The sequence below is a fragment of the Eptatretus burgeri genome, chromosome 4 (genome assembly GCF_056783735.1).
Source record: "Eptatretus burgeri isolate ZD-2024b chromosome 4, Ebu_testis_v1, whole genome shotgun sequence".
NCBI classification, from domain to species: domain Eukaryota; kingdom Metazoa; phylum Chordata; class Myxini; order Myxiniformes; family Myxinidae; genus Eptatretus; species Eptatretus burgeri.
The window spans coordinates 23,862,231-23,997,230 of NC_140964.1; the positions used below are offsets into that span (position 1 = coordinate 23,862,231).

A 135,000-nucleotide genomic window follows, 5' to 3' on the forward strand; every position below is an offset into this window, starting at 1 on the left:
GAGTCGGTTAGAGTGTAGAGTCGGCCTTGGAGGAGCAGGGAGTGAGTCAGGAGGCGAGGGCGTACAGGTGGTTTGCTGCAGTCGGCTGAGGAGAATGGAGGAAGAGACCGAGTAGCTCGGGTCCGAGGCAAGGAAGACGGCGGTCGGCGACGAGCTCACGGTGGAATCACTCGTCGCGGGACCCAAGCGAGCCTCTTTCCCCAGGGCATCAACAATTCCCCCCCCCTTTTCCCCCCCGCGCTGAGATAGTGCGAAAAGGGGGCCCCGTTCCTACCCCACTCCAAGCAGTGCCAACGAAACCCGCGAAGGAGCACGAAGTCGGGGCACCGCCGCGCTGCCACATTTGCGGCTCATCACAAAGACACGGGTAGGATCCACCCAGTCTCGCGGACCTGACCGCTCTTTCAGGTCCCGCGCAAATATTGGCCCACAGGCCCCGTCTGCCCCCTTGTCTTTGAGGGTGGCCCTTTTCTTTTGCTTTTGAGTAAATGTGTTGTTGGCGCCGTCTGTAAAGTAAAACTGTTTAAGTGTTGCCGTGTGTTCGCGTAGTCGGTAGTATATCTGCATTGTTGTGTTTCTTTTGTTGCAATTGCTTTAGGTGCATTCTGTTTAATTGTATATGTGTGCTCTCCGCGTGCCACGGAATAAATGTGCTTTATGTTGAACTGTTTTCCCGTTTCCCTTCGTCTTTTCTTTAATTGAATCTCCATCTTGCTTCACGTAAAGGGTTCGTAGTGGGCTTAATACGCCCGATAATTAATCGGAACCGTCGAGGCCGACGATAACACCGCTCGGTAATCCCGATAGTACGGAACGGGTCGCTTAAGTGGCGCGTGTCCGGAGTCGACCTGCGGCGAGGTGCGATCGCCCGGTCTACCCTCCGCGTGGGTACTTAGGTAGGTCGAGTTTGGCGAACAACCCTATCCCACGCGGGGGGGCCGATTGGCACGATCGTGGTGAGGCCGAAAGGCCCACCCGTGACTAGCTCCCGGCGTTAGTCCGAGAGGGTCACGACAGAATTGTCCGTCCGGTGGGCGACGTGCCGCGATTCGAGTTACGTGGCCGTTCGCACGCCGGTGGGCGCGAATTCGCAATACACCACAGCGGATCATCCGTTATGATCCGCATACGGATTTGGCACAGGTTTTACGCCGCATGCCCTTCCTGACGCAACCCTGGTCGCCTCTTACGACACAGGGATAAGGATTGGGTTTCGCCATGATTCCGGGCTGCAAGCCCAGCGCAGAGCTCCCGTCCTCAAGCGATCCTCCAAACCCAAGCCTCCGAGTCGCCGGATTACAGGCGCACGCCACTACGCCCGGTATGTATATATATATATATATATATATATATATATATATATATATATATATATATATATATATATATATATATATATATATATATATATACACATACATATATTGGGTCGCCGAAATAGGTGACCCTTATTGTCAGTAATTCTGTCTGTTTGTTTGGATGTTTGTTCCTTTGTCATCAGCATAATTGGTAGTAAACGTGGGCCGATTTTGACCAACCTCGGGTGGTAGGTACATCTGATGACCTCGTGCTTTGGAAATTGTGATGGTTGCTCGGGACGCTTTGGTTCCCTAGCAACAGCCGAAAAACCTTCAAAATCCGAACCGTTCACGTGAAATCAATTCCGAAAGCCATTATCCCACGTAGGCTTATGAAATTTGGCATGCATCATCTTCAGGTGATGCTCTACCAAATATATTCCGTTTTTTGTGATATATGGAATGGTTTACCCGCAGCGCCCCCTACAAATGGGGTATGCCCGAAAATTGGCGAAAATTGAAGGTCCCCGAGCGACCAGGTGAGTGCATCGATCCGAATGAAACTTTGCAGGTTCATTGCACGCAATGAGTGCTACAACTTTATCTCAGGACAAATTGACCGATATTGCTTAGGTCAGCGGTCAAAGGTAAATTAGTGCAAAAATCGATAATATGCGAGAGCTGGAGGTGCCTTCACGCAAATGCTACTCCTCCTAGGCTTCTGGTGAGATAGTCATGAAAATTCACACTAATCATCTGGAATAAATTGTGCACAAACGATCGAGCCGGATTTTCGATTTATAACTTTGTTCACCCACAGCAGCCCCTCGAACTTTGGGGATTTCCGATATCAAACCGCATTTTCGGTACTTTTCATTCAAATTGATACCGAGTAGTTATCAGTGGATGGAACTCGATGAGATTTGGTATGAATAATGTTAAGGTGATTCTCGATCCGGTATTTGACATCCATTTTGTTCTCTATCTTATAGTTTCCAAATGGCAACCCTCTCAACTTGGGTGTCCGAGGGCCTTTGAGCATTCCTGCTGAAAATTCAAAGTACACTAGCTCCAAGACTGTTGAACCGAATCGAATTAATCTTTACATGCTTATAGACCGTAATGAGTGCTACAACTTTGCTCATTTGCATAATGACCTATCTCGAGTAGGTCAGGGGTCAAAGGTCAATAAGTGCATTTTTCGGGTGAAATTACCATTCAAGGCACTCTTGCTCCTACGTGGATTAACCGATACGAATGAAAGTTCATAGGAACATAGGACTCAATGAGTACTACAACCTTGCTTCAGGACATATTGACCTATCTCGGGTAGGTCAGGGGTCAAAGGTCAATGAGTGCATTTTTCAGGCAAAATGACCAAAGCCCCTTTGCTCCTACACGGGTTAACCGATACGAATGAAAGTTCATAGGTACATAGTACACAATGAGTAGTACAACTATGCTTCAGAACATATTGACTTATCTCGGCTATGTCAGGGGTCAAAGGTCAATGAGTGCATTTTTGGGCAAAATGACCATTCAAAGCCCCCTTGCTCCTATAGTACAGTCAAAATGTCGTATAACCTCCCACAAATTGCAACAAAAGTAAACTCAACAGATTTTGATTCCTGAATATGTCCTCAGTGACAGAAAAAAAGTCCTAAGGGATCCTCCAGGGGAAAGTCCTGAAATCATGGAAATCCAATATGGCCACCACCCAGCTTCGGGGAAAATGAGAAAATTGTAAAGATTGATATTTTAAAATGTAAATATATGTTTTACTGCATTTGAATTGTTTCTAGTTATGGTCAGTGTACCGATATACAAGAATAATTATAAAAAGTGAAATGTATCGAGGGTAAAATAAAAAAATTATAGCTTTTATGTCCAAAAATGTCAATTTTTTGTCCCGAAAAAAAAAATTTACCTGATACTGATTTTGGCTACTGGACCAAAAAAAAAAGAAATGTTGAAGACACAAGATGAAATCAAGTCTATGGCAATACAATATAATTATGTAAATCATTGAAACATGACAAAATTCACAATTCCACTCGGGGCAATCACATCTGCCTGAGGAAGGTTTCGAAATGAAAATGAAAATTCACATTAAACTCAGAAACTACATCCATTATAAACTTACTATACATGTTGAGAAAAATCAAGCGTATTAAAGTTAGAACTCGACAATGTCATCATCATCCTCATCATTGTCACATAGAGTGTTTGTGCAACCAGAGCCCCTGCAGTTTCCACAAGCTGGAGTGCACTCAATGTTGTGCTTCTTGCATGTGCATCTCATGGTGCTTCATTCAGCCTGGCAGTTGCACCTAATGGCACGTAACATCTTTTCAGGAGCTGGAGCTATTGATGTCAGAAGTGGCACAAAACCCTCGTCACACTTCTGCCAACCCGAGTCTGTCGGAAGAAGTTCATCTGCACATCCCTTCCATTCTTGGACTTGCAGATACACGCGCAGGCTGTGATGCTTTGCTGCTTCTGATGTTGGTGGTAACATCTGTGGTTGCACGTGAGGGAGCTCCAAGCCACCTTGTCCCAGTACCGCTGATACCGGAGGGTGTCCAGGGTGTCAGTTGACTTTCCGTTGTAGATTATCACCAATGTTTTTTCTCCTGCATCTGCCACATCACATACGGAAGCTGGATATGTATCAAAAACCTTGGCCTGCTCACAGAATGTGTTGTTTGCTTTGAACTTTTTGAGGGAAGCTCCCTTTCCAATCCCATGAAGATGAGATGTCGTGTCACACCCAAGAACTGCATGTAGAAACAGTATGTGCTTGCATATGCCTGTACCAATCATTTTCTTTGTAGCCTTGATGTTCCAGATGCGAGGCTTCTTCGTGTTCTTCTTTGGCTCGGGACAAAAGAAGAGGTCATGGGATTCTAAGCTTGCATGGTAGCATAGGAAGACGAGGAGGTCTGTGTCATCACCAACTAACACAGTGTTGGTGACAGTAGCAGACTGCACAGCCTTCAGTACAATCAGGAGATCAGCATCCCCTGAGGCATGGTGTGTCTCACAGTTTTTCTCCTGAAGCTCTTCACTCAACATAAAAATGAATCGCTGTTTATTCTGCCTATTGGCAAGAAACTGTCCCTTCTTCATTGTGAGATGCATGTCAGCTGTAACTGTCACAGTAGTGCCAGCATTCCCTTTAGACCGTCTCTGGTGTGTCATGTCCTTCGTGTTGGTACTCTCATAACCATCAAACACGACTATGGCATCTCCGTACTTCTTCGTTACATAATCAGTGTACTGGTGGCATATGTCTCTGTATGTAGATCCACGAGACCGTGGAATTCGTTGAACAAGTGCCCCGCCATCCAAAACAAACTGTTGCCCATCATTGAGGATATCGGCTGGGACATCGGATCCAAGAAGATCCCAGATGGCATCAGCAAAGACTGGCTTGTGAGCTTCTCGGAGCTGAAGAGAGGAATCAAAGAGAGCTGGTGGGTAGCTGCACAGTTTATATTTGAAGGCCGACTCCAGTTCTTCTGCTGTCTGTGCAACAGAGATCAGTCTCTGGAAGAGGAGTTGTGGGTCAACCTGGACTTGCTCTCCATCAATCTTGACAGATGACTTCATGCCGAGGGTGACAACTTGGTCTTTCCCCTTAAATGTGTACTCGGCAGGTGTTTCCCCATCCATAGATTTCAATATTTTGGCTCCTACAGCATGTGCTGTATCGACGTTGACAGTGGGGGACGTTGACAACTCCAGTGGAAATGTTCCTCAGACGTGGATCACCACTGAACGGATTCCAGTCCTGTAAATACTGAAAAGCTGATAGCGTGTCATTCCAGTCACGAGATTGTCTTGCCTTGGTCATCTCCTTCTTCTGCTCTCCAGTGTTGTAGTTCACACCTGTGAGCTCCTGCATTGCCTGGTTTATTTCTGCACAGGCAGGCATTGATAGTAGCCATACCAGCCGTTGTTGCTCTGTCATTCCTCGCCCTCATGTGAGCCCCCGCTGGTCTTCAAACTTCTCATCAGAACTTGTTCGATGATCAGGGCGGATGAAAGACCTGCCCACAGGCGATCACTTCGTCGAACCCCATGGAACCCCACATCAAAACGTTGTTGGACATTGGGATGTTGAGTTTTGAGGTTGGACATCAGCCGCAGATACACCCTTGCAGATTTGGCATACAGGTTGTGGCCCTAGGCTGCCAGGTAATGCAGCATTTCCCGGATGGCCTGTAGATGTAGTGCCTAGTTCCCAGTGCGTTCTGCCCAGATGTATTTGCGTAGAATGTCTAGCATATCCATATACTGAAGCCAGAGCGCTGAAGTTCGAGAAGATATCTTTACAGACTCGGCATGCTTCTCAAGGTGGTCTTTGATTCGTTTCAAGACGTCAGACTTGCATACTTCTTCCACAGACTGGGGTTGGCAGAAGTGTCACGAGGGTTTTGTGTCACTTCAGACATCAATAGCTCCAGCTCCTGAAAAGATGTTACGTGTCATTAGGCGCAACTGCCAGGCTGAATGTAGCACCATGAGATGCACATGCAAGAAGCACAACATTGAGTGCACTCCAGCTTGTGGAAACTGAAGGGGCTCTGGCTGCACAAACACTCCATGTGACAATGACGAGGATGATGACGACATTGTCGAGTTCTAACTTTAATACGCTTGATTTTTCTCAACATGTGGAGTAAGTTTATAATGGATGTAGTTTCTGAGTTTAATGCGAATTTTCATTTTCATTTTGAAACCTTCGTCAGGCAGATGTGATTGCCCCAAGTGGAATTGTGAATTTTGTCACGTTTCAATGATTGACATAATTATATTGTATTGCCACAGACTTGATTTCATCTTGCGTCTTGAACATTTCTTTTTTTTTTTGGTCCAGGAGCCAAAATCAGTATCAGGTAAATATATTTTCTTCAGGACAAAAAATTGACATTTTTGGACCAAAAAGCTATAATTTTTTTATTTTACCCCCAATATATTTCACTTTTTTATAATTATTCTTGTATATCAATATACTGACCATAACTGGAAACAATTAGAATGTAGAAAAACATATATTTACACATTAAAATATCAATCTTTACAATTTTCTCATTTTCCCCGATGCCGGGTGGCGGCCATATTGGATTTCCATGATTTCAGTGCTTCCCCCCCCGCCCCCGAGGATCCCTTAGGACTTTTTTCTGTCACTGAGGACATATCCAGGAATCAAAATCTGTTGAGTTTGCTTTTGTTGCAATTTTTGGGAGGTTGACCAAATATTTCTGCTAAAATGCCTGTACTACTACAGGGTTTAACCGATACGAATGAAAGTTTATAGGTACAGAATACTCAATGGGTACTACAACTTTACTCAGGACATATTGACCTATCTCGGCTAAGTCAGGGGTCAAAGGTCAATGAGTGCATTGTTCGGGCAAAATGACCATTCAAAGCCCCCTTGTTCATACACGGGTTAACCGATACGAAGGAAAGTTCATAGGTACATAGTACCCGATGGGTACTCCAACTTTACTCAGGACATATTGACCTATCTCAGCTAAGTCAGGGGTCAAAGGTCAATGAATGCATTGTTTGGGCAAAATGACCATTCAAAGCCCCCTTGCTCGCATACGGGTTAACCGTTTCGATTGCAATTTCGTAAGTACTTGGTACGAGATTAACTCAGATCAGGGGTCAAAGGTCATCGGATGCTCGGCGACACATGGCCGCCTACCGGCTTGTGTGTGTATATATATATATATATATATATATATATATATATATATATATATATATATATATATATATATATATATATATATACATTGTTACGAATTTTGCCCGCCCGGCCACGTAACTCAAATTGCGACGCGTCGCCCAACGGAACGGACAATTCAGTCGTGACCCTCTTGGAACTACCGCCAAGGAGCTAGCCACGGGTGGGGGTTTAACCTCACCACAACCCAGTCCGCATTCTACCCGCGCGAAAGAGGTCGAATCGCCGAATATCGATATAGCTAAGTACCCGCGCGGGTAGCGTACCGAGGAGTTGTACCACGCCGCAGGCCGACTACGGACACGAACCTCTTAAGCGGCTCGTTCCGTGCTGCAGGGATAACCGAGTGGAGTTATCGCCGACCTTGATGGTTCAGATTATTTACTGGGTGTCTAAACCCACTACCGATCCCTTACGTGATGCAAGATGGCACTTTCAATGGGGAAAGAGACGACGGACGGGATACATTTCACACAAGCACATTTATTACAAAGCACATATTGCACACACAATACAAGCAAGGAATCATGCAATATACAAGCAACAAATAGAATGCAAAAGCAATACGACCGACTATAATTATTATTTACAAGCACTTACACAGTTTCTACTTGGCAGGACACGGCGCCACAGCATGCATACAAAAACAAAGAAAGACCTCTCTCACAGGCAAGGGGGTAGACGGGGTCCATAGACCTTTATGGTCGTGGGCCGTGGATGACCGAAAAGGCCCACGAGACAGAAGGGTCTTACCCGCACCCTCGTGATGCGACGGTGGGCAGGTCGCGAAGTCTCGTCCCCACGGCAACTAGCGTAGCCACGCCTGATCTCGGGCCTTGCAACGGTGGGCAGATCGTGACGCCTTCTCCCCACGGCCACTAGGACAGCCGCGCCTGATCTCGGGCCTTGCAACGGTGGGCAGATCGTGACGCCTTCTCCCCACGGCCACGAGGACAAGACTTCCACCCAACTGCCCCAAGTCTGTCTACGACGAAGACTTGGACCACGATAGACTTGGACCAAGACCACGACAGACTTGGACCAAGACCACGACGACCAAGACTTCCACACAACTGCCCCAAGTCTCTGCTATCCGCACCCGCTTTTTCAGGTGCTCCTCTTTCCCTTTTATTTCTCCTGCGCCCGCCACGCCCTTGCCGCGCGTGGGTGGGGTGAGGAACATTCCAGAGAAATTGGGGCGGGAGTTGGTTTCCAACCGTCAAACTTGTTTACCGGAGGAGAAATTGGGGTGGGGCTGGTTTCGTTGCTCCTTTTGTGGCGTTTTGGTGTGGATGGCATGGTTGTTGAGATGGCGTGGTTGTTGAGATTGCGTGGTTGTTCCAAAATAACAACAGGTAAAGAAAAATGGCTTACTCAAAGCGTCGCAGCCCGAATGAATCACACATATTCCCTCCAAACAACAGGTGTGGACTAACTACACATAAACTTATCGATATATCTAACCTGAGGACCTTTCTGGTGTTATGCAAATTTCCACAGCTGTAACAATATATATATATATATATATATATATATATATATATATATATATATATATATATATATATATATATATATACACAGATGTTTGGTACTCCAGAACTTTAATATGGATACAAACAAACACGACATAATAGTGACCGAGCTGCACCGAGCTTTTCGTGCTGCACTCCTCAGGGTAAAAAAAAAATCGCAGCAAGTGAAGAAGGAAGTGAAGGCGTGTGCTTTATTCGCAGGTCTCAATAAGTTGGACGCTGATTGGTTCAGCCGTAATGATGTCACGGTTAATCCGCACGCACGCACGCATGCACGCACACTTGGAATGGGCTCTGTTTTACCTTGTGAAACCCGCATATGAACATAAGAACCAACAACACACAAACAAGCAGTCATAGACTGGTACTTACAAAATCGTCAACTTGACCTCTGACCTTGTCTAATAAAAGCTGTCTCTAGAGAAGGTAGCGACGCAAACCAGAAGTTTCTACGATGATTCTGCACCAAACTATCAAAAATCGAATGTTTGACCTCACTCTGACCTTGACCTTTGACCGATTTTGAACAAAATCTAATCAGCGCTAGCCATCACACTCCTGAATCACGTGGTGTAATTTGACATTGGTAGCTTCTTCCCTTCTCGAGTTATCGTGCCGACAAACAAACACACAAACACACAAACAGAGGATGGAAGTCATCAATATACTTACGAAATCTTTAGATTTCGTAAGTAACAAACACACAAACAGAGTACGGAAGTCATCAATATACTTACGAAATCTTTAGATTTCGTAAGTAAAAAAAACACTTCCAGAGTAGAGGCAGATCTCGGATTTCTTTTTAAATTTTGGATAAGAATCGATTCAAATGACCCAAACAAAACTGTTGAATTAAGGCTCAAAAGTGTATTTTCTGCAAAAAGGGTAGAGACAATAGTGGGTACCAACCGACCCCTTGAACTTTCACCCTCCCACCAAACTTTTCATCTTTCGATCCGCCTATGCAAAGAGCAGAATGTGCGGCTCATCCATTTCGATAATTTGGTTGGGAGCGCCCTCCAGTGTCAAACTCAACAGGCAAACACAGAGGTATTTGAGTAAGTGAGATGGCTGCACACCATTTCTGCATTCCCTAAAATCCCGAATACAACCTTTGAAATCAGAATGTTGAATGACGATCATAGTGAACACACCACACTGCTTCTTCGACCGACCGTGGTTCTCGTAATTTTGGAAGTGCTTGTCCAGACGGATAAAAATATGTCCAAATGTGCAACAATGGATTAATATAAATGATATATCCCTTATTCAGCAAGAAATGTCGCACCACATAAAAGTGGAGCCGTTGCTCTGTGAAAGTCTTTCTGGCATTGTCCATTGACCGTGCTTATAAAATGGGCATTATCATTCAAGCCTTCCCATTGTTTCACCTTACATGCATTTTGTGTGTTTATTGCTTTCAGAAAACCCATGAAGAAGCGAAATGACAGAGAGTAAATATCCAAAAAGCCAGCGAATGAAGGAATAGGAAAATAGGAGATGGATGAGTGAAGGAAACACATTTAAGTGCAAGTAAGCAGATTGGGTAAAGTTGGGTTAATCCTAAGTATAGTAAATTTGTAGTAACATTAAACAGTAAATCACACTATATTTAGACAATAAACTTTCAACACTTTCATGTTTGTGATAACTTTCGAATTATTTAGTGGTATAATGGTGAGAGTGTCTGCCTTGCGTCTCAGAGGTTGATGGTTCAAACCCTGGCTGAGTCACACCAAAAACTTTTTAAATGGCATATGCTGCTTCCTTGCTTGACGATCAGCATAAGGATAAGAGTATGGACATGATAGGTTGGCTTCCACGAGGAGGAGAAATTCCCCTTTATGAAATGCATCACTCAATGTAGTGAGAAAGTTAATGCAATTATTGTGATGTTTCTGTTACCCACAGTGCCCCCAGGAAGTGATGGCACTTCCCTTAAAATCAGTGGCTGTTTGTCTTGTCGAACAGTCTTGTCTTGTGTCTCGTATATTCGTCTGTATGGCCAGGTGTGATACGTGTGTGTGTGTGTGTGTGTGTGTGTGTGTGTGTGTGTGTCTATATATGTGACAGCTCCATCACACAGATATGTCAACAAGTCACTTGAGCCAAGTCTTAAGTCACCGTCGTGTTACTTCAACTTGTGTCAAGTCACACACTTACTTATAAACCTTAGAGTACATGCTATCAAGGAATTAAGACACATGGCTTTATTTATTGTTCCGAAAAGAAGTTTGCCTCAAGTTTTGATTTGTAGACTTCATACAGTGGACATTTTTTGCTTTATTCCCAGCAAAGATAAATTTATATTAAATTTACTTCTTACATCTCATGTACTTGAACATATATATGTACATGAGACTAGTCAGGAACCTCAGCTTATGTTAAAATGGTTTAAACAGAACCAAAGCATTCATTGTGGAATGGGCAAAGAGATTTAAATAATTTACTTATATATTTAATATGTATGTTAAAATGAAATGTAGAACTTATTACCTCTGCCACCGAAGGTGAAGGAGGTTATGTTTTCATCCCTTTCTGTCTGTTTGTCTGTTCATCTGTTTGTTGTTGTTTGTGTACAGGATATCTCAAAAAGTTGTGGACGGATCCGGAAGAAATTTTCCGGACAGGTTCGGTTTGTGACAAGGACGAACTGATTAGATTTTGGTGAAGATCCAGATCCGACAACTATAATTTTTAAGTGATTCTTTAACAATGAGAGATAGGGCCAAAAAGGATATATAGCACGATATTTCCAAAAGTTGTAGACGGATTTGGATGAAACGTGATGGATATGTTGGGTGTGTGACAAGGAAGAAAATATTCAATTTTCGTGAAGATCCGAATCCAGACCTGATAATTTTTTAAGTAATTCTTTACCATTGAGAGATAGGGCTAAACTAATATATATCACGATATCTCAAAAAGTTGGGGACAGATTCGGATGAAACTTGGTGGACAGGTTGGGTCTGTCACTTGACAAATTGATTTGATTTTGGTGAAGATCCGGATCCGCATCCGACTACTACAATTTTTAAGTGATTCTTCACCATTGAGAGATAGGGCTCAAAAAACGATATATAGCATGATATCTCAAAAATGTATTGGGCCAGATATTTTCTCATGGATCAGGCATTACAGGGCGGAGGTACGTGCTCCACCGAGTGTCCTAGTTACCTTCAGTTGCCATCTTTTAAGATACCGTAGTTTTTTATGTATCATTTAAAAAAAAAAGATAAGTTATGATATAATTTACAATTATTGACGAAGTTGAAATAATCCAAGTCAACTGACATATTTCAATTACCCCAAAATCTTTTTATTGGGTCAGGACGTGCACGGGATTACCGATCAGGGACCGGGAATGATAATGGTTTAAATAAAGTTTTCACATATAGCCACGTTGGTAAGACTAGTGCCTGCCGATTGGACGTGGTGTGGTGTCTGAAGAGTGGACCCTCCCTTTAACCTTGGTGGTGCATGATATGCGACCTGGCAGCAGTGAGCGCTGGCGTAATACACATGTGCACGTACATGGTGTATGTCGTCATTGACCGAACTGCGCACGCTCATGATGGAAAATCGTTAACCATATATTTTAAACTCCGTTTTAATTTGATGTTTCATCGACGATTATTTTCTGAACATTGTCAACAAATCATTGGAAACTCAAGTCGCAAACAAGTCGCAAGTCCCCAGACATCAAGTGCCAAGTCCGAGTCTCAAGTCAATTTTATTGCCGACACCCAAAATAAACTATAAATTACTGTAAATAAAGTCGAACGTCAGGACTGGCCAGTCATTTCGTGAAACACTTAAGCCAATAACAATTAACAAAATTACACATTTATACAAATAAGAGCAAAGTGCCTTGTGGAGAGATACCACAAAGTGCTTCGTTTATGGTCCAAGTTTCCTTTAAATTTTGAACAGTGCTACCATATTCTACCGCCTTATTTTCTGAGACAATGTGTGAATGTATCAAGCTTTTCAGGCTCACAGAACTGTGTTCCACCATATTTCTCTCAATTTTTGCCTTCCGAGTTTTATATATTGCCACGTTGCACAAGTTAAAATAAAGTTGACAAGGAGATCCCGTGACTTGCTCTGCTTCTTAACCGGGTGTCTGATGATGAAGAGTATTGGTGAGAAGTGAAGCCAGAAGCGCAAAAGTAAGTTATTCATCAGCAAGAAAATTGGCTGAAGATGCTGACATTGTAGGTACATGTGAAATACAGTTTCTGTAGTAGTAGTAGTAGTCGTAGTAGTAGTGGTAGAAGTAGTCGTCAGCTTTCATAATCATAGGTATAGTTGGCTGAGATAAAAGGTTATTGACCTCTTATTATCTTCATCATGAGGAAAAAAAAAAACCCATCTCTGTGAAAATGAGTGAGAATTCGCTGAACAGAAAACCAGCAAAGAGGTCAAAACACGCCCCTTGCTTGCATTGATTGATATACCATACCCCCTTAAGTAAATACGGGTGACTACAAAACATGATGAAATAGCATGAATCATAAAGACTGCATGATTCAGCAAGAGTGAAACACTATTTGAAGTACAGCAAGCAGCGTGTCAGTCACTAAACTCTTCACTTAAGGAATCAACGCCAAGTGTCATCACGAACTTAACGGCAAAGGTAGGGTGGATCTCTGTCTTAGTTTATCTGAGTTTTGTTTTTATTTTTATTGTTATTTTTTCCAATGCACATGATAATAATCAAGATTGGCCGCAAGATGAAGAAAAATATATCGTTCGTGTTTCGTTATTATTCGACAATGGATTTTCTCGTGCAAAAAAAACCTCCAATGATTTATCATGAGATGTGATAGAAATATGATGAAAACGTCATCAAGTCTCATAAGAAATGACTGTAATGGATAGTTATAAAATTATGATGAAAAGGTCATCAAGTCTCATAAGAAATGACTGTAAGGGATGGATATGCTCACAAAGTCATCAACAATGACAAGCACTGAAAGACAATGCAAAGGTTATAGGTATGGTTAGAAATAGGATATTTCGTTTTTCGAAATAGTCAGAGCATCTATTGACAAAACTACATGCATCATGCGAAACTATATATATATATATATATATATATATATATATATATATATATATATATATATATATATATATATATATATATATATATGATCAGAGAAGAGCAAAACGTGTATATATATATATATATATATATATATATATATATATATATATATATATATATATGTACTACCCAAACCTGAGCTCTGCGCAAAGTTTCTAAAGTAAAGGTTCGTTAGGACGTCAATATATCCAGTATTCACAATGTGATTTACAGAATTTCTTTATTTTTTATTGCAGAATTTACAGAATTTACAGAATATTCTTTATTTTCTTTATTACAGAATACAATGTTTCTTGTTACATTTTTTTTGTGTCAAATGCACCTTTTGAGGTAGTCATCATGTGCAGAAGAGGGTTTTACGTTACAGACGCTGTTTTCTAGGAGTGGCATTCCACCTCTCAGCGGTGACTTCACACGTCGCCGTGCAAACGAATGGAAAGATTAGAAAATCGCCACAAATTCCCAAACCTGTCTGTGAGGCGCGATCTCACATAACCTATGCTGTACATTAGACCACAGAGCACCCGCATGCCGAAAGTGGCGACAATCCTTCCAGCAGTTTCGGAGGAGAAACGTCGACAATATATGGCTTCGCGTATTAATATATATATATATATATATATATATATATATATATATATATATATATATATATATATATATATATATATATATATATATATATATATATATATATATATATATCTTGTCAAGTTGGTCACTGAAAAACATTGGCAGGGTAATCATGGAAAGGGATTTCTCCAAAATTTGTTCTCAGGGTCCATGTTGGGATGACAGTTGTCCCAAGGTCGCCATAAGAGAAACCCACACTTGATTTGAATTAATTGTGATTCCAGGATCCTATAAATGTACATGATAAATGATCCTATAAATTCCAGGATCCTATAACAGATTCAAATCAAGATTGAATATTCGCGCTTTCATCTGTTGATGTTTCATATAGAAAACAAAAGTGTTGAAGGTAATTTTGCACCAATTGTATTGAATAGATTTGTGTTGATTCACTTCAACAATTGTGCTGAATCACTTCCGGTTCTGGGTTTGGAGCATTGGCAGGTCTCCTTGGGGGCTCCATGCTGACGATCTCAAAGTTAAGTTTCCGGTCGTTATTTGTCCCGTTTTAACTGTTTATTTTCTCACCTACATGTTACTGTGTGTTCCTAGTTCGGTTTTGTTTCAAAAATCGTGCTATTTTGTGAGATTTCATCGAACTTGTCTTACTGGGTTGTTTGAGGCCTATCCTTGAGGCCTACCCTTTGTTCCCCTCGGTGTATGATCATGTTTATTTGTTTTTTCTCCCCATTATCTTCAATTTCTATCTTTCCCACATTCTTAACGTCCCCATCCCAACTAATCACTCTATTTCTTATCTTAAAAAAAAAACACTACCTTTATCCAATTCTTCTTCTTCCACTTCATCTCCTCTTCTTCTTCCTCCTCTTCTTCTTCCTCAATTTTTTTCTACAACACTTCCAAGACCTAATCTGTTGAAAACTCTCAAACATTATAAATAATAACAAAAACGATCTCTTATAATGCTTCATCTTCCTCTTTCACACTTGTGGTACTCTTTACTGCATCAGAATGCACTACTCAACTGCTGTTTAAACAGACTGCTCTCAATTTGACCTTTCCTTCATACCTTGCCTAAAAAAATCCAACTGTTACAGCGTTTCTTCTCTCCATTCTCTGAATTCACCTTTATTGCATCCCTCAAGAAATGTGTTTAATCGCATAACTAACCTAAAACTTTATAAAACCCCAGTTTGCTATGAATGTTCGCTTTCCATCAACCATTCTTTTTTTCCAACTTCAGTGCCAACAAACTCATCTCACCCCTCACTCTCAAAGCAACCATCCCACTCTTCTCCCACCAAGCCTCCCTCTCATCTCTCTCAAAAAATTCCCCCCTCACCTTTCTCCCACCATTCATCCCCATCACTCATCCTTCCAAAAGTTGCCGCCCTCCCATCCACAAAGCTGCCTCCTTCCACTGCCCTCTCACCTCCACCTCTTCACTCCACCTCCTCAAATCCTCAACTGCCTTCTTCCCCCTCTCTTGTCCCCCCTCTCCCCCAGCACCAGAGCCTTTACTCCTCCTCATTCGGCCCCTCCCCGAGCTATTCTGCAATTCCCCACACTCTTTCAACAACCCTCCTTACCTCCCCCCCTCGTCCCTTGTCCTACACTCCCTCTCCCCCCCCCCCCCTGCACCCAAAGCCTCCTCCCCTACCTCCTCATGAAAAGTGTGGACCTCAAATATCTGGGGCCTTCGCTCAAACCTTTCAGATCTTTCCATACTGGTTGCCACGGACAAACCAGAAAAAATCTGCCTAACAGAAGCTTTCCTCTCCCAAGACGTGTCTGACTCCCAAGTATCTCTCCCCGGTTACTCCCTCCTCTGATATGATACACCTGAGCCTCGTCCTGGTGGAGGTGTTGCTCTCTTCATCAAAGACTCCATTCCTCACTCTCCATGCACTGCCCTCACTCCCCCCACACCCCCAGGAATACCTCTGGCTACGGATTCCCTCCACTCCCACCTCATGTTTATATGTGTACTGTACCGTCCACCTAACAGTGATGACTCCATCTACACCTCACTATCTGAAAACATGGACCAACTTCTATCTTCTCATCCAAACTCTCTCTTCCTCATATGTGGCGACTCCAATTGTCATCATGCCAGTTGGCTCAGTGTGGGTACCTCTCTCACCTGTCATGACACCTCAGCAAAAGCTTTCTGCAACTCATTGTGACTGACTCAATCGGTCAACTTCCCCACCCGGATCTCAACCAATGGTACTCAATCGCTTCTGGATCTGATTTTGCAAATTTCCCTGACAATATCTGCTGCTCTTTCTTCGCTCCAATCGGTTCTTCTGACCACGTCCTTGTCAAAGTGGACATCTCTCTGGCTGTTATCAGAGAACCACCTCACCGCCGCAGAGTTGGGCATTTCACTAAAGCCAAATGGCAGGGTCTCCAAGCAGTGCTCAAGCTTATAGACTGGTCTCCTATCTCTACTTTCTCCAACATCAACTCATCCTGGGAATTCTTTCAAAGAAATTTGCTCTCCCTCATGCACAGATTTAGCCCCTCACGTCTTCAGTTGTCCTACCCTTCCTCCCACCCTTGGTTCACAGCCATTTGTCCACAGCCTGATGGAGTACTGCTCTCCCCTCTGGGCTGGTTCTCCTGCCTCCCACCTTTCTCGGCTTCACGCTATAGAAACCAAGGCATTTCGGATCATTGGCATCTCCCGCAATGAGGCTGTCTTTCGGCCTCTCACTCAATCACCGCAGGTTGGTCGGTGGTCTTTCTGTCTTCTACCGTCTCCTCTCCAGCCTCAACCCCTCTGCTCTCTCTGCGATTTGTCCCTACCACATTTCCGCGGGGCGCTCAAGGTCCGCCAACAATCCCCTGTCTGGTAAAACGACCAAAATCACGAATCACTGCTCATCTTCACTCTTTCATTCCTCTTTTTTCCCGCCTTTGGAATAAACTTCCTCACTCTATTCATTCTCATTCTTCCCCCCAGGCCTTCAAAACAGCTGTTCACCACCTCTTGTCATCCCCCATCCAAATCCTCGATCTTTTCTACCCCCGATAATCCACCCAAGCCCACCTCCTTCAAATTCCCTGCTTTCCCGTGAGAGTGTGAGATTTGTCTGGATTAAAAGACATGTTCCACGTGTTGGACCAGTTTGTGATTTTATCCAGATCTGTAGTGAGTGAATAAGCTGCTGCTTGCCGGTCTGAGGGATGACCGATGGTACGGCAGAGGGTGGAGTCATCAGCAAAGAGATATGGAGGATTTTACAGAGAGTCGGAGAGATCATTGATGAAAACCAGAAAAAGAAAAGGGCCCAGAATGCTACCTTGAGGAACTCCAGCCTGGACAGGAAGAGGGGATGAAAGAACTCCATTTAGGGCCACACATTGAGTGCGACAGGAGAGGAAGTCTGCGAGCCATGAGTGGAGATGGCCTTCGATACCATAGGAAGAGAGTTTGGTGAGCAGGGCAGGGTGCCAGACCATGTCAAAAGCAAGTGATATGTCCAGGGATACGGCTCGGATTTCCTGTCTGGCATTGAGGACCTCCATCCATTGTTGGGAGAGCACAAGCTGCATATCCAGGGTAGAGTGACCTGGTCTGAAACCAAATTGATGATCGGAAATCAAGCCATTGGAGAAGAGGAAGGATTTCATGTCTGACGCGATGATGGATTCCATAACCTTGCTGATGATTGGGAGAAGGCTGATTGGTCTGTAGTTGCAGGGATCTGTTTTTGTACCTTTTTTATGCAGGGCAGTGATGTTTGCTGATTTCGATGCAGATGGCAGATGACCTTGAGCAAATGAGAGGGTGAATAGAACAGAGACGGGGTGTGCAAGAGCAGAAGAGCAGGCTTTGAGGACATGTGGGCTGATGCCGTCTGGACCGGATGAAGAATCTGAGTCGAGCTTTGACAGCATGCGCTCCACCTTGTCAGGAGAAAAGGACACAGAGTCCAGGGACAGTTGGGTGCAACTGGGTAAGATGGGTAGAGAAAGTTATGGGTTTTGGACACAAGATTTATCTGCAAACACCGAGTTCAGACATTCAGCTTTTTCACGTGCGTTATCAGCAGTGCGGCCATATGAGGTAAGGGAGGGGATGGAGAGGGAACATACACCAGAAACAGATTTGATTGGATGCCACCAGGATTTTGAGGAGGGAGAGAGGTTTGACAGTTCAGACTTAAGCTTCGAAAGATGTTGTTTTCTGGCTCTCCTGAGGGTAGATACACACTTGCTCCGAGCTTTGTGGAAGGAACTGAGATTGCCCTCAGTTGGGTTTGCTTTTAATGAGGCAAAGGCAAGTTGTTTCAGGACAACTGCCTCACCACAAGCTTCAGTGAACCAAGGGCAGGAGGAAGGGTAGGACAACTGAAGACGAGAGGGGATAAATCTGTGCATGAGGGAGATCAAGTTTCTTTGAAATAATTCCCAGGATGAGTTTATGTTGGAGAAAGTAGTGATAGGAGACCAGTCTATAAGTTTGATGGCTGCTTGGAGACCCTGCCAGTCGGCTTGATTGAAATGCCAGACTCGACGGCAGTGAGGTGGTTCTCTGATAACACCCAGAGAGATGTCCACTTTGACAAGGACGTGGTCAGAAGAACCGATTGGAGCGAAGGAAGAGCAGCAGATATTGTCAGGGAAATTTGTCAAAATCAGATCCAGAAGAGATGGAGTACCATTGGTTGAGATCCGGGTTGGGAAGTTGACCGATTGAGTCAGTCCCAATGAGTCGCAGAAAGCTTTTGCTGAGGTGTCATGACAGGTAAGAGAGGTACCCACACCTAGCCAACTGGCATGATGACAATTGCAGTCGCCACATATGAGGAAGAGAGAGTTTGGATGAGAAGATAGAAGTTGGTCCATGTTTTCAGATAGTGAGGTGTAGATAGAGTCATCACTGTTAGGTGGACGGTACAGTACACATATAAACATGAGGTGGGACTGGAGGGGAAGCCATAGCCAGAGATATTCCTGGGGGTGAAGGGAAGTGATTGCAGTGCATGGAGAGTGAGGAATAGAGTCTTTGATGATGAGAGCAACTCCTCCACCAGGACGAGGCTCAGGTCTGTCAAACCGGAGGAGGCAGTAACCAGGGAGAGATACTTGGGAGTCAGACACGTCTTGGGGGAGGAAAGTTTCTGTTAGGCAGATTATGTCTGGTTTGTCAGTGGCAACCTGGATGGAAAGATCTGAAAGGTTTGAGTGGAGGCTCCGGATATTTAAGGTCCACACTTTTAATGAAGAGGTAGGGGAGGTGTCTTTGGGTGCAGGGGGTGTGGGTGGGGAGGGGGAGGGTAGGACAATGGATGAGGGGGGAGGTGAGGAGGGTTGTTAAAAGAGTGTGGGGGATTGCAGAATAGCTAGGGGAGGGGGCCGAATGAGGAGGAGAAAAGGCTCTGTGGTGCTGGGGGAGAGGGGGACAAGAGACGGGTAAGAAGGGAGTTGAGGATTTGAGGAGGTGGAGTGAAGAGATGGAGGTGAGAGGTCAGTGGAAAAAGGCAGCTTTGTGGATGGGAGGGGGGCAAATTTGAGAAGGATGAGTGAGGGGATGAATTGTGGGAGAAAGGTGAGGGGGGAGTCTTTGAGAGAGGTGAGAGGGAGGCTTGGAGGTAGAAGAGTGGGATGGTTGCTTTGAGAGTCAGGGGTGAGAGGAGTGAGTTGGCACTGAATTTGGAAAAAAAGAATGGTTGATGGAAAGCGAACATTCATGGCAAACTGGGGTTTTTAAAAGTTTTAGGTCAAAGATGCGATTAAACACAAATATTGATGGATGCAATTTAGGCGAAATCAGAGAATGGAGAGAAGAAACGCTGTAACAGTTGGATTTTTTAGTCAAGGTATGAAGGAAAGGTCGAATTGAGAGCAGTCTGTTTAAATAGCAGAAGAGTAGTGCATTATGATACAGTAAAGAGTAGCACACGTGTGAAAGAGGAAGATGAAGCGTTATAAGAGATCGGTTTTGTTATTATTATTAATGTTTCACAGACTTTTTTTAACAGATTAGGTTATGGAAGTGTTGTAGAAAAAAAAAATCGAGGAAGAAGAAGAAAAGGTGATGAGCAAGAAGAGGAGATGAAGAAGACAAAGAAGAAGAAGAAGAATAAAAAGAAGAATCGAGACTCGTGAGTGTGCAAGGAGAAAGGTTGCGTTTTTTTGTTTTCTTTGTTTTTTTGTTAAGAAAAGAAATCGAGTGATTAGTTGGGAGGGATGGGGGATGTTGGGAAAGTGGGGAAGATAGAAATTGAAAGTAATGGGGAGAAAAAACAAATAACATGATCGTACACTGAGGGGAACCGGTCGGCCTCAAGCCTCAAGGGTGGACCTCAAACACCTGGTAAGACAAGGTCGACAAAATCTCACAAAATAGCACGATTTTTGAAACAAAACCAAACGAGGAACACACAGTAACATGCAGGTGAGAAAGTAAATAGTTAAAACGGGACAGATAACGACCGGAAACTTAACTTTGAGATCATCAGCAGAGAGCCCCGAAGGAGACCTGTCGATGCTCCAACCCAGAACCGGAAGTGATATCGCTGGTGATAGTGATATTTTGATCGCTGGTGTCATCAAAATGTGTAAAACGTACATAACTCTGTAAAAAATGGCTGCCATCACTTGAATCCAAAGAAATATTGGCAGGGCTTTTCCAGGAAAGTTTCAGAAATTTAAGCAAAATACGGAAAACTGATCCCACCTGTTCCCAGAGTCCATGTATGGGATCCTTCGGTTGTTTCTTTAAACATCATTTCTTGCCTTCATTATGAACCTGTTTAATTTTGATCTCTGGCCTTCCTCAAAATGTGTCACCTTCATATGTGGACCAATGGAATTCGTTGCTGATCAGAAATGTTCTTTTGTATAAAAAGTCGAGGCTCATGGAGAACTAGAACATCGAGCGGAACAGGATGTAACAAAAAAAAGAACAGTAGAAAGAGAGAGAGAAATGGTGGGTTGGGAAACACACCAATATCAGTGTGGAGGACCAAAATAGGGCTAGATTTGGATGGATAAGGGACATGGGGAAGAAAGAGACAAGAGAAAGGGGAGGACACAGGGGGTGAACAATATGGATACAGCCACAAACTCTCAATCACAAAAGTGGAAGGAAAATCTGGAAACCCAGAAAAAATGTGGATTTGGGGAAAGTTAATAGGAGTAAAAAGATTGTGGTTGTCGCTGGGGATGAGAGATAGTGGTGAACAGTTGACTTGAAGCCGTGGAGGGAAGAATGGCATAATACAGACTAAGGAAGTTGGTTCAATAGGCAGGAAAAAAAAAGATATAGAGAGTTTGAAGATCAAGGTATCATGCCAGACTGTATCAAATACTTGAGATATGTCCAGAGAGATGATCCTGACTTCATTTCTGAGATTGAGGGCCTCCATCCATTGTTGGGAGAGCAGTGGCAGCATGTCCAGGGTCGAGTGACCAAGATTGAATCTGAACTGATGATCTGAGATCAGGTAATTAAAGGAAAGGAAGGACTGCCATGATGGATTCCATGACTTGATGAGGATAAGAATGAAGCTGAGAGGTCTGAAGCTCAGCAAATCTATTCGAGCACCACTTTACTTTACCCCCGCAGAGGATTTGGATTGCATTGATTGCATTTGGATCCGCAGAGGATTGCATTTGGGTCTGCTTGTTACTTACAAAAATCAAAGATTTTTCAAGTACAGTACTGTATTATTGGTCGGTCGCGTGCATTATTGACTGCTCTTAGAGCACCCTTATTCTGGACATTTCCATCTGTCTGTCTGTCCGAGAAACTTTGGTCAATCCTCGGGGCTAAACCACTCAACCGATTCCAATGAAATTTGGTAGGTAGGACCAATATTTCTGGGAATCGTGTGCTTTCGAATATGGGACCCCGGGCCCTAGCAACGGCATAGCAACGGCCCTTTAAAGTGGTCAAAAAATCGAAAAAAAATCAAAAAAAAATCGAAAAATCGAAGCTTAGAGTTCTGTGCGTAATCTATCGAGCTCCCTTCGTGCCAATTTGCAGCCCCAACAAAAAATATTTGAAGGAGGAGATAGCTTTTGGGCGAGTACATGTCGAACATTTCAGAAACGGTTAATTGCTAATATCTCTATGAGAAAGAGTCTGATTTTGATGAAACTTGGGTGAAATGTGTACAATGTGGCTAGTATGTACACAAAAATGAATGGTTGCTATGCAGACCTCCGTTGCTAAGCAACAGCTAAAATACTTTATCGTACATCGTACACTTATTGTGGACTGTACAAAAAAAATCAATACCTCCGAAACTGAACCTCTGAGGGACCTGTTTTTTTGTGCCCAAGGAGAATGTCTTACAGCATCATATAAAAAAATTAAATCTTTAGCAAATAGATAAGTTGAATTACCAGGGCTGTCATTTGTTAGAGTCTCTTTGGAAACATGCCTGAAATTTCACAAGGTGGGTTTCTGGGCGCAAACTAAGAGGGCTGTGATAATCATTTTTATTGTGCTAAACTGATTGAAAGCATGTACATGAATATCGGCTCGTCGCGTCGGCCAGCTTTCCATCCAGAGCGAGCAGCCATGTCGCCTACCGGCTTGTTTTGTTGGATTCGCTAGATATCCCTTATTGTCGGGTTTTCCGCGCGCGCGCGCGCGTGTGTGTGCGTGTGCGTGTGCGTGTGCGTGTGCGTGTGCGTGTGCGTGTGCGTGTGCGTGTGCGTGTGCGTGTGCGTGTGTGTGTCTGTGTGTGTGTCTGTGTGTGTGTCTGTGTGTGTGTCTGTGTGTGTGTGTCTGTGTGTGTGTCTGTGTGTGTGTCTGTGTGTGTGTCTGTGTGTGTGTCTGTGTGTGTCTGTGTGTGTCTGTGTATGTCTGTCTGCAACGCGAGGCTCCACGGCACAAACCAGCAAACAGATTTCGATGAAACTTGGCGAACAGGTGCCGTATGGGCTGGGAGTGTGCGCATTTGAGTTTCTTTGCTAAGCAACCACCCGTTGCTATGTAGCGGCTGAAAAACCGCGTTCACTATTTTCAATACTTGTCCTACAGTTTTGAATGTGGAGAAATGAGACTTCAGAATTAAACACTTCGAGATATTTAGAAAATTTTACTCGAGCCGATTTTTGATTTAGATTTTATTTTTCAAATGGTAGTCCTTCAAAAATAGGGTGTCTATTTACCAGCATTTTCTATGAGGAGTGCCAGTTGGCAAAATACGCAATCGGAAAAATCTTGCCAGGCAGAGGAACAATTGTATGTGAACCAATACGTCTTGGCAATGAATCTTCGTCGGTGGATCGGTCAGAATGAAAAGCATCGTATCCAGCGCTTCGATCCTAGCGAATCCCTCGTCGCTTACCGGCTTGTCTCTTTCTTTGTATGTCAATTGCCTACAGGTCACAATTTTAAACTGATCTTCAGGAAGCTTCAAGAAATGGTAGAGTTGGTCATAAGCAAGAAGCCTATTGATTTTTAGGTCAAAAGGTCAACAGAGGCCAAAGGTCAACAACTTTGTCATATTTCAAAAATGATAAATTTTCGTCCAATTGACTTGAAATTTGAACAGCATTTGCATATCATGTCACTGAATTCAACTCCCAATTATTTTTGAGGTCAACATAGTCCCAAGGTCAACAACTTAGGTGCAATTTCTAAAATCCTCAATTTTCATCTGATTGACAAAATTTGAAGAGGATTTGCATATCATATCACTGAATTCAACCGCCAATTATATTGTTGCGGATTCGCGCCCGCCGGCGTGCGGACGGCCACGTAACTCGAATCGCGGCACGTCGCCCACCGGACGGACAATCCAGTCGTGACCCTCTCGGACTAACGCCGGGAACCAGTCACGGGTGGACCTTTTGGTCTCACCACGATCGTGCCAATCGGCCCCCGCGTGGGATAGGGTTGCTCGCCAAATTCGACCTACCTAAGTACCCACACGGAGGGTAGACCGGGCGATCGCACCTCGCCGCAGGTTGACTTCGGACACGGGCCACTTTAAGCGACCCGTTCCGTACTATCGGGATAACCGAGCGGTGTTATTCGTCGGCCTCGACGGTTTGATTAATTATCGGGCGTTTTAGCCCATGACCAACACTTTACGTGAAGCAAGATGGAGATTCAATGAAAGAAAAGACGAAGCGAAGCGGGAAAACAGTTCAACATAACTCACATTTATTTCGCGATGAACGGGAAGCACACATATACAATTACACCAAAAGCACATGTAAAAGGAGAAGAAACACAATATTACACAAAAAGCAAATATAAAAGAGAAACACAATGCAGAGCTATCCGACTACAAAAACACGGCAACACTTATACAATTTTACTTCACAGACGGCGCCGACAACACATATACCCAAAGCAAAAGAAAAGGACCACCCTCAAGGATGAGGCGGGCCTGGGGCCGAGACCGTGTCGGGCCTACCCGTCTGATGATGAGATGCAAAGCGGCGGTGGCGTCTCAACTCCGCGGGCCTCGCGGACAGTGTCTGGTAGGGGGTGGGAAAGGGGCCCCCTTGTCGCACTATCTCAGCGCGGGGGGGAACAGGAGGGGGTTGTTGATGCTCGGGGGGGGAGGAGGATATCACCCTGTCTCGGGTCCCGCGACGAGCGTCTCCACCTCGACCTCGGTCGCGCCGCCGGCCTCTCCCTCCGCCGCTCCCCGACTCCGACGCGAGCACCCCCTCGATCGCCTTCGCCGCCGCCACCTCTCCACAGCTCCGTCCTCTTCTTCCCAGCTCCACCGACAACTCCCAACCGCGAACTCGAACTGAACTCTTGGCTTCTCCCCTCCGAACTGAACTGTTTGGCGAGCGCGGCCGTTTATATCCCCGTGGCTTCGCTCCCCCACCTTTGACCCTTTACCGCCGACCCTTCACCTCTAACTGGCTCCCCATTGGACCGAGGAAAAGTGGGCGTGAATGCTTTTTGATCCATGAATTTGCATATAGCGACCTCACTCCAACGCCCTGGAGGCGGGGCCAAATCGCCCCACGCTCTCCGATAGGACGGAACAGAAGTGGGCGTGAGTCGTTTTTGATCCGTTTTTCTCGGAAAGTCTGTGATGTTTCTGAACACGCTGCTCGGTGCGCGCCCTGCACGAGTCCAGTATCGGTGCCCACAAGTGGCGCAAGAATGGTGGTGATGCGATGGTGGCGAGTTGTGACGGTAAAGGTCGTGGCTGTTGTTGTGAAGCGGCGTTGTGGTTGGTGGTTGTTGTGAAGCGGCGTTGTGGTTGGTGGTTGTTGTGAAGCGGCGTTGTGGTTGGTGGTTGTTGTGTGATGGCTGTTGAGACATGGTTGGTGGTGGTAGTCATGGCGGCTGGTCCAAAATAAAGATAGTGAAAGAAAAACGGCTATCCTGAAGAGTCGCAGCCCGACTGAATGACATTTATTCCCTCGAAACAACGGGTTTGGGCCTAACTACACATATACTTACAGAGATATCTCACCTAAGGGACCTGAATGGTGGTTTGTGAATTTCGTCAACCACAACAATATTTATGGTCAACTTTGTTTTTTGTGATTTCGCAAGTATCGTGCTCTGCACGACATATTTCTTGTTTGTTAGCTCGTTTGTCTGTTTGTCCACACAGAACGTGAGTATGTGTATGAATTATTACATAATACCCTAAAGAACCCCAAGCCCCTTTAAGACCCCTAAGACCCATGAGACCCTTTACAACTCCAAGACCCTTTACAACCCAAAGACCCATTTAATACCATGAACACCCAAAAGACAACCGATTTGACTGTTCCCTTGCACCCAGGAGTCAATTGACCCAGAGACCCCAAATGACCCAAAACATCCTGAGGACCCATAAGACCCTGAGGACCCAAAAGACCTAGAACACCCCAAAAAATGAGTCCCTGTAAGAAACTTTACACTCCGAAGACCTTTTAAGACCCTTAAGACCATTTAGACTGCTAATGCCCGATAGACCCCATTACACCCATTAGAACCCTTTGACCTCTAAGACTCTTTAGAATCCCAAAGACCTTTATACTCCTTTCTACCCATGAGACCTCCACACCTTTCAGACATATTAATACCCTGCAGACCCCTTTAACCTTTGACCTTTTTTGACATTTTAAGACTCTTTAGACCCCTTCAACCTTTAAAGACCCTTTAGAGTTTAGACCTTTTCAGACCTTTTATCTTTATGACGTTCAGACTATTTGACCTTTCAACTTTTCAGAACTCTGACCTTCACACATTCACAACTAGACCATTTCGAACTTTCATTTGCAATCAATGACTTTTCATTTAGTACATCCTTCCATTTATTTGCGACACAAAATAAGTCCTGGTGAGGGTCTGCAATCTCTGATTGCTCTTTCTTGTTGTGTAATGTCGTGATGTTGACTGATCTTATTGGTCCTGCTGGCCGGTGAAAAAACGAATATAAATTGCATGTGTCCTAAAGAAGCGATGCAGTTTGGCATTTCCTTTGAATGATGCTAAGCCGTGAGAGCTCCCCCTTGTGTCGATTCAGCATCTGCACCACTTAAATTTTTTTTTGACAGACGGACAGAAGGACAAACCAAACATTGAAGCAGCTACATCGCTTAAAAATGTTAAGTTCTATTCTTGTTTAATAACATTTTGCCAACCATAACTTTCATTTTTCAAACACCTTAGGTTCAAAAGAAATAATTCCTGAAGAATATGGAAAACAGGATGAAGCAGGCTGGCATGAGGAAAGCTTCAGGCGTCCCCATGCCTGTGCAACTGACTGCAGATGCTTGGCCCAGAGACTACGAGTGGCGTTCTCAGCAGCGCCAACAGTGGAACGTCCGAGCTTCAATCCAGGCCAAACAAACATTCAACCCCATCCGATCTATTGTGGACGGAATAAAAATATGTCCCAATTCTTCAAAAGAATTTATCTCTTTATCAATTGGTAATTGTGTAATATCTCATCTTCAAGTTTCCCTAACCTCTTATGAAAGTCACTCCAGTTGTGAAATAAATATATTTTTTGGAATATCAAAAAAAATCCCTTTGTTGTTCTTTGTAAATAATGGTACTATAAATGTAAATTTGTCGAACCTTTGTACCTCTATCTGCACACCTTGTGATAAGAATAGACCAACAAAGCTTAGACCTTATGTGATACAGTCTAGCAATCAATAAAACTCAAACAAATCACTAAATTCATAGCTGTTGTTTTTTTGTCTTTTTACACTTCGTCTTTTGTTAGAAATGAGATTATCTCCTGGTCGCCACCACAGGTGATCCCACGGTGTTTGGAAATCTAGTTACAGATGGAACAGTGCGTGCAGCAATCAAGGAGGTCGTGGATTCTGGAAACTTTGATGGATATGCACCTGCTATTGGTATATCTTGAACTATTACTTTCACTGGAATTATGATCCACCTCAACAATGCACAAATCCAATGTCGTTTCTACATTTTTGATGAAAATATGCTTTCATGTCCCTTTGTGTACAGGTTATCAGACCACCAGAGATGCCGTGGCCAAGTACTACAGCTGTCCTGAGGCTCCACTGGAGGCAAAGGTTAGATTTCACAAAACCTGATCCATGTGTGGTGCTGCTTGACTTGCACTTGTGTTACAAACACGGTTACATACGTGAAAATCAATACAGAGAAAAACAGGGAAAACTAGAATGGCCACTCGGTAGAGTGCACAACCCCGCCAGGTTGGTTAGTTTACATTTTGTATCCTGCTGATAGGCCGGATCTGGATTTGGACCTGAACTAAAATTTAATTGGCTTGTTATTTTCATCTAACCAACTTATCGCCCAAGTTTTGTCCCAATCCGTCCATAACTTTTTCAGAAATCCTTCTATACGTCGATTTTATCCTTATCTCTCAATGGTGAAAAATCACTTAAAAAATTCTCAGCGCCAGATCCGGATTCGGATCTTCACCAAAATCGAATCAATTTTTCCTTGTTACATAACTAACCTGCCCACCAAGTTTCGGCTGAATCCGTTCACTTTTCAGAAATCCTTAACCTCCGCCATCGAAGATGGACGGAGGTTACTGTTTTCACCCCTGTCTGTTTGTTTGTGAACAGTATTACAGAAAAACTCCTGGACGGATTTCGACGAAACTTGATGGGGGGATTAGGTATGGTCCAAGGATCATGCCATTAGATTTTGGACTTGGTCCAAAGTCCAATATGGCCGCTATGGCGGCCATTTTGAAAAAAAAATAGAATTTTTGTTTTTGCATTTCTACATGTTTTAAGTGATTTCCAACCAAAAAAAAAATGAATTTGTTAGAGAAAAAAAACAGAAAATTTTGCAACTTTTTTCAAAAAAAATTTCGATTTTATTTGAAAAATATTTGAATTTTTTTTTGCATTTTTACATGTTTTAAGTGATTTCCAACACCCCCCCCCCCAAAAAAAAATTTTTCAGAGAAAAAAAAAATTTGCAACTTTTTTTTCAAAAAAATTTCGATTTTATTTTTTTGCCATTTCTACATGCACGTCGATCTAGTTTAGTTTATTCAATCGTGGTTCAGTAGAGTCTGATCCGTTTTGACCTACAATGAATTGGATGTCAGGTTCACTTAAGTGACCCAGCAGTATTGGCAGCAGAGGTTTTGCACTCTACCGAGTGCTCCCCCTCTAGTTGTATATGTTGTTTTCAGCCATTATCGCCCAATGGTGAAAAATCACTTAAATAATTCTCAGATCCAGATCCGGATTCAGATTTTCACCAAAATCGAATCAATTCTTCCTTGTTACATAACTAACCTGCCCACCAAGTTTCTTCTGAATCCATCTGCAACTTTTTGAGATACCCTGTTCACAAACAGACAGACAAACAAACAGACAGACAGACACACAGGGGTGAAAACAACTATCCATCCACCTTCAGTGGGAGGAGGCAAAAAAAACACGATTTGAAAGTTGGATCTGACATTCAAAAGGTCACGCCAGATATCCTATGATGGTAAGTACACATGATCAACTTTGATATGTACATCATTGATATGAATTTCGGGATAGGGTCAGTGTGAGTTACACACTTGGAGTTACATTCTTATTATCACTGTCTACTCACTTTCTGACTGTGTGTTTTGACCAGGATGTGATTATGACCAATGGTTGCAGTCAAGCTATTGATCTCGCGATCAATGTCCTGGCCAACCCTGGAGATAACATTCTTATTCCGAAGCCTGGGTTTTCTCTTTACAAAACTTTAGCACTCAGTGCGGGAATTCAAATCAGGCACTACAACCTACTGGTAAGCACAATGCAAAGCCAGATCATAACACCCACAGTAAGTCAGCAACAATGGGTTTCATTATATGGTGTTACCCTACAGCCAGAGAGATCCTGGGAGGTTGATTTGAAACACCTCGAGTCATTGGTGGATGGACAGACAGCATGCATTGTTATCAACAACCCTTCAAATCCTTGTGGTTCTGTATTCAACCACCAGCATATCCGTGATATTCTGCAGAGTATGTACCACATCTTCCCTCTAAACACTATCTTTTGAAAAAATTCACAATCGAGTTCTCCAAAACCATCATCCTCACCTCTCACCCAACCAAAAACAATCACATCCTCCTGAACCTCTTTCATTTCTCTTGTAAACATTTTCCCACCTCTATCAACATCTCGTCTCCAACCCACCTTACTTCTCAGGCTCCTCTATTCAGAGGTCTCTTCTTTGATAATAAAAATTCCTGGTGATGTTAAAGGTACCGAAATATAATCAAGAATACACCTTTACAATGGTCCACTCTGCAACGCCAAACTAAACCCCTATCTTGCCATATTAAGGTTGAGAATCATGCTTCGTTAGAACCTCTTCTGAACTATATCTACCTTGAGTTAGCGGGTTGGCGGATTTATTAAAATCCCATCAGTGACCATCTATTTATAATGCACGGAAATGTGATGGAGTTTTCGACACAGTCCGAATAACCTAACTCCACCACTTTCCCCTCCATGCACTCACACCCATCTCTTGAAAATCTCTGTCCCTTTAGTTGCCACACCAAAATTTCCCTACCCTCTTCACCTTTCTCTTTCCAATCACCCCTTCTTCATTTTCTCAACTTAGTGACTGTTGCCCTGCCCCCCACCTCAAGTGCACAGTACACACACACACACACACACACACACACACACACACACACACACACACACACACACACACACACACACACACACACACACACAGTATATCCCCAAGCAAAGCTGAGCCTACAATTAACGGTGGTGGACCGTGGGGTGGACATGAAGTCAAATCTTCTGCCAGGAGATCACCAATTTAGCGACAGATGGTCCTCGGAGAGAATATGTCATCTGTCGGAAAAGCAGAACAGCTCTTTTCTTCAGTTTCCGACATGCAGAAGCTTGAAGGAGATCTGTCACTTACAGCCGGTTCATCCGTTTGAAGGGATCTGTCTTGAACGATATACCCAGGATGAACTACTGAGGTTCTAAAACCTAACGAGGGCTTTGCGCCAAATTTCCAACCACCGCAAGCTTGACTCAAACCGTGGTTATAACAATCCAACTCCATACCATGCTGACACACCAGTGGTGAGAAACAGGTATATCTTCTATATATTACTAAAACTCTCATCTTGCATGAATGTATATATGTATGTTCCCAGAATACAGCCAAAACGGTACACGACAGCACAAAATTTTTAGGGCCACCTTACTCACCATTCTCCTTCGGTGTGCAGTATCAAGTTTCATTCAAATCGGGCAACGAAAAAAATTTTTAAAAATCAATTCCCGATTCAGTCAAGTCCTCTTCGGGAGAATTTGATCAATGCAAACAACCTCAGCGGTATAGTTCCCTGGAGCTATCTTTTTTTTTTCTTGAAATGAATTTTTTCCCCAACCGCTGTCACAATGGGAACCCAACGGGTTCACGGGTCGTCTAGTTACAAATAAACAGAGTGGAGAGAACAAGGAAGCAAATACTCTGATACTGTAGCTTTAGGTACAATGTAATTCCGACTATATATTAATATATTTTCGACTTCTGCGATATTTTAATCCGTCACACCATGAATAGTCGGAGAGGTATAGGTCACGAGACACAGAAAGAAACCTTGTCTCCATACGATTCTTGCGTGGCGATTTGGTGGCTGATGGCGAGAAAGTGGGAGTGCTCTTGGTGAGAGAGATGTGTCTGGCAGTGCCACAACCGAGCTCCATAGCTTCTGGCACGTGTGCACTTGTAAGACCTCTCCAGTGTATGCTGCATCCAATAAGCCGGTCTCCACAGAACTCGACTAGACTGCCAGCTCTGCACAGCTGAACTACTCACCCTGTCCTTAACTTGCCAACTTTCCACGCTGATCTCTGAACGAATTGAGATACTCACCCAAAATTATAGGGTGAGTATCTCAATTCGTTCAGAGATCAGACATTATAGGGCCTATAATGTCCCTACTGAACTGTTTTTGTTCTGGCAGCACCTCTCGGTTTTCATTAACCTGTGGCAGTGCTCTTATTGGCTGCCCGTCTGGATTCTCATAGCTTCTTGCCACGCTTGCGGTTATTAGTTGTTTTCAACGGGTCCCGGTGGTTACCAGCACAGGTGTTACCCTGGAGCATGGTCGGAAGGCTTCACTTCACCATCCTCAAAGGGAATCTGCTGGGGCTTGTGCAGCTGTTGAAATTATTCATTTCAAGCAACACACAGGCAGATGAAATTGAGGAAATGATTTAAAGCCTTAATGAGGGGTGGGGGGGGGTGTGGGGAACTGGGAAGATTTTAGACACATTATGGTGGGGAGGGGTTATAGTAATCAGCTGCTGACCAAATTCTGACACATGCCCTATCATCTTCACACAGAAAGCAAACACTTACGCTAAACTTTTATTAATGGCATAACTAGTCTACCTTACACCTGCTTTCCCTATCACCATTCCCACAAATATATATTTATTCCAATGAAACACTCATTACTCTCATCAGCAACTGTGAATGATAGGTTGTGTTGCCAAAACATAACTTCAGTTTCTGGGAAAGTATTTAAGATCAATTTCAACTCAAACTTACCTTCCCCCATCCTTTTTAACAGTTGCTGAGAAGAAACATGTACCCATTCTTGCTGACGAAATCTACGGTGATTTGGTACGTACCTGCAGACATTTGGTCGATGGGAAAGTGATATTTGGTTTATGGTAAAGTTACAATCCTTCCTCTCCAACTTTACATCATTGGTGATAATGCTGTGCCGCAGCGTGAGGACTTGCTAGATTCAGGGGAGTCCCGCATACGCTGTGGACCTGGGCCTGACTCGAATCAGGGGGTTCGCAACATTTATACACGATTTATAATCTACAAGTCTGAAGACGACGATGGTTCACGAGCGGTATTTGACGATGTAGATTGTTTCAGAAGTCAAGGATGAGACAATGTGATAATGTTTGACCAAGTTATAAAAATGATCAACATGATGTGGTACGACGAACAGGTTATTAGCTGCAAAATGTCGAAAACCCGGTTTCGTTCAACAACTTTAAAAATTTGACCTTTGCAGAACCTTTAAAGGTCACAAAACAATGTTGTGGACATTGAAATAAGGAAACAGGATACGTGCTATAGCTTATTGGAGTTAGTTCGTCGAAGAAGGTCAAAAACCCAGTTCGATTCCCACAACTTTGAAAATTTGACCTTTGTGACCTTTAAAGGTGAAAGGTCAAGGATTATGACCTTTGGTGCAAAACTCCCTCTGGAACAATCCAGGAACAATATAACATCATATCGGCTATATGGCATTTCACACTCCTTGGATTATCCATACTTTGATGAAATCAGCGTAAAAACAAACTTGAAGGGGGCGCCACGGGCAAGGTGTTCGAGATAGAGCAAAATGGTTTCAAGACTTTAGGTGGGGAATGACGTCAAGATTATGCATAAAAAATATTGTCATCCTAGCTCTCAAAGTTTGGGCGGTCGTATGATTTTTATGTCAAAATTCGAAATTTTCTAAGTTCGTGACCTTGACCTTGGGAGGAAAATGAAAAATCGAGCTCTGTGGGACTATGCAGGTACCAATGGGCTAACCAAATACCAAAACCACTGCCAGATTCGACAAACCCCTCAGAGAAGATGGATTTTTATGTCAAAATCGCAATTTTCTAAGTTCGTGATCTTGTGACCTTGACCTTGGGACGAAAATGAAAAAAAAAAAAACATCGAGCTCCGTGGGGCTATGCAGGTGCATTGGGCTAACCAAATACCGAAACCCCTGTCAGATTCGACAAACCCCCTAGGAGAAGATGCAAATTGAAATCGGCTACCCCCTAAAAACATGTTTTTTTTTGGGCGTGGCTCTGCCCATAATGGGCACACCACGCCCATTTTCAGGAAAACACTACTAGATCATGATATAAACCTCCCACCAAAATTGTCAGGATCAGATCAAAATTCACGGAGCTATGCTCAGAACAGACAGACAGACAGACATACAGACAACAATAACGAATATAGTGGTCACTTATTTTTTTCGTGAAAGTATTTTTTCGGGAACCAATAATTACATCACAGTGATGACATACATCAGTATAATATATATATATATATATATATATATATATATATATATATATATATATATATATATACTAATAAAAGGCTGTGTGTGTGTGTGTGTGTGCGTGTGCGTGTGCGTGTGCGTGTGCGTGTGTGTGTGTGTGTGTGTGTGTGTGTGTGTGTGTGTGTGTGTGTGTGTGTGTGTGTGTGTGTGTGTGTGTGTGTGTGTGTGTGTGTGTGTGTCCTCCATAAATCCAAAACTATAAAACCTAGCAGCCTGAAACTTTGCATATATGCTAAGAAAATTCCAAGGAAATGCAAGAGTGAAAATTGTGTGTTTGGGTTCATTAAAACACCTCTTTTAAAGATAATTAACGGCCTTATTTAATTATATCCTTCATCAGGTGATCCTGGGCCACCTTGCTCAATAAGGGGTCTTAAGGCATTTCCTGGGTAACATCACTGGGATCTGAAGCCGCCATGTTTTTTGGCCTGCTCAACCATGCCTTGACTTGGAACAAGCCGCAAAGATTTCTTTACAATAAAGTTTTGTTTTTTTCACTTTCTTCACTCATATTATCGAGTGCCTGTTCATCAGAGCTATGAAGCGCTAGATATATTGCAATGTTTATAAACGCTTGGAGAAGCCAGCATCCGTGGCCTTATTTCATTTGCGCATATGAATAACCAAGAGAAGCTTCAGATTTGAAAGTATCAGCAGTTCTGACTCCCCCCAAAAAGTGTTGATTTGCCCAATGTGGACATTGCACGGGCGTTTCCGGGAGCATCGTTGTATCGGCAGTCATTGGTCATCGCTTGCCAAGCCAGGCGTTCTATTGGAGTGCTTAAGCCACTTAACGAGCTGTAGAGTACAGTTCGTGTCCTGAAAGGGATGTGTCGTCGACAGTTACTTCAAGGTGTGTGTATGTGTGTGTGTGTGTGTGTGTGTGTGTGTGTGTGTGTGTGTGTGTGTGTGTGTGTGTGTGTGTGTGTGTGTGTGTGTGTGTGTGTGTGTGTGTGTGTGTGTGTGTGTGTGTGTGTGTGTGTGTCGTTGATTGGTTTCTACATATGCAGGTTTCAGAATGTGGAATGGAGTCCTCCCAGGGTGGGCTCAAAAGTATCCACCTTCATTTCGTAAGGGATCACGATTTATGGACCAAGCTGTGAAGTTTTCTGTTCTCAAAGTTTTGTGTCGAGGGATCTCTTCGGGATCGTCACTGAGCCCCAGACAGCTTCCAACTGTAGTTCGTTTGTAGTAATATTCCCAGGGATGGTTTTTATCTCACCTGTAAAGTAGTTTCGGGGGGCTTATGGGATGGCGCGTTGTCCGTCAACAAATACTTGCAAATTCTTCTCAGAAACTACACAAACGATTTCAATGAAATTTGAAAAAACAAAACTTCATCACCCCTGATGGCATTAATAAAATAAGTGTTCTAAACTGGTCTACAGAGAGATTTTAGAGGTGGGAGGGGGGGTTGCCTCCCCAAAGAGGTATTTGCTTCCTTCTCAAACGATACACACAATTTTTTAATTTCTCCTTTGTATACATCGTCAAGGCTCGTATGAGAACAAACATACAATGAAGAGCAAGGGGGGGGGCATGAGACAAGAGGGGTGGGAGAGGGTAAGACAAAACAGTGGGGAACAGAGACATTAGGAGATCTGTGGAAGGGAGAGGGATGGGGCGGGGAACATGGGGAATAGAAGATGGACATTACAGGGACTTTCAGGAAGGAAAGCAGGGAATTTGAAGGAGGTGGGCTTGGGGGATTAACGGGGGTAGAAAAGATCGAGGTTTTGGATGTGTCAAGATAAGAGGTGGTGGTGAACAGCTGTGTTGAAGGCCTGGAGGGAAGAATGGGATTGAATAGAGTGAGGAAGTTTATTCCAAAGGTGGGAAAAAAAAAGAGGAATGAAAGAGTGAAGGTGAGCAGTGATTCGTCATTTTGGTAGTTTTACCAGAAGGGGGTTGCTGGCGGACCTTGAGTGCCCTGCAGAAATATGGGGGGAACATGTTGCAGAAAGAGCAGGGAGCGAGACTGGAGAGCAGACAGTAGAAGACGGAAAGACCACCGACCAGCCTGCAGTGAGAAATGAAAGGCCCAAAGACTCAGCCTCATTGTGGAAGATGCCAATGATCCTAAATGCCTTGGTTTCCACAACGTGAAGCTGAGAAAAGTGAGATGCAGGAGAATCAGCCCAGAGGGGAGAGCAGTATTCCATCAGTCTGTGGATGAAAGCTTTGTATGTGGTCAGGAGCTCAGGTGGGCCGAGGAAGGACATTGCACGACCGAGGATTCCCATGAAATAGGACTGGCTTTGACGGCCAGGTTGGAAATGTGGCTTTCCCAGGAAAGGTCATGGCAGATAGTGAAAGCCAGAAGCTTGAATGAAAGGACTTCTTCCAGAGGATTGCTGAGAAAGAAGATGGGGAAGGGGAGACGGGAGGGGGGGCGGGGGTTATAAACGGTCCTTTCAGAGAGACATAGTGAGAGTGTGAGATTTCTCAGGATTGAAAGACATGTTCCACGTGTTGGACCAGTTTGCGATTTTACCCAGATCTGCAGTGAGTGAAGAAGCTGCTGCTTACCAGTTTGAGGGATGATAGATGGTCCGTCAGAGGGTGGAGTCATCAGCAAAGTGATAAAGAGGATTTTCCAGAGAGTCAGAGAGATCATTGATGAAAACCAGAAAAAGAACAGGGCCCAGAACGCTACCTTGAGGAACTCCAGCCAGGACAGGAAGAGGGGGTGAGAGAACTCCATTTAGGGCCACACGTTGGCTGCAACAGGAGAGGATATCTGCGAGCCATGAGTGGAGATGGCCTTGAATTGGCCTTGTTTAGGTCATAGGAAGAGAGGTTGGTGAGCGTGCCGGACCGTGTCAAAAACACAAGATATGTCTTGGGATATGGCTCCGATTTCATATCTGGCATTGAGTTCCTCCATCCATTGTTGGGAGAGCACAAGTGGCATATCCAGGGTAGAGTGACCTGGTCTGAAGCCTAATTGATCGGAAATCAAGCCATTGGAGAAGAGCAAGGATTTAATGTCTGAAGAGATGATGGATTCCTTAACCTTGCTGATGATTGGGAGAAGGCGGATTGGTTTGTAATTGCAGGGATCTGTTTTTACACCTTTTTATGCAGGGCAGTAATGTTTGCTGATTTCCATGCAGATGTCAGATGACCTTGAGCAAATGATAGGGTGAATAGAACAGAGAGGGTGAACAAGAGCAGAGGAGCAGGCTTTTAGGACAAATGTGTTGATGCCATCTGGACCGGTTGCAGAATCTGAGTTGAGGTTTGACAACAAGATCTCCACTTTGTCAGAAGAAAAGGACACAGAGTCCAGGGACAGTTGGGTGCAACTGGGTAAGGTGGGTACAGAAAGTGATGGGTTGAGGACACAAGATTTAGATGCAAACACCAAGTTTAGGCATTCAGCCTTTTCACGTGTGGTATCAGCAGTGTGGCCATTTGAGGTAAGGGAGGGGATGGATGGGAAACATACACCAGAAACAGATTTTATTCGACGCCACCAATATTTTGAGGAGGGAGAGAGGTTTGAAAGTTCAGACTTGAGCTTCGAAAGATGTTTTTTTCTGGCTCTACTGAGGGTAGATACACACTTGTTCCGAGCTTGATGGAAGGAACTGAGATTACCCTCAGTAGGGTTAGCGCTCCCTGAGGTAAAGGCAAGTTGTTTCAGGACAACTGCGTCACCACAAGCTTCAGTGAACCATGGGCGGGAGGAAGGGTAGGACAACTGGTGATGAGAGGGGATAAATCTGTGCATGAGAGAGAGCAAGTTTCTTTGAAAGTATTCCCAGGATGAGTTGATGTTGGAGAAAGTAGCGATGGGAGACCAGTCTAGAAGTTTGATGGCCACTTGAAGACCCTGTCAGTCAGCCTGAGTCAAATGCCAGACTCGACGGCGCTGAGGTGGTTCCCTAATTACGATGAAACTTCCCGACAACCTTCATCACCCATGACCTACCAAAGTTTGTTCATGACATTATAAAAATCTGTCTCTAAGGGGATTTAAGAGGGGTTTCCACCCAAAATATGTATTTGCTTTCTTCTCCAAAACTACACATACAATTCTGATGAAACTTGACCACCATCTTCACCACCTGTGATGTACCAAAGTTTGTTCACAACAATTATAAAATTGGGGTCTTCGGGTTTCTACGGGGGAGTTGCCCCTCAAGATATGTAGTTGCTTTCTTTTCTAAAATGACACACACAATTTCAATGAAACTTGACCACAACCTTTATCACATGTGATGTATCACCTGTGATGTTTGTACATGGCATAAAAAAAAATCCAGAAGTATTTACTTGGCAGGGTTTGTCTCCAGATGTGTCAGGATGGTATTTATCTGCAGACATGTCCAGATGGGAGTTTGTCTCCGGACGTGTCTGGATGGGAGTTTGTCTCCGGACGTGTCCAGGCGGTGTTTATGTCTGGACAGGAGCCTCTGTCCAGGTGGGGTTTATGTCCAGACGGGAGTTTGTCTCCAGACGTGTCCGGGTAGTGTTTGTCTCCAGACAGCTTGGCTCTGGATGCGTCCAGGCGGTGTTCATCTCCGAATGTATCCGTGTGATGTTTATTTCTGGACGGGAGTTTGTCTTCGGATGCGTATCTCTATATGCGTCTGGACTGTGACTATGTCTGGGTGGTGTTTGTCTCCAGACGTTTTCAGATGAGAGTTTGTCTCTGGACGTGTCCAAGATGTGTTTATGTCCAGATGGGAGTTTGTGTCGGGGCGGTGTTTGTGTCCGGGCAGTGTTTAGGTCTGAACGGGAGTTTGTATCTGGACTTGTCTGAGCGGTGTTTATCTCCAGAGAGCTTGGCTCTGGATGCATCCAAGTGGTGTTTGTCTCTAGATGGTATTTCTAGTATGTCTGGTAGAAAATGGATTTCAGACATTATTTTGTTTCCATCTTCACTGTTATTCTTTGCAGAATCATTTTGATAAGACAGAATGAATCATAATTAATGCTCCAACACATGTCTGTCTTCCCTTACTCTCACTTCTCACTGCCTCTCCCCCCCCCCTCCTCTCTCTTTCCCTTCCCTCCTCTCTCTCTCCCCTCCCTCCTCTCTCTGTCCCCCTCTCTCCTCTCTCTCTCCCCCTCCCTCCTCTCTCTCTTTCCCCCTCCCTCCTCTCTCTTTCCCCCTCCCTCCTCTCTCTTTCCCCCTCCCTCCGCTCTCTTTCCCCCTCCCTCCGCTCTATTCCCCCTCCCTCCTCTCTCTTTCCCCCTCCCTCCGCTCTATTCCCCCCTCCCTCCTCTCTATTCCCTCCTCTATCCCACCACTCTCCCTCCACCCCTCTCTATCACCCCTCTCGTCTCCCCCCCGCCCCCCAATATCAGTGTTCCCATCAGCGAAGTGACGAGTAGTATTTGCTGATATAAAATATATAAAGCTCTTTCTCAACACTGACTGTTATTAAAGATCGGTACCTTCCGGGTGATGTAGAAAGCTGAAATTTTGAGTGCCGATGGACATCGAAGCTGGCACACCAGAAAAATTCACAGAATTGTTGGACAACATCCATAAATTAAAATGGAAATATATGAAAAAAAAATGAGAAAAAATAATGAAAATACATGGAGGTGAGTGAGAGTGGGGAAGCACAGTAATTTTGTGTGCCGATGGATATCATAGCCGATACACCAGGTAAAATCACAGAACCGTCTGAAAGCATCCATAAATGAAAACATAAATAAATGCAAAATCCAATACAGGTGAGCGACTCAAGACAATGGAGAAGCCCGGTTCGTCTGCTTACACAATGTGTAAGCATACCCCTCTAAATATACATATAAAAAAAATATATCGACAAACACACTCATACAGTACTGCTCCATTCACGTTTCACTCAAGGTCATGCTATATTTTTTTCTGACAATACTTTCAAAAGATAGCAACGCTGGGTCAATTTATTCAATGTTTCTTTCCTCCATTTTGTCTGTCCTCCAAATACTCAAATTGGGTCCATTTGAATAATATTGTTTGATGTGTGGTTAATTTATTACAAAACTGTTCACTTTAATCGAAGGTATATTTTATTTGTGAAAAGAAAGACAATTTGTTCTTATTTGGTGATGATTCTCACAGCAGTGCATTTTCTTTTATGTGCAATCGCTCTCGATTTCCTGACACTAATGCTCGAGAAGATTCCACAATAAACCTTTTGAGTTGCAATCACTCATGTTTATAGATCTCCCAGGAACTGTATTGTTTGAAAGATGCAATAATATAGTTTAGAATTTAGGCGAAAGGCAGAAATATAATTTAGTGAAAATAAATTGTTCAAACTTAATCAATATCAGAATCAATACCAGTATTTTGCAATGTCACTGTTTTTGTGATGCCTCTAACTACCTGATATATTTATTTCAAGATCTAAGTACACTTCAACTTCGCTATTTTACGATTTTATTCATGCATATACTCTAAAACTGCCTCATCGAAGCCATATAACAAAATGCTAATCAACCAATTCAAACAATTATTCAGAAATTCTACACTCGATCAAACATTTGGTTTAACCAACCTCCATTTCTGTTCCTCATGGCGTGCAGGTGTTTCCGGGTGAGGAGTTCATTTCTGTGGCACAGCTGTCACGATCTGTGCCAGTGCTGGCTTGTGGAGGCCTTGCCAAGAGATGGCTTGTACCTGGCTGGCGCGTCGGTTGGATTCTCATACATGATCGGGATGGTATTATGGGATCTGAGGCAAGACATCGCAGGAAGCAGTCCGGGTTATTCATAAAAGTTATCAAATTATTCACCGGAACCTCAGAGATTACATCAATTTATATCTGAGTTCCTACCAATGAAAATTTTTTTTTTTATAATCAAGAATGATAAAATTTGGGTGAAACTGCAAACAGTTTGTTGATAGCAGAGCGAAATTTATACAAGAACATCAAGATGCAAGAAAAGGTTGCTACATGCAATAGGCATCATCACTGCACGCACATGAGCATGCACACACAACCATTGCACATCATTTAAGTTGTTTTATTTATTTGTTTTTACATCTCTTTACCTGGAGAGATAAAAATCAAGGAGACTGACAAAAAGTTGCAATAATATGCTGGACAAAGTCAAATAGCTCCTGCATTTCAAAGTTCCATATTGATCCGAGTTGGTGTCGTTTCTGCAGATACGGGATGGGCTGATTCGTCTGAGTCAAAAGATCCTTGGGCCTTCGACGATCATACAGGGTGCCTTAAACCACATCCTCAACAAGCCCCCAGAAAGTTTCTTCATGAACACCATCAATTTTATAAAGGCAAGAGTGGTTTCCCATTCAATGGAACAGCCACTGTTTCATTAGGATGACACAGACAAGGCAAGCCTTGGCCAAACCATGTAGACGACCCAGACCCACCAGGTCGATCAATGGCAGATGTCAAAAGCAAAAATGAAGAGGTTAAATTGATGATGAACTTTAAAACTTTGCCTTTGTTGGAATAACATTTCGCAAAACTGGTGATTACGTTTGGTGAAGGATAACGTTACATTTATCATCTAGTTTGTTTAAATTTATTCCGTATTTTGCCCCTATAGTCAAACGCTGATCTTTGCTTTGATCGACTGAGCTCCGTGCCGGGTTTAACCCCCATCCTGCCTCGTGGAACTATGTACATGATGGTAAGTTGTTTCTTACACCAAGTGTTCTCAGCAGATTAAAAGTACCATCCATACCCTTACATTCAGCCTCAACCCTTGTTACATAATCCATGTGTCAACAAATGAAATGTTAATTATGGTATTTCAGGTCAATATGTGGGAGGTAAAACAAAGGAACTGCACATCGTCATTACATTTCAGGTTGTTATTTTCACTGAATATGAATTAAACAGCCGTTTGCTTTTAGACTTTTCATTACGCGACTTCTATGGAGCGTACACTTGAGAGCAGTTTTAAGGGCAATGAAAGCACAAACAGAACGTCCTGGAAATCATCACAAATAGGATATATTGAGAATCTCAGTGAGTGGCTGTCTTGTTCTCAAATGGGATAATGCATGCGACCAAATAGGGAAATTGTGATTGCTATAAATTTTGTAACAGAATGCAATTGTGCATATTTTTTCATGAAATTGTTGAGTACCAGGAACATTCAAAACGTTCTTGGAACAAGACACACCTATTAATAGCCAACGAAACACTCACTTTAAAAACAAAATTTAACATATCATGAAGAAGAATATTTTTTCCGAATCATGTATACTTTGTTTTAACTTCAATATCTAAGATTTGTCGTGTGGCTGACACACACACACACACACACACACACACACACACACACACACACACACACACACACACACACACACACACACACACACACACACACACACACACACACACACACACACACACACACACACACACACACACACACACACACACACACACACACACACACACACACACACACACACACACACACACACACACACACACACACCCGAATAGACGCGACACAACACAAGACTGTTAAACGAGACAAACAACTTGTGTATAGTTGAGTCTTCTGGCATAACTTTATTTGGGCAGTGTATAGGCAACTGACAGCTCTGGAACCACTGGAAAAGATAAAATCACCTCTATATATTGGATATGGGACATGCGGATCCCATGTAGCAAGTGTGGATGTAATCGGCCCAGAACTGTAAGAGGAATAGCATGACAAACAAACAAACACACAGGCACCGGTGTGTGAATTGTGAGGATAAGGGAAGAAAGGGGGAAGTGATTGTGAATTGAATGTTCCATCTTTATTTACTTTTAACATTATTCTTAAAACAGGGACAGGAACAATGCAGGCATGAGACACCGAATGGCCTTCTCATGCGCCAAAGTTCCCTGTGTAACGTTGTTAAGAACAGGAAGAGATGGGGAGGGGAGGACAGAGAGTTGGGAATGGGGGTGCATGGAGTTGGAAGAGGAAGATGGAAATACTGGGAACCTGAAATCACATTTTACATCACACAGCATTTCCATGGGTCCTAGATAGTCCCGTTGGGTCTTTTGGGTCCGTTGGCTCTTTTGGGTCCATTGGGTCTTTTGGATCCTCACAGTCATTTGGCTCTTCAGGGTTCTCGGGGTCTTTTGTATCTTTCGGGTCCTTGGGGTCTTGTGGGTCCTTTTGGGGGTCTATTGGGTCTTCTCGGTCTTTAAGAGTCTTTGGGGCCTTTTGAGTCCTTCAGGGTCTTTTGGGTCTTTCGAGTCTTCAAGGATTTTGGGGGTCTTCAGTGTCTTTTTGGTGTATGGGGTATTTAAGGGTCTTTGGGGTATTTTGGTTCCTCAGGTTCTTTGGGTCCTCTGGACATTTTTGGTCATCAGGGTCGTTTGGGTCATCGTTGTCATTTGGGTCCCAGAGTCTTTTGGGTCATCCAAATCATTTAGGTCTTTTGGGTTCTCCCGGAGTGCAGGGGGGGGTCTTTTGGGTCCTCTGGGTACTTCATGTGAAGTATTTCAGGTTACATTTGTGGGTTATGTCAGGTCAGCTGTCCAACCAATGGGTGAAGAATGGACAGCTCCATTATACGTAAATAGATTGTATTTTCTTGCAAACATAAATCAATAAATTCTTCCCCATTATCTCGGGTCACTCACCTGCATTTATTTATTTCCATTTATTTATATTTTCATTTACGGACGCATTCTGTAGGTTCTGTAATTGATCCTGGTGTATCGACTTTGATGTCTGTAAGCATACATCATTTCAGCTTTACACACCACCCAGAAGGTTCCAAACATTAATATCAGTCAGTCAGTGAGTGAATCAGTTTTAGACTTTTTAGACCAATAGACCCTTTTGACCCTTAGACCTTATAAGCCACTTATTGGATAAAAGTCAAGGTTTATGGAAGAGCTAAAAAAACACTGAACAGATCAGATCAGGATGCAACAAAACAAAAGGAACAGCAGAGAGAGGGGGCAAACACCCAAACTTTAGACCCTAACTACTATTGGAACATACCCATAGGACCTTTAGACCTTTTTAAACCCTTTAGACACTGTTGACTCCTTTTGAGCCCTTTATACCAGTGGTTCCCAACCTTTTTCTGATGGAGTACCACTTGGAGGTCCCATACCGTCGCTGCGTACCACCTGGTTCCAGAAAAACTCAATTTGATAAGATATCAATTTATTCACAAGTAGAACACACAAATGAACTAACTGTCAACAAAGAACAAAATTTAATGCGAGGGCTGCATCTGTTTCTTCTCCACCAGCTGGTCGATGCAGGGCATAACTTTGCTCACAGCACATCGGAAATCATGCCCGGGCGCAGCAAGACTGTCCCGGCTCTTTGACTTGATGGTCATCATGGCTGAGAACCCCTGCTCGCACTCCCACATAGAGGGGAAAATCAGCAGCTGGGGAACAGCGTGACGGACTAGTGGCGGGTACGAGGAGGCCATGGTCACCCAGAAGTTCATAGGAGAGCATTCCTTGTGCTTCGTCTTTGCTGTCTCGTCAGCCTGGATATCTATGAGCTCCTCTTGTTCCCCGGTCCCGACAGGCAGATCGCCTGGTTCAACGGAAAACGGATTGGTGATGAAGGCACAACATGTAATGTCTGGGAAGTAATGCATCAACTCAGTCTTCAGCAGTGAGAGGTGACGGACGATTTCTTGGGAAAATTCATCATTGGGCTCGCTGGTAGTCAGGAGTTCGAACATTCCGTATTGTTTGCTCTTCATGTTCTTGATCCAGAGGTCCAACTTCCGGACAAACGCTCCCAGCTTCGAGATGAAGTCTGAGACAGTGCAGTTGAGCCCTTGGAACGACAGGTTTAAGTGGTTGAAGACCCCAAAAATGTCCGATAGGTAGGCCAACCTTGAGAAAAACTCCTCGTCCTCCAGATCTTTTTGAAAATCGTGTTCTTCCTCCATGAAGAATACGAGGAGTTCATCCCTCAGTTCAAAGAGACGCCTCGTCGTATTCCCCCGGGAGAGCCAGCGAACCTCTGTGTGGTAGAGACAGGTGTGGTCAGAGCCGAGATCTTCACAGAGCAGTTTGAACAGCCGAGTATTCAGGGTGGATGTTTTGACGAAATTAACTATTTTTTTATTATTTTTTTTTTTAAAGGTTGAGCCTGAAAGTGCTCGTGAACCACAGGTTGGGAACCACTGCTTTAGACCATCACTACTATTGGAACATACCCCAGGCAAAAATGCTACAGTTGAAACTAGAGTATATGAGAGTTGTACTCATATACTATAGTTGGTAACAGGTCCTACCACAGTGGTTTGTAGAGAATTACTACAGGAAAGGGATGCTATTTTTGCCTGGGTACCTTTTTGAACTTTAGACCCCTTAGATCCCACATGCCCTTTCGACTCCTTCATACCATTTACACCCCTTAAGACCTTTTAGACCTCTATCGACCTTTATACCCCTTCGAACCTTTTATACATTTAGACCCATTAGACCAATTTAAACGTATTCCACAAAAACATCTCCAGAGTCTTCTTGCAATGTTCAGACGACACATTTTTCAGCATGTGCAAACTCCACCACCCAGAGAGTGGGTACTCTGCTTGGGTTACTGAATTGGTTCACTGATCAAAATCTCAAAGCCTGTTATTTTTTAGATCAAAAGGTCAATGGTCAATATCGCAAATCATTAATTTTCATCATATTTACTTGAAATTTGAACAGAATTTGCATATTCAGTAACTGAATTGGTTCCCCAAAAATCAGAACGATTGATTTAGCAGTTTTCATATTCAATGGTTTCCATGACAACAATTTCACCCCATTATCATCAGATGTGATGTTTTGTGATTTTATTATTGCCATACCTCAATAATCGAAACTCATCACATTGAAAATTACACCGCTTATTTGCACATATGTGTGATATGTGTGTAAATGTTGGTCAAATTTGTCTAAGATGAAGATCAAGGCCATCTGAAACATGTAAAACACCTATTAGGCCATAATTGCAAAATTTATTAGCCAAATTTATTATGCATAGCAGTAAATGATGGAAAGCACTTGATAGGTCAAATTTGTGAAATTGCCAAATTGCTGTTTTTTCTGTAGCAACTGTTGTTCAATTGGATTTTGCAAGGATCGTGCTTTGTGTAAGCATACCCTGCTTGTGTGTATATATATATATATATATATATATATATATATATATATATATATATATATATATATATATATATATATATATATATATATATATATATATATATATATATATATATATAGTCAATCGGATGAAAATTGATGATTTATGTGACCTCAAAACAATAGGTTTCCAGCTTTTGACGAGCTCCATCAGTTGCTTATTTTTTCTGAAGATCGGTTTATAATTGTGACATGTAGGTGAGTGACAGATAAACAAACAGACAAAAATATGCAGGAAACTGATTTCCTTATGAATCTTCGATTTTGCAAGTACGAATTTGAGAAAGCACCTGGAGGTTGTAAAATTTGCTTTCTCAACAGCCTGTGTGAGGGAAGTCTAAACGTTCCTAAATGTTCATCCACAGGTTGCTATTGAAATGGATAAGTTTCCAGAGTTTGAGGACGATGTCAACTTCATTCAAGCTCTTGTAACTGAGCAGTCAGTTTTCTGCCTTCCTGCAAAGGTGAGTGCCTTGTATTTTAGGTACTTGTGATGCACAGATAAGATCACCAAGCCATCATCCTTTTCAGAAACACTAACAGCAAAATATAGTTTAATCTTTCAAAGATTATTCCCAACTGATGTAAAATCTCATTGCAAGCAAGCTCTCGAGTCTAAATTACGATGGCATTTGTTTATTTAGTAATAAAAGCCTTTTCTCAAAAAAAAAAATAATCTATTTTATGATCCAATGAATAGAACAATGTTCCAAAAACAGCTCTCACTCGCAAACCATGAGATGGCACATGCCATACTAACCACTTAAAAGCAGAGGAATTTACCTCCTTCACAAACGCACATATTATTATGTAATTCACTCCTTGTCGACCACCTTAGTTCGAGACTGTTTACGGATGAGCTTTAGTCCACCCCTCCCCCAAACCAAATACATTTTTGATGTGAAGTGCAACTAAGTTAATGAGAAAATCAAACCCTGCTAAAACATAAATATGTGTTTTCTTAAACACATAATAGAGGCTCGTCGAAGACCTAGCACACTGAATGGATCAGGATGAAACAGACAAAAAGAGGAGGCAAAACACACATGCATGGAGAAGGAAACTCCAAGGAGGAAAAACTGTTAAATTAGGAGGGATATGGGTGGAACGAGGGTAAAAAAAAAAGATCATGGTTTTGGATTGGGGACAATCTGAGATGGTGGTGAACAACTGTCTTGAAGACATAGCGGGAAGAATGAGATTACAGAGGATGTGGAAGTTGATTCCACAAGTGGAAACAATGCTGTTTGTACAGTGGGTGCAAGTATATACAGTGCCTGTAGAAAGTCTACACCTCCTTTCAAAATTTACACCTTTTGTTGCCTTTTAGCCTGGAATTAAATTGCAATAAATCAGACTTTTCCCACCTTTATTTACACACCGTAACCCACAACTTCCAAGTGAAAAAGAAATTCGACAAATTTCAGAAAAATCAATTAAAAATACAAAACTAGAATATCTTGGTTGGATAAGTGTCCACCCACCTGAGTTACTACTTCGTGAAAGCACCTTTGACAGCAATTAGAGCTGTGAATCTGTGGGGATAGGTCTCTACCAACTTTGCACACCTTGATTGGACAAGATTTGCCTAGTCTTCTGTTCAAAACTGTTCAACCTCAGTCAAGTTGTGTGGTGAACATTGATGGACAGCAAATTTCAAGTCATGCCACAGATTTTCGATTGGATTTAGGTCAGGGCTCTGACTGGGCCACTCAAGGACATTTATCTTTTTGTTCCTTAGCCACTCCAGTGTAGCTTTGGCTGTGTGCTTTGAATTGTTGTCATGCTGAAAGGTGAACTTCTGTCCCAATTTCAGCTTTCTTGCAGAGGGCAGCAGGTTTTCTTCTTGGATTTTTCTGTATTTTGCTCCATCCATTTTCCCTTCTATCCTGTCAAGTGCCCGAATCCCAGCTCATGAGAAACATCCCTGTATCATGAAGCTGCCACCACCATGCATTACAGTAGTGATGGTGTTCTTTGGGTGATGTGCTGTGTTGGGTTTGCACCAAATGTAATGTTTTGCATTTAGGCCAAAAAGTTCCATCTTGGTTTCATCAGACCACAAAACTTTTTGCCACATGGCTTCAGTATCACTGGAGTGTTTTTTTTTGCATTCCTCAAATGGAACTCAATGTGAGCTTTTTTGAGTAATGGCTTCCTTCTTGGCACCGTACTGTATAGGCCAGACTTGTGGAGTGCTTCGGATATTGTTGTCACATGCACACAGTGACCAGTCTTTGCCATAAATGCATGTCACTCTTTCAAAGTTGCCATTGGCCTCTCTGATCAGTCTCCACCTTGCTTGGTCATCCAGTTTGGAGGGACAACCTGATCTAAGCAGGATCTTGGTGGTACCATATGCCTTCCACTTCTTAATGATTGTCTTGACTGTGCTCCAAGGAATATTCAAGCCTTTAAAATATTTTTATACCCATCCTCTGATCTATGCCTTTCCACAACTTTATCCCAGAGGTCTTTTTGAAAGCTCCTTGGGGCTCATGCTTGAGTCTTTGCTGTGAAATACACTACCCAGCAGAGGAAATCTCCAGAAACAGCTGATTTTATTCTCAAATAATCAGAATCACTGCCATTTAACACAGGTGGAGGCCAATTAACTTGGTGTGTGATTTTGAAGGTGATTGGTTACACCTGAGTTAATTTGCAATTGCTATTATAAGGGGGGTGGACACTTATCCAACCAAGATATTCTCGTTTTGTATTTTTAATGAATTTTCAGAAATTTTGGGAATTTGTTTTACACTTGGAAGTTGTGGGTTACGAGGTCTAAATTTCAGTGGAAAGATTGATTTAATGCAATTCAATTCTAGACTATAAGGCGACAAAAGGTGAAAAATTTGAAAAGGGGGTGTAGACTTTCTATAGGCACTGTAAATGCATGCAATTACAGTTTTAGATTTTACAAAATGAGGAAAGATGGACATCCATCTGTGATTAGTTTGACTGCAACCACAGGTTTATGTAAAGGTTTCAAAGCAATCAATAATTATCCAAATCAGTCTATAGTAATTTTACACTTTCAATAACTTCGTCTTTACATTGTTCAATCCCTTGTGGAGTTTTTTGAGAACTTTGATGAAACAATCAAGAACGAGAAATTGATTTGAGGCAATAAAACAAGATTACATTATTAGTTGCTGTCATTGGCTGATCTACTTGGCAATTAGAGAGGCTGGTGTATAGTGGGTAATGCGTTGTTGCATTGTGCTCACTCGTGTGGGTTGAACACCCATGGCTGTTTTGGTTTAAAATATCCACACTGCTGGAATGGAGAGGTAACTTTTTCAGGATTAACTTTAACGTGAGAAGCATTCACACCTTGTCATTAGAGTCCCCCCCCATGCTCTCTTATCGTTTTATGAGCCTCCTTTACCATAGTAATCATTCTTATGAAAAACTCATTGAATGTAAATCAATTAATATAGCAGTTTCAAATTATAAAAGCATACATCAAAGGCTGTATATTCTTCATTTCGTCCAACTAAACAAATCGCATACTCAAAAACCTTCATTTAGATATTTGTGGAATGTGACAATGAGTTGTTGTTGTTTTTTACCCCTGAGCTGTTAGCAGAGAGAATAGATATCTAACACCACAGCATAAAGAAATAGAAACCTTCCATCAGTAACAGAGACAAAGTCAGAAGTTATAGTTGCAACATAACTGATTGACAACTCAGTACTTTTCCCCCCCAACCAACAGTGTTTTGAATTCAACAACTACATACGTTTGGTCCTCACCGTACCAACTCCGCTGATGCTGCAGGCCTGCCAGCGGCTCTGGGATTTTTGCCAAAAGCATTACAGCTCCAGCACTTGAATTGCTTTTCAGGCATCATTAGTGAACACGATCAAAACAAGATCCCTCAACAAGAGGAAAACTACACTTTGTCGAGTCGAGTGTCAGTCTGCACAGGAAGTCAATTGGAATGATAGGTAGTATATCAACTGAGAGTTGAAAAAGGAATGCTAAGCCCATGCCCTTTGTCTGAATGGCCTGTTTGGTGTTTCCATCTGAGTACTTCGCTAATGTTGATGGGATCCTTGATTCAAATTCCATATGCTATGTTGATTTGTACATTGTCTGTTCTTGCTTTGACGAAAGGTAAGGGCCAAAATGTCAGCTGTACTTTTCTTCCCAAGGCAGTTAACATTCCTTTGTTTACATCCAGTTGATGAAAACTATCCCACACTAAGACCAGATATCGAGGCCATTTCTGCTGAAAGTTCACATTTATAGAATATTTCTGAAAAATAATCTTCTGTCTTTGTTCTCATAATCAGGATAAATCCTCTATTTAATATGAAACTTTAATGCTCTAAAATATTGTTTTTAATCTTAATGAAGAAGGTAGACACACATAATTGGTGTTTTGAATGTTTACTAACCAGATATTTATGTCTGAACTACAACGGTTTTGTTTTTTTTCATTAGAGATCAAAAACCGTCTTCCACTTTAAGCATGGGTTAATGGAAGTCATTGGGTATGTCAAAGTAAATGTGGTGAAATTGCACGATATTTTGTCCATTTATGTTCCTTCATAGAAGGATTATGCCTGGTGTTGGCTTAATGGTTGGGGTGGTGGGCTTGAGATCCTTGGGTCCTGAGTTCAAATCCCACTCAGCTGTTGAATTAATATCAGATGGGGTTAACTTGGCCTGTCATCCTTTTCGAGGTCGGCAAAATGAGTGCCAGCTTGCTGGTATCCTGTGTCGGAGTGGCGACCCGTCAAAGATTTTGCCAAATAGCCAAGGAGACTGCTTAGGCAGCACCAATGCTCTGCACAGAGTATTGTCCCGATGGATGGATGGATATACGGATTGTTTTATTTACTCATCCAGCACAACAGCCTCCTACAGATTGTGCCATCCTGAAAACTACAAATATGTAAGAATGCTACAATGATGACAAAGTTATGGTCAAATAATTATTTTTAACCATTTGAAGAACGACAACTTTGGTTTCTCGCAAGAAAATGAACTGAACTAGATCAAGTAAGATCAATTAGCTGTGATTTGAAATTAAAAGAATGATTTATTACTTTTGATATTTATATTTTTTGATTTTAAAAATAATTTTGAATTTGACCAGACTCAGTGACTTCACTGCTGGCTCTTAGATGAGGAGTTTGGCGTTTCAATTCTGAACTAAAATTAATCGTACTGAATACTTTAAAAAGGGTATGCCCTGCTTTTCCGCTTGATGCTCAGCCTTTCGAGGATAGAGTAGGGACAAACCCTATGGAATAGCATCGCAGGGGGGTGGGGGAGGGGTTGGGGGTCCAGATCTATCCATCATTGCTCCACTGACTGTTGAGAGAAAAGCGGTCACACGATGGTGTCACCGATACCCAGAGTACCCGAGAAAGTAATGTCATTCACCTCATAATTAGCGACTGTGTTTATCTGAAGTCAGGTCTGGTGTTTTCTCATGTATTTGGATGCATGTATGTAAAAAAAAAAGTTATGGAGGAGTTTATACAAATATGTATGCCTTGTGTTGGCTTAATGGTTAGGGTGGAGGGCTTGGGATCCGAGGATCCTGAGTTCAAATCCCACTCGACTATTGAATTAAAACCAGGTGGGGTTGAGTCTGCCTGTCATCCTTCTGAGGTCAGCAAAATGACTACCAGCTTGCTGGTATCCTGTGTCGGAGTGACGACCTGTCTCGGATTGTACCCAATAGCCAAGGAGATTGCTTCAGCAGCACCAATGCTCTCCACAGAGTATGATCCCAATGGATGTATGGATGGATACAAATATCAAACAAGGCAAAGGATAAATCAGAAGTATATGGGATTTGAGCCTGGGTTCCCAGCATCAGGGATTCGGGACAATCAGGGTTCAGAATGGAACCCCAAATTTGCAGATCCAAATTTTTCATTCTTGTTCATTAACAATGTGCACAATGAATGCTTTACTCTTACATCCTCCATGATTCTTCCAAGTTCTTATGAAACAGAGTAACAACCACAATGAACACCAACCACACATTTTGTTTAAAACACTCCATTCCATTATATAATATTTGCAACGTAACGGGATGAGGCAAATAAATTAGCCTTTAAATTATGAAATTTTATAAAGTCATAACCATTCGGAAAAGGTATCGAGAATATATATATATATATATATATATATATATATATATATATATATATATATATATATATATATATATATATATATATATATATTTTAAGAAAACCTCAAAATGGTGGTGTAATCATGTGATTTTCATTCTTGGGAAATAATTTTTTTTTAATTCGTTTGTCAACCTGTTCTCGGAATGAGACACACCGACATGTGTTGTAATATTCTCTCAAGTTTTAATGCAGAACAGGACAAACATCAAGCGTTGCTTTAATATAGATTGTTGCTTCTACTATTGTTATTCAAATAAATGTAATGCACTCAAGCGTCTGCTTTTATGACTCAAATCAGATGATCCATTTACCTTACAAATACAAATAAATGGGATCTCTGTGAGCGAATGTGTGGTACCGCAGTACGAGTCTATAGGTTTGTGTTCTTGAGACTATTTGCAGCGTGGTATTAACACTGAGATTTACGATTTGAAAACATGGGGTGATGCTGCACCTCAACTGTGGGATGGAAATTGCTATTGTTTTCCATTGTTATTGTTAATCTGATATTATTACAAGGGTGTTAAAAAAAAGATCTTGGAACGAGCAACTCATAAATAGTCGAAGAAACGCTGACATTTTGTATTTTTTTTTCATTTTTCAAAAAGTATTTATATCTATTAGGAAATATTGTTCCTTAACAATCATGTCTACTTATCAAATAGCAAATACAAAGGTTGGCATTTATTGGAGTATTTAGTGCATCTCATTCCGTGAATATTTTACAGCCAACTTGTATGTAAGAAACCTTGACAATCTGGCATAATTTCACCAATTCAACATGAAAACAAATTACTTACTCAACTTTAATTGAATCAGAAATATAATGTCATTCGTGGGAGGGGGTGGGGGGGGGGTCTCAATATGCAAGTGATTTGGAAATGATTCTTAAACCATCTGGTAAGTGTAACCAACTGGGGTGTTCAAGCCTGCAAGTTGTTTCAAACTTTGAAGTGCAATGCACCAATGACCCCCTTTGAAACTAAGGTTTTGTAACTAGTGCAATAGTTTTACCAATTAATAAATACCTATTTAATGCTTGTTGCAATTTATTTATCTTGAGTGTTTATACATTTACTCTTTTTCGTTGATTCTCCAAGTTTGATGAACGTCAACATTTTTTGTGTACAAGGGAACAAGTCCAATATGCATTCTCCAACAACAAGCAATTGTTAACACTTTTCTGATGGGTTGTCTAGAAATTTCATCTTTATAATTAAAGAAGAGCAAGAATATATTGCTCAATGCAACTACTTGTTTTAAGCTATTTTTGTTGCAGGATCAGCTGTACTATATTTTGACTGAAGAATGTGTGTAATTTTTAAAATCAATTGTGGATAAGATCACAATCTTGATCTTAATCTTTCATCAAGGTATAGTAATTCACTGTCATGAAAAACATGCATTCAACACTTCATTTCATGGTTTTCTCTTCATCGGAATGAAATAAAGGTCGTTGCAAAATTCATATCTTGCATTCTCTTTTCCTTTCACGAATCACTTTCCTGCACTCTATAAACAAGTTAAAATGTAACTTTGTTGCAACATACAAGAGTATGCAAGAGTGTCCATGGTTAACCAATAGCAGTAGATAAATCTGAGTTAGCATTACACAACTTGTGCAACAGCATAAAGTGCATGCTGACCTTAATTCAAATCGTCTGGAATTTTCATCTCCAAAATAGGTAGGTGGAACAAAAATGGTTCAGCATCCCTTTTCAAATTACTCTCGAGTTTTCTTGGGTTGCTTATAAAAGAAATTTAACAAAAGACAATAACCCAACCATCAAAAAAGGTTTGATTACCATTCAAACAAACTACAGTGTTCAGAAATTACTGTTCCAAATTCAACCCGTAATAAAAACGAAATGAAATTATATACAATGATACAGTTTGATGCTTGTGAAAGAACATTTCTCAATGTTCTATTGTTCGGATTTGTCAAGATTATAATTTATCATCGACAGTACTTATGGACAAGCCTGGTGTTGGCTTACTGGTTAAGGAGGCTGGCTTGGATCTTAAGGATCTTAGGGTCCTGAGTTTGACCCCCGTTTTCGCCGTTGGATTAACATCAGGTGGTGTTGACTCATCCTGTCATCCATCTGAGGTTGGCAAAATGAGTACCAGTGAACTGGTAATAGGTGCATTGCATCAGTGGTGTTCCCATATTTGGTAGCAGTGGTGATGTGCACTGCTGTTCATAGCCAGTTAAAAGCATGAAATCATGCCACCACAATAAGTTGAAGTATTAAAAAATAATAAATAAAAACTTGTGGACACTGTTCGGATGATTTATGAACCTGTTCACCATCCTCACCGCTTGTGCTTGCCTAGTCTGCCCCATTCATCTGCAGGATACTACCGGTCTCCATCAATGATTTATGCCACTCACAAATAAAAAAATTTCGATGGTGGCTGCCTTTCGCCTGAAGCGACACAGTGGGGCCTTCCTGAAGGCCTTCCGCCTGATCGTCGTCCTGAAGCATCATTGAAGCTGTGTAGCTGATTTGGTATAAATCTGTATCACTGATTTGAAGCTTTGGTGAACCTGTGAAGCTGATTTATAAACCAGGCAACACAATACGCTTTTTATTGTGGAGATGCCACTTGCAGTCAATTTGACTTTCACATGTCACAGAAAACACGTGAAAACATCAATAAAAGTTGTTTTTTTTTTGTTTTGGACAGTAGTACTATATTTCATGATTTTTTATTATGGTTTGAATTTGGAACAATTATTTGGGAACGCCAAGTATATTTTTATGTTGGGAAATGGAATTACAACCCAAGGGGCAGACTTCATGGAGAAAAGTGAGAATAAAGAAGAAAAATAGGAAAGGAGTACTTTTCACAAGAGGTTTTTCTGTTGTTTTCTCTCTGCCAGTGCCACTGTCTCCAGAACATAAGGTAGATCAGCATTACACAAGACACCAGTATTGTGTCATGTTAGTATATTTACAATGTAAATTCCCCTATGGATGCATGAGGGTGTTTCACAATGAGATATGATATTGGGTGAAGAAGAAAAGTAGTAGAGAATATAGCGAAGATTGGAGTAAAACCTGTTGTTCACCTGTGGTACAGACCTGATGCTACTCAAACACAACAAAATTGGTGAGGAGGATGGCTGTTTCTTTTCCCTTTCCTGCATCGTTTCTGCCCTGCATGGGAAAACCTGACATCCTGTTCCCTCATGGGCAAAAAATGTTTGAGAACTATTTACTGGTCATTGACGCTGCTGGTGAGGCCTGGCCTGCGAGCCAAATGCGTACTGTTCTGTTGCATTGCTTGGGGATGGAGGGACAACGACTTATCTACAACTTACTGGATACAGGTAGTACTTTCGAATCTGCTGTCGCTGCTTGAGAAAAGCACTTCATACCACAAATAAATGTGGTTGTTGAATGCCTAACTTATATCAGAGGGCTCAGAGGCCTGACAAGAGTATCAATGAATACGTTGTGGCCTTATGCGAACAATCTGCTTCTTGTGAGTTCAGAGGAATGGAAGAGGAGATGCTACATTTACCAATTGGTGGAATATGCTTCAAACACCAGAATTAGTAAAGGACTGCTGTTAGAGCCACAGCTTACCCTGACAAAAGCAGTTAATATGGCCTGCCAAAGCAAATCTGTACTTCTGAATGCAACCTTGCTGTCCGATTAAACTTTGGTCCATGTGATCAACACCACTCTTTGGAAGGGATTGCATTCTGCTTCGTCAGTTTTAACCCATGATGCAGATTTTTCATCCCTGAAAACTCGCCGTTCCTGCTGCAGATGATAATGGGCCTTCTTGCACTGCTTCAAAGGCAAACTGTAATGTACGTGGGAAAGTTGGACACTTCTCAGAAGTCTGTCGCTCTGCCCAGAAAGAGGTATGTGAGGTTGTAGTTCCTGGAATTACCGTGCTTTACCTGAATGATGCTGTCCCCACAAAAGATAAAATTCTCCAATATACAAATTAAAGGCACCTACTGGGCATACCTGCAATTGGGAGCTCATCACGGATACTGGCTCCTCAGTCTCGATTCTGGCAGGACAGCTGCACCAGAGACATTTTGCCGACCACCCTTTGACTCGTGTCAAACGAGTCATTTACTCGAGAGATGACTTACCTGCACTGGGATGCCTACGTGTCACCATTTTTCATGATGGTGTTACAGCTCCAACCATATATTACATAGTTATGTCTGGTTCACCACTGCTAGGAATGGACTTAATCAAAGTGTTGTGATGCCATATTGTAGGCGATTCTGTATTAACCTCACAACAAATGCATACTGAGTCTGTGACACCTGTGGGATGTGCAAAAGTCTTTGTCCATAAGGTTAAATTCTGAAATGATGCTGCTTCTGTAAAACATAAATTGAGCAAAAAAAAAAATCAAAACTGAGTGAGAAAATCACGAAAACCTTCCCTGTTCCACTGCACCCAGTTGAACTGCCCAAGGGACCATGGCAAAAAGTGGCAATAGACATTGTTAGACCATTCAAACTTGGCACATTGGATTCCCTTCATTCCCTTGTACATCCCTTCTACGAACCTAACTTTTGCTTCGGGCACTCCCATCCACCTCAGTGTCCCCATCACTATCTCTCATGGAACAGTGTCATTGGCATTCTTCAGGTCACAAATCCCAATACCACTTCACCTTGAACCTCCATCCTCTTCTCCATGGTCAGCTGTCTCAGCATGAGCATCCCATCGATCATCCCCTTACCCTTTCTAATCCCACACTCCCCCATGTAGCTCCTCCAGGCAAGGTTTCAGGCTTGCCCCTCCACCACACTGGTGGTACACACTTTTATAGGGTTTGCCCCCACCCTACACAGTGAGCATTCAGCTCCTCCTCTCACAGCTGCTATTGACCCATGGCCCAGTCAGTGGGTGGGGCGATCTCACCTGCAGGGTTGTTGGTAGTCTAGGTGGTTGTCTCAGGTTCCCTGGCGAAACCTGCACTTGATTGCCTAACAGGACGCTTTTAAAGAACATACAACACAGATTACAAAGGAAAGAACAATAAAAGGGGTGATTTGGGGATGGCAGTTATAAACACAAACATTGGGGAGGGTCAGGCCCATAGCCAGGGCTCAGTATTAAGGGGGGCATATGAACTAGATGAGGGGGCACAATTATTATATTTAATATTTTTGATAACCCGGTATACTATTGTATTCATGCAGCATTGACACATCTATACTGAGGTTGCCGTCGCATACGAACCAAATTGATCTCAGCTAGATCTAATACGTTATGATGTTTTTGGCCTAAAATTATTCGAATGCAGGAGAGCCGCAACAAACTGGCACATTCACAATGCAAATATTCAATGATTAAACAATTGCCACCAATTCAGGTGCACTTATACAAGGTGTTGTGAAGAATTGGCATTAGAAAATTAATATACCAGAGATACAATAACTAAATTGGGGAGGTTGGCACCAGAATCAGTGCACTTTGAAATAAGATACAGTCGGCTATGACCTGCGATCATCACGTGAAACTATCAACAGCAAATACGACCAGCCTGAAGATACCACAAGGTCCGCATTCAAAGCAGTCAATTACACAGAGGTAAGGTTATGCACAAAGCACTAGATATGGGATATGCAAAGCACCAAACACAACATTTAACTTAAACATCAGAAGTACAAAGCAGCCGACCACGGCGGGTGCTGACCACAACGACACTGCAGCCACAACCACAAACGCATCACCAGCAGTCACACACACAATCTGAACTCCTCGTATAGTTTTTATACCGCTGTACTCGCTGTCAGAAGAGCTGCAGGCGATGCATCTCGGTGTGGAATCTTCTGAGGACCTTCTCCTCACATTCATTCAGGCATTTACGTGTGAGGTCTCTCTCGAAGGCGAGCTGTACCAGTTGTGCCTTGCGTGCATAGCGCATGGACTGTCGATGGTCAGTGAAGACATTCCTCAATGTTGAGAATGAGTTTTCACAGATGGCAGTGGACGCACCAAATGTTAGTGCAAGTCTCATAGCAGTCACTGGCTTCCAGCGTTTTGTGGTATGTTGAGAGGAGTTTTTGTGTTGTCCATCTCTCGTTTGGCTGCTTTTCTGTCTGTGAGCGAATAAACTGCTTTGCAACCACACATTCTGTTTCAGTGATGGTTGAATTTGTTAATGTCATGATGTGCTGGAGCAAGTGGGGATCCAAAAAACGTGCCATTTTCAGGATTCAAGGCAGCGAGTGAACGGGCGAGTTGTGTGTTGTGCTCACTGAAGCGCTGAGTGATCTCTCCAAGCACAGTGTCAATTGTGCTGTAAAAAACCCTCTGCAGTTCCGTCTTGTCATTGTCGTTGTTTTGTCCTGTTGTCTCCAAAACTACAAACTGTTCCAAGTTCTTATGCATTGTGCGTCTCCGTTTTGGTGGTGCAGGTGTAGAAGTGTGAGCATCGTTGGCCTTGTTCCACAGATCAGTGAACTCATCCTCAGAGCGGAGTTTCTTCACGCACTCTGTAGCACTCGCCACCAGTTCCAACCCCGTTAGCAAGTCCATGTCCTCTGCCTGCAAGAGTCTGTTAGGGCCATCTAACAAATTCAGCAGTTTTTGTAAAGATTGCAATGAACATGAAGACAGGCCCAGAGACTTCCCGCAAAAGCCCAATAGCCTCCATCCTCATCTCTGCACCGTAGGCGTGCTCTGCATCAATCTCCGACAGTAAGGATGTGATATCCTTAAAAGATCCTATGATCTCAGACACGGTGGCTAGATGTCCCGTCCACCTTTGATCAAGAAGTCGTTTTAACTGCTCACCTTTATACTGTGCAGCAACAGTGGGCTTTCTGAAGAATTTGTACGGGCAACAACAAACCTCGAGGAAATCAGTGACAGCTTTCTCTGCTGCCAGTGCGTGGATAACTACCAGATGGAGTTGGTGATTTAAGCAGTGCACATCGGGTGCACAAAGATTTCTCTTTCCAATATCTCTTGCAACAACTTTTGCACCCCACCGTGCTTCCCAGCCATTACCGAAGCCCCATCGTACACCTGACTTAATATTTTTGACGTGTCAAGTCCTGTTTTTGTCAGCTCTGAAATTAGTTAGGTCTGTCAATGTTTTTGCATCTCCAGCGTCGGCAGAAGCTTTTGTGAGTAGACGATCTGTTGCTCCATTTGATGCCGATACAAAGAGAATGATGATTGATATGTTCTCACATTCAGTGGGGTCCCTCGTCCCATCCACCTTGATGGTAAACCACGATGTGCCTACTTCTTCCATGATGGCATCAGTCACAACATTCCTCAATGTGCAAATCAGTTCATTCTACATTTCCAGACTAGTATAGCTTGCGTTTCGTGGGATATGCTTTATTATTTTGGCTAGCTCGGTGTCTTTTTTGAGTGTGTAGTTTAAAAGTGAGAGGAAGAGCCCACTGTGTCCATCTGACATATCCTCAAAATTATCAAGGCTCCCTCTAAAAGGTGTCTGATTTTCGGCGAGAAATCCCACAACATCAACAAGAACAGACACATAGTGCCAGTTTCTATTTAGCTGGTCAGCATTGAGGAGTGTGGAAATCTCCTTACCACAATCGATGTGCCTCTCATTCTCCTTCCACCTCAAAACACAAGTTAAATGTTCCTTTGAAATTGTGTGTTTGTGAAACCCCCTGCCTTTCTCAACGGCATGTTTCCAATTCCGCTAGCCTCGCACTGTGAAAGTAGAGTCCACTGGGCCACGTGCGGTGTTAAACTCCCTACATGGATAGCAGAATGCTGCATCTGTCTGCACACTGTATTCCAGCCATTCATTAGTCTGGTACCATGAGGACACAAACGAGCGACTCTTGTTCTGCAACAGATGGCCAGGGTACCGCTGTAGAACAACTTGATTCGGTCTCTCACTTCCAAGATCATCGGGAAGCGGCTTGACAGTCACAGCCGATCCTGAGTCCGCCGCCGAGCGTGGAAACTCGGCTGCCTGCGCTGGGGCTCCAGCCGCAGGGCTAACGTTGCTGGCTTGGCCAGGTTGGCCAGCTTCTGTCGGTATTTCATCGACATGATCGTCTTTTCCTCCTCGTCCTCTAACTCCTCCCACAACATGTCTTTCATCATCTTCTTCATTTTCGTCGCTTGCATTTTTTCCTTTCCTGAGCCATTTTTGTATATCCATCATCCACGTCTTTTTCTCCTGCTGCTAGCTCGTGCTCTGCGATTCGTCCCTCGTGACTCGCGTCACTAATCTCGCGACTCGCCAGATTTCACGGTTGACGGTTTTATTTATTAAATGATCCATGCATCAAAAACAGGTTTTATCTGCATAATTTCAAATGTAAGCACGATTGCAAACACACATATTTTTAATTTTTATTATAAAATTACTTCTGTAAGATGGAGGGTTGACGGGTTGTGAAGGTCACGTGGTGCACGTGCACTTCATCTTTAATTATGTAAACTTATGTCTTTTCCTTAATCATATTATGACGATATTAGATTTATACCTAACTCTGACCCAGGGTAACATCCCTGGGTCAGATTGCGGGAGAGTGTGTCGGAGTGGTGCTGAGGTGTCGTCCACCAGACGGCGGTCTCCTTGGGTTAACCTGAGGCGGTCCCTTCGGTTGGGTGCCTGGAATGTCCTATCCCTAAGAGAGGATGATCACCTGTCTCTGTTATCATCTGAGCTCAAGCGTTTGGACATCGGGATTGCAGCTCTCTCTGAGGTTCGGAGACCGGATTGCGGCGAGATAATGGTGGGTGGCTACACCTACTATTGGTCTGGTCACTCTGATGGTTACCATACTCAAGGAGTTGCTGTAGCTGTGTCCAATAAGCTGACCCCAATTATAATTGAGGTAACACCGGTCAACGAGCGTATTATGAGATTAAGGATTCGTCACTCCATAGGTGTCATTTCCCTGGTCTCTGTTTATGCTCCGACTGAGGCGAGTGATCTCACCGTGAAGGACACATTCTACGCCACACTCGAGTCTGTGGTTGATCAGTGCCCCAGACGAGATACACTTCTAGTCTTGGGGGATTTCAATGCATCGACTGGAACTGATAGGGACGGTTATGAGGTGTGTGTTGGTCCCCATGGGTCAGGAACTATGAACCAGAATAGCACTAAGTTCCTTGACTTTGCAAGAAGTCATGGACTTAGGGTGGCTGGTTCATGGTTTCAGCGCCCACAAGCTCATCGCTGGACTTGGTATTCCAACGCTGGCGGTGTGGCAAAGGAGATTGACCATGTCCTCATTGACGGTCGTTGGAGGATGATCCAGAACTGCAGGGTCTACCAGAGTGCTCAGTTCCTCTATACTGACCACAGGCTTGTTGTGGCAACTCTAAAGCTGCACCTTAAATCCTGGAGAATGGTACCATCCCAGCCGAGGCTGGATGTTGCCAAGCTCAGGGATGAGAGAGTAGCTGAGGAGTTTGCGAACAGGCTGAGTGGACACTTGGGGGGTCTGGGTGCTTTGGGGGGTCCTGAAGAGTTGTGGAGCGCCTTCAAGACCACCGTCCTTGATGTTGCCGGTGGATGCCTTGGAGCTCACCGCAGGGCAAAGAATAATTTTGTCTCTCAAGGGACACTGGATACCATTGACCAGAGTCGCAGGGCCAGGCTGAATGGCAGAGCTGAGCTGTTCAGGGAGCTGAGGCGTAAAACTGTACGTGCACTGAGGGTGGACAAGGAGGCCTATGTGCGAGGAATCTGTGAGGGGGTAGAGCATCACCTGTGGACAGGTGATTCTCGTCCTGCTTACAGGGAATTCGCGCATTACGTTCATCCAAGCCCATCCCTCGGAGCACTACAGTTCGAGCAGAGAGTGGTAGGCTCTTGACAGAGGAGTCTGAAGTGAAGGCCCGCTGGGCCGGTTACTTTGAGCGGTTGTACCAGGCTGATCCCCCAACTGTCGAGTTGGACGTAAAGGGTGTTACAATCCCTGTTGCTGACCCTCGAATCAACTGTGGTCCACCTACGCTTGTGGAAACACGGGCTGCGGTGAACCAGTTGAAACGGGGCAAAGCTCCAGGGATCTGTGGCATCCATGCCGAACTTCTCAAGGCTGGTGGAAATGCTGCACTCGTGTCGTTGCATGCAGTTTTGTGCTCTGCCTGGAACACAGGCATCATCCCAACTGACTGGAAGAGGGGCCTTGTTGTCCCTCTCTGGAAAGGGAAGGGTGATCGCCAAGACTGCAACAACTACCGAGGGGTGACGCTGCTCTCAGTGCCAGGCAAGGTCTTTGCTCGGATAATTCTCAATAGGGTTCGCCACCATCTGCTTGAGCACCAGCGTCCAGAGCAGTCAGGCTTTACACCAAAGAGGTCAACGATTGACCGTATCCTTGCACTCCGTGTCCTCACCGAACGCAGACGAGAGTTTCGGCAGGGGCTGCTTGCAGCCTATGTTGATCTCTGTAAAGCGTTCGATTCAGTGAATCGGGATGTCCTCTGGAGGATTCTTGGTCTTCGTGGGGTGCCACCAAAACTGATCGATCTGATGTCTGAACTCTACTCTGGTACTGAGAGTGCTGTGAAGTGTGGTGGTTCCATCTCTGACTTATTTCCAGTTGTTACTGGAGTTCGTCAGGGATGTGTACTTGCCCCCACACTTTTCAGCACTTGTATGGACTGGATTTTAGGGAGGATGTCGGAGAGATCAAGTTGCGGTGCGTCATTTGGGAATGTCAAGATCTCGGACCTTGACTTTGCAGATGATGCAGTCATCTTTGCGGAGACTTTAGACATCCTCTTGGGGGCCCTCGAGGTGCTGAATGAGGAGTCGGAGCCGGTGGGATTACGGGTTTCTTGGGTCAAAACGAAGATCCAGGCTTTCGGTGACATCTTGGATGCTGCTGTCCTGTCTGTGTCTGTTTGTGGTGAGGATGTTGAGGTCGTGGAGAGATTCACTTACCTTGGCAGTGATATTCATGTCTCTGCTGGCTGCGAGTCAGAGGTCAATAGACGTCTGGGTCGGGCCTGGGGAGTCATGGATTCACTGGATCATGGGTGTGGCGCTGCCGGTACCTGTGCGGGAGGACGAAAGTCCGAGTCTTCAGGTCCTTGGTACTTCCAGTCTTGCTCTATGGGTGCGAGACTTGGACTCTGACCAAGTATCTGAGACGGAGACTTAATTCCTTTGGTACCAGGTCTCTTCGGAGAATCCTTGGCTATCGCTGGTCGGATTTTGTGTCCAACGAGCGGTTGCTGAAAGAGACTCGGATGAGATTTGTTACCTGCATAGTCCGTGAGCGTCAGTTGCGGCTGTATGGACATGTGGCTCGTTTTCCTGACTCTGATCCTGCTCACCAGATTCTCTCAGCGAGGGAGTCTCATGAGTGGAGGAGGCCAGTGGGTCGACCACGTGCCTCATGGTTGCAACAGGTTGACCATCATCTCAAGGAGATGGGGATGGGCCTGGCATCTGCCTGGGGGATGGCCAGACGGAGGCCCCTGGAGTACCGGCGGAAAGTGGACGCAGCGACGCGCTGTTCTGGCACATGCTCCCATACCTGACCTTACAACCAATCAGGTAACCTGCTCAATAGGCCTCCATATCGAAGACCCTGATTGGCTATTTCTTAAAACTAAATGATCCACGATATATATATATATATATATATATATATATATATATATATATATATATATATATATATATATATATATATATATATGTAAAACCACCCACAACATCGACATTCGACACGAGGTCTTGGCTGCTGGCGTTTGTGCTTGCGTTATTATCTTTTATCTTGAGGTCTTGGACTGTATTGTCTTGCCAATTGCTTTTGGAGATGCACTGGGAAGCGCACACTTATCTCTTGACTGTAATTCAAAGAAGGATATTATTAAAGAATAGTTTGTCCAAGAAGGCCTTATTATTCACCACGTTGAACATCTGGAATAAGGGTTTTAGTTCACACAGGTGAACTCTTAAACAGCAAGTTCACAGTGGGCGCTCATCCTTAAACACTAAGTTGTTCACAGGGTACAACAGGGCATAAATGGGTGGCGTACAAGTGGGGGGGGCACTAGATGCGCCATGGGGGGGCATTACACCCAAATGCCCCCCCCCTAGCGACGGGCCTGGGGAGGGTGCATGACATATTTTGAAACATAGTGATACATATCTAATGTTACAATTAAATTAACCCACATTTACTGTAATACATTTCATATGAGAAATATCTAACTTATCCTATGCAAAGTTAGTCCCTAGAAGTCATTCCAGCAATAATAATTCAACAGCCTCTTTGTCGAACTGACTCGGATGTTTCACTGCAATTAGCATATCTGTATGCACCTCATCAATGTCTGGCACTCTTCCCTTCTTCATCCTCTTTACTGGTGTCCACACCTCCTCCTCCATGATGTACACTAATTGCACTTTCCCCTCTGCATAACAAGGAAGCTCCAGCTTGCTGTTGCTTCCTTCCCAGTTCCCACACCTTCAATACTGCCCCCAACCCCCTCTCCATCACCAGCCTTCCAGAACCATTATCAATTGCCATTCCCTCCTTCATGTCCTTACTATCCCCATCCCTATAAGGAGCCAATTTATAGATATCCTTCTTCTCAGCATCCTCTTCTAACTTGTTGTACACCTGTTCCATAGCATTCTTTGCCTTATCCACCACTCTCCTTGCCACTTTCATATTTTGCCCATACAGGTGCAGCAACCTTGCATCCCGTTGTCCCCCTCTATCCTTTTCCAAACCTCCTTCTTTTTACCAACCACCTTCACTACTTCCTCGGTCCACCATACCTGGTTTCTATTCCTCGTTATGTTGCACCATTTCCTGATGTCCTTCCACACAAAACTTCTGCAATTCCCTTAACTGCCTCTCTGGACTTCTTCCACTTCTCCTCCAAACCTTCAGCTTCTATGCGAAGTTCATCATTCTTGGCCCTCTTCATCTTCTTGTGCTCTACGGTGACGTTGTGCTTACACCTCCCCCACCTTATCATCTTCCGACCTCCGCTTTTAACTTATCTCCTTTTCTTCATACATACAACAAACACCACAGGATTGTGCTAGGTGGTGACATGCTCTCCCACCACTGTCTCACAGTCCTTGATCCTCAACAACTGTTGCTTCCTACACCTCGGCTTCTAAATTGATGATTTTAGGTGACCTTCATCTTTTCACTTCAAAAGCAATGCCTATTGCCGATATTGCCTCAGTGCAAACCCTACTCAAATTTCAAGTCGATCGGATGAAAATTGATGATTTTCTGCAACCTTGACCTTTTGATCTATAAAACAATCGGCTTCCAGCTTTTGATGAGTGAACCAATTCATTGATCCAATATGCACATTCTTAAAAATTCATGGCAATCAGATGAAAACCAATGATTTTATACAACCTTGATTTTTGACATGTTGATGTAAAAAAACAATTGGCTTCTTGCTTTTGATTGGTGAACCAATTCAGTGACCCAATATGCAAATTCTTAAAATTTCTGGGCAATTGGATGAAAATTGGAGACTTTATGCAACTTTGACCTATTGGTCTAAAAAAACCAAAAAAACAATTGGCTTCCAGTTTTTGATTAGTGAACCAATTTATTGACCCAATATGCATATTCTTAAAATTTCAGGTCAATTGGATGATAACTGAGGATTTTATGTGATACTGACCTTTGACCTTTTGACCAAATTATTTATCTTTTCCATATTCTCATAATAAAGCTTTGTTGAAAATCTGATGACAAAAGCTCAAATGATAATTCAAATGTCAGGTCAATTGGATGATAACTGAGGATTTTATGTGATGCTGACCTTTATCATTTTAACCAAATTATTAATTTGTCTTCTCCATATTCTCACAATAAAGCTTTTTTGAACATTTGATGACAAAAGCTCAGATGGTAAAAAAAAAAAAGTTATGGCCCAGAGAGAGACACACACGCGCAAAGGCGAATGCAAAACCCTGTTTCCCCGCTGTGCAGGGGACAAGATAATAATATTATTGGCTCCCTTCCAAAGAACTGCAACACAGGAGTAGGCCTTTAGGTCCATCAAAGCTTGCACAAGTTGCGCCAACGTGTGGTCGTTTGTCCACGCTCTATCCTTCTTAAATGCCGAGCATGAAGCAAGGAAGCAGCACATACCATTTTTAACGTCTTTGGTACGACTCAGCCAGGATTCGAAACACCAACATCCTAGACTCAAAAGAGGATGCTCCATCCATTATGCAGAGTCTGGTAACATTAATAGACAATGGACAAAACATCTTTCAGAAGAGATTTCAACCAGGGTTCCCTTCATTATGCTGACCAACTCTCAAATTGGGCATTGCTCTCAAAAGTTAAAAGCACAAAAATAATCCCAAATCTATTTCCTACAAACTCTTCCTCATATGTATTTAATGAATATGATCATGTGGTTTAACACCATTTCTTTTCTAAAGGAATTCCGAGGTACTGGCTGATGCAAACACCATGCGGACTCGGTTCACAAAATACAACTCTTTCACTCTGAGTTTCAAAGTGATAGTGCACAAGAACGCAATGATTTCGTTTCCCCAATGAAAGTGCATCACGGCATGCCGGGTAGATGATGAGAAGATTCTGATGGAGCACTGCGTGGTTACTGGCATTTCATGAAAACGACTTTATAAAGAGACACACTGAGCAACTTTTCACTCACCTAAAAGTTCATTTTAGAGTCTTTTTATGTGCACACAAATCAAAGCTTGCGGAAGGGAGAGGTGACAGAGGGTAGAAGGGGATGCATTGGAAGTGGGGTCGTGGGACGTGATGTGGATGCAACAAGCAAGTGTGTGGACGAACAGGAAGACAAGACAGAAGAAAACAAAGCAACCACTTTATTACCCTCGCCGAAGGAGAGGGTATTGTATTTGGGTCCGTTTGTTTGTCTGTCTGTCTGTTTGTTACTTGCAAAATCGAAGATTTTTCGAGTATATTGGTCAGTCGATTTTGTTATTCTGTCTGTCTGTCTGTCTGTCTGTCTGACTGTCCGACTGTCCGTCCGTCTATCACCGTAAGATCACAATTTTAAACTGATCTTCACGAAACTTCAACACATGGTGGAGTTTGTCATAAGGAAGAAGCCTATTGTTTTTGAGGTCAAAAGGTCAACATAAGCCTCAGGTCAACAACTAAGGTAGTATTTCTGAAATCCTCAATTTTCATCTCATTGACTTGAAATTTGAAGAGGAGTTGCATATTTGGTCATTGAGTTCAATGACTAATTATTTTTAAGGTCAAATTTGTTTTATGGATTTTGCAAGTATCATGCTCTGCACGGCGTCTTCTTTTTTGTTTGTTTGTCCACACAGAACTTTCGTGATTTCCTCCACAACTGCTTGTCGGATTGAGACTAAAGTTTCACCACAGGTGCGAATACTCGTGTAAAATGTTTTAATCATAATTATGACGTCATATTCCACGTGGTGTGGTAGCCATGTTGGAATAACAGAAAAACTTTGGACCTCTATCTCTGAAACCGCACCAAGAAAAAAGTTGAAACTTGGCACACGGCAAGTACTCCTCATGGAGAATTAGTGTGATTTTTTTTATGATGTCTCAGATGCCTTTCTTATGATGTCATAATTGCATATGTAGAACGCCACATCTGATCAGTATGGAAATGTTGAGGGTCATCTTGGGATAAAATGGTCCACAGAAAAAAATTGCTGATGTCATTGGTCATGTGATTTGGTGGCCATATTGTTTTTTTTTTAAAAATAACAACCTTAAAAATCTTCTTTTCTGAAGTGGCTGAACAGATTGAGGTGAAACTTTACATGTATGACTGCCGATCCATGAGGAACAAAATGGTCACACATGACATCATAGGTCACATGGTTTGGCAGCCATATTGGATTTATCCTAAAACCTATAAGAAAAATCTGTTCCATAACGGCTGGACAGATTGAGGGAAAACTTCACACAAATGTTCCCAAGCCTTGGATGTACAAGTTTGTTAGTTGATGTCACATGGTTTGGAAACCATATTGGAATGAAGAAAAATATTAAACGATATTTTCTCTGGAACCCTGAATCAATCGACGTGAACTTCACAATTATGATCTAGTATTGATGGGGAATAATATTTTAAATTTCAACTTGATTGGACACATGGTCTGGCAGACAGAAATTTTTTTTTTTAATCTGGGTTCTTTTTCATTTGTGTTTTTTTGAATAAGGATCACTTGGCTGCACCTGGATGGATTTGACGGTAGAAGAGTATCAGCTGAAATGCAAATCCTATCCAGGGTCCTCCTGATGACTTCATCTTTGCTTTTTGCTTGTTTGGGTTCCTTCTGATAACTCCAATACAGGACTGTATCGATTTGGTCTTTCACTTGATTTGAATTGCATATATTTTAATCCCATTCTAAATTCAATTTAATAATAATGAAAAAAAGTCATGGGTCAGGGTCAGGTGTCCAATCAAAGTGGGGTTGCATCAATGCGGAACGTCTTGTTACCCGGTCATCGCTGCCATTAGTTATAAAATGGCAGTTCTAATTATGTCTCTTATTAATTACACAACACACCAGAACCAACGCCATACAAAATATACCACACAAAACTACACAAAAGTTCTAGCATGGGTTTGAAATCTCTGGTTGATTTTTTTTCTCTTGTTTTGTTTAATGTTTTATGAAGTCTTCCTTCATGGGCTCTTTCTAGTTCTTAATATTAAACTTGCCAGTGTTAGATTTACATTTTTCATTTACATTTACATGAGCCAATGAATGCTTGGAGTTGGAAGGCCCTTCACTATTGATCTCTGATGCTTCCAACAACCCCTCTTCCCTCTCCAGGCTCACAAACATGCATGCATACATGAATGGTCACGTGAGCAGATAATCGGAGTTCACGAGATTACATAAGCATACACGATACAACAGGAACATTAATTGAGGGGGGGGGGAGGGGTGAGAAAAGCAAATTTGCATACATAACATGTATAAAGACCCATATTATATACTATTGCACACTTTTTACCCCGCCATCGAAGGTGGACAGAGCTTATGTTTTCACCACTGTTTGTCTGTCTGTCTGTGAGCAGTGTTGCATCAACAGGTCAATTAATATCGACTGCCTTGAGGCGGGAGGTGTTAATTCCGTGACAAACTGAAACATTCTTTTCCTGCGTTCTTTTCTGTTTGTTTGTTTGTGAACAAAATATCTCAAAAAGTTGTGGACGGATTTGGACGAAATTTGGTGGAGAGCTTGGATATGTGACAAGAAGGAAATTATTAGATTTTGGTGATGATCCGAATCTGGATTTGAGAATATTGTAAATGATTCTTCACCATTCGGAGATAGGGCCCAAAACGACATATAGCAGGATATCTCAAAAAGTTGTGAATGTATTCGGACGAAACTTGATTGGCAAGTTGGGTATGCAACAAGGAAGAATTGATTCGATTTTGGTGAAGCTCCAAATCCGGATTCCGATCTGAGAATTTTTTAAAGCGATTCTTCACCATTGAGTGATTGGGCTAAAATGATATACAGTATAGCATGATATTTCAAAAAGTCATGGATGGATTAAGACGAAACTTGGTGGGTGAGTTGGTTAGGTGACAAGAACAAGCCGATTAAATTTTAGTTCAGGTTCGAATCCAGATCCGGCCTATCAATGGGATACAAAATGTAAACTAATCAGCCTGGTGGAGGTATGTGCTCTACCTCGTGCACTTCGAGTTCGTTACATTTGCAACAACCAAGCTTCGATATAATCGTTTTATTTATTTATTTAATTTCTTACTTTCTCAGCATGTGCAGCCACAAATCAAGCTATCATCGTTATTGTGCAAATTTATCACCTTGTAGTAAAATTTGAATCCAGGGGAAAACATGTAGGCCTCTGTCAGAATAATGCAAGATGAAACTGGGAAAGGAACACATTTCGAGAGACAGCTAATCCCAACCTACCTCTAAAAACCATCATCAAGCTCAGGCTTAGCCCAGTACAGATTTTAGCGTCAATGCTGTTGCTGTCAGTATATTCTTTCTGGCAGAATAATTGTTTCCATATTCCTGAGGCTGTGATAACATATCATACTTCTGTCGTTTGAAACATCTTTGCCGATGGCAAGAGGTTGTTAAAAAATTATACGAATGAGGTACTCACAAAATGTCCATGGGAAGGAGTGGGGTTCATGTTTTTGTACATACTGTGACGTCTGCATACATATTTTTGGAAACGAGCACACGTGGGCAATGTATTATGAACCATTATGTCTATAGAGAAGCCACTTGTCTAACAGTCTTGTATTTCCTCCCATTCTCCCCTCCTCATTATCTATATGTTCCATTCCCAAATCGCCACAAGTGAGTGCACACCTTGAACGGCCAGTGTGTCAATGCCGAGGGTGGGTCAACCAAACCAGAAGGGACAAGGTGAGAGAGAAGACATGACAGGACCTCAATGAGGAAAAGCGAAGAGACCCAGAGCCTGAGCTGAGGGGAGAGGACCAAAAAGTGCCTGACAGAGTGCAGTGAAGGCTGAGCCAAGGTCTATAACAGAGCACTACCTGGGGCTGGGTGCAGAACTCCAGGAAGGAAATGCCTTTTATCTTAACAAGCACGTCAGGCATACGCCAAAGTGTTTAACTTGCGCAATCCATTCCTACTCTCATTTGTCCTCTTCCGCTTGCTATGTATTTTTTTATTTCTTTATTTAATTTGCCATCCTGCAAAATCCTGATCATCCTTTGTCCATTCAAGTCTGCAGCCACATAGTGTCATTGTTTATCTGGTATATAATTGGGTTCCGTTACATTTTTATGTAATCTTTTAGGATCAGTCAAAAATTGTGCCCGTCATCATACTGTCTTTGTAGTTATTGAACTGTGTACACTGAGGTTTATTACCCCGCGCATGTGAAGCAAAAAGCTGGGTTAAGCAATTGGTTCGTGTCTGTCTGTCGGTCCATCTATCCTATAATTTTATGATCATCGGTTTATGATCAAGGAACAACTTACAGTATTTAAATTGAATGTTATATTTTGAACACAAATCGGAACATGAATAGAAAGACAAGTCTTCCATTTTAACGTACCTTGGCTCAGAATTTGGCCCAATCGCACATCACATAAGAGGAGTAAGAGAATATTTTTACTCTGCACACCTGATAGACAAACAAAATTGAAAATTATTCCAAACAGGAAACTTACTGTTTTTAATGGCATTATAAAGGACACATACAACAGGCACGAATAACTAATGTGATGTGTTAGACAGGGTGGTGTAATAGACGCTGTGGAAAATGGTGGGAATACCCGAATTCTTTCATTTATATGCCTTTAAACATCTTTAAACCTTTATGTCACCATACTTCCACACAAATCGCCTTCATAATACTTCCAAGAACCTCCACTTTTGCAGAGGTTTGGTCAGTTAGCGATTTTCTTGTAGAGCACTTGCCAAGTGACTTCAGCACTCCAGCAAGAACTCCATTCAAAACTGATGATAAGGGATGGCTGGCTTGGCAAGTGTGAGCAAACTCCTTGGTAAATGAACACATCTCAGTACTTGGAGAGTTCATTAGGGTGATACAATAGTTGCTACGTCAGCGGCGGTAAACTTTCGGAATGAATTGATTTATACGACTTTTACAATCTTTAGTTTATTTAAGCTACCGCATATTTTTGAACACTCAAACACATCCTATTCTCAAAGATTGTTCCAAAATAGTCATTTTTTTCTGAGATGAGTTGGCAGAAGGTGTGTAATTGTGCAAATTCATGGATAAAGCTCAATGTCAACAAAAAACGCATCTCGGTGGAGCATCGTCAGCGATGGACTGCTCCGTTTGATCCACTGACTTTGTATGGTTATCATCAAGCGTGTTATGCAAGGTTCATGAACTAGATGCACATGGATCGTGCTTGGACACGAAAAGCAACACTTGAAAAGGAGGAAAATAGAAGGTGAGTTGCACAGGCACATGCAGCCAAGAGGCTGTTCGAGTCCCAGCAGGAAAAAGAGGCAAAGACACGGCGAGATGCCCAGGCGCACATAGGCAAGCAGCCGTCGGAGTCCCAGCAGGGAAAAAAAAAGAAGAGGAGAATAGATGGCAAAATGTCCAGGCACACGCAGCCAAGTGGCTCTCCGATTCCCACCAGGACAAAGAAGAGAAACAAACGAATACCTTATTGTTTGTTTGGAAAGTGCCCTTGGACCCCAATACCTTGCTGTCCCAGGTTCTCCTCTTTGTCCTGGTACCTTATTGTTCTTCTCCATTTCTCCTCTTCAACCCTCGCATTCTTTTGTTCTCCTCTTTAACCCTAATACCTTATTGTCCCAGGATACCTTTTAAGGGTTATGATGGGGTGTAAAAGATGGCTCCGATAATAAAGTTTTCTAGAACCTTTAAAATCTTTTTTTTAATTTGAATATATCATAATTGTTTCTGTACTTGCACACTGGAGAACACAAATCGCCTTTCTTGCACTTTCAAAACCCTTCCATTTAGTGGTACTTGGACAAAATATTACAGCATTTTACCTCATCACGACCAATTAAACTTTCTGCTCATAGACCCCACTCATGTCCTTGTTTATCAAGACAGCGTGCCTGCATGGAGTAATATGTTCTGTTAACTCTGCACTTACAACTGTGTTTTTTGGGGTTTTTTTGCAACTATTATTGGAATTTCATTATTCTTATAAAATTACTTCTTGTGATGTAACCAAGTTTGAATGTAAAATGTATATTTATGTTCCACCCATGTATTGCCTCATGCATATTCATGTTTGGCTTCAGCAATATTTATGCTCCGCCCATGAGTTGCATCATCTCCATGGTAGGGGGCAAGGGCGGCTCTTCCCTGTCTGGCGGAGCAGTGGTGGTGTGGTGGAGAAAGCATGTTTTTTTACCGTTGCACTTGGAGTGTTTTAAAATAAAGTAAAAGTGATTTAAACCTCAAAGTGTTGGTAAGCTGCCTGGAACATTCTTTCTTCAAAGAATCGGGACACGTAGGCTGTCCCAGGATACTTATAGTGCATGAAGCAGAGTAAAAAGTGTTGGTTTGGGTGCAAATTAGGGTGATGCGATGGTTCGTGCCTCCTGGTTCAAATTTGACCTATGACTGTTCAGCGATTACAAGGCAGACGAACCCAACAAGAACGTGGTCCATGAAAGACTCAAACCCATTACAGTACAAACCTTTACATACAAGAAAAGGAACATGGACAAAGAAGGAGGCCATTTTTTATTCAGTTTCTAACGCTCATGGAAAAGCTGTCACAAACAAACCATGTACTGACATGTAGATAAACAGCAAACACAGAACTTGACATCAGATAACCATGGCTGTTGACATTGGGGGAAGTTACTTCCTGGAACATACTGGTCGTTGGTGGTGCTATATCGTGGCAGAGCTTTTCATTCCGCAGTCAGTGGGGGACTTTTAAGGAGAAATCTCCCTCGCCCAAGGGATTCCAACCCACAGGGTATATCCATGCTCTGTGCTCGAAATACTGAACATTATGCAATGAAAAAGCACGTACAACTTTTAAAGTCTTTGATATGAGTCATCCAGGGTCAGAGTCGAACCGCCAACCTCACAGACTCCTCAGAGTGAACACTCTAACCACAATGCCACCGAAACTGATATTTGGCCCATTGTGCCTATCCTCCATCCACACTTTATTAATTCAATCTCTCAGTATATTGTAACTTATGACGGTGTGGTGGGAACAGTTGACAACCAACTAATGTCTTTAGTATAATTACAAAGATATATGCACATATTTATATTATTTTTATGCAAGTTCACTAGTAACCTGTTTTTGTTCTCCAAATATTACCAAAGATGTGGAATAAACTTGGAATGTATCGTACTAGGTTGCACGTTGAAGGGCAAATGTTTTTTCATCTTCCCCTTAAGAGGGTATATGATTGTAGAGGGTATAAGATTTATTTTATGAGCACATAAATGTCCCTTAATTGATTGCTCATTGCAACATTTCAGACATCTAAAGCCAAGACATGTTCACGAGAGGACGGTGAAGCAGCAGTATGCCTGCTCTTATAGCAGCGGATAAATCACGTTCACGAGTTTGTGCTTTCGGGCTATAGCAAGCGAAACAGTAAGTTTACTTATTATTTTTTCCTGTACTGCAATGTATATATATATATATATATATATATATATATATATATATATATATATATATATATATATATATATATATACAGGGTTTCTGGAAATGATTATAACAAAAAAAAAAAAAAACTTTGAATAGTAATATTGTTATTCATGATACCGATATAAATTTGATATGAATACATGCAATAGACATTGTAAGTTTTTTGTTTATTGTGACTTGATTGTTATGTTATTCCTGTTTAAGGAGATACCCCATTTTCTGATATAATGACAAGTCCTCAAAATAAAACAAAAATTGTGAGATTAATACATGAATGCATGTGATTCAATCATTCAAACCCAAAGGCATTTTCAGCATGAAATGAACAAACCAGTGCATGAAAGACACTCGATATGAAGATGGGTGGATCAGGATTTGATCCTGATCCTGTAGTTTGATCCTGTAAAAGATCCTGTAGTTTGAGGCTACAGGATCTTTCCTGAAGAGCAAATCTGCTGGAAGGCCACGTAAGTAAAATGAAATGGTGAATGCTGTTACAGAGGCATTTATTGACAGCCCAAAAAGTCAATTACGAGAGCACACCACTTAGGTTAAGTATTCCGAAAATCTCTGTTCATGATATCCTTCAAAAATAATTGAGGTATAAATTTAATAAAATGCAAACAGTTCATAAACTTGTACAAAAGAATTATGAAACAAGAGTATATATTTGTCAATTATTAATTGAATGGGAAGGCACGGAAAAAGAGTTTTGATCAAATCTCATTTTTAGCGATGAGGCTACATTTCACATAGCATGCAAAGTTAATCGTCACAATTGTACGATATAGGGAGAAGAAAATCTGCATGAATTGTTTGAACATGAAAGGGATTCGCCCAATGTAAACGACTAGTGTGCCATGTCATGTTCTCATATCGATGGACCCTATTTCGTTGATGGAACGCACTGTCACCAGCACCTCAACATGCTACGAAAGTTCTTCATTCCACAACTCCAATAAATTTCCGATTTGTGACAAAGAGCTATCTTTCAACAGGATGGAACACCACCTCACTTTGTTCAAATTGTTAATTTTTTAAATCAAATTTTGCCACACCGTTGGATTGGTCGAGGAGCACCTATGAAATGGCCCGCTCGTTCACCTGACTTGACAACTTTACATTTTTATCATTGGGTTTTTTTTTTAAGTAAAGTTTATATCAGCAAACCAAGAGACCTTGAAGATCTTAAACATCGTAGCGTTGATGCTGTGTCAACCATCCATCTTGACAGCTATATAGGAAAATGTTTTCTCAGAATTTGAATGCCAAATTAGATTGATTATAGTGAATGATAGACAACGTGCATAAGTTTATTAATAATTCAAGAATATCAAAACAACGCCATAAAAATAAAATAAAATAAAACTTACAATGTCGAAGGCACGTATTCATATAAAAAATTTACACCAGCATTTCGAAAAATAATAAAAAATATTCAACATATATATATATATATATATATATATATATATATATATATATATATATATATATATATATATATATATATATTGTTGCGGTTTTCGCGCCCGCCGGCGTGCGAACGGCCACGTAACTCGAATCGCGGCACGTCGCCCACCGGACGGACAATCCAGTCGTGACCCTCTCGGACTAACGCCGGGAACCAGTCACGGGTGGACCTTTCGGTCTCACCGCGATCGAGCCAATCAGCCCCCGCGTGGGATAGGGTTGCTCGCCAAATTCGACCTACCTAAGTACCCACGCGGAGGGTAGACCGGGCGATCGCACCTCGCCGCAGGTCGACTTCGGACACGGGCCACTTAAGCGACCCGTTCCGTACTATCAGAATAACCGAGCGGTGTTATCGTCGACCTCGACGGTTCGATTAATTATCGGGCGTACTCAGCCCACTACCAACCCTTTACGTGAAGCAAGATGAGGGTTCAATGGGGGAAAAGACGAAGCGAAGCGGGAGAACAGTTCAACAATAAAGCACATTTATTCGCGGCACACGGGAAGCACACAAATACAATTCCACCAAAAGCACACAAAAAAAAGAAAACACAATTCCATTTACACAAAAAGCAAATATAAAAGCGAAAACAATGCAGAGCTAATACCGACTACCGAGCACACGGCAACACTTATACAATTCTACTTCACAGACGGCGCCGACAACACATACCCAAAACCAAGGAAAAGAAATACCCTCAAGGATGAGGCAGGCCTGAGGCCGAGACCGGGTCGCGCCTACCCGTCTGGTGATGAGACGCGGAGCGGCGATGGCGCCTCTCTCCGCGGGCCTCGCGGACAGTGTCAGGCAGGGGGTGGGAACGGGGCCCCCTTGGTCGCACTATCTCAGCGCGGGGGGAAACAGGAGGGGGGTTGCTGATGCTCGGGGTATAGAGGATCTTTATTATCCCTGGTGTGCGTCTCCATCTCGGCCAGGTCGCGCTGCCGGCCTTCCTCGGGCGTGCAGCTCCCGGCACCGTCGCGAGCACCCCCTCGTCTGCCTTCGCCGCTGCCGGCCTTCCTCGGGCGTGCAGCTCCCGGCACCGTCGCGAGCACCCCCTCGTCTGCCTTCGCCGCTGCCGCCTCTCCGCCTCTGGACTCTCCACCCTGGCCTCTTCTTTGGGCTCTCCTCGTTCGACTCTCTTCAGCTTCTCCAGCTACTGCAGGCTTCGGGCTCCAGACTTCCACACTCGCCTCTCCACCCTCCGACTCCTTCTCCATCTCCATCTCCATCTCCATCTCTTGACTGACGAACACCGTCCTTTTTATCCCCCCCCCCCGTAGCTTCGCCTTTGACCCCCTCCCTTTGACCTTTCACCCCGCTCCCCATTGGCCCGAGAAAAAGTGGGCGTGAAGGCTTTTTGATCCACAAATTTGCATATATCGATCGTTCTGGAGGCGGGGCCAAATCGCCCCTCGCTCACCGATTGGACGGCAAAAAGTGGGCGTGTGTCGTTTTTGATCCGTTTTTGAAGCACAAAATCCGTGATTTTGTACACGCTGTTCAACGTGCGCCCTGCACGAGTCCAACACCGGTACCCACAGCGGGGCAAGAACGGTGGCGATGCTACGGTTGCGAGGTGTGACGTGAAGGTCGTGGCGGTTGTGGTGAAGCGGCGTTGTGGTTGGTGGTTGATGTTGTGGTTGTGGTGGTAATCATGGCGGTTGGTCCAAAATAAAGATAGTAAAAGAAAAACGGCTATCCTGAAGAGTCGCAGCACGTATAAATGACATGTATTCCCACTAGACAACGGGTTTGGGCCTAACTACACATGCACTTACCGAGATACCTCACCTAAGGGACCTGAATGGTGGTTTGCGAATTTGGTAACCACAACAATATATATATATATATATATATATATATATATATATATATATATATATATATATATATATATATATATATATATATATATATATATATATATATTGTCCCTGTGTCGTAAGAGGCGACCAGGGTTGCGTCAGGAAGGGCATCCGGCATAAAACATGTGCCAAATCACGATGCGGATGATCCGCTGTGGCGACCCCTAACGGGAGCAGCCGAAAGAAAAAGAAGAAGATATATATATATATATATATATATATATATATATATATATATATATATATATATATATATATATATATATATATATATATATATATATATGTATATTGTTGCGGGTCGGCAAAACCACATGCCTCTAAGGCAATGACACCCAATATGCAGTGATCCCCATGCAGTTATTTCATTTGTCTTCATGCAGTCAGACATTCCCCTCATGTCCATTGTGTTACCGGGACGAAGTCCGTTGCGTGGGTCTAATAACTATATCTCTATCTTCGATTCTGATTTCCATTTCAACCCTTTCTTATTATCCATGGTACAAATCAAATCAAGCAAGCAAGCACACACGCCATGCAGCCTCCTGTGAGAGAATCACCAGATGAACAAATTTGCTGCCTGGCACGCATATGGCACGCCCTTTCATTCAAATCTGTGCACCAATTTACAATGCCGTCTCACCTTACTCAACAAAAACTCACCAAGTCAACCACCAACATCTCCCGCACACGAGAAAAATCATCACGCGCCTCCTCGCACCCCTACATCGATACAATTTCCCACCAAACAGAGGCATGCTGCATGGCCCAGGCCACTCGGACCGCGTCATGCGGGGACAAGCCAAACACGTTAACAGCACCAACCACATCTCGTCGGGAATATCCCGAATGGGCATGCAGAACCGACACGACCCTCCTCCAGTCGCCAGAACACAGCAGGATGGGCAGGGAGGGACGGTGGTCGTGGAGGGTGTGGGGGGAGTTTGGTGTGGTGCTCCGGCCATGTTGCGCCGGATGTGCGCATGAGACTACTTCCGGCCCTAGGAGCCTAGCAGGGCAGGGCTATGACCGCCATGGCCCAATAAGGAAGTGTGATTCGGGTCATGGCACGTCACTTCGGGTCGTCACCCCACTCTTTGCCCAGGGGTTATAAATGGCAGATCAGGAAGCCGTCTGCCCTCTTCTCTTTTTTCGCCTGCCTGCCTTACCTTCATCTTGGCTTGTTTTCCTCGCCGCCTCCTTCGCTTCTTTGCCACGCCCTCTCTTCACCACTCCTCGTTGTCTGCCTGTCGCTGCATCAACACTCAGGGTTGATGTGTGACAGACGTTCTCCTGGGAGCAGTGTGGAGCACACGTTCCATGACCCCCGGCAAAGTGACTAAACAGGAGATAACGCGCCGACTCATAAGGTGGGTTGCTCAAGTGGAGTGTCCCCCAAAGCATACTGATCACCAAATCTTCGATTTACCTAATTATTCACGCAGGTAGGTTACCGAGAGGTTGTACCTCAACGGGACCGCTTGGAAACAAGCCGCTTAAGCAGCCCACTTCCTTTTGGGATAACCGAGCGGGGTAATATCGCGCAGTCCCGTTGGACCCGATCACTTTACCGGCTATTTAAAAGCCAACTAATATTCCGCATTACAAGATGGCATTTCAATGGGGGCATGGACGCAACGAACAGGTTTACATTTAAACCAGCACATTTATTTACTCTACGTATGCAGGAACAATCATGCAGTCATTCAAAAACACCAACATGCACGTACACAGAACAAGCAATGGATGCGGCACGGCACGTGGGCAAGACAAAGCGCTACAACCGTCTATAAGTAATTATTAATGTACAGTCACTTACACAGTTTTACTTACGGGACTCGGCGCCACAACATTCATTCGAAAGAAAAGCAGGAAAAAGACCCCATCAAAGGCAATGGGGTCAGACTGGACGTCTTGGGTCTTTATGGCGTGGGACTTGGCAGACCGAACGAGTCCCACGAGACCATTGCAGGTTACCTGCACCCTCGTGGTGTCTGGCTTGGGCGACCCGCGACGTCCTGTCCCCACAGCAGCTCGCGTAGCCGCGGTCGAGCTCAGGCCTTCCGTGTGGCAGGCGAGCTCTCTCCGGCTCTCTCCACACGAACGCGCTTGGACGACCCGTGATGCTCCTTCCCCACGGCAGCTAGCGTAGCCGCGGTCGAGCTTGGGCCTTGCAAAGCAGCCGGGTGATTCGGTCTCAGTCGGCAACTCGTTTGAGAGGAACGAACGAGTCTTTACTCTCTTAGAGTTGATACTCTGTAAGAACCCGTCCGTCCCTCAGTGATGCTCGAACTGCGCCGAAGCCCGATCACCTCAGACCGCCTGTCGCTGGCTGGCGAGCTCTCTCCGGCTCTCTCCACACGAACGCGCGGTTCCGCGCGACACAGCAGGCAAGGCTGCGCCTCCAGCTCGCGTCTTCTTCGCGACGCCCGGACTCTCCACCGACTGCAAGCTCCAAGCTCCCGACTCCGCCACAAGCCCAGACTTCCACGCAGCTCCTTGGCTTCTGGCTTCCTCCCGACTCCCCGACCTCTCCAGACTGACAGGCTAACCGATCAACTCGACTCGACCCAACTCGAACGCGACCCAACTCGAACCCAGACCTCCACCAACTCACGCGGACTCCCCCAACTGCTCGTAACGCGGAACTCCACCCGTCCTTATATAGGGCTGGTGAGACGCGGTTTGGCCTTCGCTCCCTCACCTCTGACCCCTGCGCAGAGAGCGGACGTGCGAGAGATCACCAAGCCTCTCGATCCGATCGCCTCTGACCTCTTACCTCTGCGCGGAAACCGGACGTGCGCGAGATCACCAAGCTTGATCCAACGAGCAAACGTCCCGCATCGGCCTGCAGCGACGCCGCTTGACGCCAAAGATGGTGGCCTCGTTTCGGAGACGAAGGTGAGGCGATGTTTGTGGTGTGGAGATGTTGACGGTTGCTGGCGAAGTAGTGAGGATGGCGTGGTTTGGTGAGAGGCAGGTGTGGTTGTGGTGGTGGAAGGCGGTTGGTCTGAAGCTGTTGTTGAGAGCGATGTTGGTGGTGGTGGTTGTTGTAAAGCGGTTGTTGAGAAAGATGTTGGTGGTGGACATGGTTGGTCCAAAATAACGATAGTAAAGAATAACGGCTAACTCAAAGATCACAGCCCGGTTAACATGAATAGTTCCCTTTAAACAATGGTGGGGAAATCTATCTGGACACGGACTTATCGGCCTAACTGATCTAGGGACCTTTATGGTGTTCTGTCAATTTCCACAGCCGTAACAATATGTATACATCTCGTGGTACATCGTTCGCGGTCTGCGCAAACATGACAAAACTTTATTTTTAAACATCTGTTTTTCACCAGATTTGCTTCGATTCCTTGTAGAGCACCTCATGAAACCTCCGATAATATAGACACAGATCTGGCAGATACTCTGGATAAGCATTCCCTCTGGGGGAGAGTGTGTGAGGTTGAGCAGTGAATGCATTAAATCATACAGCTCAATGAAGCTAGTTAATTTTGGCACGTTCCGAAATATTTTGTTCACTCAATAGAATTCTCCAAACAGGAGAAAATGATAAGTTTAATGCTTTAAAAATTTCACATTTTCTTGTTTATATATGAAAAAGCTGAAGCCTGGTGTTGGCGCAGTGGTTAGGGCAGCGGCTTGGGATCCAAAAGGTCCTGAGTTCAAGCCCCGTTGGGCCACTGAATTAATACACCAGGGGGTCGACTCAGCCTGTCATCCTTCCAAGGTCGGTGAAATGAGTACCAGTATACTGGGCCGTTGTATACCCCAGTTAAAATAGGTGTACCATATCCCTGTGGCGTAAGAGGCGACCAGGGTTGCATCAGGAAGGGCATCCGGCGTAAAACATGTGCCAAATCACTATGCGGATCATACGGATGATCCGCTGTGGCGACCCCAAAAGGGAGCAGCCGAAAGAAGAAGAAGAAGATATGAAAAAGCTGGTTAATTTTGGCACGTTTCTTAATATTTTGTTCACTCGATAGAATTCTCCAAACAGGAGAAAATGATAAGTTTAATGCTTTGAAAATTTCACATTTTCTTGTTTATATATAAAGAAGCTGGTTAATTTTGTATTTACCAGATTCTCCATATATAGACAAGAATAAGACACAAGCTTAGTTATAAGACCCCACAAATACACCCCAAACCCACCTCCTTCAAATTCCCTGCTTTCCTTCCTGAAAGTCCCTATCGTGTAAGGACCTGAAAGTCCCTGTTGTGTCCATCCTGTTTACCCTGTGTACCCCACCCCATCCCTCTCCCTTCCAAAGATCTCATGTCTCTGTTCCCCACTGTTTTTTTTCCTTCCCTCTTCCGCCCCTCGTCTCCTGCTCCCCTTGTTGTGTTTCTGTGTGTTAGCTCTCATACGAGCCTCAACAGTATATACAAAACAAAACAAAAAACAGAAGGAGGGAACATAGCCTTGCTTGCTTATAGTAAGTAGGTATATCGGCTTAGTTACAAGACTCGTTGTCTTTAAATGATCACATTTCACTCCAAATTTCGACACTTATTCAGTCCGGATGATAACCGATCTCAAAACCGAAATAATATTTCGATGATACACTTTAATAAGTCTGTGAGAGTAGATTGTGGAAAATTGCATCGTGTTCATGCATAAAATCACTCCAAGCTACTAATTTGAAAACGATAGCACTTATAAAAGTTATGCATACAGCGATTTGTAGCCATGATGAACAGGCCCCCCCTAACAAACGGACGCCAACGTGGTCAGACGGAATGAAAACCCGTCATTCTTGTTACAAAAACAGCTAAAATTGATGAAAAAGCGCCCGAAATTGAAACCAACACAGTAATTACGATCGCAATAGCAAATATAATGGAAACCAACATGTTTATTCTACACACAAGAACGGTCGTGACGGACACAAGAACGGTCAATCCCGAAATAGAACGGTGGGGAATGGAAGCAACATCGGTTATTATTTGCAAGAGGTAAAATTTGATATTAACAATAAATTGCAAATTCCAATAAAATAACAAAGTTAATATGAAGTAAAAACTGTAAAAAGATCCCATACACGATCCCCTATGTTGAACTGGGCCTACACAACTCGCGATCCTTCACTCGGGGGCTCGAAATACAGGCAAACCAAACACTATCATCACAACAAAATTCGGTTTTATAAATTGCTAAAACTACATCAGGGACTACCCACTATATATTATCGATATTACATTTATGTTCGAGGCACAAGCACGAAAAATTTACATACCGTAACAGGTCGTTCTACTGCATCCGCCATCTTGTTCGCACTACAGTAACCAGAATGAACCGCTTTTGTTTCGCTCTTGGACGTTTCGCGACGGAAATAACCAACCTTGCTTCCATTCCCCACCGTTCTATTTCGGGATTGACCGTTCTTGTGTCCGTCACGACCGTTCTTGCGTGTAGAATAAACGTGTTGGTTTCCATATCTGTTATTGCGACCGTAATTACTGTGTTGGTTTCAATTTCGGCCGCTTTTTCATCAATATTAGCTGTTTTTTAACAAGAATGACGGGTTTTAATTCCGTCTGACAACGTTGGCGTCCGTTTGTTCGGGGGGGGGGGGTGATACTGTATAGACTATAGAGAGAGGCGTGGAAACTGGAGGAGGGAGAGGGAAGGGAGTTCAGGAGAGAGGGGGAGAGACAGGGGAGTGATGGAGGGGCAGGGGAGTGGGGGGGGAGAGGGGGAGACAGGGAGTGAGGTTGAGGAGAGATAGAGTGGGAGAGAGGAGGGAAAAGAGGGGAGGGGAGGGATAGAGAGGAGGGGAGAGACAGGGGAGTGGGGGAGTGATGGATAGAGAGAGAGAGAGTCGAGAGAGAGAGAGAGAGAGAGAGGAGGAGAAGAGGGGAGTAGGGTAGAGAGAGGGAGAGGGAGGAAGGAGGCAAAATAGGGGAAGGAGAGAGAGAGAGAAAGAGAAAGAGAAAGAGAAAGAGAAAGAGAAAGAGAAAGAGAAAGAGAAAGAGAAAGAGAAAGAGAGAGAGAGAGAGAGAGAGAGAGAGAGAGAGAGAGAGAGAGAGAGAGAGAGAGAGAGAGAGAGAGAGAGAGAGAGAGAGAGAGAGAGAGAGAGAGAGAGAGAGAATTCGGATTCGGGAGGGGGAAGAAGAAGTTTCCTTCTGTATCCATCCTGTGCACTCCATTCCTCCCTGTCCCATTGTTTGTCCAATTCTCCCTCTATTTTATCCTTCAACTCGTTGTTGGTCCCACCCTCGCTACTGATCTTTTTTTTCCTTTTGCTTCCTGATCTGTTTTGTGTTCTAGCTCTTCCACAAGCTCGACTCTGCATACAAAAAGTCATAGGTTGGCAACCATTGCACAGGCTTCATGGGCAGAATGGTCTCTTTCTGTGTTGAAGTTCTTTGGAAGGGAAGTCATCTCTTATATATTTTAAGCCGTGGTGTTTGTCCGTGCATTCATCTGTCTCCCATATATGACGGCCGCTTTCCACATTGCATTTAAAAAGCTCAGCATTCACTTTTGAAAAGACAGGAGAACAGGCATGAGTTACGTTGATGCCAAATTTTATTTCGCAACCAGGATTTTTTTTTCCTCTTTTGAGACAAATCCAACCTCCACCACTTTATGTTGCACCACCATTTTGTGGTGGGCAGTATAAATCGGCCAGAGCTTTGGTTCTGAGCAAAACCAAGAGTACAACACAATTGACCTTTTTAAAGTCCATAAAATATTATTTTATTTGATAGATCAACTTAAACTTTTCCCATCTCTGGGGTCAGATACTTTGTGATCTTTTCCCGTCACTTGGGATGGGTACTCTTCCTTGTTATTCATAATTTACATCAATAATTTGGACAGTGGGGTTAAGAATAGCCTTTCCAAATTTGCAAACGACATGAAGCTTGGAGGTAATTGGTAAACATAGTAGAGAGAAGGTGATCAGATTCAGGAAAGTTTCGATACATTAATAGATTGAGCAAAAGATAGGCAGATGCAGTTTAACAAAAGGAAACAAGTAAGATGTGGGGGATGGGTAAGAATAATGAAAATGGAGATTATATGATCCAAGGGGGAATCTTAGAGCATGTCACACAGGAGAATGATCTGGGGGTGGTAATCGATATGGGAGGTAAGCAGGCAGCACAGTGCCATGCAGCTACGGCTCGGCACTTTCGACCTCGGAAGGATGACAGGTAAAGCTAACAGGGTTTTAGGTTGTATTCGTAGAGAAATAAAGTATAAATCAAAAGAGGTCATGTTAACACAGTATATTAATTGAGTGAGGGCTCATCTGGAATATTGTGTTCAGTTTTCATCACCACATTTGAGGAAGGACATAGCTACCACAGGGATGATTCAGTATAAGGCAGACTCCATCCATCCATTGGGACCATACTATGTTCAGAGCGTTGGTGCTGCCGAAGCAGTCTCCTTGGTTATTGGACACAATCCTGGATGCAGGGCCGGATTTAGGCATGAGCAAGCTGGGCAGTTGCCCAGGGGCCTCCACATATTTCATAAAAAAAAATTGTAAGGAAAAATGTATTTGTGAGTGCCTGAATGCTAGTTGGTAGTTAGTGGAACAGATATAAGATATTCATCTATAACAGATATAAGATATTCATCTTATCTCATTCTCTCATTTATATAGAAGTTCAGATTCTTTGTTCTTGAAAAATATACTTTATGGATGACTGTAAATATGTCTTGTCACCTTTTTAGTATTCTAAGGTAGGGTGGGCCTCCACTACTGAAGGCTGCCCAGGGGCCACATGTCTAAATCCGGACCTGCCTGGACGGGTCGTCACTCCGACACAAGATACCAGCAAGATGGCACTCATTTTGCCGACCTCGGAATGATGACAGGCAGAGTCAAATCCACCTGGTATTAATTCAACAGCCGAGCAGGATTTGAACTCAAGTTCCCAAGCCCAACACCCGAACCATTTTGCCAACATCAGGCATATAGGGTGGATTACTGGATTGATTCTGGGACTAGTCAGACGAAGCTATGAGGAGCGAATGAAGGAGACAGGACTTATTTTAATTGGGTAGGAGGAGATAATTATTAGGGGATCTGATAGAGATAATTATGATAATGAAGGGTATATACAAAATCAGTGCAGAAGAGTTTTTCTGCAAAATGGACACAATGATAGGCCTTCGAGTAAAGAAGAGGAGACAAGAGAGAGGATGGCAATAAGGCAGGGGGTCTTTCAATCAGAGAGTGTCCATGTGCATAGCAAGAGGAAGGCAAACACACCAACAAATCAAAGCTTGAAAAGTTTGAAACACCAAGATTTACATGTTTGGGGGATATTTACAATCAAAACAAGAGTTTAAAACTGCAAGTTATTTTTGCTCCTCATGTCCTGGTACTTTCTTAAAGCCCAAACGTCCTGTGATCAGTCACAATATCATAGTTATAGTTGTCTTGATCTGTATAACGTGTCAACATCAACATCGTTGTTTATTGCATTCGATGAGTCACGTTATTGGGGCAGAAAATTTGGTGGAAGAATCATCAACACAAAACAGACAACATCCACTATTATTTTTGATGCTATTTTACCATGGAATCAAAACATTTCCTTGTGGAAAGGGGGACGTATGCTTTCATAACTTTCCCCCCTCTCTCTCTCTCTCTCTCTCTCTCATTCTGCCTCAACTATAGCTTTGAAGTTCTCAAGAGTTCTGTCTCTCACAGTTTCCACAGGCTAGACAACCCAGAAGCTCTCAAGATGCAACCCAGAGGCTGTTTCTCATAAAATAACACTCCGGTCCTCTCTGTTATCTTGTTGAACAAATGCTTGAAAACCTTGGCCCAGAACTGGAACATCGTGGCGTCGACATTTGTTTGCTATTAGATCTTTCACTGTTTTTCAGCCAAAGTCCGTTTGCGTAGAGAAAGTTTGGAAATCTACTGGGCCAGTGACATTGCTCTGGCTGTCAGGAGCCATTCGCTTCTATTGTGCTCAATGCAGGAAACCTGCACAATCTCAGGGGTTTGTCGAACAGAGGCAATGCGGCCGAAAACGATCTACAAATTGGGCTTATTTTTCAGGGAAGTTAAGCCAAGAAAAGACGATCTGTTTTTCTTCTTACGGATATGTCTGCATCAAATTCAAACATTCGATACTTGTAAAGCATATGCCCATAATGATTGGACAATGCATTGGATGTAGTTTGGACATGATTCATGCCAAGCTAACAGCATATTACTCCAGCAATGTGATGTAGGTGTACCACTACTTTGTTAATGGTCCAAATTGTTGCCACCTTCTTGTGCGGTCATTGGGGAAGGTTTTGGCGCAAGGCTTTCATGAACCGGCTGGCCAGGCCTCGCATTCGATTGAAGGCGGCAGGGATTTGTAATTTGTTCAGTGTGCCGGTGATAAGTTGCCTACCTCCGTGAAAGATACCGTGGGATCTTTAACATTCACCGGGTTAATGCAATCAGATGGGACACCCGGCTTAACGTACATCCAAGGGACTGCGTACTTTGTGATGAAACACCCTGCTCCGTGAAACAGTAATCCGACACTTTATCGACGGGGGGGGGTCTGGAATAAAACCTAAACGAGAAACTAGACAGCAAAAAAGGTAAGTGCACTTCCTCTTGCTTGTTTTGTCATGATCTAACATAAAATCACCATTCCAATGTAGTTTGCAGGGGTGGTGCATCTCGGAGTACACCCTCCTCTGATGTGGATAAAGGACAGGCCTGTTTGTGACCAATAAAGATCCTAGATGGTATATTTCAAAAGTAATAGGTCATTGTGTGCTGATACCTTTGTCAAATTTCCTGCTTGGATTTAACTATGTAATTAGGAATATGGGAAGTACGTGGCAGCACTGTTACTCGGTGCTGATGTGGATACGGCACAGTCACAATGGACCAAATGGCTTCATAATGTAAGTTCCTATTATAACAATTATTATTTCACAGTGCTTTGCTAAAATACAACCAAATACATCGTGATCGAGAATATTGCTAAAATCCCTCGTGAGTAATATGGTGACCAATGAGAGGGGTCCCACAGATCAAAATTGCAAACACTTTAAAAGACTATCGAATGGACAAATAGCTCATGTAAAACCAAGAAACCCTGTAATCCAAACCAGAGTTTGTGTTTCCCAGTGTGACCCCTTCTTTAGCTGAAAGAATGCCCCCCCCACCCCCTCAATCCCACAACCTCAAACCCCACCAACATTTGAGTGTTATTCGAAATATATATATATATATATATATATATATATATATATATTTTTTTTTTTTCCCCAAAAGCCATTCCAATGATTACAGGATGCTTTTCAGCAAGGTTTGCAGTGAATTGCAAAAACATATTCACTTTTTATCAAACAACTCAAAAAATATCGTTTATTTGACCCAATGGATGGGCTCATATTGAAAACCTTCCAGTTGCACAAGCTACAGCATCAGAAATGAATTTGTGGATGTGCCAGGCAAAGTTTAAGACAGCGCAAGGCAATTTCAAATGCCATGTTTCATTTGCTCAGTAAGATCTACACTTCACTAGTGTGAGCTATCAATTTTTTTTATATACTTATGCAGCATCCCCAGGAGTACTGTTCCTTGATTAGCAGGAAAAGGCCTTGTTGGAGAACTCTGGGCCACAAGGGACATATCACTGGAGGCCATAATGCCTCTTGGCAGATGAGTGTTGTGGGGAGATCATTTCAAGCTAGAGTCGTTTTCTTGTACGCACGTGTGCCTCTTCGTCTCTCCCTTCTGGGCCCAAAACACTTCTATAGGAGTTCTGCAGTTTGCCGCCATGAAGCCATGAAGGGTTGCCAGAGTATAAGAATTCCGAATTGAATCAATTGCACAAGCATCTTGCATGCGTGGAACAAAGTAGCAAAAAATACTTTGACTGGTACTTGTAAAAACAACACTTGTGGCTCGGAAACAGGATGACTCCTCATGGTGCCATCCGTGCAGAGGGATACAGCGCCCTCCGCTGGAGATTGAAGATGACGAAAACAATTTGACGACCAAATGGTTTTCCATCATGAGCCCAGAAAAACAATGGTTTTTGAAAACACACAAAAAAAAATTCCATATATATTTATAACACCCCAAAAATATCCCTGAGCATGCCACAGTTTTCTCTTCCCAACTCCCCCCCCCTTTCCCCTAATGGAGTTAAGTCATGAGCTTGACGGATTTATTACCTCCACCACCAGCCACCAAAGGAGTTTTCACCCGTCTGTTTGTTTGTCCGTCTGTAAGCGTATTTCAAAAAGTTGTGGACAGATTCAGACAGAATTTTGTGGATAGTTTGGGTGTGTAACAAGGACAAATGGATTTGATTTTGGTGAAGATCCGAATGTGGATACTAGAATTGTTGTAATTTTTTTAAAAAGTGATTATTCACTATTTGACAAGGGGGATATCAATCAGTGCACTCCATAATGCTTGGAACCTCGTGAAACATCTTTCTGGAAAGAAATCTAAAACTGATTTTAATCCAAGGTGAGGAAAAGATTCCTGGAAAACTCATTTCCAAAAACTGCTCTCTTCTGATAATACCAGCATACCCAAATATCCAAATCAATCCCATTTTTGAGATCAACTCCTACATTACTGCTGGCATCTTTTAATCAGTAGAACGTGACTTGGCAATGAAACAAATGAAACTTGAAAAAGCCCCCGGTCTTGATGGCATTCCAATGGAAGTCTGGAGACTTCCGAAGTTAAGAATAATCTTGCTGAAATTCTCAATGAAACATACCTAGGAAAGCGCCCTCCAGAATGAAGGCAGGCATTGTCCCAATACCCAAGAAAGGAAATTTAACGCTTCCTGAAAACTACCATGGAATAAGTTTTACTAAAACAGCAGCAAAAATTGACAACTGCTTCCTTCTTAACAGAATTCGCCCTGAATTAAAAAAGAGCCTACGCCCAAATCAAAATGCTTTTAGGCCCCTTCGATCTACATCTTCTCAGATCCTTGCTCTTAGGTGCATCATTGAGGAAGTATGCAATCACAGAAAAGAGGCTGTTATCATATTCATAGACTTCAGGAAAGCCTTCGACTCCATCGACAGGAATAAACTTTTCCAAATTTTACATGCATATGGCATCCCTGAGTCGATTGTGAAGGTCATACAAATTATGTATGAAGATACCTCTGCAGTGGTATTCACTCATGAAGGAGTGACTGCACCTTTTTGAATGGAAAATGGAGTTTTTCAAGGTAACCTGCTCGCTCCTTACCTGTTTACCATTGCCTTGGACTATGCCCTAAGAACTGTGATTGAAGACTGGAATGGTTGAACTCTCTCCTGGTGTCGAAGTAGCAGACATCCAGCCCAGCACTTTTCTGACCTTGACTTTGCTGACGACATAGCGCTCCTTTCAGACATTTAAGTGAAGCTGAACGCCTACTTCACAAGGTTGAAACCGCTGCTCGGTCTATTGGGCTTGTACTCAATGCTGAAAAGATGAAGCATATGCACGTCAATACTTCTGCTGAGTGTGCTTTACATACTGTCGCCGGAAGTCCGATAGAGAGAGTGAATGACTAAGTACCTCGGCTCCTATACCAACATGCATCATCACTTGCAATGCAGAAAAGCTCAGGCTTGGGCAGTAGTTCATGCCCTCCATAAAGTTTAGAGATCTCCAATTTGCAGACGGAGTAAGCTAATGGTCTTCAAAACTACAGATGAGTCGATCCTTCTCTATGGGTGTGAATCCTGGACTTTGACACAAACATTGGAGAAATCACTGGATGGTACCTACACCCGATTGCTTTAAAAAGTTCTGAACATTTCTTGGCAAGACCATATAATTGATAGGGATTCATACGGTTCTTTGCCCCACATCTCTGCTATTGTGAGGCAATACCACCTTCGCCATGCTGGTCATGTGATGGGACATGAAGAACTTGCAAATAAATTTCTACTCTGGAGGCCTGAAAAACCATGGAGAAGGGTTCGCTCCCCTCACTACCCTGCGAGACATCATCGAGCAGGACACCAGCTTGAGGGGCATTGATTTAGTCAATGCTATGTCTCATTGAGAATCCTGGAAAGATCTCATCATGCCACCATGATAAGTGGATGATATTAAAAAACATAAGAAGAAGAAGAAGAAGAATTCACCATTGAGAGATGGGGTCAAAAACTATACATAGCATGATATTTCAAAAAGCTGTGGACAGTTTATGAGAAAACTTGGGGGAGGAGTTGAATAGGTAACAAGAACAACCTGATTTGATTTTGATTAAGGTCCGGATGCAGATACGGCCTATGAGTAGGATACAAAACGTAAACTTTTCAGTTTGGTGGAGGTATGCACTCCACCAAATGCCACTTTAGTCCTGGTATTGAAGTAGTGGAGACATGATTGGCTGAATGAATGGCCTCCTTCTGTGTTAAATTTCCTTGTGAACGAAAGAATTAACGATGTTTTACTTGATATTTCAAGATAGTGTATACATTATCTAGGCTCACAGAAGAGTGAAGAGACAGAGGGAGAAAAGACAATGTACTGACAATGGTGAAACACTTGAACACAACAAGCAAAGTAAAGAACAAACAGGAAAAGAGGAAACAGCAGGGAAGAGAGATAGATAGAGATGAGGGGAGGAAACACAGATACATATGGGTTAGGTAGGTTTGATGGTGATGGAAAAGATTGCAGGTAAGGGTGGGGATGACGTGGGTAAATATACAGTATGGAAAGAGGGTATGGAGGCCAGAGGACTGAAAGTGAACACAGGGAAAACAAAAGTACTTAGTAGTGGTGTGAGAGAAGGAAGTGTGGAAAAAAGCGGGAAGAGGCCCTATGCTCTCTGTAGAAAAGGTGTCGGTAGCAATTCAATATTGTGTAAACCCTGAAACTGCTGGGTGCACAGAGGTGTAGTGGCATCAGGGGTAGACTGCAGGTGGTTCCTGACTTCAAATATGCTGTTTGCACAGGTAAACAAGTGGCTCCAGTTGGAGCGGAAAGGTTTGTTTATGGGGATATATCTCTGGAATGTGGAGATACATTTTGTTATCTTGGTGAGATGATTAGTGCAGGTGGTGGTATGGAAGCAGCAGTAATTGTAAGAATTAGAAGTGGCTGGAGGAAGTTTAGAGAGCTGTTACCCCTCTTGATATCAAGAGGGACCTCTCTCCGATTAAAGGAAAAATGTATGCAGCTTGCGGTAGAAGCGTGATGTATGGCAGTGAAACCTGGGTGATGAAAAAGGAGGATGAACGGAGGTGTGAACGAAATGAAATGAGAATGTTGAGTATGTGTGACGTGACACTGAAGGATAGGAAACCAAATGTGGAATTAAGAGGTAGGTTAGGTATAGAAAGCATCAGTGACGTTATGTGTAGGGATAGGTTGAGATGGTTTGGACATGTGGGAAGGATGGGGTGGGCAGCTGTTTGAAGAGGTGTATGAATGTGAATGGAAGGAGAGTGAGAGGCCGTCTGAGGAAAACATGGGATGTGTTGCTGAGAGATGATCTTAGAGTTAAAGGCCGAATAAGAGGGCTCACAAGCAAGGGATTGTGCAGCCTGGAAAGCAGCCATGAGGTGAACCATGGCTTACACATGCAAGCATGGATACGGGATGATTGATGGATGTGATGGATGGTGATTGGTGGATGATGATTGATGGATGAATGATGATGAGGGTGATGTGAGATTGTTATTCACTGTTTCCCTGAAGCCTGAGAGGAAAGCGCGAGATTGAACCATCTCAGGAAGGTGGTTCCACAAATGTAAGAAAATAATAATAAGAATTTATTGCAGAGAGCCTGACATTTACAGGTTTAACCAGAAGAAGATCACTGGAAGAATGTATGCATCCTGCAGGAAGGAGATGAGGAGGGTCAGAGGGCTGAGAGAACAAAGGGAACTAGACTGGAGGAAAGGCAGCAGAAAACAAAAAACTAAGGGGCCACTGACTTGAATGGTCACCGACCGTATCAAATGACCATCACCTGATCTGATGTCAGTCAGTGTTCAATTAAGTTCACACATTGTTAGCTATTAATTAATAGTTTTTACAGGTACATACACAAGAGTGAAGATCACAGTGTTATTCTTGGAAGAGTTGTAAATACACTGAGATTGATAGACAAACACATAAGTAACCCTCCAAATCTAATTCAATATTTTGATGTAATATCCCATATTAAGCAGAGGCATTTCTATAATCGGGATGTTTTTTTATTCTTAAATCATCAAGTACTTCGTTAGTTTGAACAATTTATGATAGATCATCAACATCCAATCCAAGTCATCATTGTAAGTGAAAACAGACAGCATTTCTTCATTCAACCCCTTGGTTTCTGACAAGTTTAACCCTAAAAGAATAGAGTTTTGACAACTTGAAAGGCATTATAAGCATTGGAGTTTCAATGCAAGTCACCAACGATAGCAATCTGGTATGTGTAGATTCTCAAAATAAACCAACTTGTCATTGCTCAGAGCAGTCAGTATCTTGTTCCCCAAAACTCAAGATTGGACCTCTTCTTCAATGTTCAAATAAATAATAACATCAACACTGGAGTTGAATTTAAATCAATATGAACATCTCCAGATGGAAGTCATTTGTCTTGATCAACATACCATGGTGTCCAAAAATTACAGCTCCACATTCAAACCGTAATTTGAAAAACTAATGAAATGGGATACAATGATCAATCCATCCATCCATCGAGACCATACTCTGCTGAGCATTGGTGCTATTTCAGCAGTCTCCTGGGCTGTTGGGCACAATCCTGAATAGGTCAACACTCCAACGCAGGATACCAGCAAGCTGGTACTCATTTTGCCAACCTCAGAAGGATGATAGGCTGAGTTAACCCCACCTGGTATTAATTCAACAGCCAGGTGGGATTTGAACTCAGGACGCTCAGATCCCAAGCCCACCACTCAAGTCATGAAGCCAACATCAGGTATGATACAATGATGACATTTGCTGTATATAAGGAAACATATCTCAGAGTTTTATTTGACTTTTTCATTTTCAAATGTCTCCAGTGACATGTGACATTACATTTTCTACAAATGGTATCTCCACAAGAAAAAGTGCAGTGTGTTTCCTGGTGTATAAAAACCAAATCAGCTGCGCAGGTTCAAGGAAGCTTCAGGACAACCAATGGAACAAGGACAACCAATCCAATCATCAATTTGGTTTCAGACCAGGTCACTCTACCCTGGATATGCTGCTACTGCTCTCCCATCAATGGATGGAGGTCCTCAATGCCAGACAGGAAATCCGAGCCGTATCCCTGGACATATCACGTGCTTTTGACACAGTCTGGCACCCTGCCCTACTCACCAAACTCTCTTCCCATGGTATTCAAGGCCATCTCCACTCATGGCTCGCAGACTTCCTCTCCAGTCGCAGTCAACGTGTGGCCCTAAATGGAGTTCTTTCATCCCCTCTTCCTGTGCAGGCTGGAGTTCCTCAAGGTAGCGTTCTGGGCCCTGTTCTTTTTCTGGTTTTCATCAATGATCTCTCGGACTCTCTGGAAAATCCTCTATTTCTCTTTGCCGATGACTCCACCCTCTGCCGTACCATCTGTCATCCCTCAGACCGGCAAGCAGCAGCTTCTTCGCTCACTGCAGATCTGGATAAAATCACAAACTGGTCCAACACGTGGAACATGTCTTTCAATCCACACAAATCTCACACTCTCACTATGTCTCTTCGAAAGGACCGTTTAGAAAACCCCCCATCCACTTTCTCAACAATCCTCTGGAAGAAGTCTTTTCTTTCAAGCTTCTGGGTCTCACTATCTGCCATGACCTTTCCTGGGAAAGTCACATTTCCAACCTTGCCTCAAAAGCCAGTCGCCGACTGGGAATCCTCCGTCGTGCAAAGTCCTTCCTCGGCCCTCTTGAGCTCCTGACTACTTACAAAGCTTTTGTCCGTAGCCTGATGGAGTACTGCTCTCCCCTCTGGGCTGGTGCTCCTGCCTCCCACCTTTCTCGGCTTCACGCTGTCGAAACCAGGGCTTTTAAGATCATTGGCATCTCCCGCAATGAAGCTGAGTCTTTGGGCCTCTCACTCAATCACCGCAGGTTGGTCGGTGGTCTTTCTGTCTTCTACCGACTCCTCTCCAGCCTTGCCCCCCTGCTCTCTCTGCGATTTGTCCCAACCACATTTCCACAGGGCGCTCAAGGTCCGCCAACAACCCCTTCTGGTAAAACTACCAAAATCACGAATCACTGCTCATCTTCACTCTTTCATTCCTCTTTTTCCCGCCTTTGGAATAAACTTCCTCACTCTATTCTTTCCCATTCTTCCCTCCAGGCTTTCAAAACAGCTGTTCACCACCACCTCTTATCTTCCCCCATCCAAATCCTCGATCTTTTCTACCCCCGATAATCCACCCAAGCCCACTTCCTTCAATTCTCCTGCTTTCCTTCCTGAAAGTCCCTGTAATGTCCATCTTCTCTTCGCCATGTTCCCCGTCCCATCCCCATCCCTCTCCCTTCCACAGTTCACCTAATGTGTCTGTTCCCCACTGTTTTGTCCCTTACACTCCCGCCCCTCTTGTCTCATGCCTCCTTGCTGTGAGTTGTGTGTTAGCTCTCATACGAGCCTCGACCAAGGTATAAAAAAAAAAAAAAAAAAAAAAAAAAAAAAATGGAAGGCAGCTACCATTGAGGAAAAAACTATTCTTGAGTGGTCAAAAAGATTTATGCATACTGGGGGCATTCTGCAGAGGAAGGGGCAAGGCGGGCCATGCACGAATGGTGGAGATGTTGAACATGTACGTGAGTTGTTTGAGCGTAGTCTCCACAAGTCCATCGGGATTGGGATGATGATCTTGACAAACATTGACAATAAAACGACATGAAATCTTATTTCACAAGCACGTGAAATTTTTCTTATTTTTCTTATTATTTCTTATTTCACCACGTAATTATATCCTGTTTTATATTATTATTATTATTATTATTATTATTATTATTATTATTATTATTATGGTTTGAACTTGGAACGGTAATTTGTGGACACCTGCATATACATATGTGGGACATTATAGGACACAATATGAATGACCCTGAATCTCTCTATGGTTTCTAATGTCGTCCAGGCTTGGTAGTGTGACAATGGGGGTTCATTAAAGTGCTAACTTTAGTTACTATTCTGCATGTGGAAGTTCCTGTCCAACAAAAGCAAAACACATTGTCCCTTCAATACAAAACGAATGGATCATTTTGCTACCCTGTGACCACCAGTGGGGAAAATGGATATTCACCAATAACAAGATCGAAAAAAGTCGAACTTTGTTGTTTCTCCCTTTGAACTGATATAAACACCACTTATTTTGACCCACCATATTCCACCCACAGCACCTCCCTTCTTCCCGTCTCCACCAAAAGTAAACATTGGCAGGTTCACAAGAGGGCAGTACGCACCTCCTCCAGTCAACATCTGCACTTGTTGAGAAGCTAAATGTTATTGGGGTGGCAAACAGGAAGGTCATTGACCATTTATCTCAACAGGTTTGTGGTTGCTTTTCAAAACTGATTACATTCTCTGAGGTCAAATGTAATGTGTGTACGTGAGCTTGTGCATATAGAAGGCAAGTACGTACTATTATTTTATCAATGTTGGCTTGAATTTGCCTAATCCCGTCGAATATGACCTCCTCATTGGATCACCCCCAAGCGTGGGTGGAGCAAAGCGGAACGAATGCACACTGGCACTTACACGACTCAAATCGGTGCTGTGCGACTTTTATCATTACAAGCAAAATCTCAATCTCGGTTTCTACTGAACTGATTGCTTTCAGATTTCACATCCAACACCCCATACTGCACATTGCGGTCTCATTACTTCTTAAATTAAATTAAACCATCCAGCAGTTAGATTTTAATTTACTTGAAAACCTCCAAAAACTTTGTTGAAGGGTACATGGCTGGGTGGTACGTCGATCCATTCGAGACATTTTACTGTGAATACCATATATCACAAAAGTCATCAAATAATATTATAATAATTAGCTATTTGAGCGGTGCATAAGTTAACACACCACTGCCTCCATCGCTGTGTTCGATCTTCACAAGGCCGGAACACCAATCGCCTCAAAATCCTTTAAACTTGAGCTTTGGTAGTTTTACAATGAAGGGAACACAGATAGGGAGTGCAGAGCGAGTCGGCTCTGAGGTGATCTCACCCCCGATTGGACGAGGGGAACATTCCATCTGGCTGGGCGGGGTCGGCTCTGAGGTGATCTCACCCCCGATTGGACGAGGGAACATTCCTTCTGGCTGGGTGGGGTCGGCTCTGAGGTGATCTCACCCCCGATTGGACGAGGGGAACATTCCATCTGGCTGGGCGGGGTCGGCTCTGAGGTGATCTCTCCCCCGATTGGACGAGGGAACATTCCTTCTGGCTGGGCGGGGTCGGCTCTGAGGTGATCTCACCCCCGATTGGACGAGGGGAACATTCCTTCTGGCTGGGCGGGGTCGGCTCTGAGGTGATCTCACCCCCGATTGGACGAGGGGAGCATTCCATCTGGCTGGGCGGGGTCGGCTCTGAGGTGATCTCACCGCCGATTGGACGAGGGGAGCATTCCATCTGGCTGGGCGGGGTCGGCTCTGAGGTGATCTCACCCCCGATTGGACGAGGGGAACATTCCATCTGGCTGGGCGGGGTCGGCTCTGATGTGATCTCACCCCCGATTGGACGAGGGGAACATTCCATCTGGCTGGGCGGGGTCGGCTCTGAGGTGATCTCAGAGTTCCTTCACACAGCAGTGAGCACCAAGATGGCGGCCGTGTGATTGAAATCTGTCTTCAAGCCACCTCACCACCCAAAGTCCAGACATGGAAAGTGGGGGGGGATGAAAAACGGTTTGATGGGAATCGAAAGCGGGGGTTTTATTTTATTTATTTATTTTTACCGAACGTGTTAAAAACGTTTTTCGAGAGTTTGTTAGTGAGACAAAATACACCAGAATACCGAGGTCGTCGTTGATTGGCGAGGGGGGGTCTTGAAGCTCTTCAGAACTCATCTTTAATGCTCACTCACCGTTACAGTCTATGGATGGACTCATCTCAACGATCGTGAAGCACCAAACGATCAGAGATCAATGTAACTGACGAGGCCACGACCTGACGGTCGAGTCACTTCACGTGACTGTGCTCGGCATTGTGTTCACAGAGTTTCTTGGCCTTTCTGACGAGATCTCTCGGAGGATCAAACTTATGACCCCAGGGGTGGGGGTAGGGGGTTTATAGAAGGAGTTGGTTTTGCATGTGAGAAGAGCACGTGACCTCATTTGACGAGCATCCTCGGTAATCGATCTTGTGAACTTGTGAGAAGATACTTTCCTCTTCAGCATTACAGTTGGGCAGGACAAGTATGTGCTGAACACTGAACGACTGTAAACTGAAGGCCAAATCGTGGCTTCCCGTCTGCTCTTCTCATCGACAACACAAGCCTGATGTTGGCTCAACGGTTAAGGTGACTGGATTAAGATCTAAGGGATGAAGATTTCCGGTCGTTATCTGTTCCATTTTAACTGTTTATTTTCTCACCTACATGTTACTGTGTTCCTAGTTCGGTTTTGTTTCAAAAATCGTGCTATTTTGTGAGATTTCATCAAACTTGTTCTGACTGGGTGCTTGAGGCCTATCCTTGAGACCTGAGGCCTACCCTTTGTTCCCCTCGGTGTACGATCGTGTTTATTTGTTTTTTCACCCATTATCTTCAATTTCTATCTTTCCCATTTAATTAACGCCCCCCATCCCAACTAATCATTCTATTTCTTATCTCAAAAAAAACGCTACCTTTTTCCGATTCTTCTTCTTCTTCATCTCCTCTTCTTCATCTCTTCTTCTTCCTCGATTTTTTTTCACAACACTTCCATGACCAAATCTGTTCAAAACTCGCTCAAACGTTAATAATAATAACAAAAACGATCTTATAATGCTTCATCTTCCTCTCTCACAGATGTGGTACTCTTTACTGTATCAGAATGCACGACTCTTCTGCTATTTAAACAGACTGCTCTCAATTCGACCTTTCCCTCAGAACTTGCCGAAAAAATCCAACTGTTACAGCGTTTCTTCTCTCCATTCTCTGAATTCGCCTTTATTGCATCCCTCAAGAAATGTGTTTAATTGCATAACTGACCTAAAACTTAAAAAAAAAAACCCAGTTTGCTATGAATGTTCGCTTTCCATCAACCATTCTTTTTTTCCAACTTCAGTGCCAACTCACTCCTCTCACCCCTCACTCTCACTCTCAAAGCAACCATCACACTCTTCTCCTTCCAAGCCTCCCTCTCACCTCTCTCAAAAACTCCCCCCTCACCTTTCTCCCACCATTCATACCCTCACTCATCCTTCCCAAAGTTGCCCCCCCCTCCCATCCACAAAACTTCCTCCTTCCACTGCCCTCTCTCCTCCATCTCTTCATTCCACCACAAATCCTCAACTGCCTTCCCCCCCTCATTACCCCCTCTCCGCCAGCACCACAGAGCCTTTTCTCCTCCTCATTCGGCCCCCTCCCCCCGCTATTCTGCAATCGCCCACACTGTTTCAACAACACTTCTTACCCCCCCCCCCTCGCCCCCTGCCCTCCCCTCGCCCTCCCCCACCCCCTGCACCCAAAGCCTCCTCCCCAACCTCTTCATGAAAAGTATGGACCTCAAATATCCGGGGCCTTCGCTCAAACCTTTCAGATCTTTCCATACAGGTTGGCACTGACAAACCAGAAATAATCTGCCGAACAGAAACTTTCCTCCCCCAAGACGTGTCTGACTCCCAAGTATCTCTCCCTGGTTACTCCCTCCTCCGGTTTGACAGACCTGAGCCTCGTCCTGGTGGAGGAGTTGCTCTCATCATCAAAGACTCCATTCCTCACTCTCCATGCACTGCAATCACTTCCCTTCACCCCCAGGAATATCTCTGGCTATGGCTTCCCTCCACTCCCACCTCATGTTTATATGTGTACTGTACCGTCCACCTCACAGTGATGACTCCCTCTACACCTCACTATCTGAAAACATGGACCAACTTCTATCTTCTCATCCAAACTCTCTCTTCCTCATATGTGGCGACTTCAATTGTCATCATGCCAGTTGGCTTGGTGTGGGTGCCTCTCTCACCTGTCATGGCACCTCAGCAAAAGCTTTCTGCGACTCATTGGGACTGACTCAATCGGTCAACTTCCCCACCCGGATCTCAACCAATGGTACTCCATCTCTTCTGGATCTGATTTTGACAAATTTCCCTGACAATATCTGCTGCTCTTCCTTCGCTCCAATAGGTTCTTCTGACCACGTCCTTGTCAAAGTGGACATCTCTCTGGCTATTATCAGAGAACCACCTCACCGCCGTCGAGTGTGGCATTTCACTCAAGCCGACTGGCAGGGTCTCCAAGCAGCCCTCAAACTTATAGACTGGTCTCCTATCTCTACTTTCTCCAACATCAACTCTTCCTGGGAATTCTTTCAAAGAAACTTGCTCTCCCTCATGCACAGATTTTTCCCCTCTCGTCTTCAGTTGTCCTACCCTTCCTCCCACCCTTGGTTCACTGAAGCTTGTGGTGAGGCAGTTGTCCTGAAATAACTTGCCTTTGCCTCATGGAAAGCAAACCCAACTGAGGGCAATCTCAGTTCCTTCCATAAAGCTTGGAACAAGTGTGTATCTCCCGTCAGTAGAGCCAGAAAACAACATCTTTCTCATCTCAAGTCTGAACTCTCAAACCTCTCTCCCTCCTCAAAATCCTAGTGGCGTCTAATCAAATCTGTTTCTGGTGTTAGTTCCCCTTCCATCCCCTCCCTTACCTCAAATGGCAGCACTGCTGATACCGCACGTGAAAAAGCTGAATGCCTAAACTCGGTGTTTGCAGCTAAATCTTGTGTCCAAAACCCATCACTTTCTATACCCACCTTACCCAGTCGCACCCAACTGTCCCTGGACTCTGTGTCCTTTTTTCCTGACAAGGTGGAGAGCTTGCTGTCAAACCTCGACTCAGATTCTACAACCGGTCCAGATGGCATCAACCCACGTGTCCTCAAAGCCTGCTCTTCTGCTCTTGCTCACCCTCTCTTGTTCTAATCACCCTCTAATTTGCTCAAGGCCATCTGCCATCTGCTTGGAAATCAGCAAACATCAATGCCCTGCACAAAAAATGTGCAAAAACAGATCCCTGCAACTACAGACCAATCAGCCTTCTCCCAATCATCAGCAAGGTTATGGAATCCATCATCGCTTCATACATCAAATCCTTCCTCTTCTCCAATGGCTTGATTTCTGATCATCAATTTGGTTTCAGACCAGGTCAATCTACCCTGGATATGCTGCTTTTGCTCTCCCAACAATGGATGGAATGCCTCAATGCCAGACAGGAAATCCGAGCCGTATCCCTCGATATATCACGTGCTTTTGACACAGTCTGGCACCCTGCCCTGCTCACCAAACTCTCTTCCTATGGTATCCAAGGCCATCTCCACTCATGGCTCGCAGACTTCCTCTCCTGTCGCAGTCAACGTGTGGCCCTAAATGGAGTTCTTTTATCCCCCCTTCCTGTCCAGGCTGGAGTTTCTCAAGGTAGCGTTCTGGGCCCTGTTCTTTTTCTGGTTTTCATCAATGATCTCTCCGACTCTCTGGAAAATCCTACATATCTCTTTGCTGATGACTCCACCCTCTGCCGTACCATCGGTCATCCCTCAGACCAGCAAGCAACAGCTTCTTCGCTCACTGCTGATCTGGATAAAATCTCAAACTGGTCCAACACGTGGAACATGTCTTTCAATCCGGACAAATCTCACACTCTCACTATGTCTCTCTGAAAGGACCATTTAGAAAACCCCCCATCCACTTTCTCAACAATCCTCTGGATGAAGTCCTTTCTTTCAAGCTTCTGGGTCTCACTATCTGCCATGACCTTTCCTGGGAAAGCCACATTTCAAACCTTGCCTCCAAAGCCAGTTGCTGACTGGGAATCCTCCGTTGTGCAAGGTCCTTCCTCGGCCCACCTGAGTTCCTGACCACTTTCAAAGCTTTTGTCCGCAGCCTGATGGAGTACTGCTCTCCCCTCTGGGCTGGTGCTCCTGCCTCTCACCTTTCTTGGCTTCACGCTGTAGAAACCAAGGCATTTCGGATCATTGGCATCTCCCGCAATGAGGCTGAGTCTTTGGGCCTCTCACTCAATCACCGCAGGTTGGTCGGTGGTCTTTCTGTCTTCTACCGTCTCCTCTCCAGCCTCGCCCCCTGCTCTCTCTGTGATTTGTCCCCACCACATTTCCACAGGGCGCTCAAGGTCCGCCAACAACCCCCTTCTGGTAAAACTACCAAAATCACGAATCACTGCTCACCTTCACTCTTTCATTCCTCTTTTTTCCCGCCTTTGGAATAAACTCCCTCACTCTATTCATTCCCATTCTTCCCTCCAGGCCTTCAAAACAGCTGTTCACCACCACCTCTTATCATCCCCCATCCAAATCCTCGATCTTTTCTACCCCCGATAATCCACCCAAGCCCACCTCCTTCAAATTCCCTGCTTTCCTTCCTGAAAGTCCCTGTAATGTCCATCTTTTAATCCCCATGTTCCCTGTCCCATTCCTCTCCCTTCCACAGATCTCCAAATGTCTCTGTTCCCCACTATTTTGTCCTTCCCACTCCCTCCCCTCCTGTCTCATGCCCCCCTTGATGTGCGTTGTGTGTTAGCTCTCATACGAGCCTCAACACGGTATACAAAAAAAAAGGGTCTTGAGTTTGAGCCCCTGTATTACCGTTGAATAACATCAGGTGGGTTGACTCAGCCTGTCATCCTTCTGAGGTCGGCAAAATTAATACAAGCTCGCTGGTATCGCCACTGCATCAGCGGCACAACCACACTTCCAGAAAAATGATGCAACCAGCAGGCACAGGCCGCATACAAAACAACAACATAAACAATATCTCGTGCCACAAATTATCATTCCAAATTCAAAGGGTATTAAACATTAATGAAATGGGATACTGCCCTCCAGACAATGAAATAGGATGGGATACTGTGCTGTACTCAAACCTGTAACTCTCTCTCTGTTAGGTCTTTCTTATAAGAAGGTATCATGGATTATATTTAATTTTTTTTATTACAGTTTGAATTTGCTAATTTGTGGATACCTTGTATGAATGAAAACAATCCGAATCAAATCAAACCCTACTGTTTAAAATACGTACTCAAAAGTAAACTACTCATAAATACCACAAAGTGGAAGAGCGAATTGCAAAAAAACAGATCAATTGATTTGTGGTGATGGCAACATGGTCGACGTGATCAGAAGTGAAGTGATACCGCGTGCGGAATCATGGAGGACGTCGACATGTCCTTCGGTGAGGGAAAGCTCATGACGTCACACAGCCGAGAGACAAGAGTGAGTGATACCTTGCATTTCGACTACAGGTTTATCACTCGCAAGTCAATCCTTGTGAGTGGAATGGAAGTGAAACATTACGTTTTTAAAATTGATCATACTTTCCATCAAATTTGGTTTTGACCACAAAAACGGGTCTGCGCTTTTTCACAAATAAAACGGGTCAAACCCGTAATATCCGAGTCACTTAACGTGGATGAAAGTCCTCAACGACACAACACCCTCCTTTCCCTTTGTTACTGTTCTTCAAAGCAAAAGGGAAAATTGTTATATTGTCATTAAATAGTTATTAATTACCTCATTGAAATTGTGGAATATTTTGTTCTTCACTAAGAGAGATAGAGATAGATGCTGCACACTGTATTATGAGATATATATATATATATATATATATATATATATATATATATATATATATATATATATATATATATATATATATATATATATATATATATATATATATATATATATATATATATATATATATATATATATATATATATATATATATATATATATATATATATACACGAGTTGGCTCAGAGAATCTGTTGTGCTCTATGAACAACACACACAACCTCGTCTGGACGAAAGCAATTGATTTGGTCTCAAAATTCCATTTTTTTTCTGTTGAATACTTTGGTTATGCTTGATTGACTTCTCCAAAGATCGTTAATCACTCCTGCAAAACAACATAAAATTTAGGTAAAGACTAAAAGTACAAAGGTTATTTGAAGCAGTTAACCGTTTATTGACACACCCTGTATATTCGTCCTTGGCCAATATCGGCAATTTTTCGGTCATCAGCTGATTGGAGTCAGTGTGATTACCGATTCCAATACGTACTGTATACAACCCAAAAACCTGCATTTTTCACCTTTGTTTTGCCGAAATTTCAATGAACAAATTAGTGAGATAACAGTACCCAGCGATTTTGGCTTAAATAATGCAGAAATGAAGTAAATGGCCAAATACCAGGACCTCAAAAATGAGATCGAGAGATATTGGAAGCTGAAGAGCATCAAAATTTCACAACCAGTGATGATTGGAACAACAGGAATAATAAAGAAGAACCTCACTGAGATTTTGAAAACCATCCCCAGGAATATTACCACAAACGAACTACAATTGGAGGCAGCTTAACAGATGGATGCTCCAGCTTAACGTCATTCGAACATGGCACACACAATGTAACCTCAACCTGCCTGCAAAACACCAGGACAGTTTATTACTGGGTTGAGATTCGAACCCAGGTTAGACAATGCAGAGGTGAATGTGCATATCTCTCAGCTATCATGCCAGTTGCTTCATATATTGTTACGAATCTGGAAACCATGCGCACTCAACATTCAGGTCCCAAAGTTAGTTATTTTGATAAGTATGTGTTTATAGTTAGAATCCTTCCTTCTGTCTAATGGAAATTACATTTGTGCACTACGAATTATTTTTTAGTCAGGTTTATTACATATTTTACAACAACAGCAACAACAACTACTACTACATCCACTACAACAACGCCACCGTCCTGCACTCGACCGGTCGTCATTGCCCACGTGTTGTTGGCTGAAGGTGTGAGCGGAGCCTCCATCACTTCAGATCGAGGCTCCACTCTGAGGAAGGGCATGGGATGTTTCCTCCAGCAAATGAGCAAAGGGCGAGCATGACACGCATGCCCCAGCCAATCGGGAGGTGACCACGAGTCATCTGACAACCCCTCGTCTAATCAGGAGGCGAGTGGGAGGAGAAGAGGCCCCTCCCACCTAAAGAGGAGTAGAGTGGTGGTCTGGACGAGTGTTGGGGAGACAAGGGTGTGTTATGCAGGATCGTGGCGATTGCGGTCTGCGGTCTTGGTGGTGAGTGTGGCTTGGTCCCGTTCGTGGGCCGTGGACTTCGGGTAGTGGGTTCGAGTCAGTGATACCGCATGAGGTGGGGAGGTACCCGGCTCTGCCGAAAATAGACCCACGAGGTCCATTTCGTGTGTGTGTGTGTGTGTGTGTGTGTGTGTGTGTGTGTGTGTGTGTGTGTGTGTGTGTGTGTGTGTGTGTGTGTGTGTGTGTGTGTGTGTGTGTGTGTGTGTGTGTGTGTGTGTGTGTGTGTGTGTGTGTGTGGCGCCGTCCTGTAAGTAGAATTGTTAAGTGCTTTTTTTGTGCTCCCCTTGCCCGATTATTGTTATAAATAAACCCCTGTTAAATGTTCCAGTTCGTTGTTCGTGCTTTCCTTCATTGGCCTAGCATGGTGTGGGTTTGAAAATTAGCAAGGCCGTTCATGCCATATATTGTTCATTTGGTCTGGTGCGGCTTTGGTAACTTCCGCTCGGTTACGCTGGATCCGAGTCGGTGATAGCGGCTCGATTCGGACAAAGTCGGCTGAGGGTGTGGTTTCCCCGGTAGTTGGAGGATATGGGTATTTATGTATATTGAAATTAGGCAATTAACTCTACACCACACCGTTGAAATATTGGCGACCACGGTCCGCTAATGGACACATGACCTTTCGGAGTTGTCCGAGAGTCACGACCTAAATTCCGTGTGTTCGGTGGGAAACAACTCCACTGCTCCACCTAGTGGTCGTTTATCGCCACCGAACCCCGGCCCACAACAATATATCAATTTGAAATGGCTGTCAAAATTATCCAATTTACCATCATTCCGCTTCTCTCTAACCGTTTTTTATTTGGGCAAAATTTCAGTTGACTGTGCATGCAGTTTGATGATGTATAACACTTGTATAAGGACAATTGTAAACTGTAACAGCACTCAATAGCGTGCATACCTCGGCCAGGCAAACAGTTTACATTTTGTATCCCACTGATAGGCTGGATCTAGATTCGGACCTGAACCAAAATCGAATTGCCTTGTTCTTGTCACATAATCAATTCATCCATTTAGTTTTGCCATAAGTCCTCCACAACCTTTTGAAATATCATGCTGCAGTGCCTACAGAGTCTACACCCACTCTCAAATTTTTCTCCTTTTGTTGCCTTATAGCCTGGAATTAAATTGCATTCAATCAGACTTTTCCCACCTTTATTTACACATTGTAACCCTCAACTTCCAAGTGAAAAACAAATTCTACAAATTTCAGAAAATTAATTTAAAATACAAAACTCGAATATCTTGATTGGATAAGTGTCCACCCCTCTGAATTAATACTTTGTGGAAGCACCTTTGACAATAATTACAGCTGTGAGTCTGTTGCCATAGGTCTCCAGCAACTTTGCACATCTTGATTGGGCAATATTTGCTCATTCTTCTGCACAAAACTGTTCAACCTCAGTTAAGTTGCAAGGGGAGTGTTTATGAACAGCAATCTTCAAGTCATGCCACAGATTTTCGATTGGATTTACGTCGGGACTCTGACAGGGCCACTCAAAGACATTTATCTCTGTTCCTTAACTACTGCAATGTAGCTTTAGCTGTGTGCTTCAGGTCATTGTCATGCTGAAAGGTGAACTTCCGTCCCAATTTCAGCTTTCTTGCAGAGGACAGCAGGTTTTCCTCAAGTATTTTTCTGTATTTTGCTCCATCCATTTTCCCTTCAATCCTGACAAGTGCCCCATTCCCTGCTGATGAGAAAGATCCCCATAACATGATCCTGCCACCACCATGCTTCACAGTAGGGATGGTGTTCTTTGGGTGATGTGCTGTGTTGGGTATGCACCAAACGTAACGTTTTGCATTTAGGCCAAAAAGTTCCATTTTGGTTTTGTCAGCCTACAAAGCTTTTTGCCGCATGGCTTCAAAATCTCCAGTGTTTTTTTGCATATATTAAACAGGGCTCAAGATGGGCTTTTTCGAGTCATGGCTTCGTTCTTGCCACACCACCATACAGGTCATACTTGTGGAGTGCTTGGGATATTGTTGTCACATGCGCACAGTGACCATTCTTTGCCGTAAAGGCATTTAGCTCTTTCAAAGTTGCCATTGCCCTTTGGTGGCTTCTCTGATCAGTCTCCTCCTTTCTTGGTCATCCAGTTTGAAGCGATGGCCTGATCTATGCTTGGTCTTGGTGGTACCATACGCCTTCTACTTCTTAATGATTGGCTTTACTGTGCTCCAAGGGATATTCAAGGCCTTTAAAATATTTTTATACCCATCCCCTGATCTGTACCTTTCCACAAATTTATCCCGGAGGTATTTTGAAAGCTCCTTGGTGCTCATGGATGAGTCTTTGCTGTGAAAGGCATTACTCAGCAGAGGAAACTTACAGGAACAGCTGATTTTATTCTGAAATAATCAGAATCACAACAATTTAACACAGGTGGAGGCAAATTAACTTGGTGTATGATTTTGAAGATGATTGGTAACACCTGAGATAATTTACATTTGCTATTACGATTACATATTACATATAAGGGAGGTAGTCAGTTATCCAACAATGATATTGTGACGTCCACGGGACTTGAACAGTCCCGCCAACGTAGAATGAGCCGAAACGATGGAGGCGGTTTATTTATTTATAACCCAAACATGGCGGTTCTAATCGCTCTACCGCAAACGGGACGAGGAAGGTGGCACGAGTCACTTTTCACTGAGTTGATGATGTTTATTCGTTTTTACTATTAACCAGAAATAACAAGACTCGGCAAGAAGAGGGATCCGGGACGATTCGACGGGATGGTGTGGGTTCGGGCGTGGGGAAAAACACAGACAATTCCAATGAATATAGAGATCTCAAACCTTCTAAGGCGCCAAGCACACACACACACACACACACACACACACACACACACACACACACACACACACACACACACACACACACACACACACACACACACACACACACACACACACAACGTAGCTATTTCTGGTGGTCAGGCTGGACCGTGGTGTGGACGCAACTGTCCCTGGAGGGACAGCTGTTGCTCTCTTCAGGGGGGCAGGAGAAACCGTGGTGCTGTCGACCTCCTGGTCTTGGCCCAAGTCTGCTCACAGCCGCCAGGGAACCAGTTCTGGCGCCAAGTTGCGAGCAGGAGAGGGAGGCAGGTCCGCCCGCCGTTCGACCCCGTACTCCGAGTCAGCGGAACCCCAGAGCCAACCAAGGTGAGGCACGAGGCTCAGCAAGGCTCCAAGACACGATAAAGAACACTATCGAATCAGCACAACAACAAGGATGCTCCCCGCGCAACAGCCTCCCCACCAAAAAAACACGATCTTTTGGTTGTAATCTTCTTCCTCTTCTTTTTTCGACCCCGAACAGAACCTTTTTATCCTTGGTCCTCGTCACTTCCAATCGAGCCGTTTATTGGCCCACCGCCATCGCCTTCCGCCAATCGTGATCACGGGGCGGAGCCATCCACTGCACTGTCCTGTGACGTCACGGCCAGTCTCCAGAGAATACCAAAAGGGGTTTACGCAGACACACTTACCCTATCCCGTGTCCCTATCTAATTACGTGACAATTATCATTTCCCCCTTGAAGAAATGAACATTTACTAGACAACTTATCACCACTGAATTGCTACTTATTATATCGAAATCCTGGTAAACTCGAACAGCATGGCATACCTAATTAAACATCCTAATTACCCTTTGAATGCATACCCCCCCCTCAAACGTAACAATATTCTAGTTTTGTACTTTTAATTAATTTTCTGAAATATGTTGAATTTGCTTTTCATTGGAAGTTGTGGGTTATGATGTGTAAATAAAGGTGGAAAAAGTCTCATTTAATGCAATTTAATTTCACACCATAAGACAACAAAAAGTGAAAATTTTTAAAGGGGCTGTAGACTTTCTTTCGGCATTGTATATGTATGTTGTTTTTGGCCCAATCTCTCCAATGGTGAAGAATCATTTGTAGATTAAATTTTTTTTTTAAATCACATTTAGGTCTTCACCAAAGTTGAATCGATTTGTCCTTGAAAAATATTTTTGAAGGAAATACCAACATTTGGGGCAAAACACCCCTTTCATTCCTTTTAAATGGGTGGATCCGGATGGGCCGCACAACCTCATGAGACCTTACTGTCCTGATGCTTTTTTCAAATTTGGTCCCTATCGCTTCTGCAGTTATGGAGTAGATGTTTTCGTGTAAATGAGGGATTTAGGGAGGAGCCCATAGCCCCTTTTTTGGGGGAGATACGGTCATGAGGAGCACAACTTAAGGCTACGGCATGGTCCTGACGTCTCGTGGCGAGTTTGGTCTGGATCTGTCTGGAGGTTTCTGATAAGATTTTTGAATAAAATACCAATATTTTGGGGTAAACCCCCATTTTAACCCCTACTTTGGGGCACATCTGGATGGGGAGCACAACCCCATGAGATCTTGCTGTCCTGATGCATCGTACCAAATTTGGTCCATATTGGCTGGGTTGTTTGTGAGGACAAGATGTTTTAGTCAAATGTTGATGGACAAATGTATGTGTGGATGGATAGCCAGACACCAGAAACCACTCTATAAGCCTATTTCAGAGAAATAACCTAAAAGCCAGTTAAGTTGTTTTTCAAAAATAATAACTTAACCTAAAAATGCCATTATTCTCCTTCATGGATGGTTTTGTCCATCAAAACAATGAAACGAAAGGCGTTAATAACATCTGTTGAACAGCTCATATACATATCATCACTGTAGTCTAATGTCGGCAGATGTATTTGGACAGATTCCTCAAAACTCTCCACACCCAGTGGAACAATGACGACCAACTTTTCGACAAGAGCAGCTCATATTCTCATATCCCATCTTGCATCCCAACTATAGTTACATCTCACTACTTCAAGAAATGTTTTTGGAGAAACTTCTACTGCATGTCACATTCTACAGGCAGCAGTTTACCTGCAACAGATTTCCAGCCAAGGGTCTGTGGATTAACATTAACATTTCTTGTGGGAAGTGGGCTTTCAGGCTGGGCAAAACTCATACTAGTAGCTACCGTCTCGTGAAAGCTACCCTCTCGTGAAAGCTACCGTCTCCAGAAAACGCTGCAGTCTCATCTTAGCTAGTGTGTCTCCTGCTGCCCCTTTGCATATGCATACTATAGCGGCTTCAACTTCACTCACTATGTAATCCTGTGTGGCATTCTCATCCAGAAAGGTCTGAGCCTGTGTTTTGAAATGGCATGAGCAACCGAGGATAGCACGAGCAAACAACATGTGTTGCGATATCTCTTCCCAACATATTTCGCACATATTTGATGGTCTACCATGGTGAATTCTTCTTAGTTCCTGTCCGCATCTCTGACTTGACAAAGCTGTCACAAGAATCATCTTTGACATGAAAACAGAGTAGCACAAGAAGATATTGTCATCACCTACAAGAATGGTTTCACAGCTGTCTGTAGATTGCACAACACTATGGAACATAATGGGCATTTCTCTGGTTGGCTCTCGATGACCCGTAGGGCATTCCACCAGTGGCTGATCAAATGTTATGATAGGTGTTACTTTGGAAAGGCAAGCTTGCTGCACATGATTGGTAAGAACCACACTGACGACTGTCCTGGGTGTGTATCTTCTGCATCATCCCAGACCAGGTTTGTCTTGGTGACCATACAGACAAGGACAGCGACCACAGATAATCAAGGATTGATGTCGCATCCTCCTTCTCGACGTTATGTGGCTTTTCATATGTCAGCGATTGCATCCCATTGAATGTCAGCATGCACTATGTCACAGAACCAATCACAGAGATCTCTTCTGCTGTAACAACAACAAGTGGAGCATGTTGATTATTCTCTGTTGCTGGTATAGTTGCTGCAATCATTCCCATGCCATGGAAAGCATTCATCCCATCAATTGTTCCAGTATTGTGGTCAATGTTGTCTGGTAGTAACTGTGCAAAATGTCCTTCTGTGAATCCTGGAATATCTGTTCCTTGTGTCACCGCAGCATTGCACAAAAACTTAATGACTTCTGAATACAAGCAGCAAAACCCATGTTTATTCAGTCTATAAGGAATTTGATGTGAAGTGATGATGGAGCTGTATGCTTCGGCTTATCTGGAGGGCCACTAATATGATCCTTGGACTTGTTGTCGGCATAATGGCCTGCCTCAGTGAAGCTAATTTCACCAGCCCACCTTTTAAACAGCAGAGCACATTTTTCATCACACACAATAATTCTGGTCGAAACGATATGGCTTCCTCAACTGAAGACAATTCATGGCAACTTGCATAGAAGTCATTCATCTGGCTAACTGATTGTATATTACTTTTTATTGGCTTTGCCACCGTTTCGATTATTCTCAATTTGTCAGAAATGGTGTCCCCTAGTTTGGTCTGACAGTAGAAATCATGGAGAATTGTAGTTGCAATACTTCTGAGTGTGACAATGTTTGTCTTGCCATATATTTCAGATTATATATATATATATATATATATATATATATATATATATATATATATATATATATATATACACACACATATACCAAAATGCTGTTTGAGTTGATCCTTTATGTAATTAAAACTGCATGGTGTGTAATTTGAATCTCCCAGGTATTCTTTCCTCTTTTTGATTGTTGTTTGCTCATCGTCATCTCTTCTAAGTAGGTGGCCACTTTCAATGCTTCAATCTGCACTGAAGCTTATGGCCTTCCATGATTGGCTTGTGGATGTTCTGTTTTGAACTGCCTGGGGATTGTTTTATGGGTTACAAAATTGACACTCCACACTTAATGATACACTGCGTTGGCTGCAAATATATCATGGACGTCCTTGAGTCTTCCTTTCACCGTCTCAGCACGTTTATCCTTTCGTGTGTCACATAGTTTTTCTATTTCACTAAGAAAATTGCTTGTTCAGAAGTATATGAGTCCATTCACTGTCCTGTGGTGGTCAAATATGTCAGCATTACCAGTAAATACACTGTTTTTGAAGTGAAATGAGCATTCTGCAGATTGTAAAACACAATGGTCAATGGATGAGGCACTGTTGTCAAATCTTCTTTCTCTGGAAGTAGCTGATGCATTTGAATTGCTACATACTGTACTCATCGACATTGTTGATGCACTCGTTGGCCTAGCTCTGTGTGAATTTGATCTCCTCATGTCTTGATAGCACGTGCAATTAATTCACATCCTTTTGAAATTAATGTCATAATAAATTCACCATCTCTCAGAGTTTGGTGGCAGAAGATCAGGAAATACTCATCTCCAATCCATTGGGACCATACTCTGCAGAGTGTTGTTGCTGCCGAAGCAGTCTACTGGGCTATTGGGCAGAATCCTGGACAGCTCGCCACTCTGACACATGATGCTTAAATGGCTCCATCATCCCAGCAAGCTGATACTAGGTACTCATTTTGCTGACCTCAGAAGGCTGAATGAACCCCACCTGGTATTAATTCAACAGCTGAGTGAGATTTGAACTCAGGACCCGAGGATCCCAAGCCCACCACCCTAACCATAAAGCCAACACCAGGCACAGCAGAAGATGCACTCATCCATCCTGTCCATTTCTGTATTTGAAATAAATAAACACTGTATTATCATCTAAAAGTGTAAACAATGTATTCTATACAGAATAGCATTTATCATCATAACCAGTGGTCAAGATTTGTAATAATTTGCAATAACTCTTTCATTTATATTTATAAAAGAAACCAGATCCAGTAAAACAAAACTTGTTTCAGCAACTCTGCATTCACCAAAATGTTTTGGTATGTGCAAGTGTCAAAAAACTGCCACTGAGAAGTGGAAGTTATTAAAATTAGGCTCTTTTGGTCGCCATTTTGAATTTATGTGTATGAAATTACAGCCAAATTAGCTCATAATGTGTTTAAACAGCTTTGTTGACATTGAAAATCATAATTTAGCATTTTAAATTATTGAAAAATATGAATTAATTGTCAAGATGTGGCAATTTAACTTTATGGTGGCCATCTTGGATTTATGCAAAAAGTGAACTTTCTCTGTGTAGATTTTTCAAGACTTTCAGTATGTTATTCTGGAGATCTATCTGATAAGAAATCCAAAGAGAAACCTGTTGCAATTTATGATGGGTCTTGCTGGAAATTACCGTGGATTGATTAAATCACCCCTTTTAAAATATAACATGATAATTAATGTCATTATTTAATTATATACTTTATCAGGCGATCCTCAGCCACCTCGCTCTCTGGGTCTTAAGATGTTTCCTGGGTAACCTCGCTGAGGTCTGAAGCCGCCATGTTTTTTTTGGCCTGCTCAACCATGCCTTGACTTGGAACAGGCCACAACAATTTCTTAACGATAAAGTTTTTTCTTTCACTTTCCTCACTCACATCGAATGCCTGTTTATCATTACTATGAATCGCTGTATACATCGCTTTTGTAAGTAATACAGTTTTCAAATTAGGAGCTTGGAGAAATTTCATGCATTATATGATACGATTTTCCACGATCTACTCTCACAGACTAATTAAAGTATATCATTGAAATATTATTTCGGTTATCATCCGGACTGAATAAGTGTTGAAATTTGGAGTGAAATGTGATCATTTAAAGAAATAACGAGTCTTATAACTCAAGCGATATACCAACTTACTTTAAGCAAGCAAGGCTATGTCCTGTCCAACATACAGTCACAAGAAAATGTGGAATTTCCAAAGCATTAAACTTATCTTTTTTGACTGTTTGGAGAATTATGTTGAGTGAACAAAAATTTTATGAATGAAACAAAATTAACCAGATTCATTGAGCGACTGTATATGATTTGATGCATTCACTGCAAGACCTCACCCCCTTCCCCCAGAGGGACCACCTATCCATAGCGTCTGCTAGATCTATGTCTATATTTTTGGATGTATCACAAGGTGCACTACAAGGAATCAAAGCAAATCTGGAAAAAAACGGATGGTTCAAAAAAATAGTTATAACGTTTGCAAGAACCCAAACCGATGTACCACGTGACACTGCACAGACGAGCAGGCAAAATGACTGATTTTCTGCCATGTTTATTTCACGGGTGATTGAACTTTGCGATGTCTCCAGGGTTGTTCTGCATTAATATGCAACTCTTTTTGTGGATAAAGTCATTTTATATTATTAACTGCTCCGTGTGCAGTGAAGATGGGCACTAAAGTTAAAGGATCCTTTATGGTATTCAGTGACAGCCTGGCCAACCGTTCCTTTTCAACCATTTAATTGGAGTACTTGCGTGAGTGCTTAAACCACTTGCTGAGCACCCATTGTCTAGAGCAGTACCGGGCTCCATCAGTCTGACCGAATTGTTCACTCTCTGCAGATGCTTTTGCCACGGCACGTCATTCAGAGCGTGTGGTTCATGCTCAATCACCCTGAGTGAGTGGTTCGTGCTCCATCACCCTGAGTAAGTGGTTCTTGCTTAGTCACCCTGAGTGAGTGGTTCGTGCTCCGTCACTATGAGCGAGTTGTTGTGAAATAACACCCGATTTCTGAGCCGTTTGCCGCATTAACATGTTTTTTAATTACTGAGCCAATTTTATTTTCACCTGTCACACGCAGCTCTTTATAAAGAATTATGTTTGAAAACATATCCCTGAAACATCTATATGAATGTAACATTGTTTTTTTGGTGAAAACCTCTCAAGGTTTCTGAGGTTGAATACAGGAAGTACTGTCGTTGGTAATTACACCGATGCCGATATCGGCCAAAGTATGTTTATGTGCGTGTGTGTTGTTCATCAAGCATAACATTATTTCTCTCTCTCTCTCTCTCTCTCTCTCTCTCTCTCTCTCTCTCTCTCTCTCTCTCTCTCTCTCTCTCTCTCTCTCTCTCTCTCTCTCTCTCTCTCTCTCTCTCTCTCTCTCTCTCTCTCTCTCTCTCTCTCTCTCTCTCTCTCTCTCTCTCTCTCTCTCTCTCTCTCTCTCTCTCTCTCTCTCTCTCTCTCTCTCTCTCTCTCTCTCTCTCTCTCTCCCCCTCTCTCTCTCTCTCCCTCTCTCCCCTCTCTCTCTCTCTCTCTCCCCCTCTCTCTCTCTCCCCCTCTCTCCCCCTCTCTCCCCCTCTCTCCCCCTCTCTCCCCTCTCTCCCCCTCTCTCCCCCTCTCTCCCCTCTCTCCCCCTCTCTCCCCCTCTCTCCCCCTCTCTCCCCTCTCTCCCCCCTCTCTCCCCCTCTCTCCCCTCTCTCCCCCTCTCTCCCCCTCTCTCCCCCCTCTCTCCCCTCTCTCTCCCCCTCTCTCCCCCCTCTCTCCCCCTCTCTCCCCCTCTCTCCCCCCCTCTCTCCCCCTCTCTCCCCTCTCTCCCCCCTCTCTCCCCCTCTCTCCCCTCTCTCCCCCTCTCTCCCCTCTCTCCCCCTCTCTCCCCTCTCTCCCCCCTCTCTCCCCCTCTCTCCCCCTCTCTCCCCCTCTCTCCCCCCTCTCTCCCCCTCTCTCTCCCTCTCTCCCCCTCTCTCCCCCTCTCTCCCCCTCTCTCCCCCTCTCTCCCCCTCTCTCCCCCCCTCTCTCCCCCCCTCTCTCCCCCTCTCTCCCCCCTCTCTCCCCCCTCTCTCCCCTCTCTCTCCCCCTCTCTCCCCCTCTCTCCCCCTCTCTCCCCCTCTCTCCCCCCTCTCTCCCCCTCTCTCCCCCCTCTCTCCCCCCCTCTCTCCCCCTCTCTCCCTCTCTCCCCTCTCTCCCCCCTCTCTCCCCCTCTCTCCCCCTCTCTCCCCCTCTCTCCCCTCTCTCCCCTCTCTCCCCCTCTCTCCCCTCTCTCCCCCCTCTCTCCCCTCTCTCCCCCTCTCTCCCCCCTCTCTCCCCCTCTCTCCCCCTCTCTCCCCTCTCTCCCCCCTCTCTCCCCCTCTCTCCCCCTCTCTCCCCCTCTCTCCCCCTCTCTCCCCCTCTCTCCCCTCTCTCCCCCTCTCTCCCCCTCTCTCCCCTCTCTCCCCCTCTCTCTCCCCCTCTCCCCCTCTCTCCCCCCCCTCTCTCCCTCTCTCCCCCTCTCTCCCCCCCTCTCTCCCCCTCTCCCCCCTCTCTCCCCCCTCTCCCTCCACTCTCTATTATTATATTCTCATCAGCCAAGCGATGGGTTGTTTTTGCTAGTTATAAATATATTGTCCCAAATATGCAATGAAAGATGTAATAATCATCCCAAAATGCTCTATTTAGTTTGACATTCTGTGCCCACATGACTATAACAACACTCTAAAGAATAGCCATAATAGAGTTTTACTTTATTTCTCCAAAGTGGTTCAACCATTCTTGAACCCAGAGAATGGCAATTAAGCCAAGAGATTGTTTAGGCAGTCCAAGCGAATGATGAGCTTCGGAAGTAGTGTTGATAACAATGGAACAGTGTGGAGAGGCAATGCCATCCAAGAATAAGAAGTTATCGGACCTTGCCTTTTTGGGGCCAGAGCAATGACGACAAGCATTATGATCGCCACCCTGTATCTGATAATAGTCCTAGCATCCCTTCAAATGATAGCAAGACAAATTCATCGGTCAACTTCAATGCCAGCCCATACCATCCTGTGTTACACTTACTAAGTTAAGAAAAATCACTACCCACCTCGTCTCCAGATTCTTACATGTCCATCAGTGAAATTGAGGCACAATCTGAACTTGACGATGAAAAGGTATGGCTCCCACAGTTCACACACCAGTTGTGGTGTTGTGTCACTGTTGGTGGTACTGTATTCGGGAGTGTAGGGAAGTGACCTTCTGAACCTCAAACCACTGGAATGAAACCTGTTCTGTACTGTCTGGATCAAAACTTGATGGTTGATTGCGCTTTGCAGGTCATTCTGGAGAGATTGTGCTTTTGAAAAGTGGTTCCTTATGGTAAGCGTGACAAAATATCAACCTTCATGAGGTTGTAACTCTTGGGCAACCTGAATGAGGTTTCTCTCTGACTATACAGTCTGACTGTACCTTACAAGCACCATAGAAATGCAACTGCAAGGAACATTGTCATGTGAAGAAATGGCAATCTGAGTCATAACTCTTTGAACCATGATGATAGAATAGACCCACTTATATGGTGTGAAATGATGACACCTCACCATTCCGAAACTGACTGAGACAACTTGGGTGGCCAATTTATAGATTATTGGCATTACTCTTGTGCACAAGATTCTGTGGGAGACGTGACTTGGCAAGTGAATTTTCAAGATCTCTCAGTTCAAGTTTTACACAAAGGTTCATTGGAGAACTGAGGAACAGAGTGATGATGTTGACACAGCGATGGAGCAGAGGGAGTTGGCACACAAGAGAGGATGGAGAAATTGGGTAGGAGCGAACACATCTGTGGCATAAGTGGCAAAATACAGACAGAATTAGAAGGGCACTCGGTAGAGCGCATACCTCCACTACACAATACCTGATCCACGAGAACATATCAAGCCCAATACATTTTTGAAATTTCGTACTATACATCATTTTTGGCCCCATCTCTCAATGGTGAAGAATCACTTTAAAAATTAAATAATTCTCGTATCTGGATCCGGATTCCGATCTTCACCAAAATTGAATCAAGGCTTCCTAATCACACACTCAATGTGTCCACCAAGTTTTGCCCGAATCCGTCCACAACGTTTTTGAGATATCCTGCACACAAACAGACAGACAACAGACAAACAGACAGAAAGGGGTGAAAACAACCTCCTTCCTACCTTTGGTGGCGGAGGTGACGAGATCCGAGTGGGCTGAGCAGACAATCGAACGAGGATGATATTAACATTACATGTTACGCATCACACTTTTTGCTGTTTCTTGGACTAGTGTGAGCATCTCATGATCTTTGAACATTTTGAGCACCCCTCAAACAGAGAACTTTACAGGCTTTGCAAAGCCATGAAAATGGAGGCAGGGGTGTAAAGGAAGTAGGTCTGAAGGGTTGAGTTACCCCTTCCCTCCATTAATTGCTGTAGCAGCCCCGAAAGATACTCTCATTCAAAATGTCAGTTGGAAACATTCATTATATTGTAGATAGGCAATGGGCAATGGACTGTAAGGCAACATTCATAGGGTTTGCGGGTAACCAGTAAATTTGCCCCTGGATCTACCACTGTTACGTTTGCATATACGGCATAAATGTTGACCCCAACCTTCCCACACCCATGTACATCCAGTACATCCCATATATGTTCTTCCCCTTACTCTTTACTCCCTCAAGACTCCTTTCCCTTCTTTTCTCAATCCTTTGACACTTCCCTATTCTCCTTTCTCTTTCCCATCAACACTCCTCCATTTCTTTCCCCAATCTCAGTTGTTTCAATACCCCGATACATAAATAATAAATATAGTATCCCGAACATGCAAAGAAAGATGTAATAATCATACCTAAATGCAAATTTAGTTGGACCTGCAATGCCCATTTGGTCATAATAACACTCAAAAGAATATCCATAATAGAGAGCTTTACTTTCTTTATCCCAAGAGGGTCAACCAATCCTGAAATGTTAAAAAAAACTCCACATTTCACTATTCCTTATATTGAAATTAAATTCATTCATCTGAATGAGAATGACACCAAAACTGTCATGCATTATAACAAAATGAGTTATAACGAGTGTTCTGTAACAGCCTTGTGACGTTAATCCGAAAGGTTGTCGTTTTGGATCATCTTTTGAAGATTGGATCATTCGTAACATCGAGATCAACTTTGGAACACTCCCCAGATAACCAGTCGAAAATCCAGAATCGTTTTTCTAAAAAAAATAATTTAAGAAGTCGTTTTAAGATATTTTGGAGTTTTCATGAGATAATTATCTTAGTTTGTTCCTAAAAAGGATGGGGAGGCGATTGTAATTGGCCTGTGTCAGTATGCCTGTCTGAGTCCATATGCAGATCTACTTTAAAGAGTGCCCCAGGCGGCCTACTTGAAATTCGCATCCCTGGTGTGTGGAAGAGGTTGCCAAAACAAATACCCCAGCAAGCCTCTGCATTATGAAATGTTCTGTCTCGTTACCTCTGCCACCAAAGGTGGACGGAGGTTGTGTATTCACCCGTTTGGTTGTCCTTGAGCACGATGCCTCAAAAAGTTGTGGACGGATTCGGCCGAAACATGGTGGACACGTTGGGCTTGTGACAAGGAAGAATTGATTCAATTTTGGTGAAGATCCCAATCTGAAGATTTTTAAGTCTTTGAGTGATTCTTCACCATTGAGAGATTCAGGCCAAAACGATATATAGCATGATATTTCAAAAGGTTGTGGACGGATTATGACAAAAGTTGGTTGTTGAGTTTGGTAGGTGACAAGAACAAGCCGAATAAATTTTGGTTCAGGTCCATATGCAGGTCCGGACTATCACTGGGATACAAAACAAACTCTACAGCCTGGCGGAGGTATGCGCTCTACCGGGTGCCGTTCTAGTTACCCTGTTCACACGAAGTGAAAAGCAGGGTAAGCAGCTGGTTCGTTTCCTTCCGTCCATCTATCTGTCTTATCATTTTATGATCGGCAATTTATGATCGGCGAACAACGTATTTGAATTGAATGTTATAATTTGAACACAATCCAGAACATGAATCGGAATACAAATCTGCCATTGAACTGTAGCTTACTTTGGCTCTGAATTTAGCCTGATGACACATGCGCAGAGAGGAGTGAGATAATCCAGCAAACAAAATTGAAAGTCATTCGAAACAGGAAAGTGACTGTTTTTAAGGATGTCATAAAGGACACATACAACAGGCACGAATAACTAATGTAATGTGTGAGATAGGTTGATGTAATAGACACTGCGTTAACTCTCTAGTTAACTTCTGTTTTCATATCAGACTATTTCAATGCACTCTGTCTTAGATGTGGAAACATGATCATGTTATGACTTGATTGATCACACATTGAATGGAAATGTGAAGGTGTGAGGAACAACTTTTGGTCACTGGGTTCTGAATGAAAGAAACTTCCTGGATGATTGCTCCTGAGAGTAAGCAAAAGTTTTATGGTGCAATAATTTGCTGAAGAGGAAAAGGCCATCTATCTTGTTTAAAATAATTATTTCTGGAATTTAGAATATCACATAATTATGTGTGTGCGTGCGTGCATGCATTATGATCAATAATTGGATGCTCACTTTTCATGGAGTGACATGAGGGTGCGGAAGCAGTTGTAAACCGGAAAAGGTATGAGTATAGGAAAATCGTCATTGACTACTTAATTGTATATTAATTATGAGGGTAAATTATTTCATGTTTTTCATGAGAATATTTCGTAATTATTACATTCCACAAAGACAACAATAAAATTAATGAAACGAAATAGACTCAAGATCTAACCATAAATCGAGCTTCATAAAACCTCGCTGGGATATTGCGTATGTCCGAAGCAGAGATATACAGGAAGGATGTGTGCAAGACGGATGTCGATGCAGACAAGGAGTCTGCACGCCTGGTGACAAGAAGATTAGGCCACATTCACTGCAAGACTTAAAAACAATGAGGTGTAGGTACAACATCCAAGCATGCTGACCGAGACATAATATTATCGTGTCTACTCCCGCCTATACTTTGTCCATACATCTGCCCCTCAATCCGACAAACTCAAGCCAGGCCGGACATGGCACTTTCCATGCAAGTGAGCCGAGCAAATATTCCATGATCCCTGTCTCTCTCGAGGCCACATGGAATCAATGTTCAGACACGTGATGTTTTTCAAGTTAATGCTGGAAACTCGGTGAACATAAGATTTCAAGTTGACCGATAAAAGATTTCAAAAGGAGTGTCTTCAATGTGTAATGAAATACTATTGCAGGTCTAAATATCAAAAACGCTGAAATGCTATCGACTGACTATAAAGTAAAGATTACAACGTCATATTGTATTTCGTTGTTTGAGCAAATATTGGGTTGAGTTATCTCGTTTGACAGCTTGAGGAACCCAGGTAGGGTTTGAAACAGCAAAGGGCTTACCTTGTATAGCTTTTCTTGGCTGCTTTATGTAACTTTCTTTGGCTAGAATAGCATGGGGCGTTAACGATAAATATCCTAGACACCTGGGGATAATTGATTGGGTGAGAGCTGATTGTTTTTTCCTCCAATTATGGGCGAGAGCCGTGATTGGGTCTTAATATTTATATGATGACTGCTACTGGCATTGCACGTGCTGCATGCTTGGGAGCCTCGGTGATGCACTTTTCTGTCTACGCTGTCGCTGACGACTCACCAATAAGTGATGAAACCATTCCGGTGACTGAGATGGAATGTGAAGCATTGTGATTCTCATGCATGTGCTACTTGTGAATGTCAGCAGCGGTAGAGAAACGAGTAGACAACCTGGTCGGGTCACCACTCCGACTCAAGAAGTCAGGGCAGGAATTTTGAATTTGTCCATGGTGCCGGCGATAGCTCACCTACTCTTCGCGAAGGACACCGTGGGATCGTTAACATCCACCAAGTAATGTCAGCAAACGGGTCGCCCAGTTTAACGTCCATCCGGGGGATGGCACACACATTGATGAATCACCCATTACCTGTGAAACACCCGGATGACAGTTTATAGGTGGGTCGAAATACGAACCCAGGCTTGACAGACAGCTGAGAGGTGAGGGTACGTACCTCTCGGCCATCATGCCAGCCATTGAGTCTTTTATAAAGTCAAAATATGACAAAGTTCAGACTTCATCCCATCTTGCCTGCCCCATAGCACCTTAGGAAAAGTTCGCTTTTTAACCAGCAGAGTGAGGCAATGAGCGACTGCGGAAACTCGTACAAGCATGCATGCCATGCGTTAATCCCCATTTCAACGCGCATATTTGTTGAAATGCGGATAACTCAACTTAATTGCCTCCTTTTGGAACAATCACTTTTGCCAAAAGTAAACAATTTAGTGCGTGTTTTAAAACAAAAGTACCTGTTGCAAAGGTCGGAAACTTAAGAAAGTTTTACACGGGTTTTGTGCTGACGTCATGCCTTGATTTAAATTTTTTTTAACGTCGGAGTATAGGTTTGTTTATACAGCTTGCAACCTAATAGTAACACTGACTGCTATTTTATTTTACTGCATTCCAGATTCATTGTATGTCGGAGGGTTACTCGAAAAGGAACTCATGATGCTGTCTTCTCCTCCTTTTGCACATCTATATTAATTATAGTGAAAATGCATTGGAAGGTGGTTTTTATTTTGTGCTCTACTTACTCTATTTTATTGCCAAGGTGGAACATTGTGTCCTGACGAAGCTTCGAGAATACAAGGGTCGTTGTTGAAAATTCACGTAAGACGATTGGTCAGTGCGGTTATGGCCCAAACTTACAAGTGTGCAAAAATACAATAAGGATGATTGTCAAATTCATTCATGGCTGTCTTCATGCTTGGCTGGCCCACTTCCTCCATGTGCGAAACATCTTTGGGCTTCCACCTGTGGTGGTTGTGGTGTGTCGCAATGCACTGTCTTTGCCGAATTCTCGTGTTTGTGTTCATTCATGACCTCTCTGTTTCTTTTTGAAGGATCTCTTTACCTTTTTGCAGCTGATGTAACATTTTGTGAAATATTTCTGAACATAGGGTCCGCTGTAACCTGTCATCCTTTTGTTTCACAAGCAGAGTAAAACATCAATGTATGTGCCATCCATCAGAAAGGTCACAAACCGGGTGTCCCATGTGCGAACATTAGGTGGTGGATGTTGATGATTCCACGGTGTCTTTCGCGAAGAGGAGGCAAGTTGTCTCTGGCACCCTGGTCCCTTTCCAAATTCCGACTCAAATGTGGAGGGACATGGAGGGACCTTCCTTCAGCATCACAACCACTCCTCAGTAAATGATACAACTAGCAGACTGAATTCAGAATTGAATCCCAATCCAATATGCGTTCGCTAACAACATGTCAATCATTTTCTCAATCCCAGTGGCAGAATTATAGCAGCTGTATCCCTCACAGCAGACCTTGGAAAGATCAAAAACTAGTCCAACACCTGGAACTTTTTTTTAAAATCCATTTGAATCCCATGGGTTTGTAGATTTTCTCAGCAAGGACCATCTTGCAAATGTGCATATATACTTCAGTAAGCAACATCAAGAGGTTCATTCCCTTGAGCTCTTGGGTCTCATCATCAGCCATGACCTCTGCTGGGTGGACCACACATACAAGCTGGCCACAAAAGCCAGGCACAAGCTGAGCACTTTATGCTGAGCAAAGTTCTTCTTTGGTTCAGCAGAATGTCTTGCTATTTATAAAAGTATGAGTTGAACCTGCAGAAATACCACGAATAATAATCTCATTTATAATTTAATGAATAATTTAATTTAATTTAACGAAAAAAATACCACAAATAATAAAAAATAATCCATAGGTAATTAAACATAATCTAAATCTCATTTATAATTTAATCTACATCGAAGTAAACATAATCTATATCTTATTTCAAATTTACTCTTTATCAAATTAAATGTAATCTACATAATAATATCACCATTTCATTCACACCATACATGTCCATAGAGCTGCCAAGGCAGTTTCATTGCGAAGGAGTACAGTCCTGGATTGGTCACCATTCCGACACAGGTTACCCCAATGCTTTTGTTACCCCTGGCACTCATTTTTCCGACCTCAGAAAGATGACAGGCTGAGTCAAACCCACCTCATGTTTATTCAATGGTAAACAGGGGTCAAACTCAAGACCCTGAGGTCTCAAGCCATCCACCTCAACCACAAAGCGTAATCCAAATATTATTGGTTCACGGGTGCCAGCAGTGACCACTATTTTCGTTGTGTCTGTCTGTCTGTTGGGTAGTCGCAAGACTACCCTTAGTCTCAGGTTTTCCGTCTGTCTGTATGTCCGTCTGTTTGTATGTAATGGACAGCTCTGGAGGCCAGAGGAGTCAACCGATTTTGATGAAACTTGACTGGTAGGTTCATACCAGGATATAGTTGTAGGCTTTTGAGCACCGTTGCTATGGACACCACCGTTGCCTAGCAACGGGACTTTGAAATTTTTGAAAAAATCGGAAAAATATTTTTATATTTTTTTTTTTCGAAAATAAAAAAATCGGCTTCTGTGCTTTTATGCGCACTACAATAAACCTCTTTGTCAAAAATTTTCAGCTCGATCCTTCAAAAACTGTATGACAAGTATGCAGTTATATAGCGACCACCCATGTCGCCTAGCGGCTTGTCTGTCTGTTTGTGACTCTCTCCAGAGCATAGCTCCGTGACGTTTGATGCGATCTTGATGAAACTTGGACACAAGCTGGATATCATGGTCTAGTTGTGTCTTTTTGTATGAGGGGCATCCCACGCCCCTTGTGGGTGGAGCCACGCCCACTTGAACTTTTTATTTATTTTTATTCATTTTTATTTTTTTTCTCTTTTTAATTTTTTTTCTCGCAATTTCATTTCCCAGAAGCTGTGCGTAATGTCCATAAATAAAACATATAAAAAAAAATCCGATTTGATTTGGTCAATTTAGACGGAAGAGAGGTTTTTACGGTAGGGCTTTCTCAAAAACTTCCACTAACTCAATTGTGCCTGTCGTGGCATTGTTCAATAATGCCCGCGAACCATCGTCACCTCCCGGCTTGTTTAATTTATAATCTAATAAAACATAATCTAAATCTAATATATAATTTACTTATATCTCATAAAACATAATCGATATCTCATTTCTAATTTAATCTATATTGAATGAAACATCTAAATCTTGTTTATAATTTAATCTATAATCGAATTAAATGTAATCTAAATCTAATTTATAATTTACCTTTATCTTATAAAACATAATCTATATCTTCTTTCTAATTCAATCTATATCTAATTACATGTAATCTACAGTATATTGTCGTGTCCATGCTGGTTATGACCAACCTGGACGGATTGGAGGCGAACAGCTGAGTTTCCTGGAGATTACAGCACCCATGGGATGGAGGGCGGCAAGGGCGTGTACGAGGCTAGTACAAGGGTGAACCCACGACGAAAAGACAGACACAAACAACTTTAATAAATAGGGGTTTAATGAACAAATATAAATTGTTTTTAATGGAAATAAATCAAAGTATGAGATAATGTGCCGTGAGGAAAACTCGAGCTAATTTTGAGACACCTCCGCACAAATACAGAAACAGACAAGGGGAAAGATAAAATAAAATAAAATAAAATTCCTTCCTTTATTCTGTTACTTAGCTGGGTGTCCAAAGATGACCTTTTATGAGCTTTGAGGTCGAATCACGTCGTCCTGCGTGGGAAATCGCACCCAAAAATGGCACCAGGTTGCTCTATCCACGGGAAACGTACGTGGTAATACATGCCGGTGGTTCTCCTTTGTTAAGGGACTACAAACTTTCGTACAGTTTATTCTTAGAAACGAATACGCTGACCCCGCTCCTCTCTTAACACAAGTCTGCTCGTCACAATGGCCTGCCTTCCTCAATGAATACCAACGGAATAATGCCAAGTTATTGCTGGAATGCGCTCCTCCTTTTCTGTCTCTCTCATAAACGTACACGCTTCATGACCCAGCAACTGTCAATGGCTAGCATCTCTTTCCAGCACGAGAACAAATTCACATCAGCATTAACAACGAGAATCGTGCTGCTATATTTTGTTGTCACGTCGAGGAGAAGCCAGAGAGGTCCTATGTGTTCTGACCACCATCTCCTCACTCTCGCACTTTCTCCTCCCCAATCATGCCCCCCCTCTCACATCACACTGACCAATCATAAGCATCAGGGTGTGGCCTGCCGGTTGTTGTTGTTGAAGCATTGTTCTTTTATTTCCGGTTTTGTAAATGCAAAAATGTAGGAAAACGTCATAGGGGGCAATCACATACCAGGAAAAAATTAGCCTTAAACCCAACCTGATTAAAACAGCACCCCCCCCCTCCCCCGGTGTACGTAGCGACCTTAAGCTAACAGTTTCCCCCAACTTAAATTACATTGAGATGCCTCCTGCTCGTCCACAAACCATGCTACTCCATACAATCCGACCATTACTATGAAGTTCCTCCATCGACCCCATAAACATAATATATTATTTCTAATCTAAATATCTTCTTTCTCATTTCATTTATATCGAATGAAATGTAATCTTCATCGTGTGTGTGTGTGTGTGTGTGTGTGTGTGTGTGTGTGTGTGTGTGTGTGTGTGTGTGTGTGTGTGTGTGTGTGTGTGTGTGTGTGTGTGTGTGTGTGTGTGTGTGTGTGTGTGTGTGTGTATATATGTGTGTGCATATATATTGTTGCGGTTCTGGGAACCGCATCCCTCCAAGGCAATAGCATCCAACAGACAGTGGTTCCCATACAGTTATTCCATTAATATACGTTCAGATAGTCCCTTCCTTCTTGTCTAATGAGACAAACGGGACAGTGCGTTGTGTGAATCTCATAGGTAGGTCTGATTAAAGCTCTAAACTTCATTCCTACTATGCTTTTTTCTCGATTCCTTTGGTAAATCCAAGCAATGGGTCCTCGCGGAGGCCAGCGGGAACTGCCCTTGGACACCCACCTGTAGAAAAACGCGGCCACACCCTTCAGGAAAGAATGCATCCTCACAGAAGACTAAGGGCAGCAGTAGAAGCCAACAATACTGCCAGCTCGGCATGGAGAACGTGCAGTGCAATGATAACCCCCCACCCACTGTTCAGGTGACTAGAAGCATGACCAACACGACCGTGCCACTGCAGGAATGCCGTTCCGAGACCAGAAGCAGAACCAACATAACCACGCCGCTGCACCGCGCGCACCAGGACCTTTGATAAATGAGCGCATACTCAATGGCGGCGGACCCATGTGCAGCCCCGGGGTAATTTATTATCGCACACAGAGTAGGGCACGGATGGCACACATCATGTTGGGGTGTGTGCATGAGTTTACCATAACATCTTACCGTCGGCCTTCGCTGACCACCGTGGCTGTGGGTGTCTCCTGCGGACAGAGAACTTCCTCTCGCCTCTCCGCCCGGTGAGGCTGCAGCCAGGCAGAGGCGTGCTGTATGGCTTGGGCCACATGGCTTACAGACAGGCAGCGCATTGACCGGCGTTGACCGCAGGTCACCGTGGACGGCCCGGGAGTTCGGTGCAGGGCGGTTCGTGTCGCAGTGTTCGGAGCGAGACGATTCCACAGCTTGGAGTCATCTTGCCGAATTTGGAGTGGAGCCGCTTGCGGCCATCACGGCTAGGACGTGTGCTGGCCAGGGCCCAATCAGAGTGCCCAATTTGGATGACGACACATCGCTTCGGGTCGGTACCAACGCCCGCACCACAGGATCTATAAAAGGACGGGTCGCGGGGCTGTCTGTCGTCGTCTTTCATGCTCAGCGTTCCTCGTCGGCTGGTGCCGCCTTCGTCACCGGCTCACCTGCTGGCTCCGCCTTCTTCGCCACCTCGTCGCTGACTCCACCCACCCACCTGTCTGCCAATCCGTCCACTGCTCCGGACTCCGCCTTCCTCGCCCCACTGCTCCGGACTCTGCCTTCCTCCACCAACTGGCTTCTGACTCTGCCCAAAGTCCTTCCTTCACGCCTGTCAGTCAAGCCCCATTCGCTGGATCGATGCTTAACTGCACGAAGTGCCTCGAAGTAGGAGACGATACGCCAGCTGTCAGGGAGGTATCACCCAGCAGAGCATCCCCCCCCCCCCCAATGCGTATCGGTGGCGCGGTCGGTCAATCGTGCAAGGTATTGAGAGACCGTTAGCCTCATCTCCTCTCCTCTACTTTTTCTCTTCATCAACTCCTCTTCATCGAGGTGTGTGTGTGTGTGTGTGTGTGTGTGTGTGTGTGTGTATGTGTGTGTGTGTGTGTGTGTGTGTGTGTGTGTGTGTGTGTGTGTGTGTGTGTGTGTGTGTGTGTGTGTGTGTGTGTGTGTGTGTGTGTGTGTGTGTGTGTGTGTGTGTGTGTGTGTGTGTGTGTGATTATGTCTGGCTTTCTTCTTGGGACTATGGTGCAGTGTTTGGTCTTTATTTTGATATATTTCTTACTTAAAGATCTGAACAATTTGCGTTCAAATTTCTCTTCAAAGAGTGTGATAAAGATAAACTGCATTTTACATGAATCAGAAACATTCGGCACGATTTCCTTTCATGTCCTCCAGGCATCATGTCTCTATGCTGTCTTCCTAAACCTATGCAAAACATGCAAATTTTGACTAATTAGATATAGATTAGAAGATCAATTTAGATATAGATGCACTTAGATCACAGTGAAGCATTACTGCCCTTTATGGACCAGCACATCTACATCCAACCTCTCGTTCCTGGAAGCTGTGGAGCCAAGACTCTCAATATAATTGGCATCATTCATCAAACACTGTCAGACAGGGCATAATGCTCTCTCATAACATCGACTGGTTGGAGATCTTTTGATTTTCTACCATATCTCTTCCAGTCTTTTCCTTCTGCCCTCTATGATGGTTGGCACGTTCATCAAACAACTTCCTCCTTGTTAACTTTTCAAAAGTTCAGGCATTTTAATCACCTGCATTCCTTTGTCATTCTCATTTTCTGCTCATGGAATGGCCACACTGTGTCTGTCCAATCATGTTCCTCTCTCCATTGCTTGAAGGTTTCAGCTCACCACTATCTCATGTCATTTTCTATTTCAATTCATTGATCTTTTTTTTTTCTTAACGCTCACCAACTGTCATACCCCACCATTTCTTACACGTCATGTTTGTTTGTCCGACAGTTTGTTTGTCCTTTTTGCCTTTTTGTCCGTCAAAATATCCTTATCCTGTTTCATTTTTCTCCTCCTGAGTTTCGATTTTGTATGAAAAAAAAATTGTACATGATTCGAATGTTCTGTTTTTATATTTGAGAACAAATGAAACTTTAAAAACATTATTTTACAGTGGTGTAAGAATCATTAAGGAGCTTGTGTATCTACCACGTACAGGACAAAAACATTGCGAGATATCAGTGTACTACTACATGCATTGCAAGGCCATTAAGAAACAAGGAACAAATACTTATTGTATTTGAAACTGGATTTCCTACAATCAGGAGCCAGGAATTCATAGAACATTAACAGGCCAACCCTAATGTAGATTATTGGATTAATTATTATTTATTATTGTTTGCATGTTTTGTTTATAAATATGTTAAATAAGATGAGAGTCAAGAAATTACACGTTTTCAGGTTGACTTTTGGAGAACAAGGTCATTGTGCCTTGTATCGGGCAACCCTTATGTGGGAATTCATCTTCCCAGTAAGAGGGGACAGATGCCTTGCATAAAGTCTCCGGGAAAATGAACTACAATTAAAATACAATGAAAAAACCTATTCAGTAAATTGGATGTGGATATGAAATATCCTAGCTAGAAATAGAACGGCACGCGGTAGAGCGTATACCTCCACGAGGCTGAACAGTTTACGTTTTGTATCCCACTGATAGGCCGGACCTGCACCAAAATCCAATCGGCTTGTTCTCGTCACCTACCCAAATAATTCACCTAGTTTTGTCATAATCCTTCCACAAATTTTGATATCTCCTGCTATATATCATTTTTAGCTCTGTCTCTCAAAGTGAAGAATCACTGAGAAAATTGTTTTTAAAAATTCTCGTATCATGATCCAGATCCAGATCTTCACCAAAATCGAATCACTTCATCATTGTCAGACACCCAAACCTGCCCACCAAGTTTCACCGATCCATCCACAACGGTTTGAGATATCGTGCCGCACAGTATATTGTTTTTGGCAACATCTCTCAATGGTGAAGAATTACTTTTAAAATTGTAGTATCCGGATCCGGATCTTCACCAAAATCTAATCAATTTGTTCTTGTCACACACCCAAAACCTGTCCATTAAGTTTCATCTGACTCTGTCGATAACTTTTTGAGATATCGTGCTCACAGACAGACAAACAGACCTACGGGGTGAAAATATAACCTCCATCCACCAAATAATGAGATTTGATATTGTGAATGGGATGTGAGTGATGGCTGGTGTGACTCTTATTCCAGAAGTTGCTTTTTGTATATTCCATTGCCATGATCTGTAAGATTATCAGAGCTTATAAACCCGAGAGTAATTATGTTTCCCATGAAGACGTCACGGGAGTAAGACCCTGTGAGCGTGAAAACCTTACTCTTGCAGGTGTAAGAGTTTAAGTCCTGCACATATGAGTGCAGTTACAAAGTCACTGGTGTATGTAGTAGTGACCTAGCTTGCCAGTGTAAATTATTCTGATTATATCGAGCATTGTACAAACAAGGAATCCGAGGCATCGAGTTCCAAAGTGATGATGCTGTGGAACCAGATGTTGTGAAATGGTGGTGCACAAGTCGTAAAAAAAAATGTCATACACAGGAACAGACTGCCAACGCTCCAGGCATTACAATTAAATAAAGTATAAAGGTATGTCAGCTGCACAAGATAACATTCTTACAAATGATTATTGTAAATGAGCTTGACTTGAAACAACCCTTTTAAACATTCGATTTGTTTTGGATTTGATTGCTGGAATGCTGACTTGCCTTTGACTTCTTGTATTATAGCAAATTCAACAGTTCAAATTATCTATAGTTATATTTCATGAGGTGCATTCAAATGTAAAGGTCTCCTTTTATATCAACAGACATGTAGGACTTACAAAAATGACACATTCATCAAATTCTCAACATGGTCCTCGAGGAGTGCTGTACTCTTTTGGCACCTGTCCATGCATGATTTGAAAGCTGTAGCAAAGCTTTCATTAGGGCTATGTGGAGCCCACTGATAATTTGATGATGACAGTCCAAATCTGGAGGAGAATTTAGACCACTTTTTTTTTTTTTTCTTTTTTTTTCTTCAAGTCTTTCATTTTTGGAAATAACCAAGTCACTGGGCATAAGGTACAACGAATCTGGTAGATATGCGATAAATTTAATGCACTGTTCTTTGAAGAATCATTGTACCCGTGTAGATTGAGGTGTTACGAGCATCCCAAAAGATGACCACCATCATCTTCTCTGCTGATGCCTGGACACAAAATTTATTTGGTGGAGGTGAGTGGGATTGCTTTCACTGTATCAACAACCTTTTGGTTTCTGGATTGAAGAACGGCATCCAAGCTTGGTCCATATATTCACAATGGTGTGAACAAACTATCTTCCAATCACTGTATTCCTTCCCGCAGGGTTCTGAGAAATGGATAATTTTGTGGCCTTTTGGTCATCTGTGAGCTTTTGAAGTGCTGGGTGTGCAGAAACATTTAACATTTTTAAATCGGTGTGAAACGTGAATGTGTGCAGAATGATTTGATATATCTGTGGCAACGGCAATTTATTTCACCGTTATCCTGCAATTTCTCATCACCAATTCTCCCACACGCTTAATGGGGTACAGTTTACGGCTTGTTCATGGGAGAGGCTCCATTTCACCGCTTTACCGTCCCTTTTTTTTAAACTTCTGCACCTAACCTCGAATGTTTTTCAAGTCCTTGGTTGACTCTTCCCACACTGCAAGCAGCTGGCGATGAATGTCCACAGGTGTTTGCCCACTCAGATGCAAAAATATGATAAATTGTTCATGTAAGCTGAAAACGGCCATTTTCTAGTGTACAGGTATGCACTGCACGTACAACGCTGCCAATAACACTTTATGACATAATCTGTTTCCACATATCAAATAATACAGGAAACCTACCCTTAACAATGTGTGCAACTGTCATTCAGTTCACATTCACGCATTTGGGAATCAGGAACAGGGTGACCCTCACATTTAAATGTACTTCAGTGCTTGACTTCTTCTTTTGATTGCAGTACAAGGCTGCAGAGTAGCATAATTGGCTGAGGGCACGACTGTACCGCTGATGCAATGCCCTCTGTAGGTTGGGACAGGAATTTGGATTTGGTACGGTGTCAGCGATAGCTAGCCTACTCCTCGCAAAGGACACCATGGGATCATTTATGCCCAATAACTAAAGCCAGTAAACAAGACACCAATTTTAATGTCTATCGGAGGGAGGGCACACACGTTAACAAATCACAGTGCTGTGAAACACGGGGATGAGGGTTTATAGCTAGGCCGAGATTCAAAACCAGGTTTGACAGCTTCGAGGTGAGTGTGCATACTTCTAGCTAGGCCATTCTGCCAGCCAAGCACTTGACTAAAAATCCTACATTTGACACATGTTCATAAAGTTGCCAGAATGAGTTATTCACAAAAGTCCAATAAACGCCAAGGTGTATTTTTTCATTTACAAGATGATAGGCACTATCCGTGTCTGCACGTCGCATCACTGATGGGTTTAATCAGAAGACAGCATGTTGCCCTTCACAAACATATTGCATATCTATCTGTCTCTCAAAAAGGATGTAAGATGAAGTGAAACAAGTGAAAAAAAGATTTTTCTAAGTCGCGGTAGTTGTTGTTGTTGTTGGTGGTGCTCCTTTTGTGTACTATTTTATATTTTACTATTCCTTTGTGAAATATTAATTTACATAATTTTGTGTGCTCCTACTGTGTCCATCACACTTTATTTCAACGGGTTCCTGCTGTCGTACCATTGGAACTACTAAGATGAAAACTCCAGTTACCATTTATTTTTCCGCCATTTTGGAAAGACATCTTTAGAAACAGGCATTTTTATTATTAAAAACGGACACAAATTTTTGTTCCAAGTAACTCTATTATTACCTTTCCAACCAAGTTGATCAATTACATTTCCAATGTACCATTTTAAACTGTCAATGACAGAGGAACCCTTTTGAATAAAGCATGCCACAAGCACGCACGCTATATATATATATATATATATATATATATATATATATATATATATATATATATATATATATATATATATATATATATATATATACATACATGTACATACATAAAGTATCATTAGGAAATACCTCTTCTTACTAATTAAACATACTTTTACATTAAAAACTAAAAAATACTGTTTCGTTTATATGGGGTATGTGGTGGAGGAATAGGATCTATCGTTAGTTTAAGGCGTCAGCACCAAATGTTTCACATAGTAATAGGACCTTTGGAGCACATGTATTACGTGATTATGATTGGGTAAAGGGGTCTAGTGTAGCACAGCAGAGTGGATTGGCTAGGTCTTTTTAGGCTAATTAGGATAAGATTGCCTCTTCCTGCATTCCCAGAGACTGATGGGGAGCTGGGCGAGAGGAACACGATCTGGGCATCACCCATGCTGGTTTGTGGCTTACAGCGTGCATCATGGTATGTCCCTCCTCCCGCACACCGCACAACACGGGTTGGAGTGGGGTGGCTAGATGAAGAAGTTCCACTATATGATGTTCGTGGGGGAGGGGGGTGGAGTAGGGGGGGGCAGACCATCACAGCCCCGAGTGGTGTGAGCAAGGCAGCGCAGCATTGGCCAGTGCTGCTTGAAAGCCACAACATTGATTGGGTAAGGTTAAGCGCAGTTGATTGGCTGAAGCTGTCTCCATGTATGAGCATGGCATGCCTTTGGCCATTGTCTGGCAGTTACTGATGATGACGCCTTGTGGGTCTGTCTCTTGTCAACTGAGATATACGTGACACTCAGAAGCCACTTTTGTAAACTTCGCTACCTCCATCATACGAAAGCACCCCTCAAGAAATTCTTGGACGAACTGCAAGCCTTTATTTATCTCGCCTGTATTTGTGTTCCTTGGGAGTTGGGGGATCAGGCATAACTAGAACATTCATAGAACACCTTACTCGGCACAGTCTTGAGATAAAAGAACATAGGTGGGGTTTGGGAGCAGAAATTTGATTGGTCGAGATGATGTAAAATGCCATAATAATTTGTTGACGTATTGCTGAACAGAAGGTTTTTGAAAGTGCCAAAAAGGTAATTTGTGTTCTGTGGTGTTCAAGTATATAATTAAATTGAAAAAAACCAAATAATTTAAAGGGTGTAAAACGAAGAAAAATTGGATGTTTCCCACCATTGATGCAGCATCTTTGAGACTTTTACACCACTTGATTAAACACATTACATTAGTTATTTGTGCCTGTTGTTTGTGTCCTTTATGACATCACCAAAAACAGTAAATTTCCTGTTTGGAATGAGTTTCAATTTTGTTTGACTGTGGGACAGGCAGACAAACAAAATATTATCTCACTCCTCTCGGCACTTACGCGATCAAGACAAATTCAGATCAAAGTATTTCTCAACTACCGGTTTATTTTCTGATTCATGTTCCAATTCGTGTTCAAAATATAACATTCAATTTAAATGAAGATGTTTCTCAATATTAAACTGACATTTGTGGACACACAGACAGACAAAGTGAATTAATTGCTTCACCCCGCTTTTCATTTCGCATGTGTGGGGTAATTATTCCCAAAGAGCCATGCACCTCGTGTTTCCACCATCTTTCCCGCATTAACCGATTCAGTTAATTGAAAACCACTGGAGGGAAATTAATTAATTACTGTAATCCCTTTGTTTAGCTTACAGCTGGGGCCCCGGTACTTTTTCCCAGGGTGCGCAGAAAAGTCCGGCAGCCCCAAATGGACTGCATGTGTAGGATAGCACCTGCTCCCAAGTTCCACAAAAAGGTCCTGGGGTCTCGTCTTTCGACCAGCTCAAGAACAGAGGTGCATCACACTACAGCTTTGTGCGCATCGTCCAAATTTAGCTTTAAGCCTGCTATCCATGAGATATTAATTCCTGGCATGTACAGTTCTCATCTTTAATTGTTTGCTGTTTGGGGTGGGGGCCATACATGAGAAAATACATTGGCATTTCTTCGACTATTGTGAGTATCCTGTTCCAATAATGATTTGAATGTTTCACATCTGACATGTAATATCATGTGCAATAGTTACCTTGGTTACAAGGATATACAAGGAATTTTGACACAGAAGGCAATTTTACCAAATGCTGGCGTTGAAGCCATCTCTTTGCTGACGGTAGCTGAATAACATAAGTTATATATATGTTACAATACAGAAACAGTTTATTGACGGACAGTATTTGCAATTTTTTTAATCTGTTCCAGAAACAAATAACTCCTCACAACCCGGCGTTAATGTTAATAATACACACACTTATTCGCCAAAAAACAATATTATAAAATTGTTTTATTTTCCCAGCAATCAAATGTGATGTTGTTCGTTTGTTGTTTTCAAGTTGCAAAATGCAATTCTCACGAGTCATGAATAATTAACTGCCATAAAGGCCCGACAAAGCGCTAGACATAATGTTGTAACAATGTGACGCCATCTTATTACACCACCATCTTACAAAATCTGTCATCGCAATGCTGAGCGTCTGCCATTCAGCATGTCGCCGATGGACGTCAGTCAGATACCTGGGTTGTGGTGTTCAACTGCTGTGTCAGCACTGTAACAGAGCAGGTTGAGTGT

At 43.1% G+C, this 135,000-nt stretch overlaps 1 protein-coding gene and 1 long non-coding RNA gene across 10 annotated transcripts in view; both read left to right on the forward strand.

Annotated features, from left to right (window-relative positions):
* Window positions 1–13,106: 13,106 nt before the first annotated feature.
* On the forward strand, window positions 13,107–53,585 carry TAT (tyrosine aminotransferase). The gene is made up of 12 exons (XM_085877160.1): window positions 13,107–13,233; window positions 26,912–27,173; window positions 27,505–27,609; window positions 27,725–27,792; window positions 29,339–29,497; window positions 29,579–29,717; window positions 32,313–32,365; window positions 40,368–40,520; window positions 40,954–41,082; window positions 41,361–41,444; window positions 46,318–46,416; window positions 49,674–53,585. The coding sequence occupies exons 2-12, from the start codon at window positions 26,939–26,941 to the stop codon at window positions 49,788–49,790; spliced, it is 1,341 nt and encodes a 446-aa protein (XP_085733286.1). The 5' UTR covers window positions 13,107–13,233; window positions 26,912–26,938; the 3' UTR covers window positions 49,791–53,585.
* A 42,816-nt stretch (window positions 53,586–96,401) lies between these two features.
* LOC147027631 (uncharacterized) overlaps window positions 96,402–135,000 on the forward strand; it is a 170,880-nt gene continuing 132,281 nt past the window's right edge. For 3 of the 9 annotated variants that reach the window (XR_015057145.1, XR_015057148.1, XR_015057152.1), the window contains exons 1-4: window positions 96,402–98,031; window positions 114,105–114,188; window positions 121,909–121,979; window positions 132,783–132,861. This is a non-coding gene — a long non-coding RNA (uncharacterized LOC147027631). Of the gene's footprint in view, window positions 98,032–114,104; window positions 114,189–121,908; window positions 121,980–125,781; window positions 127,290–132,782; window positions 132,862–135,000 lie in introns of those variants that run through there. The other 6 variants (XR_015057146.1, XR_015057150.1, XR_015057151.1 and 3 more) reach the window with 4 other exon arrangements.

What these genes read in the sequence shown, in the direction of transcription:
- TAT (XM_085877160.1), top strand. Translation starts at nt 26,939, where the DNA reads ATGGAAAACAGGATGAAGCAGGCTGGCATGAGGAAAGCTTCAGGCGTC. An exon ending in TCAGGCACTACAACCTACTG is followed by an intron (nt 29,498 to 29,578) that starts GTAAGCACAATG and finishes GTTACCCTACAG; the next exon opens with CCAGAGAGATCCTGGGAGGT. An exon ending in TATCCGTGATATTCTGCAGA is followed by an intron (nt 29,718 to 32,312) that starts GTATGTACCACA and finishes CCTTTTTAACAG; the next exon opens with TTGCTGAGAAGAAACATGTA.